At 38.2% G+C, this 144,179-nt stretch overlaps 5 protein-coding genes across 5 annotated transcripts in view; 2 read left to right on the forward strand and 3 right to left on the reverse strand.

Annotated features, from left to right (window-relative positions):
• The first annotated feature begins 746 nt into the window (after positions 1 to 746).
• LOC134805125 (DNA replication complex GINS protein SLD5) lies at positions 747 to 2,286 on the forward strand. Its single transcript, XM_063778424.1, has 2 exons — positions 747 to 1,445; positions 2,029 to 2,286. Exons 1-2 carry the CDS (start codon positions 869 to 871, stop codon positions 2,100 to 2,102), a joined length of 651 nt encoding a protein of 216 aa, XP_063634494.1. The 5' UTR covers positions 747 to 868; the 3' UTR covers positions 2,103 to 2,286.
• Positions 2,287 to 3,112: 826 nt separating this feature from the next.
• Positions 3,113 to 63,478, reverse strand: LOC134804452 (ATP-binding cassette subfamily C member 4-like). Its single transcript, XM_063777493.1, has 25 exons — positions 62,973 to 63,478; positions 39,236 to 39,481; positions 37,148 to 37,355; positions 36,528 to 36,753; positions 35,854 to 36,010; positions 30,916 to 31,165; positions 29,768 to 30,013; positions 29,248 to 29,415; positions 28,571 to 28,708; positions 23,397 to 23,564; positions 20,394 to 20,534; positions 19,135 to 19,222; positions 17,659 to 17,791; positions 17,073 to 17,288; positions 15,217 to 15,406; positions 12,943 to 13,079; positions 11,759 to 11,899; positions 11,164 to 11,264; positions 10,746 to 10,903; positions 10,163 to 10,300; positions 8,822 to 8,944; positions 8,509 to 8,631; positions 7,803 to 7,963; positions 4,477 to 4,582; positions 3,113 to 4,205 (listed from the first exon to the last, which is right to left on the reverse strand). The coding sequence occupies exons 1-25, from the start codon at positions 63,044 to 63,046 to the stop codon at positions 4,011 to 4,013; spliced, it is 4,032 nt and encodes a 1,343-aa protein (XP_063633563.1). The 5' UTR covers positions 63,047 to 63,478; the 3' UTR covers positions 3,113 to 4,010.
• A 22,950-nt stretch (positions 63,479 to 86,428) lies between these two features.
• On the reverse strand, positions 86,429 to 92,603 carry LOC134804471 (COMM domain-containing protein 2-like). The gene is made up of 5 exons (XM_063777520.1): positions 92,453 to 92,603; positions 92,034 to 92,111; positions 91,801 to 91,883; positions 86,849 to 87,022; positions 86,429 to 86,756 (listed from the first exon to the last, which is right to left on the reverse strand). Exons 1-5 carry the CDS (start codon positions 92,517 to 92,519, stop codon positions 86,445 to 86,447), a joined length of 714 nt encoding a protein of 237 aa, XP_063633590.1. The 5' UTR covers positions 92,520 to 92,603; the 3' UTR covers positions 86,429 to 86,444.
• Positions 92,604 to 93,030: 427 nt separating this feature from the next.
• LOC134804445 (AP-3 complex subunit delta) lies at positions 93,031 to 118,498 on the forward strand. The gene is made up of 18 exons (XM_063777484.1): positions 93,031 to 93,249; positions 93,328 to 93,423; positions 93,979 to 94,248; positions 94,582 to 94,711; positions 96,221 to 96,360; positions 98,600 to 98,673; positions 99,728 to 99,876; positions 100,210 to 100,355; positions 100,900 to 101,101; positions 101,619 to 101,790; positions 102,866 to 103,031; positions 104,651 to 104,820; positions 105,600 to 105,764; positions 110,572 to 110,713; positions 111,322 to 111,451; positions 116,750 to 117,002; positions 117,665 to 118,038; positions 118,197 to 118,498. Exons 1-18 carry the CDS (start codon positions 93,154 to 93,156, stop codon positions 118,265 to 118,267), a joined length of 2,946 nt encoding a protein of 981 aa, XP_063633554.1. The 5' UTR covers positions 93,031 to 93,153; the 3' UTR covers positions 118,268 to 118,498.
• Positions 118,499 to 123,976: 5,478 nt separating this feature from the next.
• The window catches only part of LOC134804173 (succinate--CoA ligase [ADP-forming] subunit beta, mitochondrial), a 23,944-nt gene continuing 3,741 nt past the window's right edge, over positions 123,977 to 144,179 (reverse strand). The window contains exons 2-10 of the mRNA XM_063777102.1: positions 138,217 to 138,405; positions 136,240 to 136,310; positions 134,455 to 134,617; positions 134,114 to 134,254; positions 133,781 to 133,907; positions 133,281 to 133,424; positions 131,400 to 131,527; positions 125,790 to 125,942; positions 123,977 to 125,590 (exon numbers count right to left, since the gene is read on the reverse strand). Of these exons, the coding sequence (XP_063633172.1) occupies positions 125,411 to 125,590; positions 125,790 to 125,942; positions 131,400 to 131,527; positions 133,281 to 133,424; positions 133,781 to 133,907; positions 134,114 to 134,254; positions 134,455 to 134,617; positions 136,240 to 136,310; positions 138,217 to 138,405 (1,296 nt within the window). The 3' untranslated portion in view covers positions 123,977 to 125,410. The remainder of the gene's footprint in view (positions 125,591 to 125,789; positions 125,943 to 131,399; positions 131,528 to 133,280; positions 133,425 to 133,780; positions 133,908 to 134,113; positions 134,255 to 134,454; positions 134,618 to 136,239; positions 136,311 to 138,216; positions 138,406 to 144,179) is intronic.

Below are 144,179 nucleotides of genomic sequence, written 5' to 3' on the forward strand. Positions count from 1 at the left end.
CAAAGACACGGGTCCATTGTTTTTGTTCGGTTATGGTTATGTCAAGGTTAACCTTGTCCGCACACGCACGGAATTTTCATTCGGTTTCCGTACGGAATGACAGGTGGGAACGGGATGTCGCCCAACAAATGCATAGCGCTGTCTCGCGTCTGCACATGTCACTCCGTACGGAAAATTCCGTGCGTGTGCGGCCAGGCTAAAGCCATAACACACTATCCTACCGCACCAAACTCACGGTGCGCCGCACCATAAGTGAGAGCGAGAAAGAGATACCTCTTTCTCGCTTATAGGTGCGTTACCAAGGTCGCGGTACGGTAGTGTGTTATGGCTATTATAGCTGGTCAAACCAATTTGTTAGTAAATAGGAAAAAACAAAACTATACCCACCCTTTTCTTTTGGGTGCTAGTACTAGTGTAAGACAAAGATAGTATGATTCTCTCTATCTATGTTTGAAATTAGACAGTCCTTTGACACACTATATGTATGTATCCAAATCGGATGCGCTTGTTGCCAGATCTGTGGAGCTCTAAGCGCATGGTGCGTTCAGATACCACTGAAATTAGGTTTTGACGAATGGCACAATAAATGAGATTACTGTTTACGGCAAAAATTTTAAAATATCTGAACTTGAATCTAGAGTGCCTAAACCATGATTAATTATTAACAATTATTATTCCTAAGTTAAGAAAAGGAACCTAAATTTTAATAAATTCTATATATTTCAAAGTATCTGAATGCAACTGAGATCTATCATTTCAATCAATCAATTGTAAACTTAATACTGAACGAAAAACGAAACGAACTGAATTTATGTCTGTTTTATTCGTTATACTGCTGTAAAAGCTTGTGTAGTTAGTTAATTGTGAAATGGATTTGAATGTTGATATAGAATTAAGTGAAGACGAAGAAATCACAGTAGAAACAGTGTTAAAGACAGTACAGTGCGCATGGCAAAATGAACGTTTAGCGCCAGAAATCCTACCCCACCGCAACGATATGCTAGAATGCATGTTGGGACAAATACAGCACATGGAAAGAAACATCAACAAACTCCCTAAAACAGATCTTAGAGCGTCCATTCATAAAATGGAATTAAGTAGAATAAAATTTGTAATATGTAATTACTTAAAAACTAGGCTACATAAGATAGAGAAATTTTGTATTCCCATAGTTAATGAAGAAAGACAACGAATAGAATCAGGAACCAACTATCTTACACCGGCCGAGTTCAAATATGCCCAGGAGTATTTATTGAACATGGAGAATCATTTAAAAAAAGTTGTTCTGAATAAAGTACCTGGCAACATGCAAGCCCTGGAATTGAGCAAGCTGGCAGTATACCCTAACTTACACAGTCATGTGTTCCTGAAGGCGAACGACACCATCACTGGAGTAGTCCTAGAGGACCAGCCTGGAGACCAGGAAGAAGAAATAGACTTGGAAGGTAAGGATTGTGCAACTTCCAACTAAGTATACATTTAATCTTAAAAAGAGTATAAGTGACTGCATTATGTATAGCGATAGAATGTAGTACTTTGTCAAATAAAGAGCATACTCCAATCTTAACACATTCGACACCGCGTACCCGACTCTCGGGTACTCGTAAACTTTACTCAGATGCCGGACAACCCGCCCAGCGGGTTGTTTTGTACGCAGATATAGACGACCGGTTTCTGGGGTAGTGCACCGTTTTTTGCCCGGTTGCGAAAGTGTTAAAGGCCGGTAATGCATGGGCAACAGTAATTGCTTACCATCAGATGATTTGTCTGCTTGTTTGCCTCCTAGATATATCATAGAAAAAAAAGGTTATTTTGGTAATGTGGACAATTGCCTATAGAACTAGTGGCACTTAGAGCTCTGCAACATTCCTAAAAACTTGCCTACTTTAGAGTGGTCTGGAGAGTCAGGCCTCTGCTTCCTTTTCTTGGCCAGATTGCATGACATTCAGCTCATTCAGAATCTCAGTAAACTAAAAAACAGACCTGTACCATTACTTGTTTACTATATAATATGTTCATATTTTCCAGATGGATCACAACACATCCTGCAGTACAAACCAATAGCTGAACTAGTCAAAAACGGAAAGGTTCAGTTAGTGTGAGAGCAAGTGTGACACTGTACAGAACACAGTAATAAGTGGTTGTGTAAAATGCTGGCTTGAACACAAGTTTGCGAGATAACATAAGCCATATTGTCATCACAATACTATGCTACATTCAGTGTTTTTAAGAATAGCAATTATTCACATGGGTTTTGTATATATGTATGCCTATTAATCAAAAATTTTGTATACACATAAGTGATAAGTAATGGGCGGACGACGGATGCAATATACATCAAAATCATGTCAAACAATATACATAATTTGGTTTAAATAAGACATATATTGCATCCGTCGTCTGCCCATTAGTGATAAGAGTGTGTGAAATGTAATTGTATGCAATATAATGAATTTTGTCTCCTAAGCTATGTACAGTTACAGTCAAGGTTTTAATTATTGACACAGAAAAAGCACCAAGCTTATTGCCTGGACATTAATATAGTTTATTAGATATTTTAGGACCCTTATCTGTATCAATATTTTACACTTTGACTGTATGTACTGGTTGATTGTGAATGTTTTTGAGAGTTGCCAAAAATAACTCTATGCCTTTTTCCTCTTAATTAAATAAAAATTGTCTTGATCTACCAACCAAGTTGCATTTTCTTGATTTATGTTATATTTATAAGAAATAATGAGTGCATTTTTATTAATACTATACATACTGCATTTTAGAGTTTGATGTTATTTGAAAATGAAATACAAACTATTAATATACAGTGACAAATTAAATACGATGTTGGTGATTTTCTCTACAAAGCATTATCCTTAAATCAACTTATACCCTTTGTTGCTGTTATCAATTGATATCACCTATTTAGAAGGAAGGATCAAGGCTTGGAACCGGTATAAATACATTAGTGCGTTTATCTTATATGTTGTTTGTATTAGTTTAAAATCGGTTGTGCTTTATATGAGAAAAAACTGGAACTTTGTTTTGTGGATTTCAAGAAAAATAAATGTAGGTTCATAAATGCTGTAAAAGGATATTAAATAATAACATCTTAGTCTTTCGTAACATCAAAAAATGTATTCAAATTTAATCATTTTACATCAAATCACAATAATATTTGGATTTAATCACATTCAAATGTCCATTACTTATATTTAACCGATATAAGGCTTTTATAAAGCCGTTTCTCTCTTAAATGTATTCTTAAGCCTGTGTAGAAAATACACATAATAATAAGTTTACTGTAAAGCAGTTGTGCCATTAATCTCATCAGTATTAATAAACCTTTGCGACAAATTTCATTTTTGTGACAACATAATAATATGTAGGTATATCATGATATAGTGTAAATGTTTGTATTCAGCAAAATCATTCTCTTCATTTCTACAAGTAGCACCGACAATATTAAGTACGTTATAAGTACAATAAGTAGTTTTTCTGGAGGGAAGTTGTGGTCCGTAACGTAAGGGATGTAAGTTTTTTCGTCGTGTCATAATTTTAACCTTATAGCGATTATTAATTAATTAATTATTATAATTATAAACTCAAATAGATGTCATATACAAAAGAAAAAGTGACCTAGCCCTCCAGCGGCAATGGCAGGACTCAAACCAGCATCTGATTGGGAGGGCTTCTTCACTTTTTTCTAGTACCTACAATATGTATGACATCTGTTTCTATTTATAATTTATATACATTATCATGATTACATAAAATAACAAATCATAATCCCATTACCCTTATTTGTCCCTAGTTTTATATCATTGTCACATTTATAAAAAAAAATGATATAGCAAAGTTAAGGCTGACCAGACACCTCCATTGAAAAAGTTTCACACTCCTTAGAGAACTAACTGTACAAGTGGCGCCATCTTCACAATAATGATGAGGCACGCGGTATACATTATTTGTCTTTAGTTTTCCGTAAGGCGTGTCGCCGTTGTCTGTAGTATGGTTTAAGTGGTAATTTTTGGGGCGTCGTCGGCGTCTACGTAGCGTATGTGCTCCTTGTGCGCGGCGCTCGCAATCTCGCGCAGGCTCTGCTCGGAGCCGGGGCCCAGTTGCGCTACCATGCCCGAGAAGTGTCCGTCCGGGTTCTGCAGCAGCTCGTGGGGATGACCGATCTCCACGATTTGTCCCGCCTCCATTACCTAAACAATTAAAATGTTTCATTAAAAATGCTAAAGCGCGCGATCTCCCTACATATGTATATGCACAGTTACGTAATATGGTTTGTCATTTGAACCTTAATGCCATTACATAACCTATGAAGCTCGGATTTGCCATGAATATAACGGGACAGATCGTGGCGTGGCGTGTTGCTGTGTCGAAGGACAATAATTCCTTTTTGGTCATTGTATCAGCCGTCAGTTGTAAATCAAGGATCAAACATTTGTTGGAGTGTAGAAGGATTATACTCACAATGACTCGGTCGGAGTCCGCGACGGTATGCAGCCGGTGGGCGACGGTCAGCACCGTACAGTCAGCGAAGTACTTGCGGATGGACTTCTGTATCAACGCGTCAGTGCTGTAAAAAGAAAAACCGGGCAAGTGCGAGTCGGACTCGCGCACGAAGGGTTCCGTACCATAATGCAAAAAAGAAAAACTAAAAAAAAGCAAAAAAAAAACGGTCACCCATCCAAGTACTGACCACTCCCGACGTTGCTTAACTTTGGTCAAAAATCACGTTTGTTGTATGGGAGCCCCATTTAAATCTTTATTTTATTCTGTTTTTAGTATTTGTTGTTATAGCGGCAACAGAAATACATCATCTGTGAAAATTTCAACTGTCTAGCTATCACGGTTCGTGAGATACAGCCTGGTGACAGACGGACGGACGGACGGACAGCGAAGTCTTAGTAATAGGGTCCCGTTTTACCCTTTGGGTACGGAACCCTAACAATAGGGTATTATACTGTATCTAAAATAAATTATTTTACACCATGCATGAAAAAAAGCACCAGATAATTATTAGAAAAACCACAAAACAAAGAAGTAATAGAAGTGAAACGTACATCTATAGCGTGTGGCATGATTAAGCCTTATTGTACTCAGTTTCACCACAGACTATTGTCAGTCGTGTGTCAATTCAGTATGGCGCTTTTGAGATGTCAGATGTGAAAACGATTCCAGGAAAAATTAGAAATAATTACAAATATGCCGCGCTGCTCCATTTTGGAGTGTAAAAACGCTAGCCGAACAATAAATGTTAGATATGGAGGCATTTCATATCATCGGTAAGTAATATTTCAATATTTTTTACATTTTCGGTTTCTGCAAGGATTTTTGGATTGTTTAGTGCAAAAATCAAATTTATGTAAATGAGATAAGGTTGATATCTACTTAGCGTCAAAGTCATGTACGGGTGCGCTATTCTGCCACAGTGCGAGGACCATATCAAAAATGTTATCGATGTCGATGTTCGTATAAATACACAGTTCGATTTTTTTTATGTTCATACATGTTCTTAATAATTTATTTTTGTTTTGCCTCTAGATGATCATATCGAAAAAGTCGTCGCTTATGCACATTTTATATTATGTACAAAATATGTTCTTACTTATTTATTGCTATTCAATGGATTATTTGATTTAAAGTTTTTCTTATAGTATTGCATCCATGGATACATATTTGTCAATTTTGTATATTAAATACGAGTAGGTAAGGTGTCAGTTTTAAGCTGTCACATAATTTTACTGCCGGGTATTTGCTGGCCAGTCTAAAGCTCGCTCCACACTCTTGGACAAATCTTAAAGCGGTCTTCACATTCGACCTTTGACTAGACTTTTGACACTTGTTTGACCCATATCGTTTCAATATTTAGTATTTGACGTATCTCATTGTTCGAATACGGCTGTAGTCTCCTCTCGGAGTTGGACGGCCAGATGACAGTCTCTTTTGTACAAAAGAGTGCATAAGCCAATTCTTGTGATAAGTTTCCAAGCAGACCCCAGGCTCCGTGCCTGACGCGGGCCGGCTCACGGGCCGTGGCAAATAGCCGGAACAACGCTAGGAAGAAGGAAGATGATGGTTGCGCGACATGTAGCACGTAACTGAGGACGCGGACATCACGCGGGGTGTGCTAAGGAGTAACAGTTTTTATTATATACTCGCTTACAGTTATGCGTGGTTGGTGGCTTGATTACTTTCAATACGAGCATTTTTTTATTAAAAAGTAAGTAGGTACCTAATCGTCGCCAGAAAATATAGTAATACATATGTATAAAAAACCTGAGTAGTTTACGTGTACACTAATCTTTAATAAGCGTTTATCGATATCACACCGAATCATGCACATCCCTATCGCATGTGTCAACCTCATAGTCGAATATTTTATCCTATCGCATTCACTCTTGGAAAAGCCATGCAAGTGTAAAAGCAATAGAGCATAAATGTCAATTTACAAAAATAAAAATCGTAGTGCATTTTCGACATAATTTTCTTTGCTGTAAAGTTGAAATTATTGAGATGGGCGAGGGCTCATAATCCTTTTCGAAATAAGAAAAATATGGCCAATTTTTGTGACAGCGTTTTGGCGACATAGGTTTCCATACTAATCCAGGCACATGCCGTTTCCCGTCAGAGCGCGGCGCGCTCATTCTTTCTTCCGTGAGAAAAACACACATAGGAGTAATTTTTAAACACAAATTCTATAGATGGTCAAGCAAATCTTGTCAGTAGAAAAAGGCGCGCAATTCAAATTTTCTATGAGATGCTAACCCTTCGCGCCTACTTTTTTCAAATTTGTTGCCTTTTTCTACTGACAAGATCTGCTTGACCAGGTATATTTAATAAATCGGATAGAAATATAAAAAGTAGTTGACCGTGACGTCACGATGTAATGTTTCATATAAATTCCATATTAGCAAATAGTTTTGACAGTTCTAAAAAAGTAACTGATTTAACTAGTAATCCAGTGAAATTGTAGAATTTTGTAACGTGGCTCTTCTGCGTCAAATCCGGTAGTTCTGATTTTTTGCAGACTTATTTATGATGTTGGTCCAATGAATAATCCAAGTTTGTGACCTCGAGCGCCTACCGCAACTTTGTCAAAAATCGAAAAACCTGCGAAAAATAAAAATCATATATAACTTGCCCTATTTGCTAAGAGCAGGAAGAAATATAGCTTAGATTGGACCTGGGGATCCGACCCTTTCCCCTCCCTTTTTGGGGGGTAGGTACGGTACGATATCGTGGCTACCGCGCCAAATAAGCCTTGTTTGACCTTAGGAACAATCGTGCCAAGCGGCATCGCCTGAGTCAAAAGTGAATACTCACTGCACTCACTTAGCTTACGAGCTCAATTTCAAAAAAATCTAAATTTTGAAGCCTTTATCTCGGAAACTACTCAATCTACAGAGACAGTTCTAATCTCGTATTGTAGCAAATTTAGTCTTCTTTAAAAACGTCTAAGGAAGGTACTATCAAAAACTAGTCCTTTAGGGTTAGAATCGCCCAAAACTAAACAAAAACCGAAATTTTCGCAGGTTTTTCGATTTTTGACTAAGTTACGTTCGGCGCTCGAGGTCACCAACTTGGATTATTCATTGGACCAACATCATAAATAAGTCTGCAAAAAATCAGAACTACCGGATTTGACGCAAACGCTAAATGTATACTGTGTTTTACTGTATTATAGTAGGAAAATACCCTATTATAATTGGCTTCAGTGTTCACTAATATCTGAAAGGGGCTCTATTGTTAAGATGTTAAAGTTCAACTTTGAGTACGTTAGTCGTCGATCTTACTTGGGGTCAACGTTGGCGGTGGCTTCGTCGAGCACGAGTAGACGGTTGCGCGCGAGAGCGGCGCGCGCCAGGCACAGCAGCTGTCTCTGTCCAGCGCTGAAGTTGGAGCCACCCGACGCAACCTCCGCCGATAGTGACGTCACGCTCTGCTTCAGCTCCACCTAAGCGATATTCGACAATCAGGCGGCAAGTCTACTCATTCTCAATATTCTATTGTTATTGAACACCTCAATCAGTTGCATTTAGGGGTTTCCCTATCATCTGTTCCCGCTTTGGTAACTTGGGGACAGTTAGGAATGAAACTATTGCGTAAACGAAACTAAAACGTAGGTATACGTTTTGCTTTTGGGTTGGGATGTGAAATGGCAGTCGTTTTCAAGGCCGGTTTTTTTCAAAACCCCGAAATAGCCCAATATTTTTAATAAGTTAATGCTCTTTACGTAGGACTGAATCATGTCTTTAGGTAACAACTTCGTATTATTAGATAGAATGAAATAATAAACAAAAAAACGTAATAATACCGGTATTTATTGTATGAAGTAAAAACCGGTTCCGAGCCTTGGTCGTTTTATTAAAGGTTAGTGCCATTTCTTGGAATTTTGTAGCGGAGGATACCCAGGCCGGGCTCCCTTAGCAAGCCCTGGCAAGCAGCTGGGACAACTCTAGAGGAATTATATTGATGACAATATGTTTTAGAAAAAATTACCTGTTCCAAAGCTCTCCAAATGTCTGCGTCGGTATATTTGTCGAACGGATCCATGTTATAGCGCAGGCTAGCCGAGAACAACACTGGCTCTTGCGGAATTATTGCAATCTTTGCTCTCAGCTCCTGTTTATAACAACAAAGCGTTGTATGTTAATCCACAGTAGGTACATGTAAAAAAAAAAACAAAAATGGCTCACTATGACTGTAGAGTTGTTGTCAAAAAGCATATGATACACGTTATTTTAATAATTATAATAGAATAAGGCGCGAAACCGTAAACATACGTTTGACATAGACCATTGAAAATAGTAACCTTGAGAGCGATCGAGCCAGTTTCGACGTCGTCGATGTAAACGTTGCCGTCGATGGGCGCCAGGCGGAAGAGCGCCGATATCAGCGAGGACTTGCCCGCGCCCGTGCGTCCCACTACGCCCACCTACGAACACATTTTAGAACAAACATAACTATACTCGTACAGGGTGATCAATCCAAATGGGTCAGTATGGAGAAGTCCGAAACTATGAGAGATAGCGAAATCTGTTCTTAGGAGCCATGGCGTCGATTTTAGATTTAATAATAATGACATTCAAACTTTTATTTAAACTCTCATACATAACCGGGAATCGAACCTGGTCAATATTCTTTATGTAATCGCGTGTAGTATTTGTTTGTTTGTTTTTGTATTGATCCTGAAAGTATAAGGACCAACGGCTCGATTCGGGAAATGAATTAGAGATTAACTAGATACGATATAGTAAAGATATGTGAAGTTCCACGGCAAAAGGTACCTTATGGTGGCTGGCGCTTACGACGCATAGCGCCGCAATAATATTGGAGCGGCGTTAATAATAACCGCCATAAGGTACCTTTTGTCGTGGAACGTCACATATCTTTACTATATCGTATCTAGTTAATCTCTAATTCATTTCCCGAATCGAGCCGTTGGTCCTTATACTTTCAGGATCAATACAAAAACAAACAAACAAATACTACACGCGATTACATAAAGAATATTGACCAGGTTCGATTCCCGGTTATGTATGAGAGTTTAAAAAAAAGTTTGAATGTCATTATTATTAAATCTAAAATCGACGCCATGGTTCCTAAGAACAGATTTCGCTATCTCTCATAGTTTCGGACTTCTCCATACTGACCCATTTGGATTGATCAACCTGTATAATAATATAATAGTGGCTCTGTGAACTGTAGACCTCGCGATAAGATTCACAAGCTTAAAAATTGTAAAAACAACGGGGTGCGCTCCGGGAGTGCCGGCAGAAGTGAAAACTCAATGACATTGTAACAGTTTTACGATCAGGTCACGTGTCCGTCTTACGAATCTTACGTCTTACGGTCACGTGACCTGTCGCGAGTTTAACATTTTTTCCCCATCACAAAAAGTGCACAGCGCCGCTAAAGCAATTTTCACTTCAAAAAATTCTTCGTCGAGTCATTGACGCTTCAGTCAACGAGCATTCGCAAAAATAATAATTTTGCGAATAAAGTGAGGATTATTACATAATACCAAAGAAAATAGGTTCAATTTAATTAACCCCTGGAGTCCCAAGGGTCTAAATTTGCCAGCCAAAAAACGACCTCGAGTTTTTTTTAATTGAATTTATATTGTCATGGGCCAAGGGGTTTAGATACGTACCTTCCAGCCGCTCTCAATAGTGATGTTGAGGTTTTTAAGCACGGGCTCTGCTTCCTTGTCGTAGCGCAGGTACAGGTCCTTGAAGACGAGCCTTGCACGCTGCGGCCAGCCCGGCGGAGGCGAAGGCCCGGCTGTTTCCTATAATAACAATGATTTACATTTATTGCAATTCGCTTGCACATGTGTTCACAATAATTAATCATTACGCCCGCCGGTTGTCAATGAGACGCTACTGGCATAAACATGAAATTATAAGCTGTCTTTTCTCGATATGATAAATAAGTGGATTTGTTTTCCTTTTTTCCTGCTCTCAAGCCTCAGTCGCCTGGTTCTTATGAGGATCAAATGTCTATTTAAAGGAACCAAATGCACTGTTAGACAAACAGCCATAAACCACCCAAAACGACGGTGTATTCCCATTTGTCCCCATCGGGCACAGATGGGAATAGGCGCTTCATATGAATCATTCCTATTTGTCCCGCCTCATGTATGGCGGCGATCACGTGGGGCGGGGACAAATGGGAATACACCAAAACGCCTCACACTTATTTATGAGCTAACATAGCTTGACGAATGCATTTACCTCCTGCGGTAGAGTCGTGTACTGGGTGACGCGCTCCACGCTCGTCATCTGCGATATCACCTCGGTGATCTGCTTGACGCCGTACTGCACCATGTTCACCAAGATGAGGCCTTGGCTGATTGCGAGCCCGACGTCGCCAGCTTTCGTCTTTACCGAGTCTTAAATATGATAGAACAGTTAGTGAATTTTTATTTTAGTGGGTTTAAAGTGAGGTTAGGTCTCCACATAATATGGCTTTACTTTAGACAATCTTCTATATGTACTCGAGTCATCTAAAGAGCCCAAACTTCAAGAGGCTGTCTTGTTTTCACCTCTGTGACCATCGGTCACCATCAGCAGACCAGCTTGATCCTACCACAAACCAAAATTTCAGTTCAGGTATCATATCAGGACCTCGGATATTTTAAATCATACTTACTACTGAGGAACAGGAACGTGTAAGCGACCACTACCACGTAGCTCGCAGAGATTAGGGACAGCCAAATCGAAAACGCTGTGTTTGTGACTAACGTCAAGTACCTGAAATGGATAGAAATAATCAGAGTATGTTTTATTACCTATATTCTTCTTATTATCAACTAATTATAATGAAGTATACAGAGAAATTATACGAAGTATACTATTAAATAATGACGTCAATAGGTTACGCGTGCGATAAAAGCGAAGCGCATGCGTACATACCTGAAGTACGCATACCAGATTTCAAGATGGTAATTTAGGACCAGTTGCACCAACCACATTTAGCGGACTGATCAACATCACTCAGCAATTAACTATGAACTTTGCATACAATAATATTTAGCGAACCCTTTGACGGTTACAGACGGTTTGGTGCAACTGACCCTTAAGCCCGATTTAGACGATGCGAGAACTCGCATGTGACTTTCATACCATTGCGGGTTTTGATTGGTCGGTTGAATTGGACGTAACCAACAGTCCGCAATGTAACTAAAATCGCATACGAGTTCGCGCGCCGTCTAAATCAGCCCTTATATTAGTGTAGAGAGACTGACCAGGCGGCGGTGTGCACGTCCTGCTTGTCGTCGAAGTGGCGCTGCAGCATGACCTGCGCGCCGCACGCGCGCACCGTCGTCAGCCCCGCCATGCTGGCCGACACGTGCGAGAACACCGGGCTGCGCGTCACTCCTTCCACTCTGAAATATACCACTGGTCACCACTGCATAATGCTTTAAATTTATCGGTTGTCAGGCTAGCTATGCCTATTATTAACTTCAAAATCTTCAAATGTCTTGAATGCGATCCATCAAGACTAAAGCTTAAGGAAGATAAGTTTCTTAAAAAATAGTAATATACATAGTTACTTTTTATTGTCAGTAGTTACCACCAACAATGTTGTTATTATTCAATACTAATAAAAAATTATAAATACGTACATAAATATAGACGTAGTAAATAATTACATGTTGATTGGTGTTTCAGTTTACTGCTCTAAAACTGATAAATATAAACTTGGAACTTCCCGGTAGCAGTCTAGAGTTAAAATAGTTAAGAAATTAATTTTTAAATAATTGTTATTAATCACATCATAATCATTAGCTTGACCAAAGCTTATACAGGGTGCCCAGTAATTAATGGACATCCTTCTAACCATCGACAGAGCACCTTAGGCTGGTCCAGAAAATGCACTTATAGGTCTAGTAAAAGTTTCGTGGTTTTCGAGATAATCGAACTTTTCTGTCTTTTTTACTAGTTAGCACCATACTTCACTTTAATCACCATCTAGGCCATATCTTTGTTTGTAAAAATGTAAATAGCATGTGTGATACCATTTTAGAATCAGTATTAGATAAACTATTTTTAAGAAAGTTGGCCACTCTGTTCTCCATACATTTTTTTTTTCACCAATAGCGATCAGACTTCTTGAAAATGTTAGAGTACAATGTAATTTCTTGGATTAAGGTTTTCTAAAAATACACCTTGGCTATGGAAAAACTGTATTGCCTATCGGTTAGCAGGCCTATTTGAGAATATTTTTCAAAACACAGAAGGTAAAAATCTTTTCATTTATGGCCTAAACGATCATTACAGTGAAACAAGGAACCACAATTAGAAAAGTGCGATTATCTCGAAAACCACGAAACTTTTACTAGACCTATAAGTGCATTTTCTGGACCAGCCTAAGGTGCCCTGTCGATGGTTAGAAGGTTGTCCATTAATTACTGGGCACTCTGTATACCTTTTAATAGCTTGCGCGGTACTTAGGTAGATGACGGTCCAGATCCACATGAGCACGCCGCACACGAGCGTCGTCAACAACATGAGCGGGTTCACGATCGCCACCATCACCAGGATTCCAGTCATCACCATCATTACCTGTCAAGAGACATGAACCACTGTTACAAAACTTATTACTACCCTAAGGGCCACTTGCACAAATCCAGGGTTAGCCACTAATTCGGAGTTAACCGTTAACACAGCGTTAAATTGTACTGGTAACTCCGGGTGTTAACTGGTTAACCCTGAGTCAGTGGCTAACCCTGGATAGCGCAAGTGGCCCTACACGGTTTTGGATATCAGAAGACAAACAAAATGTATAATTTGTGTAGGTGCCATCTAGGGACCAGCGTATAATTATTTGATTTGCCAAATCATGATTACTCAAAAGAAAGCACATTTTACCTAATAGGTAAAAGTTTATATTAGTAATATCCAATTATCCAAGTAATATCAGATTTTACTTTCCTGATAAGTACTAAAAAGACAGTGCAAAATTCTTACAAAAACATGATAATTTGGCAGTAAATTGGCCAATCAAAATATATTCAGAGATTAGGATATAAATCTGAAATCGATAGTGACGATTCATTTAAATCTTATCGGTCGATCTTCACGAACGATTCACATGCGCTGCGCTCAACCTCAGCCTTTCGAGATCATACTACATCTTATCTACATAAGATATCTCTTCTGGCCTTACACATCGAATTTAAATGTTGCAAACTCACTCATGATGAAATGACAATCTCGACACGTCCGATATCAGAGTTGACATTTCAGATATCAAAGGATCCTTGTCAGCTGTGAATACCTAGTCTTTTTTAATTCCTGGCTTTTATCTGTCCTTTGTCATTTATACAGTCTTGTTTACAAATAAAGAATACCTACAGTAATACTGCTGTCAACCGGGGTGAATAGTAATGGCTGGGGAGAATAGGGACAAAAATTAAAAAGTGATATAATATAACTGTCAATTTCTTAAAAACTACTGGCACAAATTATTTTCAATCGAATATTATAATATTTGTGTGGGTATTTTTTAAGAAAATGTCAGGTAAATCGCTCTGCATTTTCTATCGCATGTATAACGGGGAGTGCTCCGAGGAATTGTTCGGATTAATCCCTGCCGCTTCTTTTCGCCATCGCCCTACGCGACAACATTACCATCTTCATCACTTGGATGGTTGGCAGTCCTCAACTGTGCGTTTCTCCAGAAACTTCCTGCCTCGCACAGCCAAACTGTGGAATGAACTGTCGCCTGCGGCATTTCCGGACCGATACGACCTTCAAACCTTCAAGAAAAGAGCGTACTCCCATCTTAAAGGCCGGCAACGCGCATGCAACTCTTCTGGTGTTGCGGGTGTCCATGGGCGGCGGTAATCGCTTACCACCTATTTCATTAAAAAAAAAACACACTTTTTATGTTTTGTCCCTATTCAACCCAGCCAACCCTGTTCACCCCGATCGACGGTATCAATTGTTTTTATTCAAGACATTAAATACACGCCCGCGTTTAAGTTTTAGATAAGACTAATTATGGGAGGAGGAGGGAGGTGGTAGCTGGGAATTATGAGTTGGAGAGGATTTTTTGTCGTTGTTCCCAATGGTAAAAGTGAGAAAAAAAAATCTCAGTTGTTACCATTAACTATAATAACTTGGTGGTAACTAGTGGGAATATACCCGTAACAGCCATTAGGGTTCCGTTTGGTACCCTTCGGGCACGGAACGCTAAATTGGGTTATACATACATATATGTACATACAAGCACATACGTACAAGATTATCTTCTACGGTCGCTTGTACAAACATCAAATAGCCGCAAAGTAAATTTGCTAACAATGTTAAAGGCATTCAGATTAAATAAAACACATATCACTTTATTGCGACTAATTTTACTGTTGCATATACAGATGTAGTGCATTATTTTTTTCCATCGTTTTTTCACGGAAACGTACGAACGTGTCTTGCTATGTCGGTCAGTCTCGGTACAAAAAGTAATGAAGCTGACTGAAGTAGCATGAGAAATACGAACGTTTTCGAGAAAATGCGATGGAAAACAATTATGCACTACATCTGTATTTAAAATGTGAATGTGGGTAATTTACGGCCACCCATTTTCGGAATTACCGACGATCTGAAGTATTCGGATTATCTGACTACACCTTATTGTTTTATTACTTTTATAATATATTACTATATCTGTTTAGTGTTGCAATCGTCAGTCCGGTGTTACCTGGATGCTGTCCAGGTACATCCTCGGCAAGATCTCGTCGACAACGCCCATGTCCTTGGAGAACCGGTTGAGGATGCGCCCAGAGGGGTTGGTGTCGAAGAAGCGCATGGTGGCCGCCAGGATGTTGCTGAAAATCTGGTTGTGCAGCCTGATCGAGCTCCTCATACACACCCACAGGAACAATATCGATCTACAACAAAACGTATAAATGTAATCTAAGCTTCTCCAGATACTCCTTTGAATATCACAAATGAGCGCACCTAAATACGATCTCTTGATTAATATGCTTTAGATATCACCATTATACCGTCTACCTAAATTATAAAAACAAGTCACAACAAAGTGGCAACCGAGGGCCATTTAATATGGCCCAAAATCACGACTGTTTATTTTTATTGGTGCCATAATATTCAAACTCATGTATATTTTGTTATCTAAGCTGAGGTTGGATCTTAGCTTAACGTTGTAAAACATTTTAGATGGAGGTTACGGACCTCTAGAACAAATTCTAAGTATAGCGAAACGGTGCAAATTTTGTTTCCTCAACTATTTGAGTAGAAAGAATTGTGAACTTACTATTTAACTCTAAATTAAATATGAATTGTATTGTAACTACATACATTGCGAATAAGAAAAATTACCTATGACATAAAATTAGCGATGTTACGATTCGACTTCACAAATCGGTTCAACCGATTTAGGTCTGAAGTCGACTAAATCGACGTGAGTGTTCCGTAAATCGACTTAAGATACGTTCACCTGCTCTAAACGCACCCTTTCCGATTTGTTGCTGGGTCACTTTCGTTTCACATATTGAGGAATAAAATGTACGCGAATCGACTTCAAACCACGAAGAAAAATGTTGCGTCAAGTCGAAACTATGTATGTATCTACAGGTAAAGTAAAATTAAACTTATTGTTTAAGTGGTAAGGTTCAATTTCGCATGGGCTTAAAGAGATCGATTTGGCGGTATACTTGGATCGGTTTGGCAGTTCTGCGCCGCGTCGATTTGCTAACTGAACGAATTCGCGGCAATGACTCACGGAATCGCAGGAGACGGCATGCTCTTTCCTGCTTGCTCGTATAGTGCTTTCCCGTTTCAGCTTTAGCAATTAATGAAATTGAAATAAACGCGCATCGGAAAGTAAAAAAATATTACAAAAGTTTTTGCTGTCGTGTTAGTCTAAGGATTCTAAGGGTCGAACGAACCGTCAAATTGACAATTCGATTTCCTCAAGTCAAAACAAAGTGACTACGGAGCGGTTTGAACTACTGATACTTAAAAACTTGAAGTTAAATCGACTAGGCCAAATCGGTTTGCAAACCGATTTGGGTATAAATCGGAGTCGACTTATTCGGTTTGAAAATTTTTCGATTTGACTTATCACTACATAAAATACAAGTGCAAAATCCGTTTACGACACGGTGACTATTTTAGGAACAATCATCGCTCCTTTCAAAGATAACGCCAGACCATGGACGTAGTATTTGTTATGTTACCTATTGTAGCTGGAGCCGAGTAGGTAGTTTCGTTATCAATTGTAGTATGCAAATATTGATAGGAACTGACGGCTTACTTAATCAAAATGGTTTGCAAATTGCGAACCGAGGAATTAACTGAGGCAGTAAATTAATATTTGCGGTGTTTAGTCAAAACAGTCACGTGTAGACATTTCTCATGTAGTGACCTAGGTACTTATTGATAATACCTACACTCGTCTTCTACTTGATTTTCCACTACATAACCAACCATCAGGATTCGCTTATGAAGCCACTCTATTTTTGTTATTACACAAATCAAAAATAATAATTTGTTCCCTACCCATAGCCGTAAGCTTTTTGTTTCGATATTTACCTGCCGGTAGTAAGTATTATGCAGCCGAGAATACCAATAGCCCATATGTAGATATAAAAGGATGATTCTTCAATGGTCATTGCCGGTTGTTGGGGGTCAGAAGCATTGCTAAAGTTGGCGGGGGATGAAGTGTTGTTAAGGTCCAAGGTTGATAAATTGGAGGCAATGCTCTGGTTACTTTCCATTTCCACAATATTAGCCTCGACGTTGTTCATCCTGGAAAGGTAACATTAGATTTTTAATAATATTGTGCAACAGATTCGTAAAATATAAACGTATGTAAAAGATAAACTGTCTGACTAAACGATGAGTCAGCACCTATGACGTCTTTTGTATGTAGCTTATGCCTCCTCTACACTATCGGCGATGATCGTTGATAGTATCATCGGCAAGATCATCGTGCAAATCATCCACACGATCACCTGTGCTACCACCCGGCGATTCCCTTTGATGCGTGCCCAAAAAACCGACACCTCACGGGTCGCAGTCGTCCACGCCAGTCATCGTCTATCATCGCCGATAGTGTAGAGGAGCCATTAAACTTGTCCTTACGCAATGTGGATGTATGTTCTCAAATCTCACTTACCAGTGTGTGAGCCATAGGTCGCTAAGGGACGTGACCACCTGCGCAAGCACGATCCCAAGGACGGTCAAGAGCAGCAGGGCCCAGCCGCCGCCGGCTCGGAAGTACTGCGTGTACACGGAGCCCGACACGCGGCCTGACAACCGATAGTGAGGAAAATTCATTTAACAACTCCTTTAAAGTATCGTACAAATGCAGGTGATATTTTTGCTATCAGTTTTACTTCTCTGTAAATAATCGTTAGACTATACATTTTCAGTTCATTTATTTGCCTAATCAGCTTTCATATACCTAACGATACCCCTTAATTCGCACTTTTCACAACGAAGAGGGAGCCATTTTGATAACCTTTACACGAGAGACGTGCGCCTGTGTCATTGTCTCCCGGCAGTTCTAGGGCCCCAGTGGCCAGTACCATGCGAAACAACATACTAAAAGTTGATACTTATCGGTTTCCGGATCTGAATTATCTCTTAGGACTTAGAGCATTTCTCGTATGACAGCGGACTAAGAAGACCTACCAATTTGACCTCCGAAAGACAATGTATAAAATTCATTCCTCCCTTGACAATACTCTATAGTCTATACTATACGTAAAAAGCGGTGCGACATAATAAGAACCAATACTTGACTGTTATGAATCTGACCGTGTATTATCTTGCTAAGGTTATCAGTTAAAAAGTCAATTCATAACGGGAAAAATAATATTGGTTCTTACGTTGCCTGGTGCTTAATTTCGTGAATGGCGTGAAATAATTTACTTTAAATAAAGTCAACATCCTTATTGCCAGCAGCAGCGGTAACAAACGAGTGAATGGTTGGCCAGACTGTAGTGAGTCTGAAAATAATATTTTGGAAGCGGTTTAATTAGTACGTGCAAAAGACATATGTAACTCCGTATAAGATGAATAAAGTCTAAGAAAAAAACGTGCCTCGGAAATCAAGAAAAAGTCATTCTCGGATAGATGGCGCACACACCTTTGGCCTATGGTCGGCTAGATGGCGTTGACGACACCGTTTCATATTTAACAATTTTAACACATAGGTATCAGTGAATGAACATGGGTCAAAATGATATAAAAATAATAAAATCATTTATCCATATATATGTATAATTTTTTTCGATAGTTTTATACGTTTTTTATTTTGAGTTTTAGTCGTATGTCGATAGATGGCAGTAAATTTACTGTGACTACAAAATTTACTATGACAGGACCCCTCTATACTATCTATTCTCTTTGGTACGTGTAAGCATGTACAAATAAATGTCATCTGTTTCATAAAATAGTATGCATAAACAATATTAATAAGTATTGACATATAGAATTATTGACACATGTTCATTGTTTGTCTTACAATTCCGAAAGGGATAAAATATAGATAAAATGTTTAACACAAATTAGCAGTCAAATAGTCCCCTCTGAGAAATCTAGTTACTATGCCAAATCTGTGCATGTTCTCATTTGACACGCAACGTACCTTTTTCCATCAACTCGGCGGTTTCTGGCTGTTCTTCGTTTTCTTCCTGATTCGCATCTACCGTTGAACTAACTGCACTCACTTGAGACTGAAAAATTGTTTTATTACTCAATAATACATAAATATCAAAACGAGCATTATATAACCGACAATTGATACTGTTTGATTGTACAGTCACCTGCAATAATATGTTACTCTTCGAAGGCCGCAAAAATATGTGACACGCTCTTATGGCTCTACAAATAAGATTGTGTCAGATATTTTTGCTGCCTTCGTTGTGTAACATACTATTGCAGGTGACTGTACACTTATTTAACCGAGAATTGATAAGTTCAATGCAATAAGATTCACTAATGGACAATCAACTGTGTCAATAGTGGTACGACTAGGGAATGCAATCTCGATCTCGCAATTTCAAGATCTCGCGAGATCTTGCACGAATTTTCGAGATTCAATCTCGTTGACAGGAATGGCATTGACAGGATTTTAGCAATCTCGGTCGAGATCTTGATTAATATTTTCGAGATCTCGAACGAGATTGAAAGATTGATCCGTGTGAATTACTTTGTTTTGAGTAATCTTTTTGACCTTAGGTTCATGTTGTTCGGGCAGTGCTATTGTATGCGGCCGGCTTTAGCGCACTGTGGCGCGCTCTGTGCGGAAAAATTGGACGAACTTAACATACCCAGTCACAATTATTTATGATTATTACTCGCTTACCCTACATTTTTTTGTAAGTTGCTGAGTGCTTGTCAAAAATATCAACTGAGCATGTTACTGCCTCTGCTTACAATTTTGTAAAAATAAAAATAATTAATACCACTTTTTCATAATTACCTACATGCAAATTAGAGCTATAGTTGGTCAAGCAGATCTTGTCAGTAGAAAAAGGCGGGCAAATTTGAAAAATGTAGGCGCGAAGGGATATCGTCTCATAGAAAATTTGAATTTCGCATATTATACATACATATTTTTTTTATAAAAGTAGTTCTTTTATTAAATGTTGATTAATTTGTTGATCTTCAAAATAAAACATGACGTACTCTAAATAAGTACTATATACGGAATTCTTAGAGATTATTGTTCAAAATAACACATTTTAAATTACTTTGTCAAATCTTGATCTCGTCGAAATTAATCTCGATCTCGAAAGTGTGACGGTCGAGATCTCGAAACACCCTATCACGATTCAGATTTTTCGTGCGAGATCTCGAATCGCCAATCTTGGTGCGAGATTGCATTCCCTAGGTACGACATACCATAGTGCGTGTCCGTTGGTGCAGTCCGGGAGTTCCCGGGACTGAGACTTCTTCCTCCACCACCTCGTCCTCCTCGATCAGTTCGTCAAATAATGGCGACTTGGAAACTTCCTCGAATTTGCCCTCGATCTCCACTTCGCCCTAATCAACAATAATTGAAATGCCAAGTTATACTGATATCTTGAGATGCCACGAATATTAGGCAACTATTCGGTATTCGGAATATTTGGCCACTTTGTTGAATATTCGGTATTCGGCCGAATGTTGCCTACTATTCGGCCGAATACCGAATATCTGTTGCAGCTACCTAAAAAGAAAAATTACACAATAAAAATAACCAAATACTAGGTATATTTAAAATGTATTGGAAAGTTGTTAAATACGAACACCTTTTTTTTGAGCATTTGATGATTATTTTTACCGTGGGTCTGATTTAATTGACTCTTAGCTACATTCATCAATTCTTTAAAAAAATATACATATATCTTATTGTTAGCTTAGCTAACGTTGCACGTTGTGCTTTGTTGGCTAACAGTTTTCATAATAATTGTGATTCAAAATGTTCGCATGTCATGCCGAATATTCGGCGCTTCGGCCGAGAGAGGGGCATCTCTACGTGATATCTACCTTCACATAGCGAATTTACTTGGGAAGATTGGCGATGAGGTTTATTTGTGCAGTAGAGAAATTACTTAAGTTGCAAGTATTTTCGATGTAGGGAGGTTGACAATTGTTAACGTCGACAGTTTTTGTTATTTACTTGTGTCTGGTGAAGAGCAAGAGCTAAAATAAGATCAATTAAAAACAAAGTGGTAGTTTAGGATACCAAATTGATTAGAGACTGACGCGCCTGTTCGTTCAGAGCATAAAAGAAAATTAGACGTTTCTTTAGGGAATTAGGTACTTTTCTCTACAGCAAACTGTACAAATACCTAACATGGTTTCAAACTTAAGAATAAGAATAATATTTTGTTATGCCTTGTTAACATTTGTTAACAAGGTAACAGCAAGCAAGCAGCAAGGCTAATATCAATAGGTATCCTGTGGCCCCACACTAGGCTAAGCCTGTGACGTGGCAGCCGACTTCGCAATTCGTAGGCTAAAGGTTAAGAAAAAACTAATCTAATAGGTGATGTAATAGGTAGTTAAGTACTGAAAGCACTCGTCGCTCTAACATCGCAGCTCGCAATTACTTGGATTAATAAGTATAATCTCGTCATAACATAAGCATTTGTAGGTATGTATTATATAAATAATTGCGTTCTTGTATAACTGCAGTCACCTTGCAGCCTAAGACCATGCAGTCGCATGAGAGCCTACATACATAATACATAATATATATATATATATATATATATATTATAACCCACACAATCAGTCGATATCCACACAGATACAGTACAACTCCTGTAAACTATATATAATAAGGGTGTTGCCAAGTATGATAGTGATTACTAGTAGGTACGTTTACAGTAGGGAGGTCCCTAACAAAAATACCCTTATACATGATACATGAGTCAAGGTCTTGATGGCGATAAAAGGAATATGTACCTACATTTAAAATTTACATTTAAGATAACCGAGCGAGACTAAGCGAATAAAAAAAAATCATCGAATGCATTTATGTTTCTTCTTAAGAATAAAAGACTGTTTCCTTTAAGTAAAATGAGCTAACTTTAACTTTAGGTTATTACTTCAAATACTTGTATTTATTTTGTTCAAAAAGCCTTAGGTACGCTAGGTAGGTTAGGTTAGGTAGGTAGGTCCGCCACTGGGGGCTGGGGGTCTTCCATTAACGTATGTTGTAAAGTTTGGCTGTCTAATCGAAGCGATAATTGTATAGTAAATAGACAAATATTTTGTCTAATAAATCAGATAACATACAGACACCAAGACAGCTGTGTACTTATCATGGCGTAATATGATAAGAGATGAAGTGATAGTTAAAAAAACTCAAAGTCATTAAGTATTTGCACAAGTAGGCGTTAACGTGACCAGGAAGTAATACGCGAGATTATATTTAATGTTATTATTGATATCAGAAGGGAGGCGGCATTCGCACTATTTCCCCTCTGCCGAGGTACAAGATTAGCGCGTCAATCTAATCTAGCGCGGGTAATAAAACTAGTTGCACTTGGATTTTTCACTAGACCGAGTCCAGACGCGCGCGTGAACACTGCTGCACAAAAATGCCTGTTTGCTCGGTTTTTTGTTATAAAAAGAGGCCGGAGACATCAAATTTACAAAAATAAAGTGTTACGTTTCACATGTAATATTTTTTTTTACATATCATACGTTTAATTACATTCAAACACAATTATTATATTTTAGTCTCATGTAATTGTTGGATTTATCGATTTTGCTCGCTCAGTACAAATTGCGGATCGGTCGAGCGACAAATCCGACTTCTCATCTCTCAGAATACAATAACATACTTCAACGAAAATGTGTTAGTGTGCGTGTTGTGACACTTGTCACTCGTCCGTACACAAAAAGAGATCGAGGTTTGCAAGATTTGTCTTTGACGTGTGTCATTTTCTATGTATTTGTGTCGTCATTACAGATTGGATGTTGTATGTAAGTGTGTGAGAAGTGCGACTGTGTGCACCTTTCCCCCCGCGAAAAATGGTAGAAAGATTTGTACGGTGAGATATCGCTTGGGCCCCTCCCTTCCGATGTGTCGGAAGCCGGTGTATGTGTCGGAAGCCGGTGTTGCTCGAAGGTTTCAGAGCATTACAGTACGAGTATTACTAAATACTAAGGCAATGCAAAACTACAAAAGCAATTGAAATAAAAAAAGAAATATAGAGAAGAGGTTTAGAATTCTGATTCTACTTTGAATAACTTCGACATTATTTCCTTAACTGTAACTTATAAATTATCGTAAGAGGCGAGGGCTCATAGTCTTGGCGACAACGGTGTCCATAGTAATCCAGGCTTATGGCGCTTCCTCTCTAGTAGTTATTATCTATTCCGTGATTAGAAGGGAGTAAGCTGACTTACGTTGCGCAGGATGAGGACTTTGTCAGCAGTCTTGAGGTGGTGTAGCTGGTGTGTGACGAGTATGCGCGTGGTGTGGCGCAGCAGGCCGTTCACGCACTCCGACACGAGGTGCTTACCCACGTGCGTGTCCACCGCCGACAACGGGTCGTCCAACAAGTAGATGTCCGCCTGGGTCAAACACAAATTTAGTTTTTTAGGATTCCGCACCTCAAAAGGAAAGAACGGAACCCTTATAAGGGTTCCGCCCTTATAGGATCACTTTGTTGTCCGTTTGTCTGTAGGTGCGTCCGTCCGTCTGTCTGTCAAGATCCTTTATTTCTGTGGAGGTATCGAGTTAAAATTAAAATCATTAACTCAGGTTTACAGTTCCTTGAAGCTATGAAAAAATCAAACTTCTAAGATAACGTAAAAAAAAAGATAAGGCCGAGTATGCCGCAAAAAAACGTAGGTATATTTCGACACTTATTAAGGGAATCCACATTTATAGAGTACTTTCCGTTGACCTAGAACTATGAAATTTGGCAAGTAATACCGTCTTATATAGGTACTACAAGTATAGGGAAAACTCTGAAAATTATACATTTGTAGGTAATTAAATCGTAAATTCCTACAAATTTGTACGGAACCCTCGGTGGGCGAGTCCGAGTCGCACTTGCCCGTTTTTTTGTTTTATGTAATTTCATACACCATCGCATAACTTCAAGCGCTTCGAAATAGGTCAAAATTCAGTGGAATATTGAAATATAAAGCTCTCTAAAAAAGATAAATAAAAAATGGTACATAATTTTATTATAGTAATTAACAATTATGTTCTAGTACCGATAATTTAAGTGTTTCGCCCAAGTTCGTGACAAGTTAATTTACTCGTAGTAGTAAAAGTGGCAATTACTATAAATAGGAATAAATTGTTTCCTATAGGTCTTTGAAAATTTTATTTATTTATTAATGCCCTTAAGGCACTTTTTAGGGTTTCGTAGTGACCTAGAAACCCTTATAGTCAGTGTCTCCGAAGCTTTGCTCCGCGTGATCGTTAGTGCTAGAAAGCTGCAATTTGGCATGGATACATTACACAAATCATGCATAGTGACAGAACAGTAAAATAAAAACTATATATTTTTTTGTGTATCTCCCATACAAAAGGATTCAATAGGGAATATTACGAAAAACTCTGCGTAGAGGGCGTCACTAGCCCAATCACATGGCCTACCGTGAAACACGACAATCGAAAGTTCAGTTTCCGCCTCTCTATCACTCTTGCCTATTCGATCGATAGAGAGGCAGATAAGAAAAATCGATTTTAGCGTTTCGCGGTAGGCCACCTGTAAAAAAACCGCCTTGATGCATCAACGTCATAGTGAAAACTTGTCAAAAAACTGTTTAAGGCCTAGTATGTCTAAGTTACTCTATGGTTTACTAAACCATGGGTGTGTGTGTGTGTGTGACAAAAAAGAGGGGGAGGGGGGCATTAGTTTTCCTTCGGAGCGATAGTAGTAGTTGTATAGTAGTATTAGTTTAGTCAAACTTAATACTGCAGTAGTTTACTCTCTCATACACAGAATCCGTCTAAGCTAATATCGCAAAATGCGGGGAAAGTTTCCAAGTTTGAATATATATTGAGATCAAAAATAATATGACAAGATTAAAATGCAATATCAGTTAATTATACCTTTTAGTCTTCTTCTTCTTCTTCCTCGCGTTATCCCGGCATTTTGCCACGGCTCATTAGAGCCTGGGGGTCCGCTTGACAACTAATCCCATGATTTGACGTAGGCACTAGTTTTTACGAAAGCGACTGTCATCTGACTTTCCAACCCGGAGGGAAAACTAGGCCTTATTGGGATTAGTCCGGTTTCCTCACGATGTTTTCCTTCACCGAAAAGCGACTGGCAAATAGGAATAGTTATTTGTTTTACAAAGGGGCAAAGTTGTTGTTTAACCGCTCGTGCTAATATTGATACCCGAGCAAGCGAAAGATTCCGGAATTGAACCAAGAGCGTAGCGAGTGGTTTCGGAAAATGGAATCTTGAGCGTTGCGAGGGTTTCAAAGCACGAGGGTTAAACAAAATTTGCCCCCGAGTGAAACACAAAATTTTTCACCACACCAACCCGAAGCAAATATTAAATGTAAAATATCAAACAAAACCAAACCAAATCAATTCCAAATGAATGTTATTAAATATTTATCATCCAAAATCATCATTTAAAAGTAAATTCTACCAGCAAACATAAGAAAACAACTCAAAATTTGCATTTGATTACTTTGCCTCACATGTGAATAAAATGCAACTTTGCTAACAGTTTTTGAAGTACAAAGTAAGCCTTTCCGAGCTGGTGTGGTGAAAATAATATTACGTACTATTCGTACTATTTTCGTACTTGGAGGCCGAAAAACTCATTAGTACGAGCCGGGGTTTGAACCCGCGACCTCCGGATTGAAAGTCGCACGCTCTTACCGCTAGGCCACCAGTCCAGCGCTCCCTTTAATTATACCTTTTAGTGTCAGTGATAAATTGATAATGGTAAGCAATTCAAATATTATTGCTCGTCGTAATGATACTAATGATAATCACTGTGATGATGATTTTATAAGCTATCTTAATTCCTAATAGTACACGTGTAAGACGCATCGGAACTAATATAATTTTATGATAACATAGACATTATAATACGACGCACTGATAAGAGCAAACAAAACCTAACAAACGCACATGAGAAAATGGTGTTTATGACCATGGGGTGGGGCCTTTAAATTCAGGGCTCGATTCTACACGCTAAACTGAGCTACTTTTATTATGGGTCCAACCACGAAATCACGAAAAAAAATTGGCTTTTTATATACATACATTTTGCCTGATCAGATGTCGACGTTTTCTATGGAAAAGCCAAAAATATGCTTTATCCATACATATACCTACGATACGAGAGTACCTACATCATTTATATTATCAGAAATTACAGATGCAGTGCATAATTGCTTTCCATCGTATTTTCTCGGATACGTTCGTATTTGTCATGCTAGTACTGAACAGTCAATGTCAGTACTTTTTGTACCGAGCCTGACTGAAATAGCAAGACACGTTGGTAAGTTTCCGTGAAAATACGGTGGAAAACAATTATGCACTACGATAAAAAGATAAAATAAGATAAAAAAATAGTTTATTCAAGTAGGCATATTACAATGCGCTTATGAACGTCAAATAAACCTTTACCGGCTCCAACCGTACACCTCTGCCCCGAGAAGATTTAAATCCCCCCTCAATTGGAGGAGGGTATCCCAATATGGGACCGGCAACAAACTCGGCGGGACACATCTTTTCAAAACATTATTACATCTTATAATTAACATGCATTACGAGTAATTAAGAAAAATACAATTTAAATTACTATAGAATTCATGCAATTATACTCAGTGAGTACATAACTTTATACAAATACGTAGCTCTTTCAGAAAACATATCAAATTCTTACAAAAGGAAAAGAAAATAAAACCAATAAAAGAAATGAGAATACATATTATATGAATCTGACTGATTGTTATGAGATGCTTTCATACAATTTGATGTGCTTTCTTACCTGAGCTGAGTCACCTTTAACTCTACACATAATACAATGCTTTTAATTGCTACTTGTCGTTATTACAGTTTCTGGTTTGGACCATGCATGTTTGTCTGTCAAGTAGTCCTCGACTCTGTAATAAGCCTTCAACATCAATGACATTCTGTATTGTCATCGTTCCCTAGCAACTAGACCTTCGGTTTGCATGTGTTATGATATGGAATCGAGTGTTTACCGTGTTGCAAATGTACATTCTGCATTGTTAACTGATAACCTCTTTCCTCCTTTGTTTTAACTTCTCGGATGCTCTCGGGACACAAACAGTCATATAATGATACATTCAAAGAAATCTTGATTAAGTATATTGTTTTTTTTTTTTGTCTAAATATTAAGTGTAAACTAGTACTTGTGATCTAAGGTGAACTTAAACCTACGGCACCTTAAATCTGGCGTACAACTCTCTTTGTTCTTCGAAGTCAGATGGGCAATTCGCATCTTATCTCTTATCCACAAGAGACGCAAAGTAATTTATTTAATGCAAATGTTAAGTTGTTTCCTCATGTTGGCTGGTGGAATGAAAATTGATGACCTGATGATTTTGAATGATGTAGTACCTATTTTTTACAATCGTGATATAATGGCAGTCGAGTATTTACGAAGCTTGCTGAGTGGCCTAAGTAAGGCACGATTGAAAAGCTATATACTTTTTTCTACTATACCTACGTACAGTCAACTGCAAAAATATGGGTGTAGACAACTTACTCAAAAATATGTCCCATAGTTCTTAATTCACTGACATAAGAGTTATGGGACATATTTTTTGAGATCATTTATACACCCATATTTTTACAGTTGACTGTACAACCTAAATAATTAAATAAAACTAAGTACATAATCTCAATACATAAAAGGATAGAATAAAAGACAACAACGAGCTTCTTTTTCAGTAAAAAGTCCTCTTGATCGCAGCGACACCTGATAGGTCAAATTCATTATAATTCACTAAAACGTTTCGTAATGAAGTCATTATAGTTGAGTTGGGAGCCCATAGTGAAAAATATGCGATTATAGTTTGGTATACGAAGACTTAATTCAACCATTAAAATCGACGTCGTTAATGTTGTGTTAGTATTTTCCTCGCGTTTGGTGCAAAATTTTGTGTTTCACTTGGTGGCAAAGTTTGTTTCGCAACGCACGCAACTCTAGAAATCCTTGCAACGCTTGCTCAGTAGGTATTCCACTAAATTATGATTACAATAATTAAAACTTTGCTTCCTCATAAGAATAAGTAGTTTTAATTTAATGTCTCACAAAAAAATATTTTAGTCCCCTTCCTCATAGAAAACAGGCTTGTGCTTAAATATTTGAATCGTGCCTGCTTACCGTGCTACTATCCCTTACGTTTACGACAACGAATCCCTTTGTATAGCATATATTGTTATATACTCTGTCAAGCCAATTTTGTCAGAAAAAATGGGCGGGAAATTCAAAATGTGTATGGGTGATCCTTCACCCCTACATTTTTAAATTGGAGCTTTATCTACTGACAAAGCTGGCTTGCCAGACTATTGATGATGTTTCAGTGTTCGTGGCGCTGAGTCTGTGTAGAGGTGACTGACCTGCCTGTAGCACGCGCGGGCGAGACCGATGCGCGCGCGCTGCCCGCCGCTCAGGCTGATCCCGCGCTCCCCCACCAGCGTCGAGTCGCCGAGCGGCAACAGCTCGAAGTCGCGGACCAGAGCGCAAGCTGTAACCACCTACGAGTATGCAGAAACACGAACGATTTCTATAAGATTATCTGATAATATTTAGTTACTTATACAAACTTGGTATTGCGTAACTCAAATTCTTTAAATGCCTGCAATTTTTTAACCGGTATATTATGCTCGTAAAAGTATTCATACAAATTTAAAGTACCTACTAAGTACTAATACAAATAATGCACCAAAAACAAGAACGACTATATTTATTGCCTTTTCATTTGCTATTATATTTGTAAATGTCTTATTTTACTGCTAAGCAAACATATATCAATAACTAGCACTTAACTTACTTAGCACAGTCGCCATCAGATATATCGGAGCAGCCATGGTGCTCACTAATACCTGAATACGTCTCTATTGCCAAGGCGTTAGAGCGTGTTCAGATATTTTTGAGCACCATACCCGCAATGTATAAGTAAGTAAGATGTCAGCTGCAACTTCGCAAAAATTTACTCGTAAATCTATCTACAGGTTCGACCTAATATAAGCAAGGTAGTTTTATAGTACAGAGTAGGTAAAAGATACGCGCTTACTTTTTTATAGCGTATACGGTCGTATGGCAGGCCGAAGAGGATGTTCTGCCGGACGGTGGCCACGAACAGCCACGGCTCCTGGCTGGCGTAGGAGAGGCGCGCGCCGCCCAGCGACACCGTGCCCTTGGACGGGAGCAGTTCGCCCAGGATCACTTGCAGGAGAGACGACTGAAGGAAAATAAATCCGTTAAAAGCACGTTTGACCGCTAGTAAAGATATATAGGTACATTTTTCGTCAAACGTCAAAACGTAAAACTTCTATGGAATATGACGTACATTTGCACTGCGTGTGCTATCAAAATCGTTGCAGACTTATCTTGGACTGACCTAAAAGATCTAAAAATCAATCCGGATAGTGCTTATCAGTGTGTTACTTATTTGAAGAGTTTGAATTCAGCTTCGATGGGAATCAACTTGCAATATATCGTTTTCGCTGAGCGAGACTGCTAGCTGGCGCTATCACTATCTCTCTATACTCTATCACTGATAACCTCTATGTATGTCGGTCTACATAAGTTACCTTCCCAGCTCCGACCAGCCCCGCGATGCCCACGAACTCGCCGGGCTGCGCGGTGAAGGAGACCTTGCGAAGCGTGTCGACGATGGGGTCCGGCTGCCAGCTGGCACACACTCCCGCCACCACCAGCCCCGTGTGCTTCGCTTTCTCCTTTTCCATTCCGTTACTGATCACCACCGTCGCGTCTTTCGCATTCATCTTCGCTTCGATAGCCTTCGCCGACTCCAGTTCTTCTAACATTAAGAATTCCTGCACAAATCAACCGTTAATAATCAAAAGTTTCACACAAACTGGTCCGATAAAATTATAACAAATAAGTGTATCGAAGTGGCGTGAATTAAATTAGCAAATAACTACATAATAATATTAATAACGCAGGGCTGCTTGTGGCGAGCAGTAGGGGAGTAGCGATAGCGGCGATATGCTTAAAGGCCCGTGACACCTCTGTACCCTCAGCCCTCACGCCGGTGTTGCCCTTGAGCTATTTTATGGGGGCGAGTCACCGTCTGCCGGATCTAAAGTAGTATAATACCATTGAATTAGGCAGGCGTCCGGTTTTACATCGCATAACCCAGTATTTAGTCCATCGCTTTCAGCCAATAGCCTAATAGTTTTTTAGATTCTATCAATTCCCAATAGCAGGACTATTGGCGGGTGGCGGGTGCTGCCTCTGCGTGCAGCTCATGACACGGGCAAGGGCAGCATCACACTATTGTTGCGAGACGGGAAAGACATATTAATAATAAAAACCATATATCACTATAAAGTAGCAATTAACGGAAGTATCTCAATAGTCTGTTCTTTTAGGTATTCAACATTCGCGCAAACATTCCATGATTGGTCATTCAGACAATCATGTTACACCATAAATACAAGTCTCACTAGCTATACCTGGCGCGTCAAGTGATGGTACCTTTGACAGTCCTCCAAATCGCTTTAGGTTGGGCTTGATTAACATATGGTTTTACCGTATTCTTCCTTCTTCATATAAAAATGATCTGTCATAGGGACCTTCATTCAACCTGAGTACTTATAGGTACTTATAGAAAAGCTAACCGGATAACCGATACGCAGTTAAGCGTGTTTTCACCCTATTAAATACCTAAAAGAACTGACGATATTAACTGACCTACAATGACTGATTAAATTACCTCAAGTCGTCTCACAGACACCTTGGCTTCCGCGAGAAAGGCCATAGCCATAGGGAAGAAAATGTTAGCGGCAAGTTGCAGGAGGTTGAAGTACTGCACCAGAGAGAAGGTGATCTCGGCCCGGATCTGGCCCCCCATGAGCACGAACGTGACCACAGCCGCGAATAGGATGAACCGCTCCGTGAACACGGACAGCGCCGTCGAGAAACCCTTGATCATCGACGTCCTCATTATAAAGTTCACCTCCATCCTGCATCATGACGAGACACATTAATGAACCATTAAGGTACTACACTTGTGGCTCTGCGCCATATCCTACTGGTGTTTGAGTCCTTTATGCCGTATTCCGCCATTTTGAACATTTTCCAAAAAACGAAACGATTGAAAACTTCTATGTAACTAACGAACCGGGGACCAAATTTTCCGAGAATCGGCTGAGAAATGCGACCTTCCTTCGCTGAAGCTAGGTCAATAAAGTAATGAAGAATTTCATTTCAAATATTATCATAATTTATTTGTTTTATGTTCTACTACAAAAACAACAAATATTTTCCTTTTATTGTGCACCATCTGTTACTTTAATCAACTATACATATTTACAAAAAGATCAAACAATAAAACAATACAATTACCTCTTCTTTTATTCACTGTTTAATTATGTACGAAGTATTAAATTTATTAATATGGGTGTATCATGTAGGTACAGTCACCTGCAATAATATGTTACTCTTCGAAGGCCGCAAAAATATGTGACACGCTCTTATGGCTCTGCAAATAAGATCGTGTCAGATATTTTTGCGGCCTTCGTTGTGTAACATATTATTGCAGGTGACTGTACATTATTGCGTGAAGCGATGTCCCAGCTGCAAGCAAAATTAACTCATACCCTATACCTATACCTAATCGAACGAGCGAGCGAAGCGAACTTCTTACATTCTACAGGGAAAACATTTGTTAGGGACACGACCGAAAAATAGGGAATAAATTAAAATTACCTACATACATTTTAGATCAAGGAAAATGATAGGGTAACTGTAAGTACATATATTCATATTGTTGTAAGTAATAGTTATCAACCGGAAACGTGTAATCAATCAGCTTCTCTCATTTTATGTTCCAGTATAAAGGCGGTCTCGTTAAGTTTAACGACGACTTGAAACGGGTTATTCCCACTAGTTACCACCAAGTTCTTACCAGTAACTACGGGGAATTTTTTTTCCCCCTTTTACCACTGGTAACTACTGGGAAAAAAAATTCTCACTAGTTACCACCAACTCGGTTTGGTGGTAACTACTGGGAATTTTTATTCCCAGTAGTTACCAGTGGTAAAAGGTGGGAAAAAAATTACTGGGAAAAAAAATTCTCACTAGTTACCACCAACTCGGTTTGGTGGTAACTACTGGGAATTTTTATTCCCAGTAGTTACCACTGGTAAAAGGTGGAACTTTTTTTTCCCAGTAGTTACCACCAAAATATTGTTAGAATTCAATACTAATAAAAACAGTATAAATGGTATAGTATAAATGTAGCGTGCTGTAATAAATAATTATGTATCAGTTAGTGATTCAGTAAACTGCTTTAAAAGTGATCAAACATATTAAAACAGTTTTACCGGTATAAGTGTAAAAACTAAAATAGAAGAGTCTCATTCTAGTTAAGTAGAAATTAACTTATTATCCGGATTAAATTTATCTTATTACCTAACAAATAGTACCTGATGCCCCTCTGGTAGAGTGTTATTACCATCCCGCTAGCGTGGGTAGCAATCGAGCCAACCAGCGTAACATGACCGAGCGATGTACTACCCGAGCGTAATTGGAATGCGAGCCTATGCTGGTTAGTCCGAGCAGTCAGCCCATCCGAAGCGCGCCCTAAGCGGTTTTAATAACAACCATGCCCTGTAGTTATTTATATAGCCTGACTACAAATTATGAATACCGACATATTCCAGCTCTGAGTCGTGTTATAATAGAACGAAATGAAGTAGCTGTAAATAATAAAACGAAATCAGTTCTGTCGGTTTTTGACTGATTTGTTAGTTCGTTTGTATAAATAAGTAACTCAATTTACAGTTATGTAAGAAGATAAATTTAATCCTGATAAGTTAATTTCTACTTAACTAGAATGGGACTCTTCTATTTTAGTTTTTACACTTATACCGGTAAACCTGTTTTAATATTTTTGATCACTTTTAGAGCAGTTTATTGAATCACTAACTGACATATAATTATTTATTACAGCACGCTACATTTATACTATACTATTTATACTGTTTTTATTAGTATTGAATTCTAACAATATTTTGGTGGTAACTACTGGGAAAAAAATTCCCACCTTTTACCAGTGGTGCAACTCGCCTTGGTGGTAACTACTGGGAATTTTTATTCCCAGTAGTTACCACCAAGGCGAGTTGGTGGTAACTAGTGGGATTTTTTTTTCCCAGTAGTTACCAGTGGTAAAAGGTGGGAAAAAAAATCCCAGTAGTTACCACTGGTAAGAACTTGGTGGTAACTAGTGGGAATAACCCCTTGAAACAGAGGTGTATTGTACTAGATTAAATTATTATTACGCCATTTAAAATAATACGTATGTGTCTAATGCACTTAAAGATAACGTTTTATTAAGTGATCTTCACGCTGATTTCACTAGTACGTAAATACGGAAAAACAAGAAGTGAGGGGGAAAAGGGTCCCTGGATCTGTATTGTGTAATAGAAGACCTTATATTGTGGTATTAGGACTACTGGGAATTTATATTATTTGACTTTATTCCTGCCAAACCAACCTTTTTTTATAATATTTAAATAAAATTTAAATGGACTTGTCTGCACATTAATTTTTATTTTTTTACAAAGTATGAGATGGCGTCAGAGAGCTAACACATACAGTCGGTCTAGCATGAGTTGCGTTCTCGCGCGCGACTCCATACATCTATAGTTCGTTTTTTTAGCATTAGAAAAAAGGTAAACAATCTTGATGTCTTTTAATTGAAAAACACGTTTTAAAAATAAGTCACGGCAAATATGTAACAATTATGAATCAAATACGATCATTTATAATCTTCTGCTTTGATAAGTAATAGTTACTGATTCTTAAAAAGCGTTTTACAATTAAAAGACATGTCAAGATCGCTTACCTTCTTTCTAATGCTAAAAAATACGAACTATAGCGCGACTTCAAGTATGAATTCGCGCGCGAGAACGCAACTTGTGCTAGACCGCCAGGCCTGAGAAAGGACGATAATAAGATTATTATGCTAAAGAGTCTTTGGCAAAGATTTCTTGCGAGAATAACAAAACGTTTTTAGTGCTCCGTACCTCAAAAGGGAAAAACGGAACCCTTATAGGATCACTTTGTTGTCTGTCCGTCCGTCTGTCCGTCCGAGTGAGATACGCTAGAGATACGATGTTTCTAGTACCCAGACTCTGATGACATTTCATTTGGCACTTATCCTTATCACCGATAAAGCGAAAAGTATAGATCTCTATTTGATTATTTTCATTCAACGATTAGATTCGAACCGGAAGCATACTAATATTAGAGTGACCATGCATGCCGTAAATAATTATAAACTCTTTGTTTGTCAACACAAAAAGAAATGAACGTTAATGTCAGTAATACTGGTACGATATTATGTCGTTTTTTTTTTCGAAAATGTATAAATGGCAGAAATTGGCATAAAGGGCTTAAGTGCCATATTTAGGTGTATAAGCTTAAGACATGTGAATCCACGATGATATTTTTTTTTTTTTATGTATTTTCTGTTTCCCCGAGAGCCACTAGTCACTAGTCACTACTCGTTATAAAACAAAGTCCCCCGCCGCGTCTGTTTGTTTGTATGTAGGTATGTGTCTCGCCTATCAATAGAGTGATTCTTGAGGAAGGTTTGGGTGTGTAATTTGTTAAGGATTTGTGTAACCATGCGAAGCCGGGGCGGGTCGCTAGTTAATTACTAAATTTCACCCGCTACTTGTTTCTTACAATGAATGCCATATAGGTAAAATAATGTTAGGGATGAATGTTGTTGATGGACGGAGAGCGGATGGTAGACCCAAAAAACGATGGATGGATTGTGTGAAAGAGGATATGAGAAAGAAAAGAGTGAGTGCTGAGGTGACGAGAGACAGAGGAGAATGGAAGAGAAAAACATGTTGTGCCGACCCCACAAAACGTGGCATAAGGGCAGGAAGAAGAAGAAGACTTATTTCATACAAAAATTACGCGACTGGTGAAACTCAAAGCTATACTGAAGCTGTATACATATACCTCTAGTAATCACAATAAACATGTGCTCGTAAATGTTAGTTTACTGCAGCTACCTATTAAATTTTCATTGTGTTATTTCAGTAGTGTACATACTATTTGTTACCCTCAAACATACAATTATATAATAAGTACCTACTAAGATGTCTCATCTGTGATGACCTCGTGATGACGATATATGTTAATAAGTTCCGTTAGATACTTAGAAAGACAACGCACTGTCTAACTAAACCGTTGATGACAGGACTTTGAAATTTAAACATGACTGTATTCTTCAAATGTAAGGTACATGTAATGTCTTAAATTCAAGACTAGGCACCCTGAACTGATATATTTTTTGTGATACTCTCTTTTATTGCTGACTTTACTGGTCATTTGCACGTCTACCAAGTTCTTCTCGAGACCTTTCTATAATAGGCCTAAACTCGATGTGTTTGTGTTTTTTTATCGAGGAGTTCCGGCATGCATCATCAGATCAGCTCCATGTTAGCATATTATTGCATTGTCATCGGAATTAAGGAAGTAGTTGTCAGAACTATTGTTCATATTTAAGTTACAAGATTTGAAGCAAACATACCGACTTACTATTTTTTTTCTTAGCCTTTAGGAATAATATACGCGGTGAAAAAAAGTGTGTGTAAAAATATGTCTCCAGTTAGAGAAAGTGTGTACTAACTTGCGTAATTTATCGACCAGCTTCTCAAATGGTTTCTCCCAAGCATACATCTTAATGACCTGGACTCCGTTCACCAGTTCGCTCATCACTTTAACCCTCTCGTCGGTTCGCTTGGCAATCTTTCCTCGCAGCACTCCCTGGCGGTTACTCAAGTAGCCTAAAAAAATTAAGGGCAGTTTAGATAGGATGTGTTAATGGTCAATAACTCTGAGTTGGAATATTTTGTCGTAATAAATCTTGCCGACAAAAGGGTACCTCTTTATCGGTCACTAAAGAAGTCATAAACGATGCACTTAAAATAGTTGTTAACAATAGCACTGAGATACAGGAAAAAAAACATTCTATGGGGTCCTTGTGGTTTTATGTAAGTATTGCAACTAATTGTAAGATACCTGTACTAAGTACTTAGTAACATAGTTAAAGTAAATTGTTAAGTAGTCGCATGATACAAATTTGGAGCTTCTTAAATGAGACAGACAAACAGCTTCTTTTGATGTAAGTTTAAAACAATTGCAACCACAAACGAGAATAATGTTAGAAAAGAAAAATTCTGCGAGTATTTTAATTAAAGATTTGTAAGCACAGAAAGCAGCAAAATTTAAAATTACTCTTTGTTTACAAGTGTTTTTGATAATTTAACCTAATTATGATATGTAGTAAATGTAGTTGTTTACTTTGAACTAGTAATGTCTGCACGAAGATGACCAGCAGGGCAGCGAAGGTCGCCCACCGCACGTGCTGCCACACCAGGTACGACACCACGGGCACCACCACAGGCATCACCCACAGGTAGTGGAGGAACAGCGTCACCATGTCGAACCGCATCACGTCGTTCGACATTAGGTTTATCACTTGGCCAGGCTCGGTCTTACTAAGGCCGGTTCGATCTAGTTTTAATATCTAAAAAGTTCGATGGTTAGGTACAATGTGAAGTAAACAAGTATATATTCACGTATTATATATACAATACAAAATGAACATCCTTCCTACTCTGACGTTCATACTTATCACTTAACAGGCATACTCTTGAGCCTTGCCATGATGAACAGCTTTTTACGAATATTTTTGAAAACGTAACGCGTCTGTACTTGATTATTATTAATAAAATAACGTATTAGTGTCAACAGTGTTAACGACGATCATGTGGCCACGGCGCGGCGTGCTGTGGAGAACCGTGGTCTCGTAAACGTGAAGTAGCTTTTAATTAGAGTTATCTCGGTTTTAACACCAGCAAGCAAAGTAAGGTTCACCTTTATACGAAAACTTGTAAATAATCAATTAATGAAGTTATTACCTTTCGATACAATAGCGAACAGCAAGCTATTCTTATTCGCATACCAACAGCACCTTGACTCAATTGCAAATGGTTCAACATCAATGCCGTCACTACGCTGCATACATTCATCAAAAAGTTGTATATATGGGCATTCCTGTATGCCTCCGGTGTTGCTTCGCCAGAAAAATAATTTATAAATAACGCTAATGTATATGGTATCAATGGCCTGGAAAAATAAATAATCTTGTAATTCTTCGTCTACATAAAACATAAGCAAGGTAAGCAAATAAGAATAAGAATTAATAAACAACAGAAGACAAAATTAAAGGATGTCAAAAGAAAATAAAGTCGTATGGAAGTTGCATAAACATTTAACACAAGATGGAACATGGGGCGATTATTTAAACGTCGTGCCTTGAAACCCTCGCAATGATCAAGATTCCTCTTTCCAAACCACTCGCTACGCTCGTGGCTCATTTTGGATTTATTGCACAACTACTAATCCCTTGTCAAATAAATGATTTGGGCCAAAAATATTAACTTTTGAACTAATTTTTGGGCCCGGTTCACATTGACTGGCTGCACCACTGTGCACATGCAAAGTTTATTTAATTTTTAGCTATAACTTTTTTTACAGTAAGTCAAAATAAAATAAGAACGATAATTATGAAAGACCACTTTATTTTCTATATTTTTCGATTTTTATATAAGGTAAGGTATGGTATCGAACGATAACGATTTGGCAATCGACCCCAACTCTAGTTAGTCTCTGAATTAAAAAAAACTAATACGGATGCCTGAAGTGCGTGAAAAAAGTTTTAATTTGCCGCCATTTGACGTACAGTTTATCTTTAATTACCTACTTTAATTAGTTTGCAAGTATAAAAATAATTTGTTTTGTTGTTTTTAATGTAACTAGCAAAAGTTTCATGTAAAATGTGCGATAAAGAGGTTTCGGAGACGCCACCTCATATCCGCGAGTTCCGCCAGAGAGTTAGTGCCCCAATGTCGGCTGTAATATGAGGTTAGTGAATATATCATAGAAAGTTGATAATATGTGTGTAGATAAAGAAGTGTATGTAACTGTACATAATTACATAACACTGATTTAAACTTTCACGATTATTAAACATTATCAAACTGCACAACGGGACTTAATCGCGTATTTAAGTTTTAAGATTTACCTCCGACGTTTCGAGGACGGCGTTGTCCCCGTGGTCTCGGAGAAGACTGGCTCAAGTTGACATCAACATCTTCTAGCCGCGCGAGTTTTTCGAACTACCCGCACTTGGTCTTGTTTATCAGTTTGAACGTTTTGCGCACTAGGGATGTCACTCTGTCGACACACAACACTAACGATATTCGATTTATCGACTGTCGATATTCGTTTCCGCTTACATTTACCAATGACTGGATTCCATGTGGATGAGATCTTAAAACCCTCGTCCCGATTAAAATTGCAATTGTTTTTTTTATTTCAATGGCTTCCCGCACTTTTCTACTGTAGAAATGGCGATCCGTGGAAAGGATTTTAGGGTTATGCAGCTCAATCCAGTGGTTTGGTCCTGACTCCAGCAAATGCTCAGCCACGGCAGACTTGTTCAAATCAAAACTCGCAAAACTCGCGCGGCTAGAAGATGTTGATGTCAACTTGAGCCAGTCTTCTCCGAGACCACGGGGACAACGCCGTCCTCGAAACGTCGGAGGTAAATCTTAATACTTAAATACGCGATTAAGTCCCCTTATGCAGTTTCATAATTACATAAGTAGGCATTAAAACACTCTTGTGATCCTATTATGAAACTCACTTCGTTCGTTTCATAAACCCACACTCGAGTTTTAATTCCTTTCATTATGTAGCAGTCAGCAGTCACATAAACTATACTATTACACAAAAAAGCTTATTTCTGCCTATTACCTACTAATATGTAAATAGTTTCAATTTTCCTCATTTGCCGATTACTCATGATTACTTGATTGGTTTTCGGCGTCCATCGTAAATAGTGTAAATAGGTACCGTTTGCTCGCGCTTTTCCATTTTACACTCTCAGTAAATCGAGTATTAGGTACTTAAGTGCGAAAATAAAACGAAATACAAAAACTTACCATAAAACTATAAAAAGTAACCCTACTAATAAACCACAGATCATATACTCCAACCAGAAGGTTCGTATGATAGCTTTGGTTAATGAGGGCTTGGAGCCATTTCGGTCAGCGTCTTCAAGCTCCGTTTGCCAGGCTTGTTCAAGTTGGTCCCCTAGCCGGCCTGAGTTGTCCTTGTGGCGAGCTTGCCATAACTGTTCTACGGTGATACCCTGTTTGTAGCCTTTGCGGAATAAGTCAAAGCTCCATCTGTGGAAAAATAACAAGTGTTTCAGTCATGTTTCAGTCATATAACAGCAACTTAAATTTTTAAACACAAATTATTAAAACTTTTAGAACGCCATTTGACTTTGACACTTATTTTTTCACTGTTATGTGACTGGTTATGTGTTAAATTTGTTAAATGTCAAAAAGTATCGCCAATGGTGTGGCTTAATTTTTGTATTACCAACTTTTCGAGCTATGACAAAAAAATTCACAGATTTCGTGCCTCACACGACTTTCGAGCACATTGGAAATGAATCTACGGAATTCGAAAAAATATTGTCGCTGAGCGACGAGAAAGTCTGGATAAGGAAAAAGTTACAAAATAAAACTACAACGTTGAATGATAATTATTTTATTCTTAGACTAACACAAGTATCCTGGACATAACGCATGTGAACAAACAAATTGCAAAATTTCCACACGCGTATCCAAGTTTGAATAATTGTCGCCGTGGCGCATAAGTATAGGTACATATTTCATTTTTCGATTAATAAGCAGGATATATTAATGTTCAAAGTACAAGAAAATTATTACACGGCAAATCCGTAGTCAACTCGAGTAGTGGTGATCGGCAGCGGCCCATTTGCTGCAAGATATGAAATTTTCTTGACAGCAGTTTGACGCGACGAGAGATGACCATAACAGCGTTTGTCTATGTTGCACCAAACCTGAGTTCCAATAGGTACTACCAGGGTTCAGCATCAGCTATCTTGGGTAATGCTCATCATGACGAATCGGGTGTCCAAAACAGCGTGTGCCTATGTTGCACCAAACCTGAGTTCCGCTAGGTACAACTAGGGTTCAGCATCAGCTCTATCTTGGGTACTACTCTCCTAAGTGCTCATCAAGACGAGTCGGATGACCAAAACAGCGTGTGCCTATGTTGCAACAAACCTGAGTTCCTTTAGGTACAGCCAGGGTTCAGCATCAGCTCTATCTTGGGTACTACTCTCCTAAGTGCTCATCGAGACGAGTCCGATGACCAAAACAGCGTGTGTTTATGTTGTATTAAACCCAAGCTCCACTAGGTACTGCCAGGGTTCAGCATCAGCTATCTGCTAGCAGCCGCCAGCAACATGCTGAGGTGAGACCATTTCGTGGCACTTTTTCTTTTTTATGTTTCTCTGTATAAGTTTTTATTTTGTGTTTCTCCCTCTCCCTCTCGCTCTCGCTCTCGCTCTCGCTCTCGCTCTCGCTCTCGCTCTCGCTCTCCCTCTCGCTCTCCCTCTCCCTCTCCCTCTCCCTCTCCCTCTCCCTCTCCCTCTCCCTCTCCCTCTCCCTCTATCTCTATTTCTATTTCCACCACCACAAGAATGCATAGATTGTCGAACAGTGCGTTATCTACGCCCGTCTCAAACAGGATAGATAGAGTTACACCAAGAAAAATCTGCAGCGATTTTGAAAGCCCACGCAGTGCAAGTGTTATTCTGCCGTCATAATCCCGATAATTCACAACAAACACCGATAACGAACTCTGCGAAACATGAAGTCATAAATGTCCTGTGAAAAATGTCGTTCTGACTTTTTGACTATTAGACCAATAGTGGGACCGGATTTTTGCACTAAAAGTTTTGATAATTCTAAAGATGAAAAAGTGATACTTATCTGACATGGGACATATTTTTAAGCATATTTGTAAAATATGACGAAAAGTTAGAACGAGCGTTAGATATAAATTAGGTATTTATATATTTTTAGTAATGATTTTTTAATATTGAATTAAAGTGCAATGTTTAATTTCCATCGTTTATAATATGTATGACGCTTTATAATGTAAAATTATTAGAAATTTTTTTAACGTGCTTCTTAGTCAAACTACAAATTAGCTTATTATTTTGTCGATATTGAATTAAAGTTTAATAAATCCACAACAACATATCTAAATTCTTAAGTTAATAGGCAAGCTAAAAATTTAGAAGAATAAGATATATGCTTTAGAATGAATATGCGTTTTTTGTCCTATAATATCTAATATTGAATTAGAGTCTGTAAAAATAAGTCTATTACTATAAAATAATATACGCAGCCATATTATGGAAAATAAGAAATTTCGGCGTGTAGCTTGCATTGTAATAGTAAAATATATTTAAAAAGGCGCGAAATTCATACATACGCCGCGCTGGTCCGTCAGTGTCGCCGGCGCGGCGCCCGAGACCCTATCATAGCCTACCTATACCTCGCCCCTCGCCTCGCCCCACCTGCCGCTCACAGCACTGTCTGTCTTTTCTTATCATTCATTTGTTTGTTTACTGTGGACATATATAAATTAGATGCGGACATTACGTGAAATTAAAGGGGTCCCTTTGTTTCCCATAAAGTTTTAAGTCATAATGTATTGTTTGTCTGAACCTTCGGGCTCTCGAATTAAGGTTTATTTTTGAATGGCCTTAGTAGCAGTTTGATAGCGTTGACTCGGCTCGGAGAGTTGGCGAATTGGCGATTCATTCGCCGAGTTAGCGGATCGGATACCAAGTTATCAGTTAGTTTAGTGGCCGAGTTGATTAGGAAGAACATTTGAATTTCGAAATTGTAATAAAAATGTACATGATATTCACAACTATTTTTTACCATAGTTTGTCAAAGGACTGTCTCATTTCAAACATAGAGAGAATCATCATACTATCTTTGACTTACACTAGTACTAGCACCCAAAAGAAAAGGATGAATACAGTTTTTTGTTTTTATTTACTGACAAATTGGTTTGACCGACTATACCTATTTCTGGTTCCTATTGTCATGTCCTGTCCTATTCAACGTCAATATCATATTATGTATATTACAAACCAACTGCTCAATATTACACGTATACATATTGAATATACAATAAGGTAAGTGACCTCACCTTATTGTATATTCCGTGTCGGCCGTATATGCCTATATACGGCCCACCTTAAATTAAAATGTTTTTTTTTTAATAAACAGGATATTAAGTATGAAAAACTCACTCAAATATGTATCTTATTTATTGAAGTTTCTTCATTATACCAAAATAGTATAAAAATATTACGATACTCTTGGAAAATACACCTTTTATAAAAGTCCTATTGTGGGCCTTATTGAACACTAGCAGGGTATTACTTAATCCTGCAAAAAATAATAATTTTGACAGTAGACAATAATAGATTTTATTGTTTTTAACTTAAGAGTTATACATATACAAATAACAATATTTGGTACTTCACAACAAGAGGATATTTATAATAAGTTAAAAATAATTCTTTTGGGCCTTATTAACTAAAGATATAAAAATTGTCTAGTTTACGCGAAAATAGTAGGTAACTAAAGTCACTAAACATAAAGCTTTATTATTATTATGTTTTAACATCTGGGGGCACGGCAGTGCCCCCGCCAAGACGAGCAAAGCGCAAGGGCACTATCTACCTTTTCTCGAAACGCTTCGTCGTTTTTTGGAACCCTCCTAACTTGGGGTTGGATTATACTAGATAAACAAAGTTCTCGGACTTATTAAGCATATCAATTGCATAGCTCTTATACTTTAGATTTTATTCATATGTAAAAACTTCGATTTCGTCACTGACTCACTCACTTGATGATTATCAATACCTTTAGGGTACTTCCTGAAGTCCTCTAAGAAGCTGAAATTTGATAAGTAAGATAGTTTTAGTACACAAACAACAAATAAATTCAAAAACATGAATTTTTTAATCCTTAAGGGGATGATGAGGGGGTTTAATCTTGTATTGGGAATCAATAATCGCTGAACCGATTTAGTTGAAATTTGGTATGTAGATAGGTATTGTTATGGGGAAGGATATAGAATAGATTTCAATCTCAAAGTTTACCCTTACGGGCTGAAGGCAGATTTCAACCCCAAAGTTTACCCTTACGGGGTGAAGGGTTTATATGGGGAATCAGTAAGAAGTACATTGTGTAACAGATGCCCCCAGATACTTATTTCAGGATTTTTAATAGTAAATCACCCCCAACCCTTTAAATTAGGGGATGGAAGATTGTCATAAGCAACTTACAAAAAGAAGTGAAATCCCACCAAAAACATTTTGATGTAAAATGTTGCTCAGACGAAACCATAAGGCTCGCACTGTCAAAAAGTTATCAGATCTCTTGCCAAGCTTCTAACTCTACAAGCCCTAACTTCACTAGCTCTACACCTTAGTCAAAGTATGTAGCTCGGCGGTTTCGTTTCTACAAGAACTATTGTATGTATAATAAAAAAACCGCCCAAGTGCAAGTCGGACTCGCGTTCCAAGGGTTCCGTACATTACACAATTTTTAACAATATGTTTTTTTAGTGAAAAGTGAGTAAAATGTCTTTTAAAAACCCGTAGGGATCGGATCAAAAACTAAGTACTTAAGTCCGACTCACGCCACAGATTATACAATAGTTCTTACGAACAGATACTTATCTCTCAAACAAAACGCAAGTACCTACCGTTTTAGAAATGATAAATAAATACCCACTTAAACAGAGGAGTGAAATAAAAGGAAAGCTAAATCTTAAATTATACCTAATATTCCGATTATGCTTTAGTGTTTGCGAAATAGTCATTTTAAAAGGTCATATGTCCCTGCAGTAACCGCAGTGTTTACGCCGTTTTATAAACCGCGCAATAATCCCAGCAAGAATTAGTTTTAAAACTTCGTGTAATTTAAAACCAGATAGAGATTAATGTTACATAGTAAAGAAAAATAATAGAAACCCCATGAATAAAGGTAATTAATTATAAGTTAACCAGAGCAAAAATGAGTAGGCACTTTCCGGTGTAAACTTACTGTCGTTAAAATAAACATTTACCAAAATAAATTAAAAATTTACTACCTATTTCAAATAGATAGATATCTAAATCTATACATTTGTCACACATATTAAACATTACATGTTTAATTAAAGAAATTCAATAGTAGGTAGGTACCTACTACCCGCGCGATTCGAACTTTAAGATATCGCGCCGTTAGACTTCACTAGATATGAAATAGTAAAGATATGTGACGTTCCACGGCAAAAGGTACCTTATGGCGGCTGGCGCTTACGCTTATTATTATCGCCACTCCAATATTCAGTCGGGGCAATGGTACCTTTTGCCGTGGAACGTCACATATCTTTACTATTTCTTATCTAGTGCATCTCTAATTCATTTCCCGAATCCCGCCGTCCGTGTAACTATCGTAAAAATTGACAGTGCGGCGCGCGGTGACGTGCGTACGTGAGCGCGTGTGGCAACCAACTGGCTTGCTTTTCTACCGTGAACGGGAGCAGATTCGTAGGTATTAATCCGAGCTCGCGCAGAGAGTTCCATAGGCCTGCTCACGCTTAGCTCCACATTTCTAATAGGTTTTCCTGTCATCTATAGGTAAAGAGCTAATATGTGTATTTTTTTCATAATAAAAAGACCCAGTAGTTTCGGAGATAAGGGTAATGTTAATTTTTTGCCTGTTTTCTTAAATAACTTCTAAACTATTTATTTTAAAATTATGAAAAAAATATATTTGAGATTCTAATTCTAAAATGAGCCCCTTCATTTGATATATAACAAAGATATAGTTTTTTTTCTTCTATTTATCATTCAACTCAAAAGTGACCCCTTTATTTAAATTTATATTACATATTTACTTTACATGTATGTCTTTGGGTTATAGACAAGTTTCAACTTATTAGTCCAGTAGTTTCGGAGCAAATAGGCTGTGACAGACGGACAGCCAGACACACGAGTGATCCTATAAGGGTTCAGTTTTATTCCTTTTGAGGTACGGAACCCTAAAAATAATGATTATAATAAGTTTTTCACCTTATGCCCATGTGGCGGTAGCAAAACAGCCAAGCCACATATTTTGACTAAGGTGTAGAGTTAGTGAAGGGGCTTGTAGAGTTTGAAGCTTGGCTCGACAAGAGATCTGATAACTTTTTAACAGTGCGAGTCTTAGGCTTATGGTTTCGTCTTAGCAACATTTTACATGAAAATGTTTTTGGTGGGATAATTTTTTACAGTATAAATATTTCTTCGTAACAGTTAGTATTATCTTTTAACATGATTTTTACTGTACATCTGGGCCCTATTTCACCAACGTGACAGGTGCGACATTTGTCGACATCACTGTTACTGACGTCACAGGCCTTTATAGGCTACGGTAACCGCTTACCATCAGACGAGCGGTGTGGTTGTTTGCCACCAACTAGTGTTGGGCGTAATTAATTACTCGTGTAATTTAATTACATGTAATTAAAATGTTTGTAATTTAATTACATAAAATTTAATTACATGTAATTATTTTTTCTGTGTAATTTGCAATTGTGATTACATTAATTAGTAATTAAATTACTCAATTACTTTTCATTTACCTTTTTAATAATATGCAAATATGAACAAATTTACTTGTAGTAATTATAAAGAAAAACTTTTATGAATTCCATTATACGCTGGATAACGTTATAACATATTTTTTATCCCTGGAATCATACCTTTACAGGGTACTATGTGACAAACCACGTTGAATATGGCGGTCGGCGCTTACGTCGCGTAGCACCGCATTAGTTTGCACGATGCACATCCCTGGTGCACCGGGTGCGGGCCAGCCCCAACCCTATCCTGTGTGTGATAGCGGACAGACTTGACTGCCCGTATATGAGACACTGCTGCGAAATGCATGTTTCCAGCAGTGTATATATATTGTAATAGTTAATTAGGTACTAACATTAGGAACGTAAGTCTACTAATAAATCTGTATGAGTCCATAGTTGCTCGAAATAAATATTTTTCATTTCATTTTCATTTCATTAGTTAATAGGGCGCCGGTAATAATGACGTAAGCGCCGACCTAAGGTGCCTTTCGGGTTGGACTGTAGCAAAGGGGGGGCTGGGACTTGGACAATTGTCACAAGAAATACGACAGTTGTCACGAAATTCCGACACAGAACTCATTTACTGTCATGAATTACCGAAAGTTCTTTGAAATCTTGTGTCAATTGTCATCATTATCATCATAAACATCACAAGAAAGATACCTGTTTTTTGCCGATATAATAAAGTTTTTTTTAATAATACAATGATAGTGACAAACAGGAATAAGGCCCGTCCGATGGTAAGCTATAACCGTAGCCCATGGATGCCTGTGACGTCAGCAACAATGTCACGTTGGTGAAATAGGGCCCTGGTGCTACATTACGACACCGGTGCTATAATAAGCACATTAAAACACTCCCTTTGGCCGTGTTTTAAAATTCGTCATTCGTTGCAAAATTTCAATTTTTCGCACTTCTATCGTAAATAACTACCTTTGTATTAATAAAAAAAGTTACCTATATAAGTAAGTAGTTACTGCCTTTAAAAAGTATAAGTGTCTAAATGTTATTAGACTTTTTGATTCTTTAAAACGTCTTTAGGTCAATAAAGCAAGTGAAAAATTATTAGAGTTAGACCAAGAAAAGTCTGCAGCGATTTGGACAGCCCACGCAGTGAAGGTGTTATTTATAAGTCATAATTTCATAGAAGTTTCTTCAAATCGGCCTTATTAATGAGAGATTAAAAATATTCAAAATTATCTAAAAATATTTTAATCTATTATTTCATCTCATACGTTCAATAAGGCCCGGGACTGGACCTTTTTACCTGCACTGACAGTGGATCTTCTTAGCAACAAGTACAAATTCAGAATAATAGGGAGCAACTGCTATTTTTGAATGCTGGGCCTTGTTACCCGCCGGGCCTCATATGCCTGCACCTCACCTACCTTATTTATTTGTTTTACAAGGGGAAAATTTGTTGATTAATCATGCTAATATTGATACCCAAACAAGCGAAACATTCTAAAATTGAACCACAAGCGTAGCGAGTGGTTCGTAAAGTTGAACCTCGAGCGTAGTGAAGGTTTCAAGGGACGAGGGTTAAATAAAATTTTCACTACATCAGCTCGTAAAGGCCCTCTTGATTGTTCGAAACGGATAAGAAGAGTGGCATTTAATTTGATGCACATTTTGAGTTGTTTCCGTAGGTATATTCGTAAAGCTCAGTTGGTTGGTAAAATTGACTTTAAAATGATAAATATTGAATAACGTTAGTTTGAAATTGATTTAAATGATAAAGTAAATATTATCGGAGATATATATATCGGATATCGCTCTTAAACAAAAAATATATGTCGCTAGTCATTTATAACCTAAAAGCGCCAAATTACGCAAAATTATATTGAAATGACACCTGTCTATTGAATTTGAAGAATACTTTAACAAGGGTGGTTATCTGTATGACAATGCACCTAAAATAATTTTCAAATGTATCTATTATTTCTATACTTAACACGATAACGAATTCTACGTAAACCAAACCGCGGGCAATCCCTAGTACATATAGAAATAAATAAGTGTAGGTAAGTTTCCATTAGTGTACCTACTATTAACAATATAACTATTTACCATTGATAATAATTTTATAAACGTTTTGCGTATTTTTTACGGGCACCGCGCTAATCGCTAGCCCGCCACCGTCGATCGCTGCCTCCTGCCACGGCGCACAGCGCGGCGCGCGAAAACGCCGCGCGTTTGAAATGTAACTCAATATAAGCGCGGAATGCATACTTACGTATCAGTATTTAGTGTCGCCGTGATTTTATATTTCTAATATTTTGTGTGGGAACTAAGATCTTTATTATGACCGTGTAATATTAACTCTACAAACTTTAATTCAATATTGGCTATACTGCTTAACCAGAAATCAATATCTAGACAAGCACATTGTCTACATTTCTAACTTTTTACAAGTATACTAAGTTGATAGATAATATCGTAATTTTACAATATCAGCTACTTTAATTCTTTATTGACAAAGTAATTCGTGTTTTTACGTTCACCAGAAAGCAGCTGTTCCAGATTTCTAAAAACCGAATATTGTGAATAAATTAAAGTGTTATTGAACATGTTACAGTTTTTTGTAACTTTAATTTTATATTTACATAGTTATTTAGAAAATTGAAATATTTAAATATGGCCGAACGCTCCACCTATAATTTTCTAATATTTTACATAAATGTTATTTAACATGCATGCAATAACATATCAAAAAAGAAAAAACTTTAATGTTATCAAAACCCATTTTTGTTCCACCGCTGGTCTATATTTTAAGGTTAAGCTACAGGGCAAACCCTTAACCCGATCGTCTTTGTTTTAGGCTCAAATTGTAGCTGACTAAATTGTCCAGAGCCGTTTTTCTCAAATTTTTGATATCATTCTTTGTTTCCAAATTATCGAGCACCAAAATCAAAAATTCGGAAAAAATTGAATTTTATTTTCACTATTTCGACCATAACTTTTTTTGTTTTTGACTTTCTCGAATAATTATTTTTGCACCTTACAGCTCTCGTGATTATGCGTCTTTTGAGCCTATTTTTTAATATCATATCTTCACAACTTTCCGAGATATAAGGGGATCGCACTTTTTCGTGAAATCGGACCGTATACTGGAGCGAACGAAAAGACATTTCCAATGTCAAAAGATTAAGCCACGCCACAGCATTATGAGCCATTTCTATATAAACTAAGCTAGATACCAGGATATAACTTGTAGAACGCCACGCACAAATATATATGTCAGCGGCCGATCATGAAATTCCTAGGCATATAGTGAATTGCGAAAATCATTGACCCGTAATGACCCGTTCCTTGAGTTGACGGAGCCCCGCTGGACAGTTTGCCCTTCGGGCATATAAAACAAGTAAAACAACCTATTCTACCTACTTATTGGCTTAGTGTGACTACCGTCAAAACATTACACAAGAACGTTACGATCGGCCGCCGACATATATCACTGTTTTAGTTCATTCCATTCACGTTAGCTTTGGTGTATTGTATCGTCTACTTTTGTAAAGATTCGTATAGTGGTTGACCAACAGGTCAAATAAATTTTTAATAAGTATTGAAATCATAATAGGTACACAAGTACACTTGAGTCTACATATGCCATAGGAAGTATAAGAAATACCTGCTCGGTCATCAATTCATCATAGTATATGCAGAGTCGCGTTTCAATTAAATATACCTTATACCTATTGCGCATGCATCGTGTACTCGTACGTAACTACACGTTAATAAAAGTGCATCGCAAGCGTTTAATCGAATCAGTATAAGAGTAATTTCGACTATGCACAGTTTAAACCGATCTCAAGACATGATATACTGGATATGAATTCACAGTTGACAACTCGAGACTACATGTTTTATGAATTGGGTCGCTGTGGTGAGGGCACGCGGCTTAATCAATAGTTACTCATATAACCTTGATATAGTTATGTAGATACACAGATCATTGTACTACAGTACTAGACGGAGCTCGGAGCGTATAAAACGCAACGCTTCCAGGCTAATAAAACCGGGAGAAAAATCGTCCATAATTGTACTGTTATGTTCGCGACCATTTACATATGTTGCGGGGTGCGACGTCTCTCAGACTGATATGCAGTTCCCTATCACACTGATACGAATTCGCAGCGTTATGAGCGTATATCTTATCTTATACCTTTAAATTAAACGAGCAATTCTTATATTACACATTTCGGTACCTCGGAAACGGCTCTATCGATTTCGATGAAATTGGCTATTTGGGGGTTTTCAGGGGCGAAAAATCGATCCAGCTGGCAGCTAGTCTTATCTCTGGGAAAACGCGCATTTTTGTATGTTATCTGAGCTAAGCTTGATCTCCTAGAAATTGCGTAATAGCGCTATGCAGGTAAGGTATTACTAGGTTTATAGCGATGTCCCGCTCGGACACCGGAGCGACGTGCGAATTCTAATCCAATGTGAATACCGCCTTAAAGATAAGCGATTCTCACAACACAAGATAGACTTGTGTTGTGAGAATCGCTTTCGATTTCGAAGAATTTTGGGAGTAAGTACTAAGTAGTAGGACTAAATTCCGTCTTAAAGCCAGGAAATTTGACGAATAACAAAAAAAGCGGCCAAGTGCGAGTCGGACTCGCCCATGAAGGGTTCCGTAGCAGCAAGTAATATAATAAAATTGCGGTTTACGATTTATGACGTATTAAAAAAAACTACATTCAGTTTAGAAAAAGTTATATTAGAAACCTCAATATCATTTTTGAAGACCTATATACTCGGAGTAATTAACAATGGAGCCGCCATTAACAGGCGTTCCCCTCTGTCGAAAATAGGCGGCCAATGGTCAACAACTTGTCAACCATATGTATGGACTGACGTTTATCTGACATGACGTACCTATACATTTGATGTGCCCCTCCCCCGCAAAAAACGGCAGACTATTTTGTACCGAAAATTTTAGACATGGCGTCTCCGTTGGTTATATCCTCTAAGCCTATATAGATACCTCACACGTATGGGATTGATGAAAAAAAAAATTTTGAGTTTCAGTTCTAAGTATGGCGAACCCCCAAAATTTATTGTTTTTCTTCTATACATCCACTTACCAAGTTTCAACTGTATAGTTCTTATAGTTTCGGAAAAAAGTGGCTGTTACATACGGACGGACAGACGGACAGATAGACAGACATGACGAATCCATAAGGGTTCCGTTTTTTGCCATTTGGCTACGGAACCCTAAAACGGCGCACCGTGCGAACCTGCGACGAAAGATAAGGCGATCGCGCCTCAATAACTCTGCTAGTCTGATACTTCTGTTTAAAATTTAGCTTATCAAATCCCTCGGCTATATCACTAGCTGTGGTATGAAGGGTATAAGAAATGTTATGCTTGGAGTCTGCCCTTGCAAATATAATGTACCTAGTACCTATTCGTTTGATTTTTTTCATGGCATTTGGGGACATGGTGAGAGAGTTACTTAATAGTTCTTACGTGAACCTCACAGAAATGCGTTGAAAAAGGCGCACATATACGCGTGAGACCGGAGCAGAGGCCCGCGCTCCGATGTGTACAGGCAAGTATGGGTACGGGTAAACGATTACCATGGCAACCAAAGTTGATTATGATTTTGTATTATTGATGCTGATACTGATACTAGGGGCAACTCCAGCCAGCAGATCCTGCAGCAAGGACTAGGAAGAGGAGACTAGGGGGGAGGCGAAGTTGAGGCAAATAGCCCTGTAAGCTCGCATGACTCTGCTGATTCAACCTAAGCGGCATCGAGTCAGTGGAGGTGTCAGCGTCACCTCACACCGGCTAAGCCTCAAACGCGAAATCAAACAAAGTACGCGCGCAAACCAGCTTATTACGCAACAACCCCTGCCACCCCTCCGTAGGCGCCCACAGCCTGACCGAGACACCGGAGCACCCAGTAGATAGGACAGGAGTGTAGAGTTTGAAGTCAGGATAGTAGGAGAGTCGGGTAATTTTTACCCGACCCGAATACAAGTCATCGTAAAGTCAGCATGGGGTAGATAGATACTATACTTGGTGTGTAATAAATACTAGGTGTGAGGATATGTGACTGCATTATGACCCTCCCCTTTTCCCCTCCTTTGTAGAAACCTAGATAGCCCCGTCGTTATTACCTTATCTCGGATAGTAAATCAAATCATTAGGGGATTCCGTATTAGTACTGCTGTGGATTCGATTTTCTTCTGGTTCTGATTAATTGATTTGTTGTCCCTCTTTCTCTAGACTGTGACACAAACAGTCCCGAGGTGCGTTGTCAATGTAGGTCGAATACCGCCGTAACCAAGGCCCGGATACCGGTTAAATTTCCAAACCGTTATGATGTACTCAGCGCAAAACCTTTTCGGTTCGATTTTGTACGTAATACCGTTATTTTTAAACCGGTTTTTAGGGGAACTCTTTAATAAAGTTCTTGTCACATTAAACGGTTAAGAACTATTAAAACCGGTTTATTCCAACGCACGATAAACAAGCTTCTGTTTTCTTTAATTTTGCATTTGTAGGAAACTTCTGCTTCGGGAAAGACGTTAATTTCATTCAGTCCATTAATAAAATTAGTTCCAAGTGCAAAAAATTGGTATATGATGGGAAAGTATAAGTATTTATATTTAAATGTTTTGTTGCAATCAAATACCTTACCTAATGGTGTGATTATATTTTGGTCTGCAAAAAAAAACATTAATTGTTTCTATGGAAAAGCACAAAAACCAAAGTCAACATTTTAAGGTATTTTTGATTGAAATGGGTTTTGCCCAGTATGTTTATGCTAAGTTATAAGTTTGAGACGTTTTGAGTTAAAAATAGTAGTTACGATATTTTTTCAAAAAAAAATTACCGTCGGAACAAAAAATCAAAATATCTCAAGAACCGCAACAAATACGGTAATATCCTCGCAGACGGTTATTCTACGAATAATTTGTGATTTTTTGGCATACTACATATATCCGTCACGGGTGCGTTTTTTTTTTTAAATTCATTAACCGTTTCTATGGAAAAGCACAAAAACCAAAGTCAACATTTTAAGTTTTTTTTATTGAAATGGGTTTTGCCCAGTATGTTTATGCTAAGTTATAAGTTTGAGACGTTTTGTGTTAAAAATTGTACCTAGTTACGATTTTTTTTCAAAAATAAATTACTGCCGGAACAAAAAATCAAAATATCTCAAGAACCGCAACAAATACGGTAATATCCTCTCAGACGGTTATTCTACGAATTATTTGTGATTTTTTTGGCATACTACATAATTACATATATCCGTCACGGGTGCGTTTTGTTTCAATCATTAATTGTTTCTATTGAAAAGCACAAAAACCATAAGTTTCAGACGTTTTGAGTTGAAAATGGTAGTTATGAATTTTTTTTTTTATTTATGGAGCCCGAACAAAAATCAAAATATCTCAAGAACCGCAAGATATACGGTAATATCCTCGCAGACTGTTATTCTACGAAATATTTGTGATTTTTTGGCATACTACATAATATTAAATCATTAATTGTTTCTATGGAAGAGCACAAAAACCAAAGTCAACATTTTAAGGTTTTATTTCTTGAAATGGGTTTTGCCCAGTATGTTTATGCTAAGTTATAAGTTTCAGACGTTTTGAGTTAAAAATTACTATTTTTTTTTTAATTACCCCCGGTACAAAAAATTAAAATATCTCAAGAACCGCAACAAATACGGTAATATCCTCGCAGAAGGTTATTATACGAATTATTTGTGATTTTTTGGCATACTACATATATCCGCACGGTTGCGTTTTTTTTAAAATCATTAATTGTTTCAATGGAAAAGCACAAAACCCTTAAGTTTCAGACGTTTTGAGTTGAAAATGGTAGTTAACTTTTTTTTTTATTATTATGGAGCCCGAACAAAAATCAAAATATCTCAAGAACCGCAAGATATACGGTAATATCCTCGCAGACTGTTATTCTACGAAATATTTGTGATTTTTTGGCATACTACATATATCCGTCACGGGTGCGTTTTTAAAAATCATTAATTGTTTCTATGGAAGAGCACAAAAACCAAAGTCAACATTTCAAGGTTTTTTTTCTTTTAATGGGTTTTGCCCAGTATGTTTATGCTAAGTTATAAGTTTCAGACGTTTTGAGTAAAAAATTACTATTTTTTTTTTTAATTACCCCCGGAACAAAATATCAAAATATCTCAAGAACCGCAACAAATACGGTAATATCCTCGCAGAAGGTTATTCTACGAATTATTTGTGATTTTTTGGCATACTACATATATCCGTTACGGTTGCGTTTTTTTTAAAATCATTAATTGTTTAATGGAAAAGCACAAAACCCTTAAGTTTCAGACGTTTTGAGTTGAAAATGGTAGTTAACTTTTTTATATAAGTAAAAATTTTACATCAAAAATTCGATTGGCTCCCCTTCGTAAATCAATCTGTGAGTCAAAAGGAGCAACTCTGCAAAAGGAAATTCCATCATCATCATTTGCCGTATAATTAAGTGAACACCAGGGACTACTATGGAAAAGCACAAAAACCATAAGTTTCAGACGTTTTGAGTTGAAAATGGTAGTTATTTTTTTTTTTAACTATGGAGCCCAAACAAAAATCACAATATCTCAAGAACAGCCACAAATACGGTAATATCCTCGCAGATGGTTATACTACGAATTATTTGTGATTTTTTGGCACCCTACACATTACCGCCACGGGCGCGGTTTTAAAAAAAACTTTTATTGTTAAATATTTTAATTTTATTGCTACGATTTTTTTTATATTTGATTACAACTAATTAGAAATTCATAAGTTAGCAAAAGAATTCAGAGCAAACCCCATTTCAATCGAAACAACCTTAAAATGTGAATGTCGATTTCCGTGTCTTTTCCAAAGAAACAATAAAATATTTAAAAAAAACGCAGCCGTGACGGAAATGTGTAGGGTGCCGTAAAATAACAAATAATTCGTAGTGTAACCATCTGCGGTTCTTGAGATATTTTGATTTTTTTTTTCCGGCTTCATAATTTTTTTTGTACAAGTCACATGAATTATCTTCTGAGGTTGGCTGTCAGCAGGGTGACCCTCTCGGGCCAGCAATTTTTAGTTTGGCTATAAATCCAATTATCAAAAATTTAAAATCAAAATTCAATGTGTGGTACTTAGATGACGGAACCCTAGGAGGCGACGTGAATACTGTACTCTCTGATTTGTCTTTTATTAAGAGTAGTTTCGAAAATATTGGTTTAGAACTGAATTTCAGTAAATGCGAACTATTTATTCAAAAATCTTCTTGTACTTTGACCGACTTACAACCCAAATTTGACGATCTGACTCCCAATATCAAATCAGTAGACAAGTATTCTCTTTGCCTCCTGGGTTCTCCTATATTCGAAGAATCTTTTCCCGATTATATTTCTAACTCCATAACTAAATTCAAAAGTCACACGGATCGCTTACTCGAAATTAGCCCTCATTATGCTCTTGTGATTCTTAAATTCTGCCTTTTTGTCCCTAAATTTACGTATGTGCTCCGCTGTTGTCCTTTCTGGAAACATCAAAATTTATTGTCGCCCATAGATGATTTGATCAAAATTAGTTTAGAGACGATTCTAAACATTCAGCTAAGTGAGCCTTCCTGGTCTCAAGCGTCCCTCCCTATTCGGTTTGGAGGTTTAGGAATTCGCAAAATTTCCAGTGTGGCTTCCCCAGCCTTTTTGGCGTCCACTCATAGCACGTCTGGTCTCATAGGAAATATCTTAAGGGCTTTGCCCACAAACTGTGAGATCGCGGGCTTTGAGGACGCCAAAAATGCTTTTAAAATTGCTTGCCCAGGCAATCAATTTCCAGACAACCCAAATTCACAAAGGAGTTGGGATAATGTTTACTGTGATTTAACTTACAATACTCTCCTAAACAACTGTACAGGTCCAGACCGCGCGAGGCTTTTGGCGGTCGGAGCCCGGGAAGCCGGTTACTGGCTACATGGCCCATCCTTCGCCCAATACTGGTACTTTTTTGGATCCGGCCTCCCTTAGACTGGCGACTGGTTTGCGACTCGGGGTTTCGGTGTGTACGCCACACATATGCTCTTGTGGCACGGACGTGGACCGATTGGGACACCACGGATTATCTTGTCAAAAAAGTGCAGGCCGTTTTTCGAGACATGCGTCGCTTAATGACATAGTCCGTCGGTCTCTTGCCACCATCAATGTGCCTGCTCTTCTTGAGCCGACTGGCATTATCAGAGATGATGGCAAGAGGCCCGATGGAGTGTCCTTAATTCCTTGGAGCTTGGGACGGATGTTGGTGTGGGATGCTACCTGCGTAGACACACTGGCACCGTCCCACCTCCAACGGACTACTGTAAAAGCGGGCGGAGCGGCGGAAAGCGCCGAAATTCTAAAACGTAACAAATATAAGAGCCTCGGTAGAGAGTACCATTTTGTACCATTTGGAGTTGAAACTCTAGGTCCATGGGGTCCCAGCGCGCATAAGTTGTTCGCAGAAATCGCGAAGCGTCTGGTTGACGTAACTGGTGACCGAAGAGCTGGCGGCTACCTCGCACAACGTATCAGCATTGCGATACAGCGAGGAAATTCCGCCAGCATCCTTGGTACAATGCCTCAAGGGCCAATTTTAGATTTAAGCTAGTTATTAATTTAGTTTAGTAGTACCACTGTATATATATTGTATGTAAATAAATAGTTAAAACCATTTTTTTTTGAAAAATGTCAACTCTACTATTTTCAACTCAAAACGTCTCAAAACATACTGGGCAAAACCCATTTCATGTTGACTTTGGTTTTTGTGCTTTTCCCGTGACGGATATATTTAGTATGCCAACAAATCACAAATAATTCGTAGTATCACCACCTGCGAGGATATTACCGTTTGGTTTGCGGTTCTTGAGTAAAAATGATTTCTTGTTCCTGCTCCATAATTTTTTTGTTTCCGTATTTTTGACAGAGTGTTTGCCAGATGCGTGTAACCATTAAAACAATTACGTCAGGATTTTTTTTTAAAGTAACTTGTTACTTTGTTCGTTTTCTTTTTAGGAAGAAATTTGTTATCGCTCAATGAAATAAATGAACAATACTTTTGTGTTATCGGAATTGTTGAGATTACCCCAACAGAACGGTATCTTGCTTTTATGTGACCGGTTTCTTTCCCATGGTATTTATTTCGAGGATTACTTAAGTAATAGACTAATAGTTTTGCCTAATGTTGCGAGTGAGTGAACTATGAGCAATCCTCCTCGCTAATGAAATGACCATACGGACACCAAGCAATACATGGACCTTATAATTACCTACATACTTCTTACTCCTTAATAATGACCTTATTTCGTGTATTCTAGAAAACTAGTGAAACAGTAAATGTAACTTAGTGAAATAGGTATATTAATTACTAACTATTAGGTATGTAGTACCTAACTAAGTGAGGTAATTGAAGGTCTCACTGTATCTATTTTTCAGGTACTTATTGGCTTTTTGGCCTTAATTATTGTAAATCAAAAATTGTTTGTTTTATTCTAAAAATTCTAGTCTTCCTACGTGTAATTGCAAGATACGTTTAGTGGGTTGTGTTAGGAACTTAATTAGTGCTTGAATAATAGTAATTAAAAGTAATGAGGTTCGTTAAGGTTGTGCTGTATACCTATTCAGATACTTAGGTTGCCTACATACGTACTTAGGCTTAGGGCTTGAGCATATCTAGCCTTTATGCACCTAGTGCTTAAGAATAACAGAGTAGGAACGGTCTCACCAAATTTGACTGTGATGTAGTACGGATGGAGGTCGCTTGAATCACTATTGCAGCCGCGATCATGCGCTCGTCGCGGTTGGCGTGGACACGGCTCGCACTCACTTAGTTTGACGCACTGGTACGCGGAAATATTATATGACCGGGTTGCACTGATATATGTAATATAAACTTATAAACACTGTCCTGTCACGAAAGGTTGGAATTAGGAATTAAGTAAGTAAGAACGCGTCGCGAGAGCTTTGGTTAGCGCGCGTCGGTACTTAGATGTTTGTGCCGCCATTGCACTAGCATCTGGCGATGGGTGACTATTGTTCGATGGGATTTTAACGCGTTTATGAGACTCCTTTGTTTGCCCCGGGCACGTCCGTTCACCACCGCGTCCCAAACGAAACTCCATCCCAAAGTTGATTATGATTATGTATTACCAAAAAACTCAAATTATTAGCAGGTATATTATACCGTGTACGAAACAAACGCTCCTAAAAATTGTATTATTTGAAATATAAACTATAAAACAAAACAAACGACTACTTACATAATAGGCTTGATAACAAATTTTGAAAACCCTTTTAATATCGTCGGTACACTTGTATCATCACTTGTATTAGTTCCGAAAAACACTATACAGTCAAAACCGTTTACGACGACATCGTTTAGAACAACATACCGGTTATATTGACCAAAATCAAAGGTCCCGGCTGAATTCTATTAGACCGCCTTATAAAAAACACCGCTTTTTGCGACATCGCTTATTACAACATATCTCTTTAAGCGACTACATTTAACTGATATTTTCGGAGAATTATATCTGTTAGAACGACCAGCCGTATTGTAAACATTTGAATAGGTGAGGGCAGTATCCCCTTCCCACATCTGGCACACTAAAGTCATTAAGATCGCAAAAGTAAACAAAAACAACTCGAGTTTAGGGTCTATTGTATTTCTCAGAAACAAAATAGGTACACGTGTATGCACTATAATCGAAACCCAAAGCCTGCTTTCTCATTTCTTTTCAGTCAGTTTGTTACTTATCCGAACACAAGACGCACCAAAACATATTATGACAATACTTTAATTAAAATTCAGCGTGAACTAGTAAAGTGCGTACGTACTACAGAAGTGTTTCAAACAAACTAAAATAACATATTTTGTTAATGTAGAAAAATGATAATTATATGTACGTAATGTCTTTTTATTATAATTTTCATGTGATAAAATGTAGTTTTATTTTATAGATGAGTATATTAATCACACATTTAATAATAAGTATTAAGTACGTCATCGGCTGTTACGACTATCGGTTTTTACGACCAAATATGAGTAGTCCCTTCGATGTCGTTATAAACGGTTTTGACTGTATTTCAGTTATACTCATAAGATTTAACATAGATAATTGCATTTTATTATAGCTAGTTTAAACTTCGCGCGAAAACGCCTCGCATGCCATTTGTGACGTCATCATTTAGTTGGTGGTAGGGTGGTAGATATTGTTTACATACTTACAGTTACGAATTTCCCTTGAATCCGAATGATATTGTTAATTCAGCACCATATATTACGATTAGGGATAATAAATACATTACAAAAATTTATCACAATAACTCATTTTACACAAAAACTCTCACACGGTTGCAGTTTAAGATGAATTATTTAGATACATGTAAATTTTGAGTGAAAATCACCGAACGCCGGTTTTACTTTTTAATTTTTATTTTTTTCTAGTTACGACAGCCAACATGGCAATGATAGTTCCATTCAGCCAAATAATTAAAAAAGTTTGTTGTTGAAATATCGTATTATTTAGCATTTTATTTAAATAATAACAAATAGATATCTACTTTATATCGTGTAATAATATTTTTTGGACGTAATAAATGTTTAGTGGCGAAATAACATTTTTTTTGCACCTTTCGAACTCTTTGGTGCCCACGTATAGATTTCGGTCAATGAGGTTGTCTATGTTGCTCTAAGAAATATGTTATGGATTGATGACGTCACTGTTTGGAACGTTTCTGATTGGCGTTTCAGTAAAAATGGTCGATTGGAGAATTATGCACTTTTATTTTATTGAATATATTAATAATCCTTCAGTTTATACTGAGATTGGGCCATTTTTTAGAATCATATTAACATATATGTTTCGTTGAAACCATTATTTCCATGATTCTTTGTTACTTGCAACAGGCCTATTATTCAGTTATTCCGCGCGGCCCGCTCATTTTTTCTTCCGTGGTTTTTCCTTATAATTCTTACGTAAAAATGAATGGCGCCAGAGCGCCTATTTATGTGTGGTGACCACGAGTTATCTAGAATTGCCTATATTTTATTTATTAGACCGAGTCTACGGGAGCTAGTACTTATATCTATCTATGGTATGCGTTGTATAGGTACAACGTGCGCGGCCTTATTCTTCATATTTAAAGCTATTAGAAGACTCCTCCCAGTTATTAACCGACTTAATAGGAGGATCCTATAGATGTGCTATACGCGTGCGTCCGTGAGGGACAAAATACGCAATACGATTGGTCGAGTTTATTTGTTGCCCACCAAAATCCATAATAAATTTACGGTCGGGATAAAAAAAATGTGAGACTGTGACAAGGACAAACATTAATAGCGCTTTCGCTGCTACTCTTATTGAAAGATACATAAGTCTATCCCGTTCGGTCATTTCCCCCTACTACCCCTCATGCCTGATCCAATTATACTATAGATTCATGGAGGATCCGTAATTTCAAATGACTGTTCCTAATTTTTTGAAACGGAATGTTGAACATTGGGGTTAGGTGTTTTCTTGTTGCTAAGCTCAATGGCCTTTCAGACGGCACTATCAAATTGGCAATCTGATCAAAAATTTAATTTGATTTCAACTTCATGGTGAAATCGGCGAGCCAATATATGTCCTCGAATCATTAAATTGACGATTTCATCTGACTTTGCGAAAGTCATGTCTGGACACTAATAAAAGGGTTATTCCCAGATGTTACCACCAAGTTGTTACCACTGGTAACTCGTGTGACGACCTGGATGACATCTTTGTGGCAAGTTGGCAACTGCTAGGAAGAAACTGATTTGACGAACAAGTCATTGTCGCCATTTACTAAGCCGTATGCATTTTTAACCGCCATTCTCTGGAAATGAAAAATGGCTCAAGAAAAGTACCGTCGGTAGTAAAAACTTAATCAAAAATGATATTTTTTCATTAAAAATATATCTTTTATGGGTAAGAGATGGAATACAGATAGGTGCTAATTTACATTTGGCGAAGTAACACAGTACCTACATTGTATCCAGAAACAGCAAGTCACTCTGACGACATAAAATGAGCCTTGTTGGGAGAGTAATGGTTGAAACGCCTGAACCACACTATTGGAAAGCGACAAGACCTGATGAAACGCTGTAGGTATATCGTTTTCTGGCAAAATCTGCATAAAGGGTAGGTACTATAGGTACACGATCTCTAAGGGAAGGGCCACTTGCACCATTCCAGTATAATTCCGGGTTAGGGGGATGGTGTGCAAGTGACGCTTAAGTGTCGGATCTCATGGGGCGCAAACCTTTTCTACAAACTGATAACTAGGTTTTTGGTTATCCATAGCATAGCAACACAATTTTAGTAAGTAGCTAGGTACCTTATAGAACGTATTTTATAGGTAAAACCTCAGACTAATAGTAAAACACTTGAAACCCCACGCGACGCGACTCCGCATAACGTAATGAATATTGAGTGAAATTCCATAAATTTTCTATAACCTGACCTTGGCCATCATCACGGAATACCCGACGCGATGTTAGTGTGCAATTCTAAAAAAGTAACTAAGTAATATTGGTAAAAGTGTCTCCGAGTCGTTATCTAAGTACCTATCATGATCAAAATTACATCCTGTATAGGTCGTGCCTATTTATATTTATTTATTTTCCCACATAAGTATACAAAATACACTTGAGTGTGTGTATTTACGGTCGATGTCGCCTGCTTCAACGTAATGAAATAAACATGACAATGGAAAATGGAAATTGCATCACCTTGATTTTTTTATCCATATTTTATAAGACGCCTCTGCCTAGAAGATTTTTCTTTAAGTAGATCATGTATTGTTTTAATTATTTAAAGGCTCCTCTTCACGTTGGGCCAACGCCAACGCCAACGAGGGACGCAGCCATGCGGTAGAATGAGATAGCAATATCACTTGCTCCCTCTAACGCATAAATGCGTCCCTCGTTGGCGTTGGCCCAACGTGAAGAGGAGCCTTAAGGGCGTCATACACGGCGAAGATACTATAATGATTTATCTTAACATAAAATATCGCTCACTATACAGTTTAGATGGGCTATCAGCTATCACAGACGGCTGAGATATAATACCTATATTTTTAACCGACTTCAATTTCATAGAACTCAATTTTTAAATGCACATGTTGATTTGGGTGTTTTTTTAAGCAACTCGAGCATTTTCTCTCGAAAACCGCCAATTTGATGAAATGGACCCGATGATGATGATTGTTTTGATGATAATCATGACGATTTCTTAAAATGTAGGACGTTCAGCGATTACTCCGAGACCAGTGGTCCTATTTGAGCAATTCTTTTTTTGTTTGAAGGGAACTGCCACAAAGTGCAAGGACATTCAACCACGAACGCGGTAAGCCTTGCTAAGCAGTAGACATTTTATAGGTATCAGTGAAACATAAAAATACTCCACATATTCCTATAAACGTAGCCATTTCTTCTGTGAGTAGGTAGGAAAAAAGCGCCAAATTTAAAATATGTAGGCGCGAAAGGTAACCGTCCCATTGAAAATTTTAAATTTACGCCTTTTTCTTTGTTTCTCAGGAACCAGGAACATAGATATTAAAGTAGGTACCTATTCGGGGCAACATGAAAATAGTTGATAGGAAACGCTCATGGAAACATAAAATAATGTATGGATATAGTCGCGTGACTTTTCGTAGCATCTGTCAATGTCATCCCGGTCCATTTTTGCTTTCTTTTAGCGTTAGTCGATGTACATACGAATACGATTTCCATCTTGGCCTTTACCTAGGGTAAAGGCTCCCAGTTGTGCTTGCATTCGTTTTTGGTTCTCTGTTTTAACTAATCTTTTGTTAATTATAATTACGAAACCATAACAACAGTGAATATAATTATAATGAAATGTTTTACCGTATAGTAGTGTTGTGTACCCTAGAAAAGAAGCCTATGCTATGCAGTGGGCGATAAAGGGCTGTTATGATGATGATGATGACTCTATATAGGTACCTACGTAGACTTTATGACAATGCAAATAAAGTACCTACTTAGCAGAGATTCGTTGGGAACTAAAACGGCATTTTTAGGTTAGGTACCTATATAATTTAGACTATTTATGTATTTAGAGAATAAAGACAGTAAACAAGTAGGTACTTACGTTAAAAATATTTTTGACAAAATGTTAGCTTTGTCATGAGGATTCTTTTCTTTAATTACAACTTTCGATTCCATGTTTCTCAGGCACTTTCAACACCACTGGTATAGTTTGTATTTGTAATAATAGTAAGTATAATATTTTGTTTATGTGTATTACGTCTAAAGCTCTCATATATAACTATAAATAATGTCAGTCAATTTTGCCTAGTAATCATGTCGAATTTAAAATTCTTGTTTAGTTGCATAATGTACGCCTAATACTTCCGTCTCATCTCGTGTTAGTTTGCAAAAACAAACGGTTGATTGATACTCGGAATACAATGAAAATTTGCTGAATAAAGAGGACGGGGCTTCTATTCACTGAAGTAATGTATATGTAACCTGCATAAATGGTGAAATAACAATATTAGTTAAGTATCCACTCCGATTAAGTACACTTATAATGCAACTCGCGTCAAAAGTCAGACAGGCGCCGCGGCGCTCCGATGGTGAACTGACACTGGCGGGCGATTTGGCGAATGGGTGGAATGGAGCAGCGAAGCGGGAGGCGGGCGGCGCGGCGGGCGAGCCAAGTGCCGTCTGCCGCCGGGTGACGGGTCGGCGCCTCGGCGGGTACGCTGGCCGGAGTGGCTCGGCACAACACACGGGAACTTGATACATTGTTTAAATTTGATTTGTTTTGGATTTGTGTAAGTAATTTTGAATAATGTACCTTTTTAGGTACATATTAGAAAAGTCTGTTCACTATTCACTAAAATTCCTGACATTTTCGTATTCCGGCCGTATTCCTGACAAACGGGCAAAATTCCTGACATGTCAGGAAAATTCCTAACATCTGGTAACCCTACGCTGGTCCATCTTGGCCATCGTCAGGGGTACGAAACTCCTGACTTCGGTCAAACTCGGCTCCGCTCGGCTCAGCATTGCTCCCATAGATATATGATATACTTAGATGACGCCTCAGCGAGCTGTCACTGTTGCCACTTTTGTTTAGTGTACGATTAACAATTTAACACCACCTTGCTGTAGCCATGTCGACAAAGTCATTTCGATAAACTATCGACATTTCTTGCAATTTTAATTTTACTTCAAAGGTTTAACGATGCCTAAATGAACAAAAACGCTTTTATTCTTTATTGTGGTTATCAGATCACAATTTTATCGTCACGCCCCAGCAGGGAACCAAGAAAAGTTCAGATATTTAATTAAAATACATAAATATCTACTAAAATATGTCTTCCGCAATAATTGAATTATTTTATTATATTCTAATATATTTTTTATTCATTAGCATTTCAATTATGTTTATGTTTAACGAAGATATTGAAGCTTCAATTAATAGCTATTTCGTTCCGCCGTGTAGCATTTATCGATATATAACATGATTAAAATCGACTTTTCACATCCCGAAAAGAGCACACATACACGTTTTTACGCACACATACACAGCCTGGATGCACCAAAAAAGGAAACACTTGGATTTGAAGTTCATCTTGTCAACAGTGTGATGTCCTTTTTTGACAAATATGGCATTTTTAAAGAGCGAGGAGAGAGAAATGATACTAGTTGCTGCGCCGTCAAAGAGAACAGAAAACGTTGGGGCCTTGATTGCTCCGAGCAATTATTAGGGTTAGCACCACTTGACTTCCTTTTGCGTGCACGACCATAGATAAGATAATCACTTGATTTTTGACAACCCTAAATAGCCGAAAGGGATAGTGCCATATATTAGAAAGGGACAGCATGATTCGACCCTGAACCGCTGTCAAACTTCGTTTTTGTAGGAATAGAAGTTTCCTTTCTGTACGGTAGTACTAATAATTATTCTGTGCCATCGTGTAGAGCAGCGGTCGGCAACCTGCGGCCCGCGGGCCGCATGCGGCTCGCGAAACTGTCACTTGCGGCCCGAGAGGCGCCTTGGCTATTTTGTATGTAATAGTGACAAACGACAATGTCTCATAAAGTCATAAATTAGCAGGAGATCTAAGGTCCACCACCTTGCATTTTGGAGACAAAGCAAACCGCTTGGAACAGGTGTTCCTGGGGGTGATCTGAGCTGATTAAGCCCGGTTGCTAAGAGGTTCCCCCCAGCAGGTGGGCAGGGGAGGGGGGGTAAAAGTGCCTCCGGCGCGCCTCACTCTAAGCTTTATATCTGCATACATCTCGCAACTATATCAAGTTTGGTGTCTTTTTCGTGTAATTCGAGGATGAAGAATTCAGTTCTGTGACTAAATTTTCACTCACCCATACAAAAAATTCGAAAAATTCAAAATTCAAAAAAAAATCTTTAATTTTTTTTTTTCGTAGATCCTCTAAAAAAAATTAACTATGAGGATTTTCTCTAGAAAAAAAATACATGTGAATAGCCCAGTTATCCTACTATACAGAATAGTAAACTTGTCAAACATTTTTTTTTCATAACTCTGTTAAAAAAAAATGTTTTGTGTCGCGCGGCGTACCTGCATTGTAAGAGCGGTATGCAGCGTTTAGGATTTTTAAGTATGTTTAGATGATTTCTGATAAGTTGTTATTCTTCTGGTTGTAGATTACATTAATAAATTACTTCTGGAAGTGATATATATGTCGCAGTCGGATCGTATAATCCGCCGTATTACATTACGGCTAGCCGTTTTCAAAAACAGGGGCGTTTTGAAATGCGGCGGTTTAACGATTAGCCGGATTGAATGCGGCTGAATGAGAATCCGCCGGAATGTATTCGGCGCCATACGTTCTTCAATACGGCTAGCCGTAATGTAATACAGCGAGTCATTAGCCGCCGCTTTGACAGTTTTTAGTTCCCATTTTTAACACCCGTGGCGCTGCCTGACAAACGCTGGGGTGTCCATCAAATCTGGAGTTCGTCGGACTGTTTCTTTTCAAAAAACATTTCTTCCGCAACTTAACTAGATGGAGCCCCGCTTCGCGGGGCTCCTATTTCTGAGCGGTTTGCCCTTCGGGCATCTGAAGCTACCTAACGAACCTAACCTACCTACCTATTGATTTAGTGAGACGTCCGTGAAAACATTACACTTTGGGGAAAAAAGCGTAGGTAGGTAAGTAGGTTAGGTTCGTTAGGTAGCTTCAGATGCCCGAAGGGCAAACCGCCCAGAAATAGGAGCCCCGCTTGCGGGGCTCCGTCTATTTAAGTTGTGAAGGAAATGTTTTGGAAAAGAAACACATGTAGTGCGGTGGGACCATGGTAAAAATAAATTAAATTGCAAACATTGTCAAACTCCGGTTACGTAGGCGACCGAAAGAACTGGTCACTCTACAATCTAAAATAGTAGTACGATGCGGCTAAACGTTGGCCGCCTTATTGAAGAACGTATCGCAATGACAATCCGGCTAATCGTCGAACCGCCGCATTTCAAAACGCCCCTGTTTTTGATAACGGCTAGCCGTAATGTAATACGGCGGATTATACGATCTGACTACGACATATATACAAATATAAATTAAATATATAAATAAAGATGTTGGGAAAACTTTCGCCAACAGAGTTAAGTATTATAAATGTGATAAAATTAACATTATTATTTGCATGTCTTTTCCATATCTCGGGACCATGGGGTCCCGGACCTTTGGGAGGCGTACGTGGGGACGAAGCCAACAGCGCAGAGGCCCTTTAAGGCACGTTAATCTAAAAGCAAGGGATACATGTGGTGGATACTATCCCCGAACGCACAATGTGATACATCCGGAGATGGTCCCCGCCAGGTGCAAAGACTATTACAGTGCATCACTTTTGTGCTGCGATGGGAACTAAGGTCATGGGCTATAGATTTGAAAGTTGGATGGACTGGATAATGGGCTATGGGAGAGACTAGCGGACACCTGCCGCGACAATCAGTCTCAAAATTGTAAATGACAGGTGGTGACTCGCCAACTCATTGAGTGGGCCCCGCAATGGCCGCACGCACAGTGCGACAACAGGGCAACACTTTGGAGTGGCTGTGAGGTTGTCGAGAGGTGAGTCTGCGGTAGCCAGATCCCGGTAATCTGTTCAGCAGGCCGCCGGCGTTATGACATTTTACACTTCCAACCTGGAGCATAGGTCCCGCTCTTGCGACTCTATTCTGGCCGGCCAATCAAGGCAAGCACAGAGGCGAGGGCCAGATGACAGGGTCCTCTGGAATTGGGGTCCGCGGAGTCGTCACTCACCGTCAGCTCGCCACAAGCTGCCCCCGCGGGACATTATTATTATTATTGTGGTGTTGTGGGCCTTTGAGTGTCGCATTGACCAGCATTGATCTATTGTGACGGCCCTTTAAGTTCATTACTAATGCCCGTTGCATCTAGAAAGTTCCAGATTCTTTGGGCCGTAATGTTTTGTACCTCATAGGGTTGCACTACGTGTCGCCGTAGGTAGATACTTCTTTTTGACATTAGTAGTCCACAAGAACAGAGAATGTGCATTGCAGTCTCCTCTGACTCCTGACAGAACCTGCATGTCGCATCTTGTTTCTTGCCAATTTGAAACATATGTTTGTTCAACTTGCAGTGTCCAGTCAGTATTCTGGTCACCGCGCAGGTTTTGTGCCTTTTGAGTCTTAAAAGCTCCTTAGCAGTTTTGCTATTGAACCCTTTGATCAGAGCTTTCGAGTGTTCTTGTCCTTTAACGAACTTCCACCAATCGATTGCTTTCGTTTTTTCTAAGTTGCTGAGCAGAGAATATGCATCTCGTTTCGTGCTTCCACAGAAGGGTTCTGGGCCGACCAGGGGTGTGTCTGCGCCTTTTCTAGCAAGTTCGTCCGCTTCTTCGTTTCCGTTAATGTCGGAGTGCCCTGGTACCCATCTAAGTGTAACTTTGTTGGAGTAAGCCAGTGCATTTAGGTTTGTTTTACAGTTCTGGACTAGTTTTGAGTTTGACTCAAGGGATTCTAGTGCCAGCGGAGCAGCCTGGCTGTCTGAGTTGATGTAGATAAGCTGGTGTCTTTCTATCCAGGTTGATCTCCGCACATTTGTTGATGGCGAAGACTTCTGCCTGGAAGATTGAGGCCAGTGTGCCCATGCTGATGCTAGCTCTGAGCTTAGATCTCTCACCATAGATCCCACATCCTACATCATTGCCTTTCTTGGAAGCATCTGTATACCAGATGTGGCTTCCCTCTTCGACGTACATTTGGTTGTTGATCCATTTGTCTCTAGGAGGTATTTCTACTGTGTACAGTTTGGTGAGATGACATTCGGTGTGCGTGTCATCAGTGGGCATGCTAAGGGCTCTATTCGCAAAAACCCAGGCCTTTAGATTGGTTAATGCCTGAGAGCGCCATTTTGGCCTGTTCAGCGTGCATATTCTGTAGACGCACTGCTTGGCCTCCTTTTGCACCTGCAAGTGGAGTGGTATGATGTCCAGCAGTGCATCTAGGGCCGCTCCCGGTGTCGAGGAGTAGGCGCCTGTTACTGTTAAACAAGCCGTGCGTTGCAGGCTGTTTAGAGTGTCTATTGCTGTCTTTTGGCTGGTTTTGTTACACCAGACTGCGGAGGCGTAGGTGACAATTGGCCTCACTACCGCTGTGTATAACCACATAGCAATTTGGATCTTAAGCCCCATCTTGCTCCTGCCATTCGACAGCATGACCACATGGCCATTTTCACTTTTTGTATAATGTTTCTCAGGTGAAGGTTCCAAGTTAACTTTTGGTCAAAGGTGACCCCTAGATACTTGACCTCTGCCGAGAACGGTATTATTTGTCCATTAAGTCTTGGTTTTGTGAGTTTATCGAGCTTCCGTTTCCTTGTGAATGGTTAAATGGCTATAACAGTCTTGCTCGGATTAATGGACAACTCATTTTCTCTACACCATTTGAATATTGTGTTTAGAGCTCCTTGCATTAGGTTGGATATTGTGTTGAGGCAAGGGCCTTTGACGATGACTACAAGGTCGTCGGCATATCCTTGTGTATCAAAGTCTTGGCCTGACATGATTGCAAGAAGTTGGTCCACTGCTAGGGTCCATAATAGTGGGGATAAAACGCCTCCTTGTAGGCACCCTTTAGTGGTATAAAATTCATGCTCTATATATAGTATTGATGGTCAGAGTGGCTACTCTGTTTGAGAGCATGCTATGTACCCATCTGGTGGTTTCGTCTACTCCCTTTGATTTCATACCATTGAGTATGGTCTCTGTGGGCGTATTGTCGAAAGCACCTTCAACATCAAGAAACGCACATAGAGCGATTTGCTTTTCCTCTAGGGTTTTCTGCACCTTGTCAACTTGGTTGAAAATTATTTCGGCGACACGGCGGTTTTTGGCGCACGGCGCGATTTGGTCTATGTTTGGGGACAGATTATAGCCCCTCAGCAACAGCCACCATGCCCTGCTGACTGGGGCTGGTCCAAACAACAAGGTTATTGGGAGCCCATATGGACAAGCCTACCTGCGACAGCTGCTGCTTGTTTAGAGCTTATTCGTTGCCGCTGCAAAACAAAATGCGCAGGGAGGTGCAACTGCGTTAAAAAAACTTAAAATGCACAGTCCCATGGGCATGTAATGGCAATTACGAACAATATAATATCTTATTTTAACCCGCATTTTTTGTCAAACATCTCCTATGTTAATTTTATCACATTTATAATACTTAACTCTATTAGCGAAAGTTTTCCCAACATCTTTATTTATATATTTAATTTATATTTGTATATACGAGGGGCGTTCAAAATATTCTCGGTATTGATATCTTACAACCTCTTCTAAAATTTCTTTTGTTACTGACCGCTAAGGTTTATTCATTGACATTAAAAAAAAGTATAATTCGAACCGAGATGTTCTTTTGTTTTTCTGCAATTGCTGAACAAACATGAACATCATGTGCGAATTGACAATGTTAACTAAATCAGAACATCAATGCGTCATAAGATTCTCGACAAAACAGGGTAAAAATAAAAAAACCATAAAAGAGGAAATGGATTGTGTTTACCGTGAGTCTGCTCCTTCTTTATCTACCATTTAAAAGTGGTCAAGCGAATTTAAGGGTGGAAGGGCTAGTATTGAAGATGACCCTAGACCTGGTCGGCCTGTAGTAGCTACTTCACAAGAAAATATTGATAAAGTGGAAAAACTTATATTGGAAGATGGTCGAGTGAAGGTAAAATCTATAGCTCAAGTAACCAATCTTTCTATTGGTATCGTACATGATATTATCCATGACCATCTTAATATGTCAAAAGTAAGTGCAAGATGGGTTCCGCGAATGCTGACTCGGCTTCAAAAAGACATGCGTGTAGCGTGTAGTTCCGATGTTATTGACCTGTGCGGTGAAAATCCTGATGAGGTGCTGCAAAGAATAGTTACTGGAGATTAAACCTGGGTTCATCATTATGACCCAGAGAGTAAACAAGAGTCCATGCAGTGGCACATTAAGGGTTCAGCTCATCCCAAGATGTTCAAGGTCGTCCCTTCAGCTGGCAAGGTCATGGCCACGATATTTTGGGATTCTGAAGGAATATTACTAATCGATTATAAAGAAAAAGGTGTAAATATCACAGGACAGTACTACGCTAACATTCAACGTCAATTAAAGGATGCTATCAAAGAAAAGAGGCGAGCAAAGATAACCAAAGGTGTTCTGCTTCTGCGTGACAACGCCCCCGTCCATACTGCTCATATTGCCAAGGCAGCTATTGTTGAATGTGGGTTTGAAACTGTTACTCACCCACCGTATAGTCCGGTCTTAGCCCCCAGCGTCTTCTTTTTGTTCCCCAATCTTAAAAAGGATCTGCATGGAATATTTTTTTTCTGATGATGAAGCATTGAAGGCGGCAGTGGAGGAGCATTTTTACACCAAAGACAAAAAAAAATTTTTATCGGGGATTTAAAAAAAAATGATCGATCTTTTAAGTGGATGAACATAGGGAGGGAGTATATTGAAAAATAAAAATATCAAACTTTTCGTACTTGTTTGTTTTCATTTTCATACCGAGAATATTTTGAACACCCCTCGTATATCACGTCCAGAAGTAATTTATTAATGTAATCTACCACCAGAAGAATAACAACTTATCAGAAATCATCTAAACATACTTAAAAATCCTAAACGTTGCATACCACTCTTTCAATGCAAGTACGCCGCGCGACACAAAACATTTTTTTTAACAGAGTTATGAAAAAAAATGTTTGACAAGTTTACTATTCTGTATAATAGAAGAACTGGGCTATTCACAGGTATTTTTTTTCTAGAGCAAATCCTCATAGTATACATTTTGTAGAGGATTTTCGAAAAAAAATCTAAAGATTTTTTTTGAATTATGAATTTTTCGAATTTTTTGTATGGGTGAGTGAAAATTTAGTCACAGAAATGAATTCTTCATCCTCGAATTATACGAAAATGACACCAAACTTGATATAGTTGCGAGATGTATGCAGTTATAAAGCTTAGAGTGAGGCGCGCCGGAGGCACTTTTACCCCCCCTCCCCTGCCCACCTACTGGGGGGAACCTCTTGGCAACCGGGCTTAATCAGCTCAGGTCACCCCCAGGAACACCTGTTCCAAGCGGTTTGCTTTGTCTCCAAAATGCAAGGTCCCCTTAGAAAACGGGACCTTAGATCTCCTGCTAAATATTAACAAAGCCGCGTCACCTCCCTTGGCTGCTAAAAGGTTGCCGACCGCTGGTGTAGAGGAACCATAACCATCGCATCCTGGGCATCCTGGCCATTTCATTGGTCCAGGGCTGGGCCTTCGTGTAGAGGAGCTGTTTGACGTAACAACAAAACGACGAATGTACCTACCTACAATAAAGCCCGTTCACAGAAGTTTACCTAGATTGACCTAGATCTGAGGTAGATACTATGATAAATAAATGCAAACAATTTATGAGCAATGTTTTCATAGCTTCTAGCTCCATGCCTCGCCTCTAAACTGATTACATCATTTTCAGCGGATGGAAATCACTACAATTCTGATTTTGGTATCATGATGACTTGCAACTTACTAATACCTACTGGCATTCGTAAATAAGAGGGTTAAAAGTTATCGCCAAAGTGCGAGTCACGCGGAGTAAGCTACTTAACTAAAACTGTTTTGTTCAGCAGCATGCCAGCCATAGTTAGGGTTGCCATACGTCCCGTATATACGGGACTGTCACCGTATTTAAGTATCACGTCCCGTATTTTTACTGGTCCCGTTTTTGTCCCGTAAGTATATTAATTTCCCGTATTTTGTCGACCGGTCTGGCCTAGTGGGTAGCGACCCTGCCTATGAAGAGTATGAAATCGATGGTCCCGGGTTCGAATCCTGTGGGCTCAGCACGGTTCCATTTTTATCGTCTATCACTATGCGCGTCCCTTTCGCACTTACATACTTGTTAGAACGTGACAGGCATGGTGACAAGGGATAAAAACCGGGCAAGTGCGAGTCGGACTCGCGCACGAAGGGTTCCGTACCATAATGCAAAAAAAAAAAACGAAAAAAAAAAGCAAAAAAAAAACGGTCACCCATCCAAGTACTGACCACTCCCGACGTTGCTTAACTTTGGTCAAAAATCACGTTTGTTGTATGGGAGCCCCATTTAAATCTTTATTTTATTCTGTTTTTAGTATTTGTTGTTATAGCGGCAACAGAAATACATCATCTGTGAAAATTTCAACTGTCTAGCTATCACGGTTCGTGAGATACAGCCTGGTGACAGACGGACGGACGGACGGACGGACGGACGGACGGACGGACGGACGGACGGACAGCGAAGTCTTAGTAATAGGGTCCCGTTTTACCCTTTGGGTACGGAACCCTAAAAACGCGACCGTGCTACGCCGCCTGGTAAGGGCATTTATTTGTATGGTGATACAGATATTTGTTCCTGAGTCATGGTTGTTTTCCATGTACCTATTTAAGTATTTTCTATATTATATATATCGTTGTCTGAGTACCCATAACACAAGCCTTCTTGAGCTTACCGTGGAGCTTAGTCAATTTGTGTAAAAATGTCCTATAATTATTTTATTTATTTATTAATAGCGCTCTATACCACTGTCCCTTATCAGTTCCGACTAAGTAATTATGGCAACCCTAGCCATAGTGTTTTTTAACTGATTCAATAATACCAAAACTGTACACGATGAAATCCGGCCATGCATGATCTGGTATTCTAATAGACTGGTCATATTTTTCATAAAATCGATTTCGTTTGGCAAAGCATATTACTTTTTGGCAACCGGGTTTTTTAACCTAATTAAGCCCCGCTGAATCCGAATTTGCCGGTTGCTCGATCGAAATCTTGACAGGAAGTGCGATATTTGACATTAAAGGTCCCTTTTTTTAGTTTTTCGTATATAACTATTAAGGGTGGCGCATAGCAAAAAATGTTCTATTACATAAGTAATTTGCATAAAATTGCCTACAAGAAAGATTCAGTACAATTTTTCGCTAGGATCAATAGTCAAAGAGATATTAACGCGCGAAATTTAATTATAATCACTTCTAAGGTCCCTTTTTTAGTTGTTCGAAAATAACTCGTAAACGGTGGCCAATATCAAAAAATGTTGTTAACCGTTAATAATTCTACACAAAATTTTGTACAAAAAAGATTCAGTACTTTTTTCGCAGGGATCAATATTTAAAAAGATAATAAAGAGGGAAAGTTAATTATAATAAATTCTAAGGTTCCTTGGTTTTATTTTTTCGTTAATAATTTGAAAAATATGACTAATAGCAAAAAAAATCTCATACATAAATAATAAACATAAAATTTCTACAAGAAACATGTAGAACACTTTTCGCTAGGATCAATATTTAAAAAGACAAAGCAGTGGGTAAGTTAATTATAATCAATTTTATAATCCCTTTTTAGCTTTTTGTAAATAACTCGTAAACGTTGTCCCATAGGAAAATAGGTTTTTAAGAATAAATTATCTACATAAAATTTTCTCCAAAAAACATCTGGAACACTTTTCTCTAGGATCAATATTTAAAGCGATTTTAAAGGAAGAAAGTTAGTTACAATCAGTTCACAGGTCACTTTTTGTTTAGTTTTTCGTAAATAACTCGTAAACGGTGGCCCGTTTCAAAACAATATTATACATAAATATTGAACATAAAATTGTACACAAAAAAGGTTCTGTACCTTTTTTCGCTACGATCAATATTTAATGAGATGTGGCTATTTTCTTAAATGACTTCTAAAATATTTATTTTTATATTTCCAAAAAAATATATTTTAGATTTACAAAATGAGTTTTTCATTTAATATGTAACACGATATAGTTTAAAATTCATTTGTTTACGTAAGATGTCCGTCTTTGGGTTACGAATTTACATATGTGTACCAAATTTCTACTTAATTGGTCCAGTACTTTTGGAGAAAATGGGCTGTGACAGACGGACACACACGTGAGAGACGCACGAGTGATCCTATAAGGGTTCCGTTTTTTCCTTTTGAGGTACGGAACCCTAAAAACTAAAAATAAGTGACATGTGAATTGATTGTAATGAACTTTCTTCCTTTAATATGGTTTCAAATATTGATCCTAGAGAAAAGTGTTCAATATGTTTTTCGTAGAAAATTTTATGCCGATTATTTATTTACAAGAACATTAATAACTTATTTTGCTATGAGCCTTATTTTACGAGTCATTTACGAAAACCTAAAAATAGGGACCTGGAATTTGATTATAATTAACATACCCCCTTTAATACCTCTTTAAATATTGATCGTAGCGAAAAAGTGTACAGAACCTTTTTTGTGGACAATTTTATATTTAATATTTATGAATAATATTGTTTTGCAACGGGCCACCGTTTACGAGTTATTTACAAAAAACTAAAAAAAAGTGACCTGTGAACTCATTGTAATTAACTTTCTTCCTTTAATATCGCTTTAAATATTGATCCTAGAGAAAAGTGTTCAAGATGTTTTTGGAGGAAATTTTATGTAGATAATTTATTCTTAAAAACCTATTTTAGTGGCCCGGCCAACGAAAGAAAAGTCTTCTAGAAATCGATTTTCGGTCATGTCGTCTCGGATATGGGTGAATATGGTATCGATGCATTAAGTGTAATGCCCTGAACCCAAATATATGAGATGACAAGCGCGAAAGTGGTAGGGGTAGTTGCTGTGATGTCATAAAGTCGGCAGTACGAACTTTTTTTTGTTTTCGTTTAAACATACCATGTGGGGTACCAAATAAAAGGGCTTTGTGAGTAGATCACAAATATATAACATGCTGAAACATTTTCAATACTTGGTCTAACAAATTATTAGAAAACGTTAAAAAATTTCACAATCCACAGTTGACTTCGAACTGCTATAAATTGAAAATGGGTGAATGGATTAGTCCAAAATACATACCAAGTGACTGTGAATATCCTCGATATAATTTAAAAAAATAATTAACCAGATATATCAAAAAATAAGAAAAGTACATCAAGGTGAAAAAAGCATAATTTTCCACTTGCTTTTCGGTGAAGGAAAACATGGTGAGGAAACCTGCATACATCCGCGAAGAAATTCAAGGGTGTATGTGAAGTCCCCAATCCGCAATGGGCCAGCGTGGGGACTATAGCCCAAGCCCTCTTGCGAGTGAGAGGAGGCCTGTGCCCAGCAGTGTGACGTATATAGGCTGAATTATTTTTATTTATTTATTTATTTTTACATCAGAAGGAGGGTAATGTTTTTCGAGCGTGGGTATGTATATGTCGCAGTCGGATCGTATAATCCGCCGTATTACATTACGGCTAGCCGTTTTCAAAAACAGGGGCGTTTTGAAATGCGGCGGTTTAACGATTAGCCGGATTGAATGCGGCTGAATGAGAATCCGCCGGAATGTATTCGGCGCCATACGTTCTTCAACACGGCTAGCCGTAATGTAATACAGCGAGTCATTAGCCACCGCTTTGACAGTTTTTAGTTCCCATTTTTAACACCCGTGGCGCTGCCTGACAAACGCTGGGGTGTCCATCAAATCTGGAGTTCGTCGGACTGTTTCTTTTCAAAAAACATTTCTTTCGCAACTTAACTAGACGGAGCCCCGCTTCGCGGGGCTCCTATTTCTGAGCGGTTTGCCCTTCGGGCATCTGAAGCTACCTAACGAACCTAACCTACCTACCTATTGATTTAGTGAGACGTCCGTGAAAACATTACACTTTGGGGAAAAAAGCGTAGGTAGGTAAGTAGGTTAGGTTCGTTAGGTAGCTTCAGATGCCCGAAGGGCAAACCGCCCAGAAATAGGAGCCCCGCTTGCGGGGCTCCGTGTATTTAAGTTGTGAAGGAAATGTTTTTGAAAAGAAACACATGTAGTGCGGTGGGACCATGGTAAAAATAAATTAAATTGCAAACATTGTCAAACTCCGGTTACGTAGGCGACCTAAAGAACTGGTCATTCTACAATCTAAAATAGTAGTACGATGCGGCTAAACGTTGGCCGCCTTATTGAAGAACGTATCGCAATGACAATCCGGCTAATCGTCGAACCGCCGCATTTCAAAACGCCCCTGTTTTTGATAACGGCTAGCCGTAATGTAATACGGCGGATTATACGATCTGACTACGACATATATATGTCTTTTTATTTGACACGCCCTACAGCCCAAACGGCTCGACGGTTTTTGACATATGAGGTGTGGTTGAATTCGTCAGAATGGTGGTAGTGACACAGGCTATATACATTTTGAAAATGACGCCCGTAAATGAAAAATGGAGGGGGGGGGGGGGGGCTCTCGTTTTTTTTTCTTACTGCAGCAATATGGGTACCAAATGAAAGCTAGTGAAAAGACCACTACAAAAATATATGTCAATAGCCGGGTTTTATTGTGTTTTAATAATAATTGTAGTTTAATGTAACAGAAAATTATACTTTTTTCAACTTGATGTACTTTTCTTATTTTTTAATATATCTGGTTAATTATTTTTAAACATTATATAGAGGATATTTACAGTCACTTGGTATTTATTTTGGACCAATCCATTCAGCCATTTTCAATTTAGAGCACTTGAAAGTCAACAGAGTATTGTAAAATTTTTGAACGTTTTCTAATAATTTGTTAGAACAAGTATTGAAAATGTTACAATATGTTATATATTTGTGATCTACTCACAAAGCCCTTTCATTTGGTATCCCACATGGTATGTTTAAAAGAAAATAAAAATAAAGTTTGTACTGCCGACTTTATGACGTCATAGCAATTACCCCCACCACTTTCGCGCTTGTCATCTCATATATTTGTGTTCAGGGCATTCTGAGTGCATCGATACCATATTCACCCATATCCGAGACGACATGGACGAAACCTAACCTAAAACCTGAAAAAACGGCCTTCTATTTTGCTATGGGACACCGTTTACGAGTTATTTACAAAAAACTAAAAAGGGACTTTAAAATTGATTATAATTACCTTCCCCGCTGCTTTGTCTTTTTAAATATTGATCCTAGCGAAAAGTGTTCTACATGTTTCTTGTAGGAAATTTTATGTTTATTATCTATGTATAAGATTTTTATGCTATGAGTCATACTTTTCAAATTATTAACGAAAAAATTAAAAAACAAGGAACCTTTGAATTTATTATAATTAACTTTACCTCTTTATTATCTTTTTAAATATTGATCCCTGCGAAAAGTGTACTGAATCTTTTTTGTCCAAATTATTAACGAAAAAATTAAAAACAAGGAACCTTAGAATTTATTATAATTAACTTTACCTCTTTATTATCTTTTTAAATATTGATCCCTGCAAAAAGTGTACTGAATCTTTTTTGTTCAAAATTTTGTGTAGATTATTAACGTTTAACAACGTTTTTTGACATTGGCCACCGTTTATGAGTTATTTACGAAAAACTAAAAAAAGGGACCTTATTAGAAGTGATTATAATTAAATTTCCCGCGTTAATATCTCTTTGAATATTGATCCTAGCGAAAAATTGTACTGAATCTTTCTTGTTGGCAATTTTATGCAGATTACTTATGTAATAGAACATTTTTTGCTATGCGCCACCGTTTAAGAGTTATATACGTAAAACTAAAATAAGGGACCATTAATGTCAAATATCTCACTTCCTGTCAAGATTTCGATCAAGCAACCGGCAAATTCGGATTCAGCGGTTAAAAAACCCGGTTGCTTAAAAGTAATATGATTTGCCAGTCGCATAAAGAAGGAGAGCGATTTTGATTTTTTTTGTCTAGCCTATATATATTTTTACCGAATGCACATTTCAAGCAGTTCTTTTATTTTAATAATCAAAGTCATAATAGGTAGTCATTTATTTTATAAAACCGGTTTACATGTCAAAAATTATAATAAATAATAATAAGGGCGAGCGAAGCGAGCCCTATCACTATTCGACAAACTATGCATTCTTGTGGTACACTTTACGGAAAAACTACTGCACTGTTAGGTTTGAGATTTAACATAGTAATTTAAATTCATGTCTAGATGTGTTATCAAGCATAAAAATATCATTTTATGAACTTAAAAAAATCAAATAATGTAATAACACTTTGTATTACTACTAGCGCCATCTGTTGGCAAATTATGAATTAACATTCGTGCTAATGTTAATTATTTATTACTCTAACTGCTCTAACAGATGGCGTTAGTAGTAGATAAATAAATAAATATTGGACATTGTTATACAAATTGACTAAGCCCCAGAAAAGCTCATTGTTGGTAATACTCAGACAACAATACCTGTGTGGTGTTTTCAATTTCAATAATGTCGATGGCGCTTACGCCATTAAGGGATCATCCATTAATTACGTCACACGAATTTCTAGGTTTTTTGACCCCTCCCGCCCTCCTTGTCACACTTAGTCACATTTTGCAAATCCCTCCCCACCTGGTGTGACGTCACATTTTAGGCAATTTTGTTTTCAACGAAATCGGTAATAGTAATCCGGCATAATTTTTTTTAATGAAAAAATATTTTTGGTAAAAGAAATACTTATTAGTAATTTTATAACACAAAACCAATTAGGAACGAAAGTTACTTCCAAAAACTCATTATTTAACTGTACAGCGAATAAAAAAATATAAATTAATTTTCGGTTACTGATGAAGTTAAAGTGACGTCACAATGTTTGTGACTCCCCCCTCCCCCGTGTCACAACATGTCACATTTTCTTGACCCCTCCCTCCCCCTAAACGTGTGACGTAATTAATGGATGACCCCTAACAACGATGAATACAAAAGTGGGTTAACATTTTGGATTCAGCTTCGCTTGATTTGATTCCCAATTTAGCAATTAAGTTTCTGTGAATACCTACTAGAACAATCAATCTTGCTGTATATTCACTGCGGAGGTCAATTTACTCGTATGTTTTGTGACGCTGTTGAACTGATCAGTCATGTTGTGTTAGCAAACTAAATCGGGTATTTTCAGTTCGAGAAACAGTTTTGGCGCCATTCATTTATTACGTATGACGATTTTGGGGTAGAGGGGGGTCGAACATATCTTATTTTTTCCATTTTTTTATTTTTTCCAGTCATTTTTTGTAGGTACTGAGCGACTGAGTAGGATGTAATAAAAGCGCTTATGAAATTGTATATTACACACGTAATATTGGCAATTTGATTTTGTCGTCTGGACACGTTTTTAATGGACAAAGTAAAAGCTGTAACAGACAGGCGTACCGGACAGCAACCGGGGTCCGGTTAGTATATTTCTTTCTTGCTCTCATTTATAGTTGCGTTCTTAACGGACTTATTAAGTACCCACTCGATCGAACATGAAACAAGCCTTGGATTGGATCAAAGTCGCGGTCCGGTACGTTTAGGGAGAAAAACTCCGCGAGCCCTTACAAAGCTCTGCTTTTTGCTAGTGATAATGATTGGCAACAGATTACAATATTGTAAAATGATTGAGTTAAATTAGATCACAGCATGATAAAAGTCAAACATTAGTAAATTTGCAATTATACAACCATAGGTCACTTCACGAATTCATCCGAATAAATTATAACACATTATTAATAATAAATATCTGGGAGACCGGGCTTTGCTCGGAAAACATATAAAAACTCAAAAATGCGCGTTTCTCCAGAGATACGACCTAGCTAGATCGATTTTACGGCCCCGAAAACCCGTTATACCATCGAAATCGTAGAGTCGTTTCCGAGATCCCCGAAATATACATATAGGTATATATAAATAAATATACAAGAATTGCTCGTTTAAAGGTATTAGATAGAATAGATAGATATAGAAATCTGTACAGAAATAATAAATAAATAATTACACCTAAATGGATAGGTATGTATATGGACTAACTGCCTAAAATTCATCGTACTTATAGAATAACGAGCGCTCAATAAGCCAGTGTTTTAGACTGCACTTAAACCTATGCAGACTTGTGGCCTCAGTTACAATGCTTGGTAACTTGTAGACCGTGGGGCCCATAACGTGAGTTAACTTGGACGACTTCACAAGTTTGCAGCTAATACCTACAAGCTTGTTAGCGTTTCGCGTATTGTACCCGTGTACCATTGCGTTTGTTTTGTAGGACGTAAGGTGTTCACGCACGTACACAGCCACCTGAATTATTACTATAGGTACTGCGGGTAATGTGAGAATGCCCAGTTTTGTAAACAGTTGCTTCGCCGGAGTAAGCGGTACTCGTGAGATGGTTCGTATGGCGCGTTTCTGGAGGCGAAAAACTCTCTCCCACTCGGCACAGCGTCCTCAGAGTTCCGCCCCGTACTGTATTAGGGAGTGAACTGTGGCAAAATAGCACGTGCGGGCAACCTCCGGAGTCACAGACCTGACGACTCGACTTAGGGCAAAGCAAGCACTAGATACTCTGCTGCAGTTTGTCTACATGCCGATCCCACTTCAAGCCCGAGTCTATCTCAAAACCCAGAAAAGCGGTACCACTGGTTTGTTTCAGCAGCGTTCCATAGAATTCAACAGCCAGCGGCGCTGCTTGGCGACCTGATAAATTAAATTGCATGAATTGCGTTTTCCTAAGGTTCAGAGCCAAGCCATTGGTTCTGAACCAATGAGCATGCTGCGCCGCTCCCTCGTTCAACGCCATCTCCATTCGGAGCAGTAACAATCGCAGCAACGTCATCAGCATACATTAGTACCTCACAGGCTTTTATGGTGTTGCAGCAGCTGCTTTTCATGATGTGTACATTTGATTCCCTTGATATTGATATAGTAGATTGTACAACAAGGGCATAAAGTGACCCATTTTTACCCGAGGCAATTGAGCGAAGCGAAGACCAAAATAGTAGACGAGAGTAAAAATGGACATTTATGCCCTTGTTGTCTCTCTGCTTTTCACTTCGATTGCGAGGAAAATATACAAAAAATCAAATATTTTAGGTTATTTTAACGTATTTATTCCAGGGACCGTTACCGGTATTCTGACTACAGGTTATTATTGAGGTATAACCGGTGTAATTTGAATTTGGGTATTTATATAACTTAAGCTCCGAATAGAGGTATTCGAATACCGGTATTCAATAGTGTTATCGGTTTAGCCAATTGACAACAAATACCACTATTTGATAGTTTACTCCTAAAGCTATTACCGGTAATAAGTAAGTGCCAATACCGGTTGTAGTAGTACCACGATTCGTTCCTTCGCTACTCGTCAAGGACGTTGTCCGGCCCGCTTGTAAAGTTGTAAATACTTAAGATCCGGATCTTAGAATGCCCGTTTTCATGTTGGCTGGTAAAATTAGCTGTTAGGTGATGATTTTGAATGATAAATATTTAATAGCGTTCATTTGATTCATTTAATTGTTTTTTTTTTGTTGATTTAATTGTATTTTATTACGTATGTAGTTTATAATCTGAAATATATGAGCGCCGATTAGACGTGCGCGCCGCCGCCATAAGGAGTCCGCGCGCCGCCGCCGCCGCCGGTAGATTAAAATGCGCGCCGAATATTTTTTATAAGACAGTATTATGCAGCGTTAAAATATGTAATAGGTTATAGTCCGATAAGAAATAGTTGAAATAGGCGCCACTTCCTACGTAACTCTCACATTTTTGACGTAAAATACTTACTTAAACATGGCAATAATTACGTACTTACGGAAATTTTTTGGTCATATAATTTAATTTCTACTATTTTATTTCTACTATTTCTACTAGTTAGGACAAAGCCGACAAAGAAACAACATCAAAAGCGCATTAAGAATTTAAGACATATTTAACACCAATTACAATAAAACACACCTTTGAACAAGCCCATTACAAACGTCACACACCATTAAAGATTAATTAATCTCACAACGTCAAAAATTTACAAAGTATAATGTCCAGTGTTTTAACCGTTGTCGATTACAGGGCACTAGTGCCAAGTATGCGAAGAGTAAAATTATCACGTTTTCTGGTAGTTTTTATGAATATGAATATGAATTAAACAGAGGGATTTTAGGTGTTGCAAAACCTTTTAAAAAGTCATTACTTGTCGTATTGCAACGTAATGAACCAAATAGATAAACAAATATTATTACGGTTTTTTTTCCTGTGCGTTCATCAAGACATCAAGAGACAGACCCGATTTCATTTGAGAAATTTCTTACGAAAATATTGATAAAATTGCATGCATTGTTGTATACCATTGCTCAGATATTGCTGCATCCTACGATACCCCGCTAAGTTTGATTTAATGTTAATAAAATGACGCCAATGACTGGTAAAATTTTACCACCTACGAGCTATAAAGCTTTTGGAAAAATATAAAAATAATAGGTTTTACTTTAGTTCATAACATAAGTTGACATTATCAGTAAGTGTATTTGTAATTAAAAATGCAATTATTCTATATTTATTTAAAAAAAACCATGAATTTGACAAAAAAAACCTTATGCATATAAAGTACTGTATACTAACTAGGCAACGTCCAAAATACTAGACGTCTTTTCGTTATGCGGCGTATCTTTTTATTTACACCGACTGGCAACATCCAACATATTTGACATACCTATGTTTTTTTCGAAACTATTATAAATAGATTTTTTCATGATTTTTCTACAATAAACAACCACATAATAAAATAATAACACCAATACTAACACAGTTTTTTGAGATTTTTTTCCCTTGTCGATTTAAGGGTTAAGCATGGCTTTTCATTATACGTCTTAATATTGAAAAGTCGAAAAATTCCACGCCGCCGCCGTGGATTTTTTTCTGGCGCGCCGCCACCCAATTTTTTTCGTCCGGCGCGCACGTCTAGCGCCCCCCAATAGGCATTTAGCCGGCGGCGGTTCGCCGGTCAAAATTGGTTGGCGGTGGCGGCGAATCGGCGGCGTAGCCTTGAAAACTTGGTTTATGCGAAGAGAATTCAAACCTTAATTCATTTAATTTAATTTCATTTAATTTATTGAATTATGGTAGGAAAAAAGTTTTTCATGGCATTAACTGTAGATAAGCAGCATAATGAACATCTCTTTATATTGTGAGGTTACTGTTAATTGAATCTATCACTAATTCACTACACTTTATAAAAGTCCCCCGCCGCGTCTGTCTGTAACTATATGAATGTATGTTCACGATGAACTCAAATCAAAACCTACTCAACTGATTTTCATGCGGATTTCAGCTATCAATAGAAAGATTTTTGAGGAAGCTTTAGTTTAGGTGTACAATTTGTTAAGGTTTTGTGTAATCCGTGCGAAGTCAGTGCGGGTAGCTATAGTCAAATATAATAGTTATTATATGTACGTATCGCCAGGAGAGGTGAATGATTACACACACTGCTCGCACAGACCACCTACTAATCGCAATAATAGTATGAATGAATCAATGAGTGAATGTGACTTAAATGTACGATATTAAAAGCCTATAAAAACCCCTTCAAGAAACTTGTTTGCAGTTGATATCAACTTGATATTGGTACGAAATACGGAACCCTAAAAAGAATATTAATTTCAAAAATGTCTCAAAAATTGTATTGAACAACTATTTACAACTAATATTGCTCAAAGGTTAACTGGAAGAGATCCCTTAAAGGCATAAGTTCGCCTTTGTACTAATTACGAATGTTATTTTTCCTGTTTTGTTTTGGTTTTTGTACAATAAAGTGTTTTACTACTACTACTACTATATTAAAGCAGAAGGAGTTGAAAATAAAGTTCCAGTTAATCCTTGTTTAATATTCGCTGAAAGTTGTTGAGCATTAGACTTTTCTGAGTGAGCACTCTATGTATTTTTTTCTTTATGTGGTTAAATGCACGTAATGATTATTTTTAGATATAATTTTAATTTATATTTTTGTTCGGTAAATAAAACAAAAATATGATATGAAAAGTTTTCTTGATTTCTATTTAAAGTTAATTGTTTTTATATAAAGTACCATCTCTTAAAATATCGGTACCTAATTTGTTAGCACGTTATATAAAAGCAATAAATTCCCGATCAAACTAATCTGCATAGCATTTGCAACGACAACGTGTGTAAATATCATCGTTAATGTCAAAGTTCTATGAAAATATGACGTTTATATTATAATAACACTCCCTCACTTTGTTCTGTTCAAATCGGTGCAAAGTTAGCTTAGACAGACTCTAGTATCTAACAAGGTCACGCCGATGCCACACCGATAGCGCAGAATTTTGGCGGCGGCGGCGGCGCGAAAATTTTGGCGGCGCGGCGCTCATATTTCATATGGAAATGTTTTCTGGGATTAATTATTTTCATTAATTCATTCATTAACCTCGTGCCTTGAAACGGTCGCAACGCTCAATTTTACAGATTTCGAACCACTTGCTACGCTCGTGGTTAAATCATGAAATCTTTCGCTTGTACAGCGATCAATATAAGCATGAGCAAAAATAATAGATAGTAAGTTACATATGTCTTTGGCATGAGGACTTAACAACAACTTTAACCTCTTGTCGCAAAGTTTTTGGTTACTCTTTGATCAAGTGCAATGAATACCGGTATTAAATACGAAAACCATTACCGGTATACTGAATACCTGTTATTATTGAGGTATTCATGAATACCGGTATTTCATTATGTCAATTAGTGTACAAATAGCGATAAAGACAAAAACGGAATGACAGCAATACCTCTAATGCGAATATAGGTATAACATTTTAACCGGTATTCGTTTGACAGTTTTTATACAGGTATTTAATAAAACCGGTTATACGGTCCCTGATTTATTCAAGACTAAAGAAAATTGTTCTTGGGCCGGTCGGAGGCGCGGGGCACGCCGATCGGGAGAGCGCCGGTCGGGGGCGCGCCGGCAGGGCTGGCAGTTTGTATGGCAGAATTTGGACTTTATTGCTAAGTCGATAAGGGTCGTAATAGATGATTTTACTTTATGCTCTAGAGCATAAAATGCGAGTTAAAACAAACAGTTAAAACATTATATTACACAATTTTACTGACCAATAAAATTGTGTCGATGACAAAACTTGTTATATTATTTTATTTTTGCTACAATTTATTAGAAGTCCGTATTTTCTGTCATTAAATTTAATAAATCACATAAAATAGGAGTCGATTATCGTTCAAAAATGCTCCGAAATGTTTGACTTGGCAGAAAACCAAGCGTCTGAAACTCTGATCATATGTTGAAGAAAAAAAAAATTAAAAAGTTAGTTGGCGGGAATTGGTTATGTATTATGTTCTTTCGCTTTACGACAATTTCGTGGTGTAAATTGCCGTGAAAAATATAATTTCATTTTCCTTGCAATCGAAGTGAAAAGCAGAGTGTACAACAAGGGCATAAATGTCCATTTTTACCCTCGTCTACTATTTTGGTCTTCGCTTCGCTCAGACCAAAAAATTGCCTCGGGTAAGAATGGGTCACTTTATGCCCTTGTTGTACAATCTACTATTTAGATATTCCTTCTAATAAAAGTTACAAAAGTACCTACTAGAAAAACTACGTAGAATGCGCCTACCTACTCTAAGTTTGCCGCCACCAGTGGGGAGACACTGCTGACTTCGGTCAAACTCGGCTCCGTTCGGCTCAGCATTGCTCCGAGCGAGCAATTATTAGGGTTGGCACCACTTGACTTCCTTCTGCGTGCACGACCACAGATAATCACTTGAATTTTGACAACCTTAAATAGCCGAAAGGGATATTGCCATATATTAGAAAGGGATAGCTTGATTCGACCCTGAACCGTTGTCAAACTTCGGGTTTGTAGGAAGTGTCCTTTCTGTACGGTAGTACTATTATTTCTTCTGTGCCGCCACTGCAAATTCAGTTAGGTAGTTAATATACGATTCCCACCGCCCGGCTGGAGTCGGGCCGCGCGGAACGCATTTTCAATGTGCCTATACATTATGTACGGCAGAAGCGGTGGCGTCCGTTCGGAGCCGACCGGCTCCGTACAAATGCGCGCCGATTCCGCCCGTTCCATTTCGAAGTCGGTGCAAAGCGTAGATAGCAAAAAAGACTGTTACATACTTACCTATTAATTTAGTACGAGTATGAAGGAAAAATGGATCCCACTTATTTTTCTTGGGGTAACTCGTAAGTTTGAGCAAGAGGAATTGTTCCAATGTCAGCGTTGATACTTTTCTTACGGATAATAAGGAAATAAAAAAACATTGTATAGGTACACATGTATAAAATTTATTGTAAAGCTCTCTGAACCTTCCGCACATGTTGTGTTTTTGATTCTTTTAAGGCCAAGTCCAATTTATTTGTTAAATGCATGAGGTTAGACAAGTTGCATTGCAGCAAGATGTGTTGAATGGTATGTTGACACTGACGGGCTGTCTTGGCACTCTGGATGGACATATTTGTGGTTTTCTGATAATCTTTATATGTCTCTTGGTTATTCTTCTTATCGTCCTGGTTCTTACCGAATGGTTTAGGCATTGATAACACAAAATCCATTAAAATAGTAGGCCTCACTTCTTCATTGGTAATCCTTGACGCTACCTAAAATTGTTAAATAGGCAGGTATAGATGTTAACATTGTTTAATTTGTTATTACAGATATTACCATAAAACTTCATAAAAGTATGATGTACCTGAACTTCGAACCTCCATATTAAATCCTGATAGCTTGGATCCTTTACTTGAAGCAAATTCAGAGCCTCTGATAAGTCAGTTTTCTTTGTGCTATATAATTTAATTAATACCTCACTCTGTTCCTCCGTGAAACCTGCTATGGCCAACGAGGACTTGAAATCCGTCTCTAGTAACTGTAAAGAAATACATTTATCCAGAATACCGTATTTATGCCATAATACAAACAAGATGCTGAATATATGTCTTTTAATAACAAATTAACAAAATTGTGGCAGTTAAGGTAGAGTAAGTAGCAAAAGTAGCGAAGCAGGTGAGTTGTTCAAAATGACCTGCACACACTCTTATTCCCTTAATAATAAAGTTGTGTTAAGTTGATTTTGAACACCTCGGCTGTTTAGCAACTTCTGCTGCTGACTGTAGATAAAATGCAATACCTATTTAGTGTAGGTACAAGCCACACAAGCCTTATTGAGCTTACTGTGGGACTTGATCACTTTGTGTAATGTCCTATCTATAATATTTATTTATTTAGTGTTAGCAGACTGTTTGGTCTGAAAACGAGGCGTTTTTAAGGAATAAAACTTGCTCACATTTATTGCTATCTTATTTCATTTTATTACTACTTACAAAAATTGTATAGGTACTTCTAACTAGGTACCTACATTCACGAGATTGAAAAATATCATAGGTGCTGTTGAAAATTATACGTTAACCCATTCATGGCCACGAACCACTGAGCGTACACAATACGCCGGGCCACCATACAAACCGTTTTTAGCTAAAACGTATGACTCAGCTTATGGGTCGCGAGCCTGGCGCGCACGGTAAATAAATCGCCGCTTATGAAGCCGGCCAGTTGAACAGCATTATGCAACATTTTTACTAACCACCGTTTTTCTGTGCCTATCAAAAAAAAACTAATTACTTATTGCAGTTTGGTTAGGCGGGTTCAAATTCCGGTAATCCATAGCCATGGTCACAAAATACGAAATCACTAAACAGCACAGTAGGAGTATAAAGTCGCCCACGAATAAATCGTGACTAAATAATATTTCCCATGTTACTCCAAAATATATCTCTAATAGGGGGAATCACTTCTTGAACTCTTGTGACAAATACCACATGAAAGATAATACCGCCGCCGCCGCTCGGATGCATTCCTAGTTTATTGTCCAAGTGTGTCCGATAAGCTTACACCTGGTCGGTCATTTATCCTTGTTTTGGTAAACGCCATTATATTAGTAACAATAGAGAACTTAAAATGTATTATAGTACTTACTTTCTAATCTGCCAAAGTACAGTGGGAGAAAATCCTAGTTGCCTTACCCCTCATACAAAATCAAATATTATTATACTACGGTTTGGTTCCTCCAAAATGTGGCTTACCATCATCCAAACAGTAATCAGTTGTAAAATGGTACAATATCAAACAGCTTCAACATGAAATAAGCTTTAAAACCAGCCAATAAAGTTTATTTTAGCCTGCTACGGAAACATTAGTAGTTTTTACAAGTAGCGCCAGGCCACGGTGACCCATACCTTGAGCCATGTAAATAACTCCTGAAATATATATATTTTTTGTATTTATTAAATATGGATTTTTCTGTTTGCTTGCATCGCATATGTATCTAGAATTTCAGTATATTTACTATATTGCACTGATAGTAAACCAAACTTGAATATTCTAGACCCTCTTTTCATTAAAAAATACGTGTTTATAATTTTTTAACCTAATATACCGTATAGAAATGGTTGTTAGCTTATATGATACTTACGTTATTACATCAAATTACGTTTCGTTTAAGTTTAAATCAGAATTTATTCAAGACTCACATGTGAGTCACTGGCCCTGCGGAACTGTTTGAGCATGACCTATACGCTGAGTCGCTGGCCCTGAATGGGTTAAGTGAAGTGATTAGGCCACTTTACCAACGAAGCAAATCCGTAAACAGTAGTTATGCGAAATGATAGTATTATTCTTTCTAAGGATTATAATGGAATGTAAACAATTAACTTAAGATTAATTATAGTATTTAGAGTTCTTAACTACGTACCTACATTTTTTTCACTAAACCTCGAAATGCCTCCCTTTATCCTTTAAAATCCAAACTTTAAAACCTTGAGCAAAGTTACACCATGCTGACAACCCGGCCTTGCGTTTTGGCATTTTTTATATTATATGAGAATTTAGTACACAATCGGTACTTACTTGAAAAAAATTTTAGGTACCTACCCCTTTAGTTTGTGATTTAAAGCCAAATGAAGCTGGGGTTGCTGTAGAATGTAGAGCATCTCACCAGCAACCCCTACCAAATTCCAGGATAGGTATTTACTTTTTTTGTAGGTAATCTAATCTCTACATATAATCGACTTCCGGTGGTAGAGGAAGGAAAGCTATCTAAAGGGGACCATCCGGACAATGGAGATAATCATCCAGTACATAAACGCGAACCCTTCAGAACTTGCAAATGGTTAATGAGAATGTTTGACACTGATTTAAACTTTCACGATATTTACACATTATTAAATTGTAATATGGGACTTAATCGCGTATTTAAGTTTTAAGACTTACCTCCGACGTTTCGAGGACGGCGTAGTCCCCGTGGTCTTGGATAAGACTGGCTAAAGTTGACATAATGATATATATGTAAAACGTTCATAAGTGCTTGTTGCTATTAGGCCTACATGAATAAAGTATATTTGAACTTGAACATCAACATCTTCTAGCCGCGCGAGTTTTCGAACTACCCGCACTAGGTCTTGTTTATCAGCTTGAACGTTTTGCGCACTAGGGATGTTACTCTGTCGACACACAACACTATCGATATTCGATTTATCGACTGTCCATATATATTCGTTTCCGCTTACATTTACTATTGACTGGATTCCATGTGGATGAGCCGGCATTCTTGCCGTATGTAAAAGGGGTAGTAACGGCAGACTTGTTCACCTGACGATTTTTGACAGCTGCGATATGTTCCTTAACTCTTTCTGCTATGGTGCGCTTTGTTTCTCCGATATAGGAACTACCACAACTGCAATCAATTTTATAAACTCCAGGCGGCTTAGCACGGTCGCGTTGTTATCCCTTGTCACCATGCCTGTCACGTTCTAACAAGTATGTGAGTGCGAAAGGGACGCGCATAGTGATAGTCGATAAAAATGGAACCGTGCTGAGCCCGCTGGTGACTGGAACGGAATAACGTCCTTCGGTGACCTTATAAGGCTCCCTGCGACTTTGGATAAAGGAGTGTACACCGTCTTTTTAGAGTATACTTTCCAAATACTGTGCCAACTTTATCCGTTATCCTTTTTACTTACGGCAAAAATGCCGGCTCATCCACATGGATCCAGTCATTAGTAAATGTAAGCGGAAATGAATATCGACAGTCGATAAATCGAATATCGTTAGTGTTGTGTGTCGACAGAGTAACATCCCTAGTGCGCAAAACGTTCAAGCTGGTAAATAAGACCTAGTGCGGGTAGTTCGAAAAACTCGCGCGGCTAGAAGATGTTGATGTCAACTTTAGCCTGTCTTCTCCGATGCCACGGGGACACCGCCGTCCTCGAAACGTCGGAGGTAAATCTTAAAACTTAATACGTGATTAAGTCCCGTTGTACAATTTAATAATGAAAATGTTTGAATTTTGTTCTTTTTCAAGACGTGTCGGTGCATGCACATCGAAGTACGCGAACCTCGACTATAAAAACGCATTCGCTAACCCTTCGAGAGAAGTCGTTAAATGCAATAAGAGATATAAGTACTGAAAGATCGGAAAGTGACATTTGAACATACCCGAGCCACAAAATATAGAAACAGACAGATTATACAGAAATATTTTATTCGCGATATTATACATTACTACATATATATATTTGTATAAAAACTCCGATAAATAATATAATTGATAGGTAATAGAATTGCAGTTGCGTGCTGATACCAGTTAGCAACAGATGCGTCGATTTATCTAAGTATTAATTACTATTCCTGGATGTCAAGCGGTTCAAAGGTCGCACGCGGGCTCTTGTTTGTTTACTATTGAAATGGTTCCCAACCATTAATTCTCTAAGAGCTTTTCCCGAGACTTCGTTCGCGTACAATTGGAGTCAAGTAACCCGCACATTGTCACAGTCAAGGCGGTGCAAACTTAGCGTGGACAGAATCTAGCACTTGATCATTTTCAATAAAACGGTCATTAAGATGCAATTGGAGATAGGCACTGGGGACTACTGCACCTACTAAGCTGCATTAAGATCTCTAAAAATCTTTGACGACAGGTCTGGCCTAGTGGGTAGTGACCCTGCCTATGAAGCCGATGGTCCCGGGTTCGAATCCTGGGAAGGGCATTTATTTGTATGATGATACAGATATTTGTTCCTGAGTCATGGGTGTTTTCTATGTATTTAAGTATTTATATATTATATATATCGTTGTCTGAGTACCCACAACACAAGCCTTCTTGAGCTTACCGTGGGGCTTAGTCAATTTGTGTAAAAATGTCCAAAAAAAAAAAAAAATGGATAGTTTTAGGTCAGGGAACCAAGAATACTCAATGCTCTCTAACATAGTTCAATATTTCTTTGAGTGTTAATTTTGAGTTCGAAGCAGAGACGAGAGCAAGCAAATGATTCCTTAATATTAATTTAGAATCTTGAGTGTAGCACGGGATTATATACTAAAAAGTTCTATTTAAAAATATGTGGGACCTCTACATTGAGGCAGATTATAGAGACAGAGGAGATTAGAGAGTTACAGAAAGGCATTTGAAGGAGATATTGTCCTGACGAGTGACAACCGGCATCCTAGACTTAGTATAGTACCTCAATTAAGTTTTAACTTTTTGTCAGTTTGCAGAGTTAAATTTAAACAAGCAAATTTTGAGACATGGTCGTCAGAAAGATATGATTGAAACTTCTAACTATTGTCTTAAAAATCTTAAGTAATACTTACATTATGCTTGCATCCTTCTACAATCAAACAAGTCAATGCATGGACAAGATTCTGTATGGCTGTTGATGAAACTTTTAGTTTCTCTGAAATAAATAATACTTAATAGTAATCATCTGACGCAACACACTATTATTTTTTATTTATATAAGATTATACTTAAATTTAATTTGATGTAGCATTATTTTAGGCCCTGTTACATAACATAACAGTTTGTTTACAATACAAGTTCTTACCTGCAGCAATACAGTATTTCTTCTGATTAATTCCATTATTTAAAAAGTCAATGGCAAGTTTGCAAAAGTCAACCAACACTGTAAAAAATATATAAATAACAATAAAATTATTCAAACTAATAACTAATAAAACTACTATACTAATAAATAAAAATTAGATAGACTGGATACAAACTGGATGTGGGTTTAATAACATAAATAACTTATATTCAAGGTTGAAAGTGGGTGTTGCATAGGTAGGTTTTGCTAAACTCTACAGAAAATAATTCAAGAGTTATACTGATAAAACATAAATCAACATTCATTTTAGTTGTCATTTTAATATTATTCAGTAAAACTGAAAAAGTAGCAAAGTCCAAATAAAAAGTTGTTGGACAGTTCTTATTGTTACAAATAATATATAAAATATAGGAATCTACCTTGAGTAGAGTGTTGATGCAACAACCGCAAATGGTCCTTTTGTAGTTCGCTAAGAAATATAATCATCTTTACTTAATATTAACAATTAATACGCTTTATGTATTAATGCAACATTAAATTGATTCAGAAAACAAAATTTAGTTCGCACGTGAACGTTAATGTACTTCACTCGGCTTGAGCTTAATTGATTTCAGTTAATATGCTATAATTATCTATTTATTAGAAATCAATACAACACAAATTAGAAAGAAAAAACCTTAAAAACCCACAACACAGCACTGGCAGAAGTGGCAGGGCTGTTTGAGACTATGAGCCATCGATTACGATTAGGTATTGGTTGTCAAAATGTTGTTGCTACAAATTACAAATACATTTCAATCCTCAACCTTATTATAAGGCATAGGGATAGGGAAAACCTGGGATACATTTTGTATTTCATATAAAACCATTTTATATTTTACTGAATTCTTAATAGATATGATCTGCGACGAGATTTCTAATTATAGGTACTGTTTGTTTAATGACTTTTTTGCTCTTGTAACATTTTTTACGCCACGCATGAAAAGTATGGAGACTCGAATTGACTCGTCAAATTCGTGACGTTTAGGACATAGTTCCTCCCGATTTATATTTTACAAGATAATGAAGCTTCACTAAAATATTGTTCTTTCTCTAGATAGAAATAAACACTTAAAACACCATGGCTTTGAAAAAAGTTAAAGGCAATTTCGAACGTATGTTTGATAAAAACCTAACAGACTTAGTTCGCGGAATCAGAAATAACAAAGATAATGAGGTAAGTATCTATTTATTTCAATTATTTTCGAAGTATTAATTACTGTGTACATTTACTGCTAGATCAATATATTTTCAGGCAAAGTACATAGCTCAGTGCATGGAGGAAATAAAAGTAGAGCTACGACAAGATAATATTGCAGTGAAAGCTAACGCCGTCGCTAAGCTCACATACGTAAGTACATGTTATCAGCCTAAATACATGTGTACAATTTTATATTTCTATTATCATGAAAATTCCAATGGATGATTATAATGTCCACCACAATCACGAGTCCTCACGTGAAAATAATATGTACATACATGATAATTGTGTTAGGTTTATTTAAAGTAAATATAAAACAGGTACAAGTAAACATGTATACTTAACTGTCTTTTCAACTGTGTTGAAAATAATTTGCATTTTGTTTGACAAATTTTGCTATTATAATTTGGGGTTGGTAATCAATTGTATAACACCAACAGTTATCAGCTATACATTTTTGGTGTATTTTAAATTATTTTAAATTGTTACATAGGTATGTACAGTCAACAAAACTATTAGCTTAGCAACTCTGCCTACATATTTGTAAGCAGGGGTGCTAAGCTCAAAACCTTGCTGACTGTACATTGTGATGAAATGGGGAGTTTAAAATAGCAGATAATATCCCAAACACACAAATATATTCCTATATATCTAATAAAAATTTCTTATAAAGTATTTATCTAATCTTGTTGTTAAATGTTTCAGTTACAAATGTTAGGATATGACATATCATGGGCAATATTCAATGTGATAGAAGTGATGAGCTCAAACAAGTTTACATATAAAAGAGTTGGGTACTTAGCTGCTAGTCAATCATTCCATGCAGACTCCGAGCTGCTCATGCTGACCACAAACATGATCCGTAAGGACCTGAATGCTCAGAACCAGTATGAAGCCGGCCTGGCACTCAGTGGCCTTAGCTGTTTTATTTCTCATGATTTAGCAAGGGATCTAGCAAATGATATCATGACCTTGGTTAGTATTCATTTAATTTTTTATCTCATATGTATTCTTCAAATAAGGGTGGTATTCCATCTGTCCAATATCTAGGTCACTTCTAGTAATTGGGTGACTTCATCCAATTTACTAAAACAGCCAACATTTGATCAAATAATTATTACAAATGACATTTAATTCAAAATAGCTATGCTAATAGTATAAAAACTTGAACCAAGATATTGGATAAGTGGAATGGGCCTCCTTCAAAGAAATTTGATCAAATATTGGATATAGAAATTGGACAAAGATATCGGACAGATGGTATACCACCCAAAGAGACTTTATATTGAAATTGTTTTTACGTTTTAGATGAGTTCAACCAAGCCTTATTTAAGGATGAAGGCAGTGCTGATGATGTATAAAGTATTCCTTAGGTATCCAGAAGCACTTAGACCAGCATTTCCCAAACTAAAAGAAAAGCTGGAAGATCCAGACCCAGGTAAGTGGTGCAATATGAAAACCCTGTCACTATTTTTTCTTTGTTTTTAGGGACAGCCTGTATACATATGTTGTTAATGTATACATATGAGTCATAAGGTTTCATTAACATGCTCACTGCGGTATGGGGTTGAAATACCCCATGCAAACTATGCTTAATGACAAGTTACGCTAATTGTTGCAGTGAAGGTGTTAAAAACAAGTCATATGAATACAGTGTCAACTTTATCACTCACTCACTAGTCACTCCCAAAGAGGGTTTGAAACCAAAGAGTTATTGATTGTAGGAGAGAAGTAAAGACTATTCTAAGAATAAAATGTGCCCCAAGCTCGATAGCCGAACTAAAGGGCGCTATACGGCGTTATCGAGTTTGACAGTACCTGAATTGTCAAATGTCAACATTATAGCTGCAGCATAATGAACTTGGCAGAACAGCTACACTGCTATATCTACTTCAGCTGTCAAATTAAAGGCACAACTTTTTTCTTAGACGTTTAACGATAACCTCTTCTATTAATAACTTTGTTTTTCTACTCGTCAACTGTAATTCCTGAATTAAGATTTTGTATACCAAACTGCATTTGGGTAATTTTAATGTATGTGCTCCCAACTCAGCTATAATATTCATTTCGATACAGTTTAGTCAACTATAATGAAATTGACAAATTAAATTGAATTGGCCTTTACCCAAACGGGATCCATACCTCATGAAAGGAGGAAAATCAACAGAAACAACTACAGCATAAAAACATATTTTAACAGAATCTAAAAACAATTTAAAAACTAAAACTAAATAATTTGTAAGAGTTATGGAAATAAAGAGGCTATAATAATAATGAAATTGACCAATCACAGCTCGCCGCGGTCAAGAGGATGAAACAAAACCATAACTCAAATTAATTACTTATTTTAGGTTGTATTGTAGGAACAATTGCTTCATAAGTCAGAAACGCGCATGTGACACCCTTAATATAGGAACATCCATAGACTACGAAAACCGCTTAGCGTTATTTATTAGTCTCCATAGGCTACGGTGGCTAAAATCGAGAAAAAAACTGTTTAAAAATTGAATTTAGTAAGGAGCAAGTACCAAGGGCTCATGAGTTACGAGGTGTCGTTGACCAACCCGCCGGGCCGCGGTGGCCAGGGCGGGGGCGCGGACGAGTATGGAGGTATCGCGGCTGCTCGCGTATGTTAGCTGTATACTTTTGGTTTGTTTACTAGTTTAAAGTATTATTTTTGTTAACTCGTAGAAAAAGTATACATAGTAAGAAAAAGTATAGTACAATAGTGATATAATCAAGCTTTTCAATCTCGTACCTTACTCATCAAGCTTCGTTGCCTAAACACGGTACTCGACTGAAAAGCTATCTATTATATCACGATTGTATAAAATACTATTAGAACTTCCCAAAATGATACTGTAAATACAATTAAGCTATATTAGCCTTTCGTAACCCATAATCACATTCAGTAATATAGATATAATGAAATAAAGGAATATTTCAGGAGTCCAATCAGCTGCAGTAAATGTTGTTTGTGAGTTGGCAAGAAAGAATCCAAAAAATTATCTTTCATTGGCTCCTGTGTTCTTTAAGCTAATGACAACCTCCACCAACAACTGGATGCTGATCAAGATCATCAAACTGGTAAGTACTTTTTTAATGCACTTTATGAAAGTTATGTCTTACCATAGTAAAATAATGTTAAATTTATTATTGACCCGAAAACATATTCTATTCTATCCACTGAACCTTAATATACTTACAAACTTGCATATAAATAATGCGCATAAATTATGCATAAATAGTACATTACTACAGAGGCCGGGACGAAAGGGGTTGCCGGCCGAAGACGATAGGTCTGAGCGCGGGCAACCCCATTTCCCGCCGAGGTATGTATAGTGCTTTTCTTAAACATGCAATGAAATAAATAAAATAAAAAATCCACGAAACCCAAGTTTTATTTATAGAAAAAACTAAAAGTAAAGTACACCCAAAATATAACCAACACGTACCTATATCATTATCACGCGTATGTTTTACACGAGTCGTGTATTTTTACTACCCGTATATTTTCATGTATCTTTGATTTTTTCGCCTTGTATCCGTCTGACTGTCGTTTTCGTCACATAAGTTTACATAGTCTTTCATGTTGATATCATGTTTCACATACATCGTTGCTTTATGCACGGAGTAAATAAGTATAATTTCCACAGTGTTGACGAATTTGTAGTTACATTCATTTAAAATATGCCACAAAACTGTTTCTAATAAACTGTAAGCCATTTTTCTTAGTTTCTCAAATAATAAAATTGCCATAAGCAACCATATACATACTTCGTCTTTGACTTGGCGGCAGAGGCAGCAAGTTATTAAAATCAATTCTTACGCTTACGCTGCCAATTCCAACGCCTACGATTACAATTAATATTAATTTCATTATTTCGTCGGAACTCATATTAAAGTCAAAAAATCAACAACGCAAACGCACCATAAATCCAATAAAACAGAATGAATATTTTTCAACTTTACCTCCATAACAATTTAAAAAATATAACTACGCGTGTTTGAGTAGACCTTTTTACCGCTAACGTTTAGATGAAATATTTTAAATGTTTTTATTTGTGTAGTTAAATTTATAATTTAAAATTATAGAATGTATTATTTATTAAGTTCATGTTGATTTTATACAAATAAAACTGCAAATTATAGCAAACATTGTTTTTTTTTTTTATAGGCGTAGTGGCAGAGTGTCATTACGAACCATAAAGTAAATACTGCCTCTAGTTTTTTTAATGGATGAATGCCACGATGCTGTGTCACAAATATCTGTGAAATGAAAATTAAAAAAGAGGACTTTGCCGGCCTAGGCCTGCAAGATGTGTATGAAATTCCATTAACGACCTTTTGTCCTAGCCGCACCTGCAACGTCATACTTCGCAGCCTATTATAAGGAACATAACATCAATATTTCATTGCATGTTTGAGAAAAATATATTATGTATCTGTATCCGTATTAAAAACAAGAGAAGCAGGCCCGTATCATGATAAAGTGCTGGCATAATTACTGAATAATTATATTAATTTTATATGTAAACTCAGTTCGGGACTAGTTTGATTTGTATAACATAGTCTTGCTCATTTCCTGTAAAATATTTAGACTGACATAGGTTCCCACAAAAAAAACAATTGTTATTAGATAATGGTTTGATGACAATCAGATTCCAATCAGAAACAACAGAACCTTTTTTCTATTATAGTTCTGTGACTCATAGAATTCACATTTTCGTACCTTAAGATAACCTAAACAATTGGCAACTTTGCTAATTTTGTAAATCAAGTAGACGGTAAATATCATGACAGTAATCTTAGACACTATACGTTTTGCGTATAATTCTTTTTAATGGATTAGATTAGAGAATAAAATTATAGACAACATGGAAAACCCCGATAATTAATGTTTAACTTCTTCACAGTTTGGTTTAATGACACATTATGAACCTGATATCGGAAGAAAAATAACACAAAGCCTCATAGATATTATTTGCAGGTACAAGTAGATGAAACATGAAACGTGTTTACCAGCCGCTAGACTCATCACACCCCACCACAATGAAAACGATTTTGTTCTAAATATCACTGATAAACACTATATTGACTATGGATGATCACCTTTTTGGCACTTTTTGTCTTATTTTGTTGCCGTGTAGGGTGAAAAATAAACATGAAGTTTGTCTACCTACTAATTTGAAAAAGGAAATAATAATAATATCGGTTAAGATGTCCGTTATTGCTAATGGTCGCAAGTGTAGTCATCAATGTCATCATAGTAGACAGCCGCTTCTGCATAAGCTAGTCTTATGCGGTGTCATTGTGTTTGTTGCAGTTTGGTGCCTTAACCCCATTAGAGCCCCGGCTTGGCAAGAAACTGATAGAACCATTAACTAATTTAATTCATAGGTGAGTTGGTCACAGACGTCACAGTTCATTCTTACCTATAATTAAAGGTCAAAAGGTAGTCTTTTCGGTATCAATAACGTGACCATTTACTTATCATAGAAATGACAGAGTTTGTAATAAGGTTCATCTAAAAGGCTTTCATTGCTTCTTCTGCTAACATCACCTCATTTTACTTTAGCTGTGTATTTTCTTCACCACATATTACTAAGTTTGAAAGTAGTCTAAACACAATCATTGCTTTATTGGTTTCATACGGAGTATAACTACCCTTAAGATGTGGTCGATACATATATCGATGAGAGGGGTGATTGATTTCGGGGCAGGTTACCCTATGTTGCTATAAAAATGGATTATTTGTGGTTTGCCTTCTACTAACATATGTAAGGCAACCTTATTGCATCCGAGGAATCATCTTTACAAGCAACATTCCATAAATATATTTATTTACACACCTCTTGACAATAAGGTCATGTAAATATTTTTTGGAACATTGTTAAAAATGTTTATTTGAATAAAATGTATATATGGTTATACATCATGAAAACAAATTGAAACAAATTCTGTAGTAAGGTCGATTATATAATCGATTAAGTTGTTTCAAGCATTCTAATATATACTGTTTTGTGTTTGGACAATAAATGCACAGCGTATAAACAGCATTAGTATGAGGCTTCCTATTCCTAGAAACTTACAAGCAAGTAGCAACTGAGTCCCATTTCTTATCCGCCTTCACAGCCAACTTAACATCACATGCCTTTATAGCTACTTATTTAATTTAAGATTATCATTTTAACTTTCGATAACGAGGGTCATTCCCATCTTCCGACCAAGACTGCATACATAAATATAATTCAGGGGTCTTCAAATTAACGCCGGTAGAAAACAAGCGGAAAGCTGAATTTTATTTGAACGTTTGGGTGCGTGACCTATGAATAATACCGCGCTACCTGTCCAACCATCTTAGGGCTCTGTTGTACTGTGTGTGTTGTAAAGACGGGGATGACTCTATAGGCGGTGGCAGGAAAAGATGAGCTAATGTTCGTGTATGTTGCAGTACATCAGCTATGTCGCTGCTGTACGAGTGCATCAACACGGTGATCGCCGTGATCATCAGCATCAGCAGCGGCATGCCCGGCCACGCCGCCTCCGTGCAGCTCTGCGTGCAGAAACTGAGGATACTCATTGAAGATAGCGATCAAAACTGTAAGATTCTACGCTAACATTACTTTATTACCTACAATTTTTAATATAATTCTTAAACATGAAAAGCACATCACTGGAATCAATTTCTTAAAACGTAGGGTAAAGTGCCACGCCTGGCTTTGAAAATCATCTATTGATGTTATTAAGTAACCCTACTCTCCTAGAATAAGGTTTATCCACATAAATAACGTACTGAACCTATCTAGTTAACTACATTTAAGAGCATCGAAAACGGGCCACTTTCTATGGAAAGTTCCTTACGCGTTATCGTATAAATTATGAATTATGATGAATGATGAATATTTTTGAGCTTACCACAATATTTGTCACCAGTGAAATACCTGGGTCTCCTGGCGATGTCGCGCATCCTCAAGTCGCACCCGAAGTCTGTGCAGGCGCACAAAGACCTGGTGCTCGCCTGTCTCGACGACAAGGACGAGTCCATCAGGCTTCGAGCTCTGGGTCTGTTGTACGGAATGGTTAGTACTGTATTGTTATATCACTGTGTTACCTCGCTATTTACCGGTTGCATTTCAACATTGGCCTTAGGCATTGTTGCTTGAAATGGTTTCAACCCGTTTATACGAGATCCGAAACCCGAGATCTAAACATCACACAAACAATTTTTTTTAAGCATTTATTTAATTTCGCCAGTCCATTGTCTGCATGTTTGTAATCAAATCTTGCGAGCTAAATTATACTCACTTCCTATTATTCGATTTATCGTTATTAAACGTTGACAAGTGTGGGGGGTAACATAGTTTCCCCTCTGGGTTGGAAGGTCAGATGGCAGTCGCTTTCATAAAAACTAGTGCGTACGTAAATTCTTGGGATTAGTTGTCAAGCGGACCCCAGGCTCCCATGAGCCGTGGCAAATATGCCGCGATAACGCGAGGAAGAAGAAGGAAGTGGGGGGGTAATATAACGAAATTGGCCTAACGGTCGATATTCCAAATTAAAACTGATTAAAATTAAAGCTCTTGAAACAATCCTGTATGTTAAAGCACTTTTTAACGCTCACAGGTATCAAAGAAAAATCTAATGGAAATCGTGAAGAAGCTAATGCTACACATGGAACGCGCGGAAGGAACGCTGTACCGGGACGAGCTGCTCACGCGCATGATCGAGATCTGCTCGCAGAACAACTACCAGCACGTGGTCGACTTCGAGTGGTACGTCGCCGTGCTGTCGGAGCTCACCGAGATGGAAACTAGCGCCAAACACGGTCATTATTCTTAAACTAGTATTCATTATTAGGTTTGACAATTCAACTGTACAATGCTGTGGCGTGATCAGATATGATCACAGCACTAACTTGTGGTCTTAAGTTAGACGCACGCATCTAATTTTAATTATTCAGAATTAGATAATAGTACATGTATCCAAAGTTAGGTACTTGTTTGAATCCATTTGATTTTCTACCTTAACACAAAAGATCTATACCTAAGTGAAACACATTGCCCATTAGTAACATGTTTGTCCTATTGACTTTATGATTATTATAAGTTAGAAAATCAAATGTATAAACCGTCCGACACATACCAACTAAAGAGGGCATTGTGAACTGACATTTTTTAAATTGAAATGCGCGGAGCCACAAGAATTTATAACCCGGCATTCTTATAAAAAACACGCATATTTCGGTTTACTCTTATGAACTTGATTATATAATTTTTCTCCTTCCTCTTCTGAAAGTTTTCTTTGGCGAGATACGATATGACATGCAAGTTGTTACCATGCAGGCATCATCCTCGGCACTCAGCTGTTGGAAGTAGGAGCACGCGTGGCGGATGTGCGCACGTTCGCTGCGCGCGAGTGCGCCGCGTTGGCCGCGCGCGCCGCCGCCTCCCCGCCGGGGCCCGCCTCGCGAGAGGTGCTCTATGCGGCCGCCTACGTGCTTGCCGAATACTGCCAGTGAGTGATGTGTTGATTTGTCGTCGCAGACTGTACTAGGCACACTGCCTAGGACGGTCGCGCTTTCATCGTGGAATAAGACGGCGTTAGTCGTGGTCGTCATCGAAGTCGTAATAAGTACATACCTACTGTTGATAGGTATAAAATAAATTATAAATAGAAATGGACAAACACGTACAAAAATAACAAAATGGATCATTCCAGCGACACAAAAGGAATCAGTTTTAGCTGCGTCGTACGAAGTCATTCAGTTCAAGTCAAACTTTTTTATGACACGACCCCCTTAGTAGGATCTAAATGTTTTGCTTATATGTATTGTTTTAAGGCTGGCAGAGGCGTCGCGACCCCCTAGGGGGTCGCGACCCACAGTTTGAAAAACACTCACTTCAATTCAATACATTTATTTATAAAATAATTTTACACGTCACACACATAATTACATATAAATAAATAATTTTGTGGTACACCTACATACAACGTGTACCAAAATTCAACGATAAGCTGGCACCAGAAGATGGACCTGCTCATGACTACTCGAGGAAAAAGAATAAAAAAAATATATCTCAATTTATTATGGAGTTGCAAAAAAATATGAAAATCGTAACTACATGTATTCTGGTATTTTTAAGGGTTGTGGTGGATAGCAGTGCTAATTAGGTTGCCGATACAAAAAAAAATAGAAATATTTGAAAAATTTTAGACATGGTCGTTAAAAATACCATTACTTGTCGATTTTCATTTTTTTGTAATTCCATAATAAATTGAGATATTTTTTTTTCCTCGAGTAGTCATGAGCAGGTCCATCTTCTGGTGCCAGCTTATCGTTGAATTTTGGGACACGTGGTATATCTCATGCTTATTTTTGTCGAGTATGAATTCACTAACACACTTATAACACTTACACTTATTCAGTTATATTATAAATTATAATATAACATCATTTTGATTTACTTACAATGAATTATTCTTTTACCCTAAAGCAAACTAGCCAATTAAAATAAATGCCTTGCCTAGGCATGTGCCGTCACTCAACCGATAGGATGATTATGATTAAATTAATTGCTTGTGCTATCAGGGAGGAAGACGTGATGCGAAACGCGATCTCCCCGCTACTGCTGTGCGCGGGCGCGGGCGGCGGCGCGATGCGAGCGCGCGCCGTGAGCGTGCACGCGGCCTTCAAGCTCGCAGCGCGACTGCTCGCGCGCTACGAGGCGCGCCGGGACCAAGCCGCTGCGCTCTCGGTAAGGCCATACGATATACCGCTGTTCTTTCTTACTCAGGTAACCGTTCAATGACAAGGAATCACTCGACAATAGGGGATATTACTGCAATGTTCTGCCGCCAGAGTGCAGCACTACCGACTCAGTAAATTCGTAGACTAACTTATACATACTGTGCCTTAAACTGTTTTTTGACAAGTTTTCACAGACAATAAAATATGACATTGATGCATCAAGGCAGTTTGTTAACAAGGGCCTACCGGTAAACGCGAAAATCGAAATTTAGTTATCTGCCTCTTTATCGCTCGAATATGCAAGAGTGATAGAGAGATTAGACAACGAAAGTTCGATTTTCTTGTTTCGCGGTAGGCCATGTGATTGACGTGTGTCAATGTGGTTTGTTTACTGTATGTGCCACAAAGGTGCCACGTGCCACCTAAGCAGAGCTTTGCCTAATATTCCCTATTTGTTCATTATTGCCATAAGTTTTTTTGAACTAAACGTCAAAAAAAGAATATCATAAAGTATTATGTAGGATTTTAGATCTTCTTGCGTTTTCCTACTGGACGTTTCGCGTGTACTGGATTTGGAGTGAAAAAGAAATATTTATTTTATTATTTTTTACACATGTAGATCAAACTACTCAGTAATGGGACACATAATATTAGTGCATAACCTTATTTGCTTGTCACTTAAAATTTCATGCCGACGATTTGGATTTTGCGGGCAATGGGATTTGATTCAATCATTCTTTCATCAATTTTTTTGAGAAAGATGTGGTGGTGAAGTTTATTTTGATCGTATAATAAAATTGTATGAAACTTAAATTGCTTAAAAATAATGAAGTTGAAGAAAAATGCTCTGGCTAGACTAGAACAAATGCATCGGGGCGCGTAACCGACGCGTAGACGGCATCGAGCTCATATACGTATATGGTACCTAATAACAGAAATTGCTGTTCCTATCGTCATCAATAGTTATTGTTCGACTAAACAATAATGAATAACTATAATTTATTAATGTTTTGTGGTAATTTCCTTGCAAATTATATTTACGTGTATAATCCAGAACGGAAATCACCTAGCTTATCGCGCTTCAAATGCGATTTAGTTCGCCTAGTAAAGAACCGTGTCAAAAGGATTAAGAGAGGCAAAATTGTAGACTTTTTAATATTTAATTGTTAACTACATGTTTTTAGTAGTTTTAGGCAAATACCATGTAAAAGTCACACGGAAACTAGATTTGTTTGCAAGGCCAGACTCCAATCTTACTAGGTCAAAATTCGATCGAAAGAAAAAAATCACGAAAACATGTAAAATTTTCTTTTAATTTCAATTGCATATTGTTACCCTGCATAGTACCATAGCAGTATAACTTTAGTATAAAATAGCTAATGTAATGAGCCTAGGGACTTGACGTGAGGAGAAAATTTTAAACACAAATATATTTTCAGAGTTATTGGGGTAACAAAATCATATCCTTTGTTTCCTGGCTTTACGCCCCCTATTCTCCATTTCTCAGCTCCATTTGTCCCGTGGTCGCGAAATCGGGTCAACAAAGCCAATAAAAAGTTATAGTAAATTGGCTGGCTGACAATTTTTTACCCCGGGTTGTTTATCAAGGGGGTGTTTTATTGTCAGGTGGTCCGCGAGGCGGTGGCGGGGCTGCGGCCGCTCCTCTGCAGCGAGGACATGGAGGTGCAGGAGCGCGCGCACAACGCGTCCGCCATGCTGATGCTGCTGCTGCGCCGGCTCGCCCCCGAGGACTGTCAGGACGAGCCCGTCGAGAAGCTGCTCGACCACGAGCACAGGTGACATGAGCCGAAATGTATTGTAGTTAACCACAAGCAGTCTATGTCTCACACTTCGGCCAGTAGCATCAACCACAGACAGCTGTCATCCCATCGGGGCTTTCCAAACAATACAAATTTAGTTGACGTCTTTGGCGATATAAGGGTTAATCGCAAACATTCGGCTAAAGCACAAGTTTTATGAAACCAGCCGATTTCTCACCTTACCCTACAGGGTAAATTATATTTTCACCACACCAGCTCGGAAAGGCTTATTTTGCACTTTAAAAACTGATAGCAAAGTTGCATTTTATTCACATGTGACTCATATGAGGCAAAGTACTCAAATGCAAATTTTGAGTTGTGGTCTTATATTTACTGGTAGAATTGACTTTTAAATGATGTTTTAGGATGATAAATATTTAATAACATTCATTTGGATTTGATTTTATTTGATATTTTACATTTAATATTTGCTTCGGGTTGGTGTGGTGAAATATTTTGTGTTTCACTCGGGGGCAAATTTTGTTTAACCCTCGTGCTTTGAAACTCTCGCAAAGTTCAAGATGCCATTTATCGAACCACTCGCTACGCACGTGGTTCGATTTTGGAATCTTTCTCTTGCTTGGGTATCAATATTAGCACGAGCGGTTAAACAACAACTTTGCCCCCTTGTAAAACAAATATCTATATTGTAAGGGGTGTCTGTGCAACATTTTCATTTAAACCAGTCTTCCGCTGTTTCAAACACTCATTTAGTAGATATATATGTTAAGTTGAACTTGTTTGTTTCGCCGCAGTAACGGAGTGGAGGCGGAGACGAGCGCGGAGGCCGGTCCGGACGTGAACGGGGACGCGGGCGCCGGCTTCAGCGGCGGCCTGATCGCCGAGCTGGCGGACCTCTTCGACGGCGAGCTCAAGCCCGTCGCGCCTAAGGCACAGAAGAAAGTGCCCATGCCTGCAGAGTGAGTACCAACATCTCTAGCTATTTTACTCGTCTTTTAAAGAAAATTCGTATAGCTGTGTAGATAAGCAAAGTTAGCACTGCAATAGGCACATTACCCTCTATTTCCAAAAGTAGACACGAAATTTGGAAAGAGGATGTCGTTCGATATGTATCGAAAGGATGTCGTTACATAAGTTGATTGAAGGCCAGAGTTTTACTGCAAAAAAAGTCAGCTATTCACAGCTTGCGAATTCCTTTTCCATTCCATGTCTTTTCATATGACAACTATGGAGAAATATGTAATGAGACACTCACCATTTTTTATTTATTGATTATACTAAATTCATATCAACCGCTTAAAAATAGCTGCTAAATACTACGTAATAATTTTGTGAACCTGCTTTGCGAAATTTCTTGGTTTCATGTCATTGTTTGTTCGGTCAAATTTGTCAAACTTATAAATAGAAAAGCCACAAATCAGCTGTTTAAAGCCCTCGGTTTTATGCGATAAACGTATGCGTCAACGGAATGTAGGAAAAATGACAATGCGCTTACTGCTGCGATTACTGCGTAAAACAATGTAGATTATCTGATTATCTGTGCCATTAGATTATCTGATGTGAAATGGGTGTGCGGCAAGCATAAAACAACCGCGTGCTTTAGTGTGTTATTAATGTTATCATTGATACATCTGCATTGCCATATTTATAAAAAAGGTCAATCGTATAAGTTCATGAAATACGAGAAGATTATCAAATTGCGGACCATAAATTACGATAACTTATTTAGCAGAAAAAGGTGCGAAATTCAAAATTTGTATGGTAAATCGATCCTTCGCGCCTGCATTTTTCTTTTTTTTCTACTAATATACTCTGGCAAGTTGCAAAGCGCTGGTGGCCTAGCGGTAAGAGAGTGCAACTTGCAATCCGGAGGTCGCGGGTTCAAACCCCGGTTCGTAGCAATGAGTTTTTCGAAACTTATGTACGAAATATCATTTGATATTTACCAGTCGCTTTACCGTGAAGGGAAACATCGTGAGGAAACCGGACTAATCCCAATAAGGCCTAGTTTCCCCTCTGATCAGATGGCAGTCGCTTTTGTAAGTAACTAGTGCCGACGCCAATTCCTGTGATTAGTTGCCAAGCGGACCTCAGGCTCCCATGAGCCGTGGCAAAATGCCGGGACAACGCGAGGTAGATGATGACGAGACCCTGATTTTGCGCCTATGATATAGTTACCAAACTTTCTTGAAAATTGCAACAAATGTTAAATCATTGTGCGACAACTAAGGGCCAGTTGCACCAACCACATTTGACAGACTGATCAACGTCAGCCGGCGCGCCCCGGCACTTTACTATGAAACTTTTCATACATAAAAATTTTGCGAACTCTTTAACGATACGAACAGTTTGGTGCAACGGGTGCAACCGACCCAGAGTATGTTCGCATCATTTCAAATAAATTTATCAGTTCTCGCGAGAGTTCGCAATAAGTACAAAAAATAACAGATAACAGATGCGAATTATTTATATATTGTGAAATTGTAGATAAACAAGCCTTAAAGAAAAGTTTTAACTACTTATCGTATGCAACAGCGGTTTACTTTGTCATTTTAAAGATTTTTATTTTAATTAGAAGTTAAAAGATCGATATTAAAAAAGAATAGATTTGTAATAAAGAAATTGGATTTGTAGGGCTGATTAATCTAATTATGCGAGTGTGTGTATAATCTGAACCGATAAGATTTTAAAATATAAGCTAAACAAAACAATTTACCTTTAAGGTAGTTCAAGTGTAAGTAATTTTTAAACTTATGACATTGTCAAGAGATCACAGGCAGATTATCATCTTATTGAGAATTAGCATGTCAAACACAAGGGGGCGTATACTGATTGTAATAACCGCTTGTGAATTTGATCTGGATTTGTTATACATAGATAGGATCTGTTAGTGTCTAAAGTCATCTGACATATCATATCCCTAATTCCCTAACAAATCCAGATCAACGCCTCTAGAACGTTCACGCCGTAATCTCGCACCTTTAAAGCCCAACTATTTATAATCCAATAATTCTTAAACCATTCCAATATTTGCCTCAGTTGATTGAGTGATATATACGCAGCGATTGCATATATATACGTGGCTTAAGTATGTATATTAATTTATGTATGTCGGGCTTAATAATTTCTTTTAACTTTTCTTTATCTCATCGATTTTCTTTTAATACCAAATTTTAATAAGATGGTATTGTCCTTTGCTATGCTGTTTTCCATCTTTCTTGTACAGTACGAAAAAGTAACGCACACAGCACTGCTTCTGATAAATTATACGAACCTTGAATGCCACATTACAATCAGTACACTACAGCTACGCGAATTATTGACACTTTCTTGAGTTTGCAAAAAAAAGCGCCAATCGAATGCAAAGCGACAATATTTATTTCTTATATAATACTGATAACTGTATTTCTTCAATGGTAATTCTGTATTTCTATTAGTGCAGCAATGAGAAAAAGCGAAGTGGTTTTTGCATGCAGTGCACCCCTGCACTGCGAATATAATATTGTAAAGCCATTGCGAATATTGCGACCGACCATCTCATAGCGAAGTTTATATGTAGTCTGAAACTGTCTAATATTAATAGTTGTATAAATGTGCAACTGTCTTATAATAACTGCAAGGTTCACGAAATAGAGAGAAGTATTTAAGTATGTATGTTTCTTTGGCACGCTCTATCCGTAAGGAGTCATTTTTTTTTTTACAGCAGTATGATTGATGAGGCCGATATACTAGCAATCACACTCGAACGCACGATTAGGAAAAATAGTACAGTCAGCTGCAAAGAGTAGTAACCCCCCCCACTCTGCATACAAGTTTGTACCTATACAAAGGTGTTAAGCGAATAGTATAATTATATATTATTGCTGTACATAGGTAACCCGGCCTTTCTTCATACTGGTTATCGATACGTCACATACGTCGATAGTCACGGTTTTACAAGTTACATGCGTGATTGAAGGTGTATCAATATGAATCTCGCACGCGTTTTTATAAATACCTACTAATATTATAAATGCGAAAATAACTCTCTCCGTCTGTCTGTTACCTCTTTACGCTTAAACTGCTGGAGAAATTTAGATGAAATTTGGTGTTGAGGCCCGGAAAGGACATAGGATAGTTTTTATTTATCATCATTATCAGTCGACGCAGACAATGTCGCAAGCAGAAAGCTAGTAGACCACAAAACCGCGCTTTGGTCTTAGCTCACATAATAGTACATTGTGCAACGAGGGGGGACCGGGGGTTAGTGAAATTTACTCGACACGACAAACGAGAGAGGAACACTCGAGTAGCAATACTCGTACCCCCGGAGTCACACACAATTTGCGAAGAAAAAATTAAGCGTAATAATTCGGTGACATTTCAAATAGTCGTCCGCCATATTGTAATTTTTTGACAGGTTAGGCATCGAAGGCACAGATCCATCCAGCAATCAGCCGCGATTGCAAATTGTTTCAAAATATTTTAATTAAACGGCTATTCAATTAATCTAATAATATAATATATATAAACAAAAATATTAGATTATAAACGTCAGTATTTTAAAAATAAAACTCATTTAATACCGACTTGTTTCGTATGAATTTGTGACATAATAATTCCCTATGGAGTTATATTTTACATTTATTATCCATAACTCCCGCGGGACCAATATAGGCCTTTGTTCTTCAGTACACCTGCATGAAATAAGATCTTTTTCATCTCTCCTGTTCGGAAAGTTCACCTTTCATAGGCTGATAACCGGGTGGAAAATTGCATTTCCCACCCTAGGGTGGAAAGTATTTTTTTTTTTTTTTTTACTTCGAGCAACGGCTAACAGCCATATATGCCATATTATTCAGTTAAAAGCTCTCATATTAGCTTCCGCATGACTGAAATTGCCACCGGAAAAAAAGCTAAAACCATAGACAATCCGATCTTAAATTGGGATGTCTGAAACGGCCTTAATGTATACGCGCATTAAAAAATGTGAAACTGAATGAATGTAATGTAATGATCATATTTAATAAACATTCATTGTCATTTATATTAATTTATTAACAAATACTTATGTTTATTTTATACATTTAAATACAAGTAGTATAATTTTTATACACAATAATAAATATTTTGCCAGTAGCAACATTTTTATTTTCATAAAATAGAAAAAAAAACTAATTAGGAAAAGGCGGGAATAGGTATTGGTACTAAATAAACTGTTGAGACCCTGTTTCAAAATGGATTTTTCAAGTGATTCGAGTGACTTAAACATAGAATTAACTCCAATCTGTTAAAGAAGAAGCAAAAACAGTGGTTGATAATCTTTTACCTGCATCTTCAAAACAAAGATACTTAAAGGCATACGAGCACTTCATGAATTGGAGAAGCGTTAAAAAAGTGAAGTCGCTGTCGGAAAACGTATTTTTGGCTTATTTCAGTGAAATGTCTAAATCATTACAACTTTGGAGCAATTACTCTATGCTTAAATCAGTGATGAATACAAAGCATCAAGTGAACTTGAAAAACTTCCTAAATACTTACCAATAATAAACCTACATTTCTCGTGTTTGACTTTCCTCATTGTCGAAATGAAAAGTAGAGTGTTTAACTCGGGTAAAAGTAACCATATCACCCTCGAACTATTGGCGCTCTCTCTTCGTTCAAGCGCCAAAATATCTCGGGTGAAATGGTTCACTTTCCACCCTTGGTTAACAATCTACTATTTCGAGCAAGTGTGATGAAAATAATGAGTCGTGCACGCAAGAACCTAAAAGCTTTTGGTTACAGTCTGAACCTGGACGAGTGGCTGTCGCGCGACCGCTGGTCTTCGGAGAGCTCGAGCTCGGAGGAGGACGGCGAGCCGGTGTTCGCCGCGCCGCCGCCCGACGCGCGCCCCACCGCGCAGTTCACGCAGGAGGAGCTGCACATGGTACGTGGCGGACTTATTACACCAGACCTCCTCAGCAGGGAACAAATAGCCCTTTGGGGTCGTCCAGAAATCATGTCATCATATATGGCCTATTTTTGACCCCTCCCCCTTGGTGATATTTGGTGATTTTAACGCACCCCCCCTCCCCCCTGCCACAAGATCACGTGATAATTATGATGCACTACCCTTAGACGCTAAGCAATCAAGGCCATGGCGCCGATGCGAGCAATACGCATATAAAATAGAACGGATTATTTGATCTGATTAAATTTTTCAAGTAATATTGTAGTTTTTGTCTTTCCCGCTTTGAAAAAAAAATTACATGTGATATCTTCTCTGACCCCCCCCTCCCCCATCGTGATCATTCGTGATATTTTTCTTACCCCCACCCCCCCTCTAAACGATCACATGATTTCTGGACGACCCCTTTTCGGAATAGGTGATGTAAAAAAAAAATTCATTCTTATCGCCTCTGGTTGGTGCGAATCTTATAGGTTTAGGCCCTCACCGTACTTACCTATAAAGGTCAGAGAGGTCCAAACCAATACATATATTTTAGTAAAATTATGTATAATAGAAAAAATTGATCATTGTTATATTGCCTGCAGCTACGCGAGGCGCGCCGGCAGGAGCAGGCGAACAACCCGCACTACCTGAAGGACGACTCGCCGCGCTCCTACCAACAGGAAGACGTGCCGGTCGCGGAGATCGCGCTCGAGGTTCCGCTCGTGGTGCGCGGTCAGTATCCTACTACATTACACTTGGTCTGATAGCGCGGGAGCCGGCAGGCGAACAACCCGCACTACGTGAAGGACGACTCGCCGCGCTCCTACCAGCAGGAAGCAGGGACCGGAACCGGTTACCTTAACCGGGGTTTTTCATAGGGTTATTTTAGAAGTGGTTATAAAAACCCCTACCATAACGGTAACCGTCTCATAAGGTAACACTTTGATTCGGTAACCGTATCAGATCGAGTTAACCTCGGTTACCGGTAACCGAAATAAAAACCCAGTCGATTCAGTTACCTCATAATAAGGTTTTGAACCAGTTCAAACGATTGTAATCTTTACGCACACTTAAATTGAACTTATTATTGAATAACCTTGGTTGGCATGGGCGGTCTATTAAGTCTCCAGCACAAACACGTTTTTTTGTCGGTAACTTCGCTTATTGTCAATTCAAACAATATTGTACTTTGAGTCCTTAAGCTAAAATTGAAAACATTATTGAGCGATTACAGTATTATTTTGGAGCGACAGCCGCAGCGCGGCCATTCCTTTGTTTATCTTTATACCTGTGTGTGTTCTTATTGTTTTTGTTCATTTCGGAGCAATTCTAGTTTGGAATTTTTAGAAAAGGGCTTGCTGCAAGTATACACCATCCTATCCTAGCAATATCTGCTATTATTTAGTTATATTTTTAATGCTACTTAGATATTATTTTTCTATTTTCGGGTTCAAACTTGGTATGTACCTACAGATTAAAGACTGATTTAAGGAAAAATTTTAACCTAACTAGTAATTTTACTGGTAGGTATAGTTTATCTTTAGATAGAGTGATTAAAAAAAACACTTTGTGATAAAGATACATCCGTTAGCGGATTGTGGTAGTGTGGTAGATATTTAACCATTGTTGACAAATTACATAATAGTTATTATGAGCTTATTTTATAATAAGCATCTACTTTTAAACGTTTTCAGATGCGGTGAGTTGTGTCAGCTAAAAGTCGTAATTTACCTTGTTTTGCTTAATGCAGCGAGCAGAAAATATATATATATATTATCTATTGCAGTGATAACCTTATTTTAATACTTCAAATCTTTCATTAATACCAGAATTCATTATATTTATTAAGTATCTGTAACATTGGTAGGTGAAATAATTTTGATTAAATTAAATAGATACATACTTAGTAAGCAGTGTTGGGCATTCAAGAATAAAATCATTATTTGAATAAGAATTCCTAAGAATAAAATCATGTTGATTTTATACCCGTCAAAATTATGCAAATAAAAAAAATAATAAGAATAATCTCATTCTTAATCAAGTAAATGTAATCATGATTTTATATTCTTAATAATATTCCTGGATTAAAGCGTAGTCTGGGTGCCGTATAGATAGAAGTAAATAATAATAGTTTCTTGTCTAATTTATACCTAATATTATTCAATAAAATCTTAAGAATTTAATTTACTGCCGCATAGTCTTTGTATTGGTCGATACCCGTATTGCTTTTAATGTGATAACTAAATCATCAGGTACAATTCAGCTGATCTGATCGGATGGTGGATAGCGAAACACTTCAATGGCTCACTGTGCCTAAATTAATGTAAAAAAATAAAATACCGGCCAAGTGCGAGTCGGACTCGCGCAGGAAGGGTTCTGTACCATTACGCAAAAAACAGCAAAGAAATCACGTTTGTTGTATGGGAGCCCAACTTATATATTTATAATATTCTATTTTTAGTACTTGTTGTAATAGCGGCAACAGCAATACATAATCTGTGAAAATGTCAACTGCCTAGCTATCACGGTTCATGAGATACAGCCTAGTGACAGGCAGACGGACAGCCGAGTCTTAGTAATAGGATCCCGTTTTTACCCTTCGGGTACGGAACCCTAAAAAAGATGTTTTTAAAGGTATGATAAGGAATAGCTCGATATGGTGTATTCCTATTTCTCTCCGCCGGGCACAGATGGGAATAGGCACTTCATTTAAATCATTCCCATATATATGTCCCCACCTCATGTATCGCGGCGGTCACGTTGGGCAGGAACAAATGGGGAAAGTATTCATGATTTTTTCTGTTTTCGAATTATGTTTAGTATGTAGTTTCAGTGTCCGAGTTACTACCGAGACTCATTGTGTTTTTAAAAGTTCAGCTGATATTTAAAATGTGCATTCATTATTAGACGGAAATGAATAGATATTAATATCGTTTGACACACCGCCTACCACACGTGTTTAGCAAATGCCACGACTTAATCTTATTGTTATTGCCAATGAGTAATAAATGACGGTCTCAAGTGGAAACACGCCAAATAATACAATACAATTCATGCTGCGATCTGCGACTTTCTGCAAATCTAGTGATAAGCGTAGGACTATTTTCTTACCTGCTGTAATTTGCTATCTCATTCACTTTCCGTAGGTGTGAAAGAGATAGCATACGCAAGACCTCAAGGCTGATAAGAATAATAAACAAAATACATACTTAATTGGCAAAGGAATATACATTGAAACCATCATAATTATAATTTCGCAGTTTACTTTATATGTAGTTTCATTATCAAATTATCATCGCCACAAAATAAACAAAATAAACACAATAAACAAAATAAACACAATAAACAAAATAAACAAAATAAACAAAATAAAAAAAACACAAAATAAACAACATAAACAAAATAAACAAAATAAACAAAATGAACAAAATAAATATAAAATAAACTACATTAATAAAATGAATATTATTGATAAAATATTAATAAAATAATTATTATTAATAAAATAAATATCATTATAAAATAAATGAATTATAGTAAAGAAATAAACAAAAAAGTTAAAACAAAATTAAGAAAATTAACAATGTTAACAATTAATAAATTCACTATTTTTTTTTAGTATTTTACTGACGGCACATCACTAAATACGGATGTAGCAAACCTATAAGCAACCGATAATAAATGTTACCATAACTGAATAAAAACCTGTTAAAAACCCCTAACAAAAACCCTATCGCGATTGGGTTTTGAGATTAACTCGGTTAAAGGTTAAGGTTACCGTTTTAATAAGGTTACCATTACAATCAGGTAACAGTATGATAGGGTTACCGAATGATACGGTAACCGAATCGATTGGGTTACCGAATGGATAGGATTAAGCGTAAAGAGGGGTTTTCCGGTCCTTGGCAGGAAGACGTGCCGGTCGCGGAGATCGCGCTCGAGGTTCCGCTCGTGGTGCGCGGTCAGTATCCTACTACATTACACTACGGTCTGATAGCGCGGGAGCCGGCAGGCGAACAACCCGCACTACCTGAAGGACGACTCGCCGCGCTCCTACCAGCAGGAAGACGTGCCGGTCGCGGAGATCGCGCTCGAGGTTCCGCTCGTGGTGCGCGGTCAGTATCCTACTACATTACACTACGGTCTGATAGCGCGGGAGCCGGCAGGCGAACAACCCGCACTACCTGAAGGACGCCGCGCTATGGAAAATGGCGTCGCTGCGCAGTTGCGTTAATGTTGCGTCGAGCAGCAGCCATAGAGTTGACTAGACGTAGACGCTCGGGAGACGCTGGTGTGGGATGGCTCTATTTCTTATATCTTATTTTTGATTAAATAAATATTTAATAATATAATCAATGTTAATTGTATCATGTCCTCAAGGGCCTATTTTAGATTTAAGCTAGTTATTAATTTCGTTTAGTAGTACCACTGTATATATGTGACGTCCCACGGTCAAAGGTACCTTATGGCGGGTATGGAGTTATGCATACCCCAGTAATCTACAATAAATAAGCTATCGATAACACAAAAGATCAACCTTCTAGGTTGCGTAGTTACAGAGATATGATTTTTTGAAAATAATGTTGTGAAATTAGCAACTTTACGATAGAGAAGTTTTAAGTTTAGCCGCCTAAAAAACTATGTTCCTGAAGTAAGTTACATAGTTGACTACAAATAATAATACCTTATATATGTGAGATTAAAAAAATATTGCGACTTGTTCTGTAATGCAAATAGAAACTTTTGATATCGACTGATTTATGTGTATACTAACCAATCTCTTGAAAATAAAGTTTTATTTCATTTTCACGATTGATTGCAATGAGCTCTCAAGATTTAAATTTTATCTATTAGAAAACGACACTGACAGACAGTTTAAGCAAAAAACAATACCGATTTAGAGGTGAAAATGTATTTTCTGACTTTTTCATATAAAATCACAAAATTGAATATTTTTACTTTTAATGTGACACACAATCAATTTTTCTGAGCACATATGAAAGAAATTCTGTCATTCAAATGAAATAAATCCTAAAACCCCAACTAAATACTATATTTAACCCCTTATGCCACTTTAAACTTACATAACAATAACAGTATTTGCTCCATACATTTACGAAAAGGTACCTTATGGAAATAAATCTAATAATACATCACTACAAAATATCAATCATATTACAGTTTATCTTTTATGAATAGAAAATATTAATTTACATTAAACTGCCCCAAATTTAATTAGTTCTTCGTCATAATAATCTTAAAAAAGACCAATAATTTGTATGTAATGAAAAGGTACCTTGTGATTAAGTTACATGATGAGGCATGATGATGATGGAACAGTTAGGATAAACTAATAATATTTTGGGGTTAAGATGGTATAAATCGTCTATTTCTTATCAATAATATATTTCGGTTGCTATTGAAGATAAGCGGCATTGAGGTTCAATGACCTCAGATATTCCATAAGGTAATGCGTCGGGTATTGGCATTTTTCAGCAAACCAATGGCTGATTTACTGCATGCGACCAAACCAAATGAAGATTATTCTAGTTAAGAAAGACTTGACGAGAGTAACTTTGGTATAATAGCAGGCTACTTGGATTTGTGATGTCGGTCTATGTACGGTTATAATATTTGCGAGGCGCCCCAACCAGAACTGAAATTATCAAATTAGTTTTGCAGAATGCTAATACAGTTCTCTACCAAACTTCTTTTCCCGTATTGACTAGTTTTTTTGGGAATTTTCAATCTTTTTTCCATAAGGTACCTTTTCTACTAAACTCTGAGACGACATTACTAGGCTTATAACTAACTTATAACAAAAATAAAAACAGGTAAACAAACGTTACGCATTAAGGTTTCAGATCACACAATAAAAAAAAATTGAGCATTTTTTCACCTCTTTACAAAACATTTCATATCTCCGAAACTAGAAACCCTCATAAGGTACCTTTTCCCGTGGAACGTCACATATATTGCATGTAAAAAAAAAAATCAATGTTATGCTAATTTAGCTTATTAATATTCCAGCCAAGCGATCCGACGCGTACCTGACTGTGTCGATGCGGGAGAGTTCAAAGAAAAGCAAGAAGTCCAAGCGAGCGAGCGGCAAGCGGAAGAGCAAAAAGGAGCAGTCTTCCGAGTCGGAGAGCGAGGGCGAGGTCGCGGCGCGGCCCGTGGTGGCGGAGGGCGGGGAGCTGCCCGAGGGCGCGGCCCCCTCCGACGACGAGCTCGCGCCGCCCGCCGACGACCCCCACCGCGCGCTCGACCTCGACCTTGACTTGTAAGTCGACACGCACAGGCATACACTTCTAACTGCCAGTTGCACCAACAATAATTAGCGGACTGATCAACGTCATACGTATAAAATTTCCCAGAGGCGGTTTGGTGCAACCGACCCTAAGACTCCGCATTGTGAAGCGTTTAGTGTTTACCAAAACTCCCGCTATCGAATCTTACCACCTCACAGGCACGAACGACCCCGTGCCATTGCGCTATGAAGCCCTATTTTACTTGTTAAATACAACGGCACAATCCTTAATACTTAATTTTCTCTCCAGGAAGAAGATAGTTGTATTTAATCCAAATTGAGCGCCTAACTTCAAAAGACGTAAAAATCACCACATCAACACGTGAAAATAAAATAATCATCGACCCATTTAACGTTAACCATTTCTCCTATTAGCGCCACTTGCACCATTCTCTAACCCGGGGTTTACCGGTTAAACTGTTAATATTTACAGTGTCAAATTGTACTGGTAACCATGGTAACTCCAGGTTTAACGCGTTAACCCCGGGTTAGAGAATGGTGCTAGCGACCCCTAGTATCACAAAACTAATCATCGTCAACTTGGACAGGGAACTGTAATGTGACTACCTATCCTATCGCATCGGTACTCAACCAGGTGGGTGAGCAGTCTTAATATCATGTATACTTTCTTTCAGACCACTACGCGATGACGAGCTACTTACTTCTAGAATGCATCAGTATCCCTCACCAGAGTCCGGCCTTCTCAACAAAAAGATAAAAGAAACTAAGAAAGCCAAATCCGAAAAGAACGCTACTGATAAATCTCAAAAGAAGAAGAAGGAGAAAAAGAACAAACGCACCAAAGAAGGCGACTTAATTATACCTGAACTGGATAAGTACGTAGCACCAGAAGATGCACTCATAGAGAACATAAAGGGAAAAGAGAAGAAGCGATCGAAGACAAATAGCAACGCCGGAGAGCGGGACAAAACTAACAAGACTGAAAATCACAAGAAGGCGAAGAAGGAGACGAGAGACAAGGAGTCTAAGAAGAGATCCTCTAAAAAAGGTAAGCAACATATCATATTGTTTTAGGCTTGGTTTCTTATAGACCCACGGACCCATCAAATCTTGTGCATGCCAACTTATATAAGTATCAGTTCAGGTATACAATATAAGCAAAAACGAAGAGCTTGCGTAGATACTAATCACCAATTTTTTTTTCAGATAACCACGAAACGAAAGTAGGCTATGAAGAAGCATTAGGAATTTCTACACCTAGCAAAGAAGTTCTATAGAAACCTGTTTAGGTCGACATACTTACTTACGCTACGTATAGGAAATATGTCCTTGATTCTTGTCATATTACTCATGCTATGTTTCAGTGCAATGTTGAGTTGAACAATTAAGTAACAATTTTATTATTGTTAGTATATATATATATATACACGGCATTGTTTTCATTAATATTTAGAGGTAAACATGTCCATTTATTTAAGTAACATTTGTATTAAGTCTGTAGTTGCAAATGCAAGAAAATAAAAATAAACTTATAATCATGTACAGATTTATTAAAAATATTTATATTCGTATTAGGTATTTTCCCTTCCTACTTAAAAGATTTAATAAAAAAATACTTAGACATAATTAATTACACACAATCGACGTAGTTTCCTTACACTGTGTTGATTACGGATCATTACTATACCTGGATATTTCACTGGCAAGATTTAAAAAGAACATAGGTAATCGTGTTGTCGATAAGTATATCATTTAAACCTTTGATTTAAACGTCAAAGAGGAATATAGACGGCGTCTGGTTCAGTATGGCTCAAACTAAGGAGCTACCGATTGTCCCACATTCTTAATTTTCGCTCAACATACATGGGCCTAATATCATTGGACATCGTTCGTTCCGCACTGAACGTATATTTATGTAAATATAAGATAAACATTTTAGAACACTTGTAACTTATGGAAGTAATAAGAACACGTAGCAAGATCCTAATCGTTATACACCTTTCATGTCATTCCTCTACTTAAGAGGGAAGTATAGCACGTACTCGTCCATACAAATAGAAAACGTTATTCCACTTCTGAATAATTATCCATGATTTTCAAAATTTTACACCTAAAAAAAAATATTAAAAAAAAGCGAAGCGATCGACATCAAAATCAAAGTGATATGTTAAGATTTAGTTAGAAAACGTTTTTTCCCGAAATGGAAATTTTATGAAAAAAGTACATTTTCTCATTAGGGGTTGTGCACAAATCACGCGAGGTGTTTTCGGCTACTTTTTGACCCCCCCCTCCCCCTTGGTGATATTTGATGAGGTTTTTGGCTGCCCCCCTCCCCCCACACAACCTCACGTGTATTTTTTTTCATTCGACCTAATTTTAAGATAAATAGCATTGTATATAGAAAATCTTGTTTATTTTTCTATTTTCGTTAAATAGACTCGCTATTTTAAAGAGCAGAGTGAAGATTTATGTTTAACGAAACCGAGAAAAAGTATCTACTCATGTGGAAGGCTTTTTTTCTTAGTTTCGTTCACTGTAGAAAAATACACGTGAGGTTTCCTTATACCCCCCTTCCCCAACGTTATCTATCGTGATTTTTTCTGACCCCCCCTTCCCCCCTGGAACCTCGCGTGATTTGTGCACAAGCCCTTAGCTATACTTCCCTCTTAAATTAGCAAAATTTTACATGAATGTTCACGTTCTATAGTATGTATACAAATAATAATTTACGTTAATCGTGTCACATTGATACCCGGCAGTCACAAAATATCTATAAAATACATTCGAATTTAGAAGCCACAAGCGTTGCCTCGTTCCTACCAGATAAATGTCTTTGTACATTCCATAGAATAGGAATCCTCTAGACGGAGTTTAGAGCAATTATTTCATGCAACCGATGCTGCCAAAAATGCGGGGGTGCACGAGACGAGGTGAGCGAAGTCCCGTGCCGTGATTGGTCCGTTCAAACGACGAACGAGTTCACGGACGTCACACAAACACACTTTCGACTCGAACATGGAGTAAAATTACCGTATGCGTGGCAGCGGGGGTAGCGCGACTATGCTCAGTCTAGAGGATGTTTTGTCTGTGGTACATTCATAATTCATAACACTAATTATTGTGGTAGATGTTCATTACACTGGTATAAAATCTTGCTGCAATAGAAAAAACCGACAGTCTGGCAAGGGAACTCAAAGCTATGTCACGCGCCGCCGCCGCCAGCGCCACCAGCTTATTTTTTCTTAAAATACACATTCACCTGTAAGATTAATTCAATGAATATTTGCGGCCAATTGTTGTACGGGTCACACATATCAATGTCACTAAAAACCCACATATTAAAAATGGTTCCAATTGTAAGGAACCCAAGAGTCTGTAGTCTGTGGTTAATGTTTCTTTGGATTGGCATATATAATGATGTTTTTTTTAACAATTACAGTCTTCATTAGGTTCACGTTAGTGTTGGGTAGGACTCGAGTCCTTTGAGTCATCTGCTTCAAGACTCGACTCAGTTTTTCAGACTTATAATCTGCTTATAATTAAGTCTAAGTACGAGTTCTTTTCAACTTGATAGAGACCTGTGTCTCTTGTAGAGACGTGAGTCTTTTTCAGAGAAGTCTCGATTTTTTTTACAAGCAATTTCGAAATGCATTATCTTTATGTATAATTTATGGATTAGGTACATAAATCATACTATAACACCTAATTTAACGCGTAAAACGAGCTGAGTTCTTCAAATTCAGCTCAAAGGACTCGAGTTCCTACCAACACTAGTTCACGTAGTTCTCGTATAGCCAAAGTTAGGGAATAAAATTGTTATAAAGCCTAATTTTCCCATTGAACCCTTATGCGCATGTACTCCTTTTCCGCACTTTCTTTTTAAAATGTTTTTGAATTCAATGGATATCTATTTCTTATACAGATATAAAATGATTATTTTATATTTCACTTGGGCGATGTTGGGCGCCAACGGCGGAGTTAGGGTTCCCCACGGTAGGTACATTTGTCCACACTGATTTTCAATGAATTACAATATTGATATACAGGATGTCCCATAAGTGACACGTCACAGTGACACTGGAGGTAGACCAGGCCAAGAGGACCCAAACCAACTTAACATGACCCCAGTAAAAGTGGCACGGTTTTCAAGTTATTGCCAAATTAAGGTTTTTCATGAATTTTGACCGTTTTTAACATTGTTAGTGCCAGTGTGCACTCGGAAAGGTCTCGAAGTTAATTTTTTTTATGTGTACGGCATCACGAATAAGTAATTCAGATAACAGAATAGGCATTTTATCGATAAACAATGTAAAATGCAAAAAATTACTGGTTTAATATTGAATTAAATTCACAGCGAAACATTAATTTCGACTTTGACCACCTATCGTGAAAAAAAATTACTAGAAAAGTAATGAGCAAATAACGTCAAGATATTGAGCATGTTATGCAGATTCAAAAATGGTATGACACATGTACCTTGCTGTGCATACGAGCGGGTAAAACAATTCGAGCACCTATTGTAAAATAAAATTATTTTAATAAATTGATTAAACTTCAATCTGCAGTATTTTATTTTCTTTAAACCTTTATCAAATCAATGATATCCTTAAAAAGGGAGATAACCATTTTCCATCTCTTTCTTTTAGGCATTCGGCAAATACGTTTTTTTTATTTCTGTATCCAGAATTAGATATCTTAACATAAATCGTTATTTTTACTAAGTAGCAACGGATTGCAGATTTCCTAGTTTTAACTTATTTTTTATGAGGCTTTCGAAAGATGATAATAAATCCTATTTTATTGCAGGAAGGTACATGTGTCATACCATTTTTGAATCTGCAAAACATGCTCAATATCTTGACGTTATTTGCTCATTACTTTTCTAGTATTTTTTTTTCACGATAGGTGGTCAAAGTCGAAATTAATGTTTCGCTGTGAATTTAATTCAAGATTAAACCAGTAATTTATTGCATTTTACATTGTTTATCGATAAAATACCTATTCTGTTATCTGAATTAACTATTCATGATGCCGTACACATAAATAAAATTAACTTCGAGACCTTTCCGAGTGCACACTGGCACTAACAATGTAAAAAAAAGAGAAAAATTCATGAAAGACCTTAATTTGGCAATAACTCCAAAACCGTGCTACTTTTACTGGGGTCATGTTAAGTTGGTTTGGGTCCTCTTGGCCAGGTCTACCTCCAGTGTCACTGTGACGTGTCACTTATGGGACACCCTGTATAGCGGGGTTTGCTTGGCAATACACGGGCATTTTTGAATTCCCCGTTATCGCGTTACTAATCTAATTTTAATCTGTTGATTGCCAGTTGGAACCCCGGCTCTTACTCATCAGGGGTTAATCCAATTTTTCTTGTCACTGGTCATGGTTACTGACTCTTAAGGTACTTACATTTTAGGCAGTTATAATCCCTTTCCTTGAACGATTCATTATACTACTTAACATATTAGTAGATCGTATTATAACATTTTTTCCCAACGAACTATGTTACTATTGTCGCCTGGCTGACGGGACAGAATAACAACAAAAATAAGTTGACCCTCCCCCGTTTCTCGGGCCTTATGTACGAAATACAGTTTGATATTTTCCAAACTCTTTTCGGTAAAGGAAAAACATGTGAGGAAACCGGATCCTTATCAATAACGCATAGTTTCGCAATAAATCGAAATCTTGTGATTCCCCGATCCCACAGGCTTCATTAGCGAGATGTGTCCAAAAGCCGGGACGAATGCCAAGAAGATGACTATGAAATGTACCGAGTGAAGTAAAAGCAAATAAAAAATCGCATACTGTATCTTCTACCTTTTAGTTTTTATTACAGTTGTGACCCGACATCATTGTATACACTCAAACCACAAGTGTAAGGGCCAGTTGCACCAATAGTATAGTAAATGAAGCAAGTTGTTGTATGGAGACCCATGCATTAATTTCTCGGTCGATGAAATTTAGCTAGGTTATTGTATAGCATGAGCCGAGACTAACATATAAATATCCAAAAAAAAAAACACTCCTAAGTTAGGTAAAAACACAAATCTGATTATATATTGAACCGAGTAATTGCTCAGTCCAAAATTATTTTACAAAATAAGTTATTTGTATCAGTATGTGATACTAGAAAAAAATCTAAAAGTTTTGTGAAACATGAGAATATTTTTTTATGATAATTCCTTTTTTTGCCGCTCATTTTCATCGGAAAATTGCTCTGTCATTTTTTTCTTCTTATATGATCATAGAATATAATTTGGCGCAGTGGGTAAGAAAATCCAAAAAAATGCGTACCCAAATGTATGTATTATAGAACTATTAAAAACTGAGAGCGGAAAATTTTTAGATTTTCATGTTGTAGTTATAAAACGGCAATAAAATGGCATTCCAGTGAAAAAATTAGACTGAGCAATTTTCCGGTCCAAGACACGCCAAAAAATTATATTTTATTAATACTGGGATTTCTGCAAGGTTATTTTTTTGATATTTCATATATTGTTGAAATACGTTACATGAATATGTCCGGTGAAGAAAGTTTAAACGGAGCATTTTTCCGTAAAAAGTTATTAACGATTTAAGACTTTAGGTATTTACTTTAATTCTATTATTATTATTCTTTGGAAATTTATACAATACTTTTTACTTATTGATACTTTATCATACTGTAAAGTTTTTTCTGGCTGAGGAATTACTGCGGGGTCCACTACCTTTATTTACTACACTACAACCACATTTGACAGACTGATCAACGTCAACCGGCGCGCCCCGGCGCTTTACTATGAAACTTACCATACATAAAAATTTTGCGAACTCTTTAACGATATGAACAGTTTGGTGCAACCGACCCTAACTCTTGTTAAAAATTGTATATAAATATCTAGGTACTGGCGCTTTAATGTTGCATCTGCGATGATAGAATCGCCTAATAATAAAAATAAGATGTTCCTACAGGTAAAAAGATAAAAAAAACTACAATACAGATCTAAACCAAATGTATTACAACAAGTGACCTTTTAATCCAATAAATAATAATTACATGTGTTATACGGTGTTAATACAACATTGTACTTCAATCACTTTATTCCCAATAAATACACGAACTTAACAATTGTATCTATTTACAAAGAAACATTTTACAAAATACTTGATTATTGCATGTTACACGTTTCACGGTATGCCGTTAGAGGGCGCCCGCCGATTAAACAATACTTACCGAGAGGCAACAGCGACCGCGCTGGAAGCCCGCCGCGAACGCCGCCGCACATCACTAACTGTACGTGCGAGACAAAGTACGGTACGAGTACATACAGAAGCTTTACATTACTACACAACGACTTTACTAAACATTAATTCAATAAATAGAATAAGTAACTAGTAAATTTGACCTTAATATTATGAATGATTAGTGAACAACCTGTGTAAAGTTCGTAAGCTTCGTCGACTTAATTATGATAATTATTTGAATAAACGCTATCAATTTTTACAAGTGTCACCTGAAAGAACTTAATGTTTTTGCCTTGTAGTTAAAAATAATGTGTAAAGGCGCATCCGAATAATTTCGTTGTTACGTTTGCCTCAAGATGCTCCTCTCATATATGTCATCACCATCTGTTACAGTTTGAAAATATTTTATAATAAGCGGTAAAATCTTCGCAATCAAGCATTTGTGTGGTTAACTTCGTCATATAAATAAGTCTCAAAAGCTGGACACGATCGTATCAAAATCTCGAGTAAATGAGATAAACAAAATGTAAAAGGACTAAAAAATAAATAAAACATTTATAATTTGTACCTATCTACTATCAACCAATATTGATATTTATGTAACTACTACTACAGTAACTCTTAATATAATTATAATAATATCTAGAGTATGATTAACGTCGCTAGTAACAATGAATCAACTGATCGCGTTCAGTATAACAATAATATTCGAAGAAGCAAACAAGACTTACGGTAAAGACGTTTTCGTATGACTATTGAAGTGCTCAAAGGTCATTCTTGAAGCTTATATAATAAGGAATATGGTTAACGTTAAATAAATGCGTAATACTTTAACATTACACAATATAGGAATTTGCGACACATTGTTTTTTTATGTCGGTAGAATAGATAGTCTCATTACGGCAGTACGTACTCTTTTACAGTTGATAAAAACAAAACGTTAATTAAAAGTTAAATGATTCAATAATAATTACGTTGCGCAAATTATGCCGGATATAGTCAAACCAAACGAACTGCAAGGTACTACATATATACCGTAAAGGTTATCTCGCATTTCACACACGACGATACTACGAGGAACAGATCGAATGACCTTTGGCCGACTGGTGAAACATGATAGATGAGTACAAACATCGGCAAACTAACGAGTCGATCGTTTGCCGAGTGTTGGGCGAGCTAATACTGTTTTACTTCTCGAGCATGTATCTAGGGATGTCGAATTTGACCTCGACTCCGGCCTTCTTGGCGAGGGACACGATCTCGCTGAGCTGCACGACTAGCGCGGCCGCCTCGTCCAGGTCGTCGCGCGGCACGATGCGTAGACCCGACTCCGCGATCAGTTTGCGGGCCTCGTTCACCTTCGTGCCCTGAACACAAAATATAACATTCCTAACTTGCTCACACTCGTTTATAAAATTCTTGAATATCTTGGCGTACAGCGTCTGAACACCGTACGGGCAACCAAATGGTGCTCTGCGGCAACCGTGACACTATCATCCAAATATAATTATTCTGTAAGTGAAATCGTAAGGAATTATTCCATGGTGTGCCGGCGTAGCCTGTTACCTGAAGTCGGACAATGACGGGGATCTGAATGTTGAGGTTCTTGGCGGCGGTGATGATGCCCTCAGCAATGACGTCACAGCGCATGATACCGCCGAAGATGTTCACCAGGATGGCCGTCACTTTCGGGTCGGACAGAATGATCTTGAAGGCTTCCTATAAAAAAGAGTATTTAATAGCAACAATGATGATCATAGCTATCATGTCATAACCACAAGCTTTGGGCTACTATTTATAGCATATCTCAATATATTTGAAAAGTATGTTTTACAAAAGAAGCGGATGAATGTCCTTAGTATCATCATTAAAATTGAGGACTTCTGAGTTGTTTTTAGACAAACGTTCAGTCTACGTATTGCAGGTTTAAAATGTGTATTTGAATTTATGTTATTAATAATAACATAATAATAATAAGGATCTGTATCCCCACGCAAGCCTATCAAAAGACCGGGATGTATAAGCCCGTGAAAACCAAAATGAAGAAACAAAATAAGTTATTATACACCCCAATCTTTACATGTTTTTGCCACTGATGGTCGGTTTATCGAACTATAAATAATAAACGATATGTGGCAGCATGCAATTGTAATAGAACATCAATTATAAACTGCCAACAATGTATCAAAGACGGCACTTCAATATAATCATAATGAACGCGTGGACAAGTCAATAGGACCTAATTCGGTAAAAAGTATTCCAAGGCTACACGTGCCATGCGTGTCAAAAATTGGACAAATGAGCATCAATAAAACTATAAATAACGAAGCGTCTCAATATAGCTGTACATATACAAACAATCACAACACTTTCATTCTCAGCAAGTACTATTATTATGCAAAACTTGACGCCGTCAACGTCAGACGCGTTTTTTACTAAATTTTCCGTTTTATATGTGATCAAATATGTTTTTACTGGCTTTTATTACATTTTCGTAGAATTTTTTTTGTGGAAAAGTTACCTTCACATTAATGCGACACTTCGCAAAGGATACGTGACCGCAAAAATTGTAACTATGTACGAAACTAGCCGACAAACAATGGTCGAGTGACAGAAAGGAAAATGATTACACGGAGTAAAGCGCGTTCACAAGCGTCTATCACAACCAACGCACGCCCACCACCCTCGCCCGTCTCGTCCGTCTCCTCACAACCGTCATCGGGCGAGGAATTCGCCACTGCGCCCGATACCAGCGATTCGAGCGACGAGTGCGGGCCGCCGCCGCCGCCGCCACGACCACCAGCGCGACGCGGGCGGCCACCGCTGTCGGCACGCTTGGGGCCTGCGGGACATCTTGCTCCGCCCACGGCTCCCGCTGCCGGTGGTGTAGTGCGTCGCATGCGATGGTCTCAAACCATGAATGAGAACGTCATGCGCGCCTACTATGGGGCTACAGAGGGGGGAACCGACTTATGCGCGTACCGTGTCCGAATGCTTCCACTGTTTCAGGCCCTCGAACCAACCATCGACGTGACTGCGCAACGGCTATCGGATCAGGTGCGAGTCATCCAGCGGTTAAAGCGGTTGGATGACTCGACACTTGATCGGCTTCGCCTGGAGGCTCTCTCTGCTCGCGCAGCCTCCACCTCGGTGAGGGACCCGCCCGCCACATCGCCGGATCCGGTGCCGGCACCCGACCAGGCACCGGGGGCGCCGCGGGTAGATCTCTGTGCCGACGGGGAGGAGTTCGCGCAGAGTGTGAGTAGTACAGCCAATGAGCAACTGAGGAGGACTCTGTATGAGGCGATTACGCAGTATCGCTCCACACCCAATACTAGGCCACGATTACCACGTCTGCCTATGAATAGACGCAATCTAGCGCTAATGGGAGCCCTAAACGCTTTACTAGAGCCATACTTGCGGACTAGTAAAGATTTAGATGATACGCACGCGATCATGTATTGCGGAGCCATCGCGGCGTGCCGTGTTGCACGAGTCAAGTTTCCGGACGCTGAACATGCACCTAGGACCGCCGGAGGTGCCCCCGCATGGCAAATACGGATCGAGCGACGTATCAGCTCTTTTATTTAGGACTCTTATCGCAAAGCTAATCTGCTTCAGGGGGGGGCAACAATCGCCCCCGAGTAATGCGCTTTGTAAACCAGGCATTCGCGGGGACGGATATCAGGCCCCGCGACTACATAGCCAACGTTACGGAGCGCATCGACTTTCTGAAGCAGAAAGTCTATGCATGGGCAAACCGTATTCGCCGCTACAGAGAGCGTGTGGACCGATTCCAGCAGAATCGTCTTTTCCAGAGTGACCCAAGGAAGATGTACCGAAAGTGGGAGGAAACCAACCTTCGTGTGTCCGACTCACGGCCACCGGATGCTACTGTCATGAATGACTTCTGGCGTAGCATCTGGTCGGTGCCTGTCGGACACACTGAGGGGAGTTGGATGAGTGTTGTCGAGCGTGAGTGCGAGTCCATCGAACCTATGGGGGCAGTCACCATCAGCCCCGATGACGTAAGTTGTGCCATCCGAACGGCCCAGAACTGGAAAAGTCCTGGGCCGGATGGATTGCACAACTTCTGGCTAAAATGGTTCCGATGCTCGCACTCCTGCTTGGCAGCACAATTTCAACAAGCTCTCGAGCTTGGTTCTCTCCCACCTTCCTTAACAACTGGTGTCACCTTCCTGCTCTATAAGTCCGGTAGTACCACGGAAGCAAAGAACTACAGACCCATCACATGCTTGCCTACACTCTACAAGCTCCTTACATCCATTTTGAGAGCAAAAATCAACGCGCACATTGTCGCAAACAATATTTTGGCCTCTGCTCAAAATGGATGTAGGGTTGGGTCCCGTGGTACTAAAGAGCTCCTCCTCATTGACATGACCATCTGCCAACAAATCCGGCGAAACAAGGGGGCCCTCTCAGCCGCTTCGATTGACTACAAGAAGGCCTATGATTCGGTGCCTCATTAATGGCTGGGGAGGGTCTTAGAGCTGTATAAAGTTGATGCAGCTTTGAGAGCCTTCCTAACCGCGTGTATGGGGCAGTGGACCACAGTCCTTCGTCAACCAGGAGGCGGGGATGACCGACCTGGCCCGCAGGATTTTATAAGGATTGAGCGAGGAATCTTTCAGGGCGACAGTCTGAGTCCCCTATGGTTCTGCCTAGCTCTGAATCCCCTCAGCACCCTGCTGAAGGATTTGGGACTAGGTTGCCGGCTTCGGAGAGAGGGTGAAGTCATTTCTCACCTTCTGTACATGGATGACAGCAAATTATTTGCACCAAATAGCCAAGACTTGTTGGAGCTACTGAAAACCACCGAAGTCTTCAGTAGTGCCATCCACATGGAGTTTGGTGTCGATAAATGTGCGGTTATGCATGTACAGCGGGGGAGGGTTGTAAATTCAACAAATTTACAACTTTCTGAAACAATGTCTTTCAGATCTATCTCTGAATCAGAAACCTATAAATACCTTGGTATGTCACAGTCGTTGGGTATTGAGGACGAGGGTATTAGACGTTCGGTGAAGGAGCGCTTTTTCAGTCGGCTCACAAAAGTCCTTAACAGTCTTTTGTCAGGAGGCAACAAAGTGCGCGCCTTCAACGCCTGGGTAATGCCCCTACTCACTTACTCCTTTGGCACACTAAGGTGGACTCAGACCGAGCTGGACGCCCTGGATCGGAGGGTCCGGTCACTGCTCACCACACATCGCTTGCTACACCCACGCTCGTCAGTTATGAGATTGTACATCCCACGGAAGTGTGGAGGCCGAGGCTTCCTAAACGCCAAGGATCTCCACAACCGCGAGGTGTACAATCTCAGGAATTATTTCCTTAACAACGAGTGTGGGATGCATCGTGATGTGGTGGCAGTAGACAGGAACCTCACGCCGCTCTCCTTGGCAAATGAGAACTGGCGCAAACCTGTGGTACTAAGTACTGCGGATCGCAAGGCGGCATGGGAGAGTAAGGTGCTACACGGGCGGTTCTACAAGGCCCTCACGGGACCCGTGTGGACCTGCTCGCGTCGGTGAACTGGTTACGATTCGGGGACCTCTCCGGAGAAACCGAGGGTTTTGCCTGTGCAATTGCGGACGAAGTGATGATGACGAACAACTATCGGAAATATATCCTGAAGGACGGTACGGTCGACATTTGTCGGGCATGCCGCCGTCCCGGAGAGTCACTCAGGCATATCATTTCCGGTTGTTCTCATCTTGCTAACGGCGAGTACTTGCACAGACATAATCTCGTAGCCAGGATTATTCACCAGCAACTTGCTCTTCTGTATGGCCTTGTGGACCGCGAAGTACCGTACTACAAGTACTTACCTGCGCCTGTTCTCGAGAATGGTCGTGCCACGCTCTATTGGGATCGATCTATCATCACTGACAGGACTATTGTCGCCAATAAGCCTGACATCGTGCTGATAGACCGATTGCAGCGCCGGGCCGTGCTCGCCGACGTCACCATCCCCCATGATGAGAATCTCGTGAAGGCCGAGAAGGACAAGTCCAGTAAGTACCTAGACTTGGCTCACGAGATAACCGCCATGTGGGATGTTGATTCGACGATCATTGTCCCGATAGTCGTTTCAGTGAACGGTCTAATAGCGAAGAGTCTCGACCAACACCTAGAGAGACTCTCGCTGGGTGGTTGGATCAAGGGTCAGATGCAGAAGGCGGTAATTTTGCGGTAATATAGTACGTCGGTTCCTCACTCTGCGGCCCTGACCACCGGCAGCTTGGGCCAAGCCCCGCTGCCGGCGGCAATCTAGGTTAGGTTTTTTATAATGTGTTTATATGTATTTTATATTGTTTTGTAAATGTTTTTATATTTTACTTTTATATTCATATTATAAATAACCTAACTTAAGAGGAGAAATAAATAAGGATCTGTATCCCCACGCAAGCCTATCAAAAGACCGGGATGTATAGGCCCGTGAAAACCAAAATGAAGAAACAAAATAAGTTATTATACACCCCAATCATTACATGTTTTTGCCACTGATGGTCGGTTTATCGAACTATAAATAATAAACGATATGTGGCAGCATGCAATTGTAATAGAACATCAATTATAAACTGCCAACAATGTATCAAAGACGGCACTTCAATATAATCATAATGAACGCGTGGACAAGTCAATAGGACCTAATTCGGTAAAAAGTATTCCAAGGCTACACGTGCCATGCGTGTCAAAAATTGGACAAATGAGCATCAATAAAACTATAATTAACGAAGAGTCTCAATATACAAACAATCACAACACTTTCATTCTCAGCAAGTACTATTATTATGCATGTTATACATCTATAAAAGCCAGGTGTCCATAAATAAACGAACTTAGAAGCCTAATTTTCGTACGATATCTTTATTAATTACTGTACGTTAACTTTGTACGATTAAATTTATAAATTAGAAAAATGTATCCAAATACATAGTTAACTCTTGTAATGTCCACAGAAAAACGCCGTTTTCTGAACGTTTTTCATCCAATTATCGGATAGCTACCAGCCTTGGAATGAAATCTAACGAACTTTCGCCCGCACCACGTTTTTGACAATATTTTCGTGTAATAAACCTTAACTTATTCCAACTGTACCGAAATGTTTGAGGGAACATTCACACTAGTGTGAGCTATAGAGGTGGTACATACCGAGACGGCTTGCGCAGTGGCGCCGCCGCCTACGTCAAGGAAGTTGGCCGGGTCGCCGCCGTACAGCTTGATAATGTCCATGGTGGCCATGGCCAGTCCGGCGCCGTTCACCATGCAACCGATCGTGCCTGTCAAACAAAACAACCAACATACAGTTTCCTTATTTAAGTTTTTTTTTTTGTAGCTGGAGCTTTGGAGAATTTTCATAATGGCGGACGGCGAATAAGACGTTGCAAAAACTAGGTTTTAGGTAAAAAGTAAGTACCAATTCATTAAATGATAGTTCTACCATCTACCAATGACATTTACTTTTTTGTTAAGTACATACATTCAAAAAACAAAAAAAATAAAATGTTTTTATGCGAAATTTACCTAGATTCATATTAAATTTTTCCTTCTTTTGGCCTCAGAAATGCGTACCTGAGGGTGGTATTCCACCTGTGAAATGTTTTTTGGCCAATGTGTATTTTGTCTCAGAATTTGCTTAATGAGAGAGTGAGACGCAATGACATTGGACAAAGAAATTGTACAGATGGAATACCAACTTGAGCACCTTTGTATATTTTTAATATGAGTGATATTTATTGTTATCAATTACGACAATTACTTATCATACCAATTAAAATTTGAAAACAGTATCAAATGAAATATGAATATGATACGGTGATTGCTGAATTGGGGACCATTTTGTGGCATTAGTTATACAGGGTTACTTTTTTACCAGTACAATAAATCAACATACGTAATTGTTGCCAATAATAAAAAATACCAGCATTCTTTGTTACTACTATTTGGGAACAAAAAAACAAAAATACCAATGCCCGAACTTATCCGCTAAAGTACTAGAAAATGTGGATGCCTTACGCATCAATTAGCAAACGCACGAACTGGCAACTGTTTGTTTACGTCATCGCGCGCGATTTAGCGAGCGGCGGCGGCGTATTGACATAAAAAAATACTACTTGATCCCAATTCTTCCTTCATACTTGCACGGGCTTAGGACTGTCAAAATGAAGATGTTGCTTTGTGTGAAGTATGACAAAAGGTCTCGAAATCTGATAAAATTACGAAGTAAGTCTGCAACATTTTTCATTGAGGCGTATTTAAAAAATTGGAATCAACTATGTACAATGATTGAAATCTACCCTACATACCTAATTAATGGAGTCCATTTCTCGTACTAATTCACATACTTAAGTAAATGTTCAAAATGTTGTCCGTGGTTTTGTAAACAAAGCCGTGCCCGTTTTTGTACGTTTGCTTCGATTCTTTCCAAGTAATTTTCACGTTTAATTTCGTCAAACGCACTGTCTTATCGGTCAAAGGGTTGCACTTTGCATTCGCAGTTTCCCGGATGCTTTGTTGTTGATGGTTATTTGTAAGATAAGTGAGAGTTAAATAAAACGGGAACAAATAACACAAACGTATTTTTGAAGGAAATCAAGAAGTGACCTGACAACACATGTCAGTAAGAACAGAAAAATAAAACCTATCTAATGAGGTTGCGTTCTTAGTCTCCAACAGTTGTCAAATCGTGCGCCGCCGGCCGCTCGCCCCGCCCCGCCCCTTTTACCTCATACCGTTGACACCTTGTAATTAGTGCAACCAGAAGTTACTAAATTGGTGAAGGATAAATTAATTGATGCGAAATAAAAAAAAATTTTTTTTTATTTGTGCAATGTGATCTATTATCGATACCAATGATGTGGTAAAATTTATTGTACCGGTAAAAAAGTAACCCTGTATATGTTTGCTGTCCATTTTTTTTTATACTACGTCGGTGGCAAGCAAGATCCGTAGCTTACGGACGCCTGCAACTCCAGAGGTCCTGACTGTTGTCACTAATAAAGGAAAATAATGAAATAGAAATAACAATATTACCGTCGAGAGCAATGTAGTTCAGGTTGAACTTAGCGGCCTCGATTTCCTTGGGGTCTTCCTGCGTGGTGTCGCGCAGATCGAACAGCTCCTTTTGCCTGAAGTCGGCGTTGTCGTCGAAACGGAATTTGGCGTCCAGACAGAAGACTGCGAATAAATAATAATGTCATCGTAAGTCCCGTTAAAGTGGCTCTGTGAGCTGTAGACCTCGCGAGCCCTCATGATTCCGCCATTTTGAAAAATTTCGCAAAACGGAATCGAAATCTATTGAACCATCGAACCTGATCACAAAATTTCAAGAGAATTCGGTTGATGATTGCGACCTGTAGAGGTGAACATCCGGACATACGAAGGCATTTTTGCCCAAGCTGAAATGGAGACTTCGCTAGACGGAGGCTTCGTTAACGCTTCGGTCAATAATAATGTGTATGTGAAAATCGTGATAGTTTAAATCAGAACTGCTTTGTACAGTCTTCACACAAGTAATAAGTGGCACAACTTACAATTGCCAGAGAGAGCGTCCTCGGCGTAAGGGTTCACCTCGATAAGCAGAGCGTCTTTTTTCAAGAACAGCTCATACATTTTGGCAATCATGTCAGAAGCTTCTTGTTGCCTTTCTTGAAGCCCAATCTGTAAAGGAAATTATTAAAAGTTGGGAAATAATCATAAACTAAACGTTAAAACTTGTTTAGATTATAATAGAGCAAGGAATTCTACCCTAGAGATGACAGCGCTCCTAACATCGCCAACGTTTGCGTCGATCTGATCACTGTCGTGTATTCAACTTAGAAATAAATGTTTTATCCAAGACTAGGCGCTGTTACTGTTTGGCGTACCTTCTCGATGACGCGGTTGATCTGGTCAGCAGTGATTCCCGTCATGATGTCGATGGGCTCGTAGGTGATGGCCTCGGGGTTCTCCGCCGCCACGTCCTCGATGTTCACGCCACCTTGCGACGACGCGATTATCACGGGACCCTGCATTCACCACGTACACGTTATTGTGAATTCATATCTGAATCATTAAAAAGTGGTATCAAATGAAGGACCGCACAAAGAAAGCTTCATCATGATAGCGACGTAGAACTCGCGGCGCGGGAAATTGCGCTTGATGACCATGACCCATTATCTGCTTCGTCACCACTTACTAGTCGAGAAAGATTCGCAGGCCAACTTACATTGAAGCTGCGCTCCATCATGATGGCGACGTAGAACTCGCGGCGCGGGAACTTGCGCTCGGTGACCATGACCATGTTGCAGATGCGCCCGGCGGCGCCGGTCTGCTTCGTCACCAGGTACTGGTTGAGCATCTTGCTCGCGAGGTCAGCAGCTTGCTCCGGTCTGTGTACAAATAACTTCTTTATTTTTTGCATTTACTGATCGTTATTATAAATTTATAACCTATCACAAACCATAAAATGGAAACTGATAATTCTGTGTAAACTTTTAAAAGGAAAATAGTTGCTAGTACAAGTACCCCACGTACGCACACAAAATTTACAGTTTTATATATCTGAAATCTGAACATGCAGTACTCGGTTATTTATGTGCTAAATAAAGGTTGCTATGATAACATACAGTGGAATCTCGATATATATATTTTTCGCGTACGAATTTGAACCTACGAAAAATACGGTTTGTATAATTGTTGTCTTTGACATGTTTTATTCCATATATAATTAACATATAAATAGCAGCATATACGATTATACTCGGTCAACAATTGTAAAGATAATGAATAGTCCAAGGTCCAAAGTCAACGACCAATCAGTTGATTAGCCACGGGCAAGGCTCCCACTGCAGTGACTCGATGCTAGGTCGAAAGGGCCTAAGAATATTGCTGATCCCTATGTCTATAACGCATTTTAGCGTGCTGAGCGTAGCACGGGAAGTCGACCATCAAACCTAATACAAACAATAACTATTCAGGGACGCTCCAGATAAGCCAATGCTTTGCAGGTATTACGTAACTAAACTGAACGGCTTGACGCCTTATCCTAATATACTTCCTTATATAACAACTATACTTAAATGTATGGGTGCTAAAATCCACCGACCGTCGTGTTTGATTAAGTAATTGTGCCGACACGTAGCAAGCCAGCAAGTGATGTTTCACGTGACTATTTCGAATAATACGATAAAGTAGAAAGTTTACGTGTTCCGAATGAGTTATATGTAATGATTCACTTTGTCGATGACATGATATTTCGTCACGTATTTCGCTTAAGATATTGTGTGCGCAACTGGCGTCCCACTTGGCGGTTAGGGAGACATTAGTTGCCTATTTGACTGTCGTTTGATGATAAGGAGGAAATTCATATTAATTTTACAACGCGATTATCGTTTTTTTTTTGTTTCCTTCACGAACATAAAATATAGGACGCAGCAACTTGAATGTTTGAATTCGTATTTCATCGACACAAGAGGAATATATTTCAAGATGTATTTATATTTGTGCATTTGTTATTGGACTGGAACAAACAGTCTAGCAGCGCCAGTGTGCATATGTCTCTTTGATCAGGCCAATCTTGTTATGCCTACGACTCGGACACTTCTGATCGTTATCTTATTGTCTTGGAGCGTAATTATCGGTGACACGGTAATATATTATAACAATGACGTGAAACGATTTATTGTCGTTTCGATACAACACAGTCGTGGGTTCATGAATACTTATTTTAGTGTTTGTAAACTATTTAGGAGGCGATTCTTAAATTGTGTATACATATTACAATTACATATACAATCTTGATTGTTGCATACATATGTAAGTGTCTTTTAAAAATTATTACCACATTTCTTACGCAATGAATAGTATGATAGGTATGGCCTTGCTTTTCAGGTCATTGCGTGTACGCGATAAAATCTGGGCAAGCATGATCTAGTTTTCACCTATTGTAGGTACACTAAATTACTATCTTTTTTATACTTAACGATACGGTATTTACATCAACAAAACTTACGTGGAAACCATACGGACACCGCCTTTGAGACCATTCTTGAAGGCTCCCTTTCCTCGTCCTCCGGCTAGGACCTGCGCAAATGATAATGTTTATTTAATTATTCTCTGTACACATATGATTTTCGGAAACACTCATATGGTTCCTATATGTGTAATTGGCGCAAGAACTCGCATGCGAATGTCTCTACATTGCAGTATCTGATCAATCGCTTCTATTAATTGTACCTCAGTAGTCGGCAAAGCAATGTAACTGAAAATCGCAAGTGAGTTATCGCACAAACGGTTGCCGCACGGCACGCGAATCGTGTGGCTACGACAGTTAACCCTTTTCCAGACAGTACGATTTATTGACCACATACGCGCCAATTGAATTTCAACTTTAGCATTCGGATTTAAAGATTGCACTTTCGGGAAATGTGACTTGTCCAGTGGCGGATTTGCCATAAGGCCCAGTAGGCCCGGGCCTAGGGCGGCAAGATGTTAGAGGCGGCAAATGGTGACAAAAAATTCGCTGATGGTAACAAGAAATATTTAACTCAAAATGTAGTCAATATGATGGGTGCTGAGAAAGGGGCGGCTACAGGGCCTGGGGCCTAGGGCGGCAAAGACTGCAAATCCGCCACTGGACTTGTCTTCAAATGAATAATCAAAGCTTGATTAATTGTTGGGAAAACCTTGTATATTGGCGCGGCCTGGCAAAGGGTAAAGTCCAACTAAAATCATCCAAAAATCATGCCTCGAAGGACCCCGTTTCCTCCTACGTCGTGCTACCGTCATCCGATGTCCAGACCCCCCCCCCCCCCTAATTTGAAATGACGTAATTTATGAATAGCCCCTAGGTAATTTCGTCATTATATACATGTCGCAGTCGGATCGTATAATCCGCCGTATTACATTACGCGACGGTTTAACGATTAGCCGGATTGAATGCGGCTGAATGAGAATCCGCCGGAATGTATTCGGCGCCATACGTTCTTCAACACGGCTAGCCGTATTGTAATACAGCGAGTCTTTAGCCGCCGCTTTGACAGTTTTTAGTTCCCATTTTTAACACTCGTGACGCTGCCTGACATAACAACAACAAACTATGAAAAACTCTGGGGTGTCCATCAAATCTGGAGTTCGTCGGACTGTTTCTTTTCAAAAAACATTTCATTCGCAACTTAACTAGACGAAGCCCCGCTTCGCGGGGCTCCTATTTCTGAGCGGTTTGCCCTTCGGGCATCTGAAGCTACCTAACGAACCTACCTACCTATTGATTTAGTGAGACGTCCCTGGAAACATTACAATTTGGGGAAAAACGCGTAGCTGTAGGTAAGTAGGTTAGGTTCGTTAGGTAGCTTCAGATGCCCGAAGGGCAAACCGCCCAGAAAAAGGAGCCCCGCAAAGCGGGGCTCCGTCTATTTAAGTTGTGAAGGAAATGTTTTGGAAAATAAACATATGTAGTGCGGTGGGACCATGGTATAAATAAATTAAATTGCAAACATTGTCAAACTCCGGACCCAAAGAACTGGTCTCTCTACAATCTATATAGTAGTACGATGCGGCTAAACGTAGGCCGCCTTATTGAAGAACGTATAGCAATGACAATCCGGCTAATCGTCGAACCGCCGCATTTCAAAACGCCCGTTTTTGAAAACGGCTAGCCGTAATGTAATACGGCGGATTATACGATCTGACTACGACATACATATAACGAAATCGTCTAGATCCCGAAAAGTCGGCCAAGTTACTGTTTATTAAATAAAACGCACCTATATTCTTGCTCAAATACTAAACGTTTCGTTTTTTTTTTTAAATAAAAAATGCTAAAAATGTAATATTTGACGTTTTTTAAGTACCAAATCTTGACATCCGCATCCGCATCCGCGGATGTGCGGCTTTAAATATCCGCATCCGCATCCGCGGATGTCAAAAAATCTGCATCCGCAACATCCCTGAGTCCAACATTGGACTGTAATTGAAACGATTAACTAACCTGAGCTTTAAGGACGATGTCCTTGCTGTTGAGCTCCTTAGCGAACTTAAGGGCGTCGTCCTTGGACTTGGCGACGTTGAACTTGGGCACCGGGATGCCAGCGTCGCGCAGCAGCGTGTAGCTCACGTACTCGTGTACGTTCAGGTTGCGGACTTGCTGCTTGTGGGGCAGGGCCGTCGCTGCCAGTAGCTGTGGACCTCGAGCTAATTAGTCCGAAGAAAGTCTATAAAAACTGTGTTAACACGTTCCCTGCCCGGATGGGCAATGAGGACAGTGAACGTGTTTAGTTGACTGAGTTCAGAGAATATAAATGATTAAACTAAAATTGTGATTAAATGAATTTTAGCTTTTAAGATTAGGTATATTTATTGAATGTATGTTTCTATTTCTATGGGTATTGTTGCCTGAAATTATCTTTTTTATTTCATTTTGATTTGATATATATGTACCTACATAGAGTTAGGACCAAGCTAAGTTGGCAGCGATTTAAATAGCCCAGACTGCAACTGTTATTTAAACGTCATTTTTTCATAAAATTTTGACGTTAAAAATAACACTTGCTGGGCACACACACACTGTCTGGGCTGGGCTAATCAAAATCGCTGCTAGCTTAGCTTGGTCTAACTCTAATATTTTTCTCCAGTTCAAAAAGTTTGCTGAAGATGATTAACTAACTACCGTATAGTATAGGATAGCTTTTTGAAGGATGTACGAGTATTTCACCAATAAAAAAAACCGGTCAAGTGCGAGTCGAACTTGCGTCCCAAGGGTTCCGTACTGCACACATTTTCGAACGAGCGAGCAAAGCGAAGTTCATAAGTACATTCAACTGTTCATTCAATTTTTCCACACACGGCTGGCTATCTTTAATTTTGTTCGAAGTTCGAAGTTCGTAAATTGCTGGCATCTCACTCTGTCACTCTAATTACGGTTTCATTGGAGTAAAAGAGAAATCCCCGCAATTTGCGAACTTCGGTGTTCGCGGTAGACCCTCTGATATACGGCAGTTCAGCCTTCTCATTTAGCTACTCGTACTTAAACCAATTGTTTTTCTGTTTGAGCACTAACCTCCTAAAGCTCATCCTTCGACCTTGCGTGGAGGCGCACCTCTCTTGGATGCTTCAGGCCTTCGGCCCAACGCAGAGCTCGGCCTTCAACCTTCGTACTAGCTGTCCACACCACGTTTCACGTAAATCAATTGCGGTTGTGGCCCTGATAGAGCTTATCCGCAATTCTTATTCTTAAGTCCGGCTTACGCTTAATTGCAGACTTCTTACACGTTTTTCCAGTAATCTATAGGTATCGGGCCCAATCGCTTAACAAAAGATGGAACAAAATCGACGATCTCCTTTGCAGGAAGCATGCACATGTCGAAGGCTCCGGGCCTTCGACCTTCGCATACAGACACTTGTACTATAATTGTTCTGTGTTTGAACACTAACCTCCCGCAACTCGGCCATCGGCCGTGTGTTTCAAAAAGCTACTGGGGGATGCTTCGGGCCTTCGGCCCTACGCGTAGCTCGGCCTTCGGCCTTCGCAAAAGCTGTCCACACCGAGTTTCACGTAAACCATTACGGCTGTGTCCCTAAAACAGCCCAACCGCGTTTTTTTTTCTTAAGTCCGACTCACGCTTGACTCTTGATATCTAATAGGTTTTCCTGTCATCTAGAGGTAACACAGGTGCAAAACTTTGATTTGAATTTTCTCATATTCCCCCTAAAAGAGCTTATGCTATGCTGAGAGCTATGCTTAAAATTCATTTGTTTTATTACATGTCCGTCTTTGGGTCACAGACTTCCATATGTGTACCAAATTTCAACTTAATTGGTCCAGTAGTTTTGGAGCAAATAGGCTGTGACAGACGGACAGACAGACGCACGAGTGATCCTATAAGGGTTCCGTTTTTTCCTTTTGAGTTACGGAACCCTAAAAATCGTAGTTTTTTTTATTTCCCAACGCTTATTGTATAAGACGTGGTGGTCTTTACCCAAATTGGTCAATATAGCAGTGCTCTGTTACTGAATATGAATTTTTGCGATTACGAAGTCTCATATCTCGAAATCGTACAATTGACTGACACGGGTAACTAAAAAAGCCACTTATTTACTCGTATGTAGACGAGCACAGCCTATGAACTAACCACATGGCATCTAATCAGTGATCTACTCCTGATAGCTAATTAGAAAAGATCTACCAAGCGGGTAATAGTTCACCGTCACTGCACTTGTCAAGGTATCCTTGCTCAGGAAATACTAGCCAATCAATAACGCATAGGACGTGTCAGACTAGCGCAGTAAAGACAGGGACACACTTATCCCACGTACGCAACGTTATGCAATGCATTATGACATCTAAACCCTGAAAGTTGTATGCTTAGAAACATACTTGTCATGCGTTGCGTTGCGTATGACAAGTATGTTTCTAAGCGTACAAATTTCAGGGTTCAGATGTCATAATGCATTGCATACGTTGCATACGTGGAATAAGTGTGTCCCTAGCTTAATTACTGTATGTATGTGATATATGGGCATTGTTAACATAGCAATAGACATGCAATCAATAACGTCGACCCTCCCCCCGCGCTACCGCTATATGTAACAAATGCATATACAGAGTGCTAACGCAATTTAAGACTCGGGCATTATCTGTTCTGAAAGTCTGTTATGTACCATGTGTATACCATCGTTGATGCAGTTATTCATTTGCGAATCTTTTAAGTCAGTACGTGGGTTGCTGTTAATACTAATGGCAAAGCGCTGTGACATACGGTCGCTGTACTACCCGTTCGTTTCAAGTTTGCCGTTACCTCCCAGTCCGCTTCCCCGCATCACGCTCTCTGACGCCTATCTACTCGGTTACCACAGCTTTACAATTAGTTTTATTACTTACATTTAATATAATCAAAACAATTATTAAATAAAATGAGCATCAAAAGATAAAGTACGAAATTATTTTTTGTCGACAGTACTAGTAATTCTACCTGTGACGTTTTCATGTAACGGTCGCCCATAGTCAACTTGAAGCGAATGGGTTAGTAGGCATTGTCCGAAACCTAACCAGTTTATACTTATACTAGAGGTCCGCCCCAGCTTCGCACGGGTTACACAAAGCCTTAACTAATTATAAACTTAAACCTTCCTGAAAAATCACTCTATTTATATGTGAAAACTGTATGAAAATCCGTTCAATAATTATTGAGTTTATCGCGAACATACAAACACACAGACAGACGCGGCGCGGCGGGGGGAGATTGTTTTATAAGGTGTAGTGATACTACTTAAGGGGCCGGTATATGACGTTTTCGATTTAGACCTCACTTTGTAACCATAATTTGTTCAATAAATGTTTGATAATTGCATTAAATTACACGTAAATTTATTCACGAAGAAACCGTGTACCGACTCTTCATACCATTATATTTTTAATTTGCTGTTATTCTCCACAAATCGACATTAAAAGTATCAAAAAATCAAAATATGGAGTTCCGTTTGAGACAGAATCAAAACAATTTTGTCTTTGACAGTAATTGAATTATTGTATGATTTTGGAAGCTAGATAATTCAGCTACCAATTTATTATCGATTTATATTTTTACTCACAAAGACAACACAGAAATTCAATCTCAAATGTAAACTTTCGAACAATTTCCATACATTGACGACATCACTCAAAATTCTTCTTCAAGTCAGATGCCCGTTGGGGCTACACCGGAGCACACGTGTACTTCTTCAAATGAAAATGACAGCTTGATTTTCTTGCTTTTGACAATTATATTGACATTAAATCATATACGCACACGAGAAAGCATACCAGTAGATAAAATGTATTTCAAAAAATAGGGTACATAAATATCAGCCCTCGTCTCATTTAAATTTCATTTGCTGTTATTTACGGGTCATTATTGTTGAAAACCGCAGTAAACTATCTTAAAACAATACGATTACAGTCGAATTTAAGTATTATGTTCCTTCAAAACTCGCTTAAAATGAAAAAAGTTTAAAGACTCATCTTTACTGATTGGTATCAATTTTTATTATGCTGGTATCATTTTGCGTCATTTTAAAAACGTATTTGACTTCTGTATGTCAATGAATTTTGATGACAACTGTAATCTTGTATTATATTATAGAACTTTTATATTAAAATATTGCCTATTAACAGGAAGAGTTATGTAATTCGTATAAGTAATACCTGAAAGTCGTGTACCTAGATCTGTAATACCATGGATTGCGACGAATAAATTATTATGATTATGCCGTTCATTCCGTCTATATGTATAATGCGTGTACGTGCTGTTCTCTGAAAATCTTCAAGAAAAAATAACGGCTAGACCAGCACTAAGTACTAGCAAGTTTTTGCGGCTTTGGAGACCGAGATGAAGCTTACAGGCTAATAGCGTTGTGGCCTGGTTATTGTTATGTATACCTATGTATCGAATGTTTTATAAATTTACTATAAAAAGCAATGTTTTATTTCGATTAGGTCTACATTTTGTGCATATCGCATATCTGAAGTATTTTCGTACTAAACTTGAAACTTTCGTTGAAACTAAATAAAATAATTATTCCAAATGTACAGTCACCTGCAATTTATGTTACACAACGAAGGCCGCAAAAATATCTGACACGATCTTATTTGTAGAACCATAAGAGCATGTCACATATTTTTGCGGCCTTCGAAGAGTAGGTACCGTCATTAGTCATTATCACCAACTTTGCCCGCTTTTTCTTTTAAACACGAATTTCTCAAAAAAAAATCTCATCATATGACTTTTTTTTGCTCAGCACGTCCATTGTGATCAAACGCATCAGTTTATGTGAAGAAAACATTTTTTTATCATGTTTTTACCCATTTTTTGCGTTTTAGAGGGCGGGCAAATAAAGAAATAAAATAAAAAAATATCCGGGGTTTTCGCCAACATTGCCCACGTCAATCTGGTATTCAAATACAGCTCATATGATGATGATGTCTAAGGATCACTTAAAGGTTTTGGGCAATCCTACCATTCCCTGTTAATAACTTAGCGATAAGTGTAAAAACTTTTAAATAAATTTGCTGGGCAATGTTGCCTACCCGTTTTTGCCCATTTCCAAATAAGGCTCGCCTAAGCATTTTACAAAGGCTAGGGTTGTCACTTTTGAGAAAATCTGTTACAATAGTTTAATGACCAAAAATATGATTTTTGTTGTGTTTTCATTCGTTAACGGGAGAAAACATCTAAATAAAGGATAATAAGACAAATTAAATACAGTATATATTTATAAACTTATTTTAGTGTACAAACATAACCTTCTTTTACTTGCGAAGTTGGATAAATTAGATGAAAGTGACAACCCTAATCCGTTTTTGGTGGTGGGCAATGTTGGTATGGATGCCAAATTACCGGATTACTTTGCCCACCGCTAAAACTTATGTGTATTTAGGCCTTTTTAGTTTAAATCTCAATAGACATAATCTATGCTTCATGTGTTATAACTGAAACCCGGAAATATTTGTCAAAGGGTTCTCAATTTTTTCTACTTGCATTCATTATTTATCAATTTTTTGCCCGCCGAAATATACCCTATATTAGACAACACGCTCAAAATTCCCAAGTCAAGTTATGCACAAGTTTGGCATATATTTTGTCAGAAATATAACCAATTTTCTACTAAAAACAGAAGGGTGGCCATAACTATTATCATTTTTTCCACATTAACGAATTTGTTTAAAATTGTCGTTTTGGGCAAAGTTTCCCTGGAGGCAAAGTTGGCGCTAATGACGTAACATATTATTGCAGGTGACTGTACATAAATGTTTCGGTGATTTTGAGATTATTTTCCAGGTTAGTTTACTAACAATCAAGTTATGCAGATACCGATTTCGTGAACGTATAAGTAGTAAGGTACCGCTATTGTTTAGCGATACCGATTATTTTTGAAGGTAAAACTATACCGGTTGAAATATAAAGATATTAAAATTAC

This window comes from Cydia splendana, chromosome Z (genome assembly GCF_910591565.1).
Source record: "Cydia splendana chromosome Z, ilCydSple1.2, whole genome shotgun sequence".
NCBI classification, from domain to species: domain Eukaryota; kingdom Metazoa; phylum Arthropoda; class Insecta; order Lepidoptera; family Tortricidae; genus Cydia; species Cydia splendana.

Bases quoted from the DNA above. Each gene is read 5' to 3' on its own strand.
- LOC134804471 (XM_063777520.1), bottom strand. From the start codon at position 92,519: ATGATTATATTTCTTAGCGAACTACAAAAGGACCATTTGCGGTTGTTG. The intron at 91,884-92,033 runs GTAAGAACTTGT...TATTTATTTCAG, and splicing joins GAAATACTGTATTGCTGCAG to AGAAACTAAAAGTTTCATCA. The intron at 86,757-86,848 runs GTACATCATACT...TAACAATTTTAG, and splicing joins TATGGAGGTTCGAAGTTCAG to GTAGCGTCAAGGATTACCAA.
- LOC134805125 (XM_063778424.1), top strand. From the start codon at position 869: ATGGATTTGAATGTTGATATAGAATTAAGTGAAGACGAAGAAATCACA. The intron at 1,446-2,028 runs GTAAGGATTGTG...CATATTTTCCAG, and splicing joins AGAAGAAATAGACTTGGAAG to ATGGATCACAACACATCCTG.
- LOC134804445 (XM_063777484.1), top strand. From the start codon at position 93,154: ATGGCTTTGAAAAAAGTTAAAGGCAATTTCGAACGTATGTTTGATAAA. The intron at 104,821-105,599 runs GTGACATGAGCC...GTTTCGCCGCAG, and splicing joins CTGCTCGACCACGAGCACAG to TAACGGAGTGGAGGCGGAGA. The intron at 111,452-116,749 runs GTCAGTATCCTA...TTAATATTCCAG, and splicing joins GGTTCCGCTCGTGGTGCGCG to CCAAGCGATCCGACGCGTAC.
- LOC134804452 (XM_063777493.1), bottom strand. From the start codon at position 63,046: ATGGAATCGAAAGTTGTAATTAAAGAAAAGAATCCTCATGACAAAGCT. The intron at 36,754-37,147 runs GTAATAACTTCA...CGAACTTTTTAG, and splicing joins GTTCGCTATTGTATCGAAAG to ATATTAAAACTAGATCGAAC. The intron at 10,301-10,745 runs GTAAATGCATTC...TTGTTATTATAG, and splicing joins ACACGACTCTACCGCAGGAG to GAAACAGCCGGGCCTTCGCC.